Source organism: Meles meles, chromosome 16, assembly GCF_922984935.1.
Source record: "Meles meles chromosome 16, mMelMel3.1 paternal haplotype, whole genome shotgun sequence".
Lineage (NCBI taxonomy): Eukaryota > Metazoa > Chordata > Mammalia > Carnivora > Mustelidae > Meles > Meles meles.
In genome coordinates, this window is record NC_060081.1 from 68531073 (window position 1) to 68634373 (window position 103301).

A 103301-nucleotide genomic window follows, 5' to 3' on the forward strand; every position below is an offset into this window, starting at 1 on the left:
AAATGCTGTACATACCTGATTGCATTTCATCCTTGCAGGAACCTGCAAAGTGATGAACCTTACCCTCCCTTTACAGGTGATGAAACAGCAGTTCAGGGAAATGAGAAAACTCGCCCAAGGTTGTGCAGAAATGAAGGGGTACAGCTAGATTTGAACCCTGGACTGATTTGTTCCGAACGCCTACCCCTTCCATGGTACCAGCTGCCTCCCAGGGGGCAGGGGAATGGAATCTGAGCCTCAAGCCATACCGGAAGCTCCAGCAACCAATCTGGAGGCCAGGCTCAGCCTGAGTGACAGCTTGAGACAGCTTGAGACCTGATTTTGACAGCTGTGCCCAGGCTGGCCCGGAAGCAAGTGTGCTCAGTTCTGGCGCCTGGGAACTGGAGTTGTGATCACACAGGCAAGGGATGGCCAGCAGCGGCAGCAGAACACCAAGGAGGTGCTGGGCCCCAGAGAGAATGTCCTCGGGCCTCGTCCCCCAAAGAGAAAGCTCCCTACTATCTGGCTCTGTGACCTTGAGCAAGTCCCTCAATCATTTCCATTCAGGGTCCTCCCTTTTCACACAGGGTCATCTTGCCTTCTGGGTTGTCACGGAGCTACATGAGACAGTGCAAAGAAACAGAACTGGGGCGAGTCCAGGCCAGGGCTCCAGCACTAATTAGTTGTGTGATCTGAGGCAAGTCACCTCACCTCTCTGAGCCTCAGTGTCCCCAGCTGTATAATGGGCATAGTATATGCCTCACCAGATTGCCAAGAGGATGTAGTGATTAAAATTATGGGCTCTCAGCGTACCTGTTGGCTCAGTCCGTTGAGCACCCAATTCTTGTTTTTGGTGTCCTGGGATCGAGCCCTTCATCTGGCTCTGTGCTCAGCATGGAATCTGCTTGAAGATTCTCTCTCTCCTTCTGCCCCTCATCCTGCTCTGTTCTCTCTCTCTCGAAAATCAATCAATCAATCAATCTTAAAAGAAAGAACCTGAAAAGTATGAGCTCTGGAGTACAATTGCCTGGGTTTAAATCATGCTTCACCCCTGACCTGCTGTGAGCCTTTGCCAAGTAGCTCGACTCTCTGGGCCTCACTCTCCGCCTCTGTAAACTGGAGAAGAATAGAACGATGCTCACTTCAGGGAGTTGTGGTGATTAAATGATATAATCAGCAGAAAGAACATGGAACAGCAGCGGGCCCCAGTAAGCTGTCTGTCACTGTGACTAATCATTAGCCCCGGGTCTGGCATCTAATAGTGACTGGTCCTTGCCACACGCCAGGCACCACTTTAAACTCTAATCCTCAAAGCAGTCTTGTGAGATTGGTGGGACTACCGCCCCGTATTTTGTTCACGAGGAACCGAGTTATCTCGGGGTTCAATGACTTGCTGTAGGTCACACAGGGATCAGAGGACCGACCCGGACCTGAGTCCACAACTCCTCCGCCAGGGCACTCCTTCATTCCTAATAAAGGCTCCATAAAAGGAAGCTATCAGGATGTCTGTGTTCCGTGTGAACGTCTTACGAAGGCAGAGCAGATGGCAATAATTTGTGTCCACGTGGAGTACCCTAAATGCACATTAAAAGATGGGGAAAGGGGGCGCCTGGGTGGCTCGGTGGGTTGAGCCTCTGCCTTCGGCTCGGGTCATGGTCCCACAGTCCTGGGATCGAGCCCCGCATCGGGCTCTCTGCTTGGCGGGGAGCCTGCTTCCTCCTCTCTCTCTGCCTGCCTCTCTGCCTATTTGTGGTCTCTGTCTGTCAAATAAATAAATAAATCTTTAAAAAAAAAAAAAAAAAAAGATGGGGAAAGCCTGGGTGAGCGCGGCAGAGTGGAGGCGGGGAGGGACCCATCTGCTCAGCTCGCGTTTGTCTCCAGCAGGGGGCGCCCGCTGCCTCCGTCTGGTCCCTGAGCCCAGAACCAGGCCGCTGGGCTGGTGGCCTGTGCCGCGAGTGGCCCGTGAATGGCCTGCCCAGGTCGACCTTGAGGACCCGGTGGAGGAGCAGCGGAAAGGGACAATGTTAGCTGGTACAAAACCAGGGACATGCCAAGAGGGGCTTATCTCCCATGGTTCCCAAATGGCGCTGCCCAGCTGCATAGCAGAGTTTCCAAAAGTTGCAGAAGCCATCTGGCACCTTCCCCGTGTCAGAATCCACTGGATGACGGGCCAGGGATCTAAAACTTCTAAAACTTTAAGGAAATACTATACAGGCGTGAAAATCAATCAGGCCCCAAAACGTTATGTTGAGTGGAAAAGCGAGTAGTCAAATGCACAGAATTTAATGTGTGTGCTTGGGGGACGGGGGAGGATAGCCCGAGGCGAGACTACGGAGGCCCACCCCCCATCTGCATCCCACTGAAGCCCCCCCACCCCACTTTGTGTGCCCCGCCCCCAGGTTCCACTCCATTTACTCCCCATCCCGCCCCCTCCCAAACAGTAAGCCCTTGGCCACCCCTCTGATCTAGGGGTGCACATTCGGGTAGATGGCCCGCCTTCAGAAGGATGGACCCTGGAGAAAATCCTGCCTAGGTGCTGCATAACACGGGAGGCTGTCTGGACTGGGAGTCCTGGAGGCCCCGAATACCCTCATGTGGTCTCCAAGAGGCTCGCAGTCACCGCAAGTCACATTCCCTTGGGCTCCTTGTCCTGTGGAGAGGGGCACAGACAGAGAAGGGCCCGAGGGAGACCTCTGGATCCAAGGCCTGACTTGCCCCTAAGAGCTATACTGTAAAAATTAACACTATTTCTATAAAGGATAAAACATGCAACATAATGTTTTTTATTGATAGATATGGAAATTTTACTTTATTTTATTTATTTATTTATTTATTTATTTTAATATTTTATTTATTTGCGAGAGACAGTGAGAGAGAGCATGAACGACGAGAAGGTCAGAGAGAGAAACAGACTCCCTGCGGAGCTGGGAGCCCGATGCGGGACTCGATCCCGGCACTCCGGGATCATGACCTGAGCCGAAGGCAGTGGTCCAACCAACTGAGCCACCCAGGCGTCCCTATTTTATTTATTTTTTAAAAGATTTTATTATTTGAGAGAGAGAGAGCATGAGCAGGGGGAGAGGGAAAGGAACAATGGCGGGCTCAGTCTCAGGCCCCTGGGATCATGACCTCAGCTGGAGGCAATTAATCCACTGAGCCACCAGGTGCCTCACATATGGAAATTTTAATAAGAATTTTAAGGCACAGGAATAAAAACATGCCTATCACAGGGCACCTGGGTGGCTCAGTCAGTTGGACATCAGCCTTCCACTCAGGTCACGATCCCAGGGTCCGAAAGTCCCTGCTCAGTGGGGAGTCTGCTTCTCCCACTCTGTGAGATAAATAAATAAAAAACCTAACAAAACAAAACAAAACACCCACAAAACCATGCCTATCTCATAACACCCAATTCAGAATGGTGTTACCTTCAGGGAGAGAGGTAGGGGAGGAGCCATAGAATGACGCACAGGGATCTTCAAACATGTCTGTCGTGTTAAATGACTTCATCTGGTTGCTGAGAACCTGAGTTTGTTTGTTATTATCTACACTTTTCCTATGTCTAAGAAAGTTAAAATTAAATTTAACAATTTAATAATTTAAACATTAACCTTGGGGCACCTGGGTGGTTCAGTTGGTTAAGAGTCTGCCTTCAACTCAGGTCATGATCCCAGGGTCCACCAGTCGCCAGAGGGGAGCCTGTTTCTCCCTCTGTCTCTGCCCCTCCCCCTGATTGCGCTCTCTCTCTTTCTCTCGGTCAAATAAATAAATAAAATCCTTTAAAAAATTAAATTTAACCATAAAAGGTAATATATATATATAAATATATATGTTCATAGTTTAAAAGTTCAAGAAGTACAAAAAGAAAGAAAGTTAAGGTAAAAATCTCTCTCCCTGTCCCTCAATGTTAAGGGGGACTTTCCTAGAGGTGACCACTGTTACCAAGTCCTTGTGTATTGTCCAGAAATGTTTTAAAAATCTACACACACTGAGGGCATCTGGGTGGCTCAGTCTGAATCCTGATTTCAGCTCAGTTCATGATCTCAGGGTCTTGGGATCAAGCCCTGTGTCAGACTCTGAGCTCAGCCTAGAATCTGCTTGCCTCCCTTACCCTCTGCTCCTCCTCCCCCCAACTCTGTCAAATAAATAAATCTTAAAAAAAAAAAAAAAAAAAAGAATCTGCACACACTGGATATATAACACTAACTTCTGTGGACATGGCTCCTTCCCCACCCCAACACACATTTTATCGTCCTTGTCTTGGATAATTTTCCACAAGCACATGTAGATACATCTTGGTCTTTTTAAAGACTGGATAGGATACGATGCCCAGGGGGTGTATCACATTTAACCAGTTGTCTATGGGAGGACACTTATATTTATTTGTTTGTTATTATAAACAGTGTACCCCAAAACACCTTTCAACGTGTATGTCTTCTTGAGTTGCAAGGATAATGCCATGAACTCTTGCGTAAGTGTATTTGTAAGAAGAGAAACCTCTGCAATGAAACTGCTGGGTCAAACTTTATGTCCATTTAAATTGCAGTATTTCAAAATTACATTCCCAAAAGTTCACGCCAATTTACATTCTTACCGGTGATATATGAGGTTGTCTGTTATTCCAGGCACTCACCAACACTGGATTGTTTATCTTTGTCTTATTGATTTTTAAGAACTCTTTGTATATTAGGGAAATGAATTTTTTGTCTCCCCTTGGTGTTACCAATTCTTTTTCCCAGGGAGGCATTTGGAGTCTCCCCCTCCATTTGGAATTTTTAAAGTTGATTTTAAAAATTGCATTTCTATTTATTTTCTTTAATCGAAGTGAAATTCACATAATATAAAATTAATCACTTTAAAGTTTCCAAGTCAGTACTATTTAGTACACTCATAATGTTATGCAACCACCTCCTCTATCTAGTTCCAACATATTTTTATCACCCCCAAAGAAAACCTCATACCCATTAAGCAATATATCTTCATTCCCCTGCCCATCAGGACCTTTTTTTTTTTTTCCCAAGATTTATTTATTTGACAGAGATCACGAGTAAGCAGAGAGGCAGGCAGAGAGAGAGGAGGAAGCAGGCTCCCCGCTGAGCAGAGAGCCCGATGTGGGGCTTGATCCCAGGACCCTGAGATCATGACCTGAGCTGAAGGCAGAGGCTTAACCCACTGAGCCACCCAGGTGCCCCAGGACCTTTTTTTTTTTTCCTTTTTTTTTTTTTTTTTTTTACCATTTGTTTTCATGTAGTAAAATTTATTAATCTTTTCCTAACAGTTTTGTGATTTTGGTGTGCATAGAAATGCTTCACTCACTCTAAGATTATTAAAGAGCAAAGAATTTAAAACATTATTATTAATGGTTAGTGAACTCTTACAACCTGGACACCAGTGTCTTAGATCACCCTCAGTAGTATGAGCTCCTGAAAGGCAAGCACCTTTGTTCCCATCTCTAACACCAAGCACAAAGTTAAAGAATAAGTATTCAGTAAATTTTGGTTAAAGGCAATTCCTACCTCTAGATTATAAAAGGAAAACGTCTCACATTTTCTTGTAGTCCTTTTAGGGTTGTGTGTTTTTTTTTCCTTAATTAACATTTTCATCCATCTGGAATTTATTTTGGTAAATTGGAATGAGGTAGAGATACAGCTTTATTTTTTTCCAAGTGGCTAGCCAGTTGAACCAACACCATATTGAATAATCTGTCTTCCCCCACTAATTTGAAATGCCACCTTTAGCATATACTGAATTCCCACATGTATTCAAGTCTATTTCTGGACTCCTTATCCTTTCTCTGTGACCTCTCTGCCTGGGATTCTGTATTTTTTAAAGCTCCCCTGGTGATTCTGACGCAGCCCATCTGTAGTCAGTGCTTATCCATGCTGAGATATGTTTGCGGATTCTTAGCAAAATGAAGGGAAATAGTGTCACGATGTTAAATTTCATTTTGAGGGCCCATATTTTATTTTGAGATGATGTCCTTACTAAACTTTTTCTTTTAAGATTTTTTTAAAAAATGAAAGCTGAAAGTAAATAGTCATTTCTTATTTATTTATTTTTAAGTACATTTTAAAAAAGATTTTATTTATCAGTTTGACAGAGAGTGAGAGAGGGGTGAGGGACAGAGGGAGAAGCAGAATCCCCACTGAGCAGGGAGCCCAATGCGGGGCTCCATCCCGCGACCCCAGGATCACGGCCTGAGCTGAGGGCTTAACCGACTGAGCCACCCAGGAGCTCCTTAAGTACATTTTCTTTTTTAAGATTTTATTTACTGGGGCGCCTGGGTGGCTCAGTGGGTTAAGCTGCTGCCTTCAGCTCAGGTCATGATCTCAGGGTTCTGGGATGGAGCCCCACATCAGAGAGAGAGAGAGAGGAGGAAGCAGGCTCCCCGATGAGCAGAGAGCCAGATGCGGGACTTGCTTTTTGAAGGAGTATAACACACATAGATAGAGACATGTGCACAAATCTTAAGTGTACAGTTTGGTGAATTCTCCTTAAGCAAACACACCCATGTTAGCGTCCTGGGGTTGCCAAGACAAATGACCGCAAACCTGGTGGCTTGAAAGGACAGAAATTTATTTCTTAGTTTTGGAGGCCGGAAGTCTGAAATCTAGGTGTCTGCAGGGCCATGCTCCCTGGGAAGGTTCCATGGGAGAATCCTTCCTTTCCAGCTTCTGGTGTTTCGAGGAATTCCTTGGCTTGTGACCACATCCCTCTAAGCCTCTTCCCGTGGCCGCCTCTCTCTGTCTCTGGGGAAATCTCCCTCTACCTTTCTCTTCTTAGATGGACACTAGTCCTTGGATTGCGGGCACACCCTAATCCAGAATAACCTCATCTCAAAATCCTTAACAACATCTGCAAAAACCCTTTTTCCCCACATGCAGTCACAGTCACAGGTTCTGGGTGGGTATGGCTTTCTGGGGGGAGGGGTGGGGGTACAATGTAACCCAACAGCTCACCACGTGATCGAGATGCCCCATCAAGAACTTGGGCATCACCCCACCCTGCAGGACCCCTTGGACTCTGCCCAGCGGGGTTGGAGCCACTGTGTTGACTTCTGATTTCCCCCAACTTTGTATTTCAAAAAATCTCAAACTTCCAGCAAAGTTGCAGGAAGGGTACAGTGAGCTCACCTGTAATGTTCACCTAGAGTCACCAGCTGTTTCTGCTTCCGTTTTACTATTTATTATTTGTTTTTGTTAGATTCACCAGTGAATATACTGGCACATTTGCTTCTTCTCTCCTTCCCTCTCTATATTTATGTTCACTTATGTTTATATTTGTACTTCTACAAATATGTATTTTTTTCCTGAACCACAAGGAAGGGAGTTAGTGCAGACATCCTCGCATTTCACCCCTAAAGCTGCCGCCCTCATGTCTGAAGAATGCAGGCCACCGTCTCCCTGACCACAGCACAATTATCCAATATACAATCCTTTTAAAATATTTTTTTTTCAGATTTATTTATTTTAGGGAGAGAGGGAGAGAGCGGCGGGAGGGGCAGAGGGAGAGAGAGAGAATCCCAAGCTGACTCGCCGCTGAGCACGGAGCCAGACTCGGGGCTCCATCCCAGGACCCTGAGATCATGATCTCAGCTGAAATCAGGAGTCAGCCGCTTAACCAACTGAACCACCCAGGCACCCCTCCAATATATAATCTAAATTCAAATCTTTCAACTATGCCATGCATGTATCTTAATGCGGGCCGTTTAAGCCCGGGATCCAGTGCAAGATTTCATACTACTTCTGCTAACCGTGTTTTGTTTTTTTTTTTTTTTAATCATTATTACTGCATTTAAGTTTTTCTGGTAAAATGAAGGGTTAGAAATCTTTTTTAAGGGGCGCCTGAGTGGCTCAGTCAGTTAAAGCCTCTGCCTTCGGTTCAGGTCATGGTCCCGGGGTCCTGGGATCGAGCCCCCGCATCGGGTTCTCTGCTCAGCAGGGAGCCTGCTTCCTCCTCTCTCTCTCTCTCTGCCTGCCTCTCTGCCTACTTGAAATCTCTGTCTGCCAAATAAATAAATAAAATCTTTAAAAAAAAAAAAGAAATCTTTTAAAAAATATTTTAGTTATTTATTTGTCAGAGAGAGAGAGCGAGCGCACACAAGCAGGGGGAGCAGCAGGCAGAGGGAGAAGCAGGGTCCTCGTCGAGCAAGGAGCCCAGTACAGGACTTGGTCCCAAGATCCTGGGATCATGACCTGAGCTGAAGGCAGATGCTTAATGGACTGAGCCACCCAGGTGTGCCCCCAACCCTCTTTTTAAAGTAATCTCTACACTCAAAGCTGGAGCTCACGATCCCGAGATCAAGACTTGCATGCTCTACCAACTGAGCCAGCCAGGCGCCCCCAAAAGTTGGCGATCTTATGTCCTTTCTCAAATACCTTTGAACATGGACTGGTCCCTGAAATTCAAAACCTGCGAGTCACTGCTCTAGACTAGCAGCACAGTCCAGAAGAACTTACTGTGGTGATGCCAGTGTTCCTTAACTCGTACTGTTTGGTGTGGTCGCCAGTGGCCACAAGTAGCTTTTGAGTGCTGGAAATGTGGCTAGTGAGACTGGGGAACTGAATCTTATGTATTATCTAATTTTAATTAATTTAAATTCAAACAGGCACATGGGCCTGGTGGCCATAGGGTCAGACAGTCTGGGTCTAGACCAATCAACGCACAAATCTGGGAACTCAGGCAGAGTCTGGGTCTGAGTTTTCTTGTCCTTCGCCTGTCATCATTACCATCACGCCACAGCATCCAAGTGCTGCGTGGTGGGAGGTCAGCGAGGGAGAAGGGGTTCTGAAGTCTATCCTGGCCCTCGCCCCTGTCAGCCCACTGTGCCCACATCACTTTTTCCTCTGTGCTCCGCACATTTATTGAGCACCTACTTTGTACCAGGCCCTGAGAATAAGGGATGGATGGTCTTCACTTGGCTTTTGTCAAAGGGGATTGTCAATGTCTGTGAATGTGTTTGTCTTACACACATCACTCTGTCACCCTCTGAGGTCAGGGGCCCAGCTCAGTGCCTGACCCTAAGAAGAAGTCTGGTAAAGGTTTGCTGACTGACTGACTGACTGCCTGCCTGAAGGGTAGGAATGAAGGTAGAGGGTAGTCTTCCAATTTTATTCCAGAGGCTAGGACAGAGAGGAGACAGGAGATGGTGCTGCTTATCCAGAAGACTGCTAGTCCGACTCAGGATGAGTAAGGGAAGGGTTAAAGCATAGGCAGGGAGAGAAAGGAGGCCCCTGACTTCCTGGCCTGGGCTTAGGCTACTAACCAGGCTCCCAGAAATCCCAGATGTGGAGAAATGTTATAGATGAGATATTAACCAGAGAGCAGGGAACATAACAAGTCCATCCTGTTTGTTCTAAATACAGATGGGATATTTTAATGATATTTACAAATCTACCTTATTTATCTTAAATGTTATAGACAAGATATTTACCAAGTTCCCTGGTCAGTTTTCTATAAAAGGCTGACCATAAAGGCCCTCAGCGGCAACCCATGGGATCCCTCTCTCTCTAGAGAGCTTTTTTTTTTTTTTTCTTTCCTTTCTGTTCTCATTTCACTAAATAAAAACTCATTTCACCCTTTTGTGTCCCTGGGATTCATTCTTCAACGTGGTGAGACAAGAACTTGCAACAAGGAAACGCAACTTCCGTCCAGGTGCTAGCCCCGACTTGCCCTGTGTTCTTAACAAATCTCTTCCTTTCTCCAGTTTTTTTCCAAGAGTAAAAACAAGTAGCTGGTCTAGACCAGGCCTTAGGGCTCCTCCCAGGGACGGGGTCGATGGAAGTGCGGTGCCAAAGAACACCTCTTAATTTGTCTTATATATTGGGGTTTTCCTAAAAGTGTTTCCTAACAGTATTCTGGGGTTTAAAAAGTTGGGAGACTCCATGGGACGCCTGGGTGGCTCAGTTGGTTAAGCGGCTGCCTTCAGCTCAGGTCATGATCCTAGCGTCCTGGGATCAAGTCCTGCATCAGGTTCCTTGGTCAGCAGGGAGCCTGCTTCTCCCTCTGCCTCTGCCTGGCAGTCTGTCTGCCTGTGCTCGCTCGCTCGTGTGCTCTCTCTCTCTGACAAATAAATAAAGTCTTTAAAAAAAAAAAAAAAAAAGGTTGGAAGGCTCCTGAGCCAGAGGAGACTCCCAGGGTTTGTAAGGTCAGGATGAGGACAGCCTGAGTGGAGTTTTGGGGAAACTCCTCGATTCTTCTCACAGGCTCCAGGTCTGTGCTGGGTCTGCACCTGCTTGAAGGTGTGCCTGCTGGGACCTTCCTTCTGAGGTGGTGAGCCAATCCCTGTAAGGGATGGGGGCACGGTTCAGGAGGGAGCCTTGAATCTTGGGGCAGGAGGGGAGGGAAGGGGAGGGAAGGGGAGGGTATGTCTCACCCACACAGAGACTGAAGGACCAGAGCCCTAGGGCATGTGTAACTTGCCTTGCCCCACTCATGCATGACTCAGAATGAAACTGGACGCTACCACAGTCACTCTGTCTGAATCTCATAGGCCAGTATCTGGAGCGCTGCCCATTGCCTTCCATTTGTCCTTCAGGAAATGGCTGTTGCATTGACAAATTGGTGGTTGTCAAGTCCGCAAAAGCCCCTGCTCCTTTTCTACATGGCAGATTCCTATTCTTCAAAACTGGGCTCAGGTGTTGTGCCCAAAGACTTCCCTGACTTCTGACTTCTCCTCTAGAATTAATCACTCTCTCTTCCAATATGCAGACTCTGGAGCCAGATAGCCTGGGTTTGAATCCCTACTCTGCCACTTAATCGCTGTATTTCCTTGGGTGAGTTCCTTAACTTCTCTGTCTCTATTTCTTCATCTGTGAGATGGGAAAAATCACAGCACCCACTCACTGGGTAGTTGTGAGGATTAAATGAGTTAATACATACAAATACTTAGGATGGTGCCTGGCACATAGTATGAATTTAAGAAAAAAGCAGATAGCACTACTATTATTTTTCTATGCTTAAGAAATACTTCCTTGCGAGTATAATGAACACGGCAGATAAGGGTCCTGTCCTTATAACCATCTCAGTCTGTGAGGAGAGATAGTTGAATAAACAGGAAATTCACTCTGAATTATGAAAAATGCCACAGTAAGGGAAGTGGTGGGTTGAGGAGAATCATGAGAGCACAGAAGGGCCCCACTTCCCAGGTTGGGGTGGTCAGCGGTAGTTTCCTGGAAGAAATTATATTTCAGCTGAAATCTAAAAGATGAATAAGATTTAGCCAGGCACAGGGGGAGGGCAGAGAGGGGAGGTGGGGAAGGGTTGGAGGCTTGGGGTGGGGGTGGGGAGTGCACTCCAGGGCTCAGAGTATGATGTCTTCTGAGAATGGGCGTAGGAGGAACGGAGGACAAGGGTGGCTGGGTGCCCCCCACGAATGCATGTTTTTGTGATCTTTCTCCCTTCCTGGTTTGTGAGCTTCTGCAGAACAAAACTCATGTCTCCTGTTCATTCCATACACCTGCCCGACGCCCAGCACTCAGCCTGGCCCTTAGCAGAGTCTCAGTAAATGATTGCTGAATGGGAATGAGAGGCCAGAACCTTGCCTTTTCCATCAGGGGGCCCTTCCCAGCAACCTTTACATGTGTCCAGACTTGTGAGTTAGGCATTCTTCATAGCTCTGGGAAGTCAAGTTCATTTGTTTGTTCAAAATCATTATCTGCTCTGCATTCCAGGCTCCTGTGAATTGGATGGTTCTGTCAAAGGCATCTTTCTTTTTTTATTTTTTTAAAGATTTCATTTACTTATTTGACAGAGAGAGAGATCACAAGTAGGCAGAGAGGCAGGCAGAGAAAGAGAGAAGCAGGCTCCCCGCTGAGCGGAGAGCCCGATGCAGGACTGGATCCCAGGACCCCGAGATCATGACCTGAGCCAAAGGCAGAGGCTTTAACCGAGTGAGCCACCCAGGCGCCCCAAAGGCATCTTTCTGATCCAATTGGATGACAAAGGCAACTTTCTGATCCAACAAAGTGACCCCGGGTCTCACTTGTGTGGGTCCTCTCTGGATACCTTCGGTGCGCAGAAAGTTTGCAAGCCTCGGTGTGCTTATGGATCGCCTGGGGTCTGTGCAGACGCACCTTCTGACTGAGCAGGTCTGGGGCCTGGCCTAAGAGTCTGCATTTCTGACCAGCTCCAGGTTGATGCCGAAGCTATAGGTCCAGGAATTACTCGTCATTGTTTCGTTTCGTTGTTGTTGTTGTTGTTGTTGTTTGTTTGTTTTTTTTTTAAAGATTTTATTTATTTATTTGACAGAGAGAGATCACAAGTAGACAGGCAGGCAGAGAGAGAGAGAGAGAGGGAAGCAGGCTCGCTGCTGAGCAGAGAGCCTGATGCGGGACTCGATCCCAGGACCCTGAGATCATGACCTGAGCCGAAGGCAGAGGCTTTAACCCACTGAGCCACCCAGGCGCCCTTGTTGTTGTTTTTTAAATCATGAGTTACACCAACAAGGCGCTAGACAGCATGGCCATTTTCCCGGCCCTGATTACTGTGGCGATTGTCAAAGGAGGTTGCAGCCAGGTTCTGAAGGGCCTTGGGCGCCAGGCTGAGGAGTTCAGTCTTTATCGTGGAGACAGTAGGGGGCATGGAAACTTTCTGAAGCATGCTCAGGGAAAGCTGACCAAGGAGAGGGGTCTGGAGTGTGGGTGCTGGGGGGCCAGAGGAGCTGAACTAGTACAAGGCGAGAAACGGTAGGGCTGAAGCTCGTGCAGCAGCAGAGAGAATGCGGAGGATGGAGGGTCTTTGGGGCTGAACTGTGCCCCACCCCCATCATATGTTGAAGTCCTAATTCCTAGGACCTCGCATGTGGCTCTCCTTGGAGAAGGGGTCTTTAAAGAGGTAATGAAATTAAAACAAGGTCATTAGAGTGGATCCTAATCCAAGTTGACTGGTGTTGTGTAAGGAGAAAAAATTAGGACACGCAGCAGCACAGAGAGGAGCCCATGTGGGGACACAGGGAGAAGAGAGCCAAGGAGAGAGGCCTTAGGAGTCCCCAACCCTGTGGACAATTTGATCTTGAACTTCTAGCCTCCAGAATTGCGAGAAAATTAATGTCTGTTGGACAAGCCCCCCAGTCTGTGGTACCTTTTGACGGTAGCCTAGTAGATGGCTAGAGAGGGGATGGATTTAAGAGGATTATACAGGTTGTCAACTGGTCGGAGGACATGGGGGGAAGGGCGCACTGTAGGAGTCTATACAGATGGTGGGGAGACTCGGAAGACCAGGGAGGAGAGAGTGCTGTGAATAGAACAGAAGCCGGTGTGGGGGGGGGGCGCGTGGAGGGAGGAGCAGGGCTGGAGAGAAGTAAGTACACCAAGACCAGGAGGCAGAGGAGGCACCCCTGGGAGCTGCAGGAGGGGCTGTCCAGGGGGCTTTAGGAAACCGGCCGGTGGTGCTTGCAATCAAAGCCAGGCCCTCGGGAGGATGTGTCAATCCTGGCCCTTGCCTGCGAGCAGGCTAACTTAAGCAAAAAGAAAGGTCGCCGAAAGGATTCCGGAGGCTCCCAGCAGTGAGGGGAAGGCTCCAGACCAGACTAGGAAAGTAAGCGAGAGGCAAAGGAGGCTGGTCAGCTGTGAGCATAGCTGGAACCGTGCTGTAGGGACAGCCCGGGCGGGCGGGCGGGCGGGCGGGCGGGTGAGCCTGCTGGGCTCCCAGCACCACCTTCTGCTCGCAGCCATTAGCAGCTTCCTTCCCAGCCTCCCAAGGGGCCTGGGAAAGATATCCCACTACTGAGTAACCGAATATAATCAGCTTATTAGTCCCATTATAAAGATGAGGAAACTGAGTAGCTCAGGAAGGGGAAGTCATTTACCCAAAGGTATAGAGTTCAAATCGAGACCGGTGGGACTCCAGCGCCCAGTTCCTTCCACGGCACCATCTCGTGCCTGGCTCCTGCTTCGGAGAGCGCATGGTGGGAGCTGGGACAATGTTATCAGTGGTCTCCAAGCCAGGCGCCTTCTGAAGCTGGGAAGGAATCTCATCTACCCAACCTCCCCACCCCGCCACCCCACACCATCTATTGCTGCTCCCATCTTTTCCCACTGGAGAAACCCTGCATTGCCTCTTCTCAGGAGCTGGGCTGGAGCCGCTGGTTCTAGACCACAGGAGGCCTCCTGCGTCTGCCTTCCTGCTGCAGCCACGCTGAGCCTGGGAGCCATCTTCCCTTCAAGCTGGCAACCCAGCTTCAGGTGTATCAAAGTCCCAGCCCTGCGTGAGGTTCAAACACATCTCAGCAGGCTTCGTGCATACATTAGTCTTATGTCCCCCCAACCCCCACAACATGCCACAGGGTTGCGAGGTGGAGGAGGGGTGGGGGGCACTGGAACTCAGTATGCAAATGTATGCAGATCACATCTAAATGAGGGTGTCCCGGGATTAATGGGAAAGAAAGGCAATCAGAGCAGGCCTGGGGCTCTGCTGCTGCGTGGTGCAGCCAGGAAACGGCTCTCCGGGGAGGGTGTCTTAGGCTCTGTTTCAGAGCGTGTTCTTTGAAGCAATGTCTCTGCAGCACAGGGGAAGGAAGAGCTGCGGAAATTCGTTCTGGATACTTCCTGGCAAAATGTTCTTGGTTGCTTCAGCTATGCTGGGGGTGCGCTGGGAGAGAGGGGGTAGGGTCTCTGAGCCTCTCTCAGTCACCACTGCCTGCAGCGGCTGTCCTCTGTCCCTGATGTTTAAATCAGGGGAGCTTGCTAACACCCAGTTCCAGGCCCCACTGATTATTGAATCCGAATCTCTTGAGAATCTATTTTTTTGCAAGTCCGCGACCTTGGGAAATACTGATGCACACCAGCGGTTCTCAATCTGGAATGTCTCCCAGGCTTCGGGGCACCTGTATAGGATTGTTCTCTTTAAACAAAACAAAACGAAACAAAAAACCCAATGCCCAGGCCGCAACCCAGACCGATTAAGTCACAATCTCTAGGGTGTGAAACTCAAGCATCGCTATTCCAAAGAAAATCCCGGGCGACTCCAACTCGCAGGCTGAGCTGAGAAGCACTGTCAAACAGGTACTCTCATGAGACATTTGTTACACCTGTCCTCTCTTCTGGGCTGCGTTCAGCTCCAGGCCCTCCACCGGGTAAGCAAGTTTCAGGAGTCTCCCGTGGAAAGCAGACCGTACTCAGGGCTGGTGTTCAGCTGGTAAATTGTTGAAACACTGAAATCTTTTCCTTGTCTACCCATTGGTAACGGGAACTACTTTGACTCTTCCAAATGCCCCAGAGCCTTAGCCCCTTCCCCCAGACTCCTGGGACCAAGGAACCAGGAATGGAAGGGTTAATGATCGTTACCTCCCCCTTCTCCCCTCTACTCCTGGATGAGCCTCCTGAAGCTCCTTGGATGGAGTCAGTCTGATTGGTCGGGGGCCTGATTGTTAAGTATTTGAAGTCATCCCTCATGATTCTGCATCAGCCTTACAGTTAGAAAGACCTAGAATCCTTCCTAATTTTATCTGTCTAATATATCTATCTACCTATCGTCTATCTATCTATCATCTATCTATTTTAGATTTTATTTATTTAGTTTAGAAAGAGAGAGACAGACCGCAAGTAGGGGGAGGAGCAGAGGGAGAGACTCCCCCGGGCAACTCCCTGCTAGGCACCCAGCCCCAGGAGGGGCTGATCTCACAACCCTGAGATCATTTAGGACGAAATCAAGAGTTGGACGCTTAACCCACTGAGCCACCCAGGCGCTCCTTTGAGCCTGCATTTCAAAACAAAGAGCCCTGGGTTCCACCTAGAGGTGCTGATTCAGTAATTCTGGGGTTGGAGCAGTGGAGAATCTGCATTTCTTTTTTTTTTTTTTTAAAGATTTTATATATTTGACAGAGAGAGATCACAAGTAGGCAGAGAGGCAGGCAGAGAGAGAGGAGGAAGCAGGCTTCCTGCTGAGCAGAGAGCCCGATGTGGGGCTCGATCCCAGGACCCTGAGATCATGACCTGAGCCGAAGGCAGAGGCTTAACCCCCTGAGCCACCCAGGCGCACCGAGAATCTGCATTTCTAACAAATTCCTGGCGGTGCTGATGCTGCTGGTCCTGGTCCTACCCTTGGAGAAATGCCTAACTAGGAGATGCGGGAGACAGCGTGCCTGGCCAAGAGTAGGGGCTCAGCCCAGGTTTGGAAAAGGGACAAAGAAGCCACCGGTTAGCCTGTGTGCAGTGTGGACTTCTCCCTCCCACTCTGGTCCCCCAGGCTCTCGATTTAGGCCAGCACCGACTGAATGTTTAACCTAGGATTAATGTTTGACCACTAAATGTTTAACCTGGGATTTCCAAGGATTAGGGCTTTCCGCAGCCCCCTCCCCATTGTGAACAGGACCAGATTTAGACCTTTAGGGGCTGCTATCCCTGAGAATAGGATGCCCTGCCCCATATCTCATTCAAAGTCAAACAGCACTAAACCCTGAAATGACTATATAAGGAAGTCTACCAAAGATCCCACTTTTCCCATGGTGGCTACTGGAAGGATTTTTTGCAAGTATCAAAACCAGCCTGTGGTGGGGAGGGATGAATAAGCAGAGCACAGAGGAGTTTTAAGGCAGTGAAACTACTCAGTATGATAGCGTAATGACGGATGCGTGTCATTCTGCGTCTGTCCAAATCCGTGCAATGTACACCACCACCAGGGAGCCCCTCTAACGTAGACTGTGGACTCTGGGTGATAGAGATGTATCCAGGCAGGCTCATGGATTGTAACAAATGGACCGCTCAGGTGGGGTTGCTGATCATGGGGGAGGCTGTGCCTTTGTATGGGCGGAGGGTCTAGGGGAACTCTCCCTGCTTTATTCCCAATTTGGCTGTGAATCCAGATAGATTGTTCTAGAAAAATAGTGTCTTAACCTAAAAAAAACAACCAAGCAAACAAAGAAACTTTTAAATTTGGGGGCCGTACCTGGTTTTTGTATTCCGGAGCTGCGCCTGCTTTGCGGAACCCACGTCTAGCACGGGTGGGTAATGCACTGCCAAGGCTCACCCCTCCCCACCCCCCGCAACCCGGCCAGGGGCACAACTCTCCAGAGCTCCACCCCGTCTTGTGGGCTCGAAGCTCTCTAACCCCCTTAGACTGTTCTCTGCTCTCTACCTTCATCCTTTTATCACCCCCGTTTTTTTTCCCCCTACAGAACCCAGCCACGTACTCTACACCTGTTCCGTCTGTTGGTCTCTCCAGCTTGACTTCTGGGCAGCCCACCCCACCCCCAGGCTGCTTCCCCCACTGACTTCCTTCTTGCCAGATCCAGTGACCCGATCTTAGCACGGGGTTTGGAGTCAGAGGCTTGTGCAGGAGCGAGGTCACTCCCTGCTATGTGACAGTGAACCTGAAGCACGTCTCTGGGCATGAAAATGGGCTACTGTCTCTGCCGCCCCTGAAAGCTCAGCTTCAAGTACAATGTTAAGTTCTGGATTCGGTGCGGCTCAGACATGGTAAGATATTTCACTTAAAGGGTGCAGTGACTGTGCAGTGACTGTCTGGACGGTTGGGGGCACCAGCGTGGCTAGCCACACATGCCCAATGTGGTGGACAGAACAGGACGCGGGTGTTAGGTCTAGGTAGAATCCCAGGCCTGCCCCTGGCTAGCTGCGTGGACTTGGGCGAATCCCTGGGCCTCACAGATTCCTCATCAGTGAAAGAGGATCGTGAATCCTAATTCATAAAGGAGAGAGCATTAAAATAACGGCAACAGGACAGCCGATATATATTTTTTTGGTATGTATACCTACTGTGTGCTAAAAACTTGCAATGTATAATATCATTTAATGCTCAGCAGGAGCCTTTGAGTGGGGACTGTTCTCCCCCATTCTACAGACAAGGCCGTGGAGGCACAGAGAGGCAAAGTGACTTGCCTAAGCTCACACAGTCAAATGTAGTAGGAGCTGGAATTTGAACCCAGGAGTTCGGATTCCAAAGCCTCGACTATCTGGCTTCCTTTTGAAGTAGCTCAACAGAGATAAATGGGAGGCAAGACACTATTACTAAGGCCTGTGAAGAGTCCACAGGTGATTGCCACCACCCCGGGGCTAGGGATGGTAGGTGCATTTGTGGGTTGGGGGCGGGGACTTAGGTGATGCTCTTCCCTGGGGCTGTGTCTTGCCCTATACACACCTTTCCGCTTCATCACAGACAAAAGTGTCTTTCCCGTTTCCTGCTTCCTGCTGGGGTATCTCGGGCCTAGGGGCCCCTCCCCTCTCTGGCAGGTTCAGGAGGAACAGGCTTGGAATTCCCCATCCTATATAGGGGGAGAGGTTCCTCACCTCGTGAGGCTGACCCCAGTCCGGGGGCCTGGTGTTACTAACAGCAGCCTGCGGGGCTGTGTCATCAGGCTGGTGACTCAGGGCTCCAGGACCAGCCCCCTCCCCATTTTATGGGACCTCCACCTGGGAAAGGGATTTAGAATCTGCCTAGGACTCCAAGGTCAGGGTCAAGGGGTACCCACCTGGAGAAATATCCTGTTCTCTGCCTCCTCTCCCATTGCCTTGGCTAAACCTGCGGTGTTGGGAGGAGGGGCTGAGGGAAGTGGGGAAGGGGATGTGGTAACCAGAACCACTTCCTGCCATTGCTGTGTTGAAAGGGCACTCTCCCAAGTTCCTCTTGATGTGGGGGTTGGGGAGCCAGGGGATAAAGGAGGAAGTTGGGAGGGGGTGAGGAAAGGAGGGTTCTTGTTTGGATTGACTGCAGGAATCAAGCCAGGGGTTCCTGGCTGGGTGCTCTCTTCCTGCCCCCCCCCCCCCGCCCCAGGTGGTAAAAACACCCAGCTGGCTGGGAGGTGAGGATCATTACGATAGCAGCAAGCACCTACTACCTTATACTAGGCTTGTTATAGCTGTTAATTTGACCCTTACAATGCCAGGAGGTAAGTAAGGACTATTATAACCCTCGTTTTACAGATGGGGAAACTGAGGCACGGACAGGTTATATCAGTTGCCCCAATCACACAACGAGGTAGTGCCAGCCCTGAGATTGGAACTCGAGTCGCTTGACTCCGCAGCACAGGCTCAGAGCTTCCACTCCTTAATGTCTCCCCCATGCTGTCCCTGTCTTGCTCTGTGACCGGAGAGAGGTACATTCTCTACTATGGGTCTCAGTTTCCTCATCTGCATGATGGGGGCAACTGGATGATGTGATGTCTGTCTCTCTGGTAATTACTTATTCATTCAATTTCTCCCCTACTGGGCTCAGTTCCATTAGCACAGTGACAAAGGCTATCTATCTTGGTGACTACTGTATTCCCAAATCCTTAGCACAATGTCTGGCCCATAAAAACTCAACACATACTGGAGTATTTGAGAGTCATCATCAACGGTTTGAGTCTATGATAAATGTTTTGGACCCTTTATATAAAAAAAAAAATCAACAACTATCAGTGGTTCTCAACTGGCGGTGATTTTGCCCCTCCCTCCCACCCAACCAGAGGACATTTGGCAATGTTTGGCAACATTTCTGGTTGTCACAACTGGCAGGGGGAGGTGCTCCTGGCACCTAGTGGGTAGAGGCTGGGGAGGTTAATACACGTGCGACGATGCACAGGACAGACCCTCAAAACACAGAATTAATCTGGCCCCAACTGTCAATAGTGTTAAATTCGAGAAACAGGACATCCATACACAGATATGACATATTTTGTACCACTGATGGCAAGTTGGGGGTAGTTCATGGATTCTCCTAAAGCTTGAGTCTGCCATCAGAGAAAGAACCCCCCTGGACTGGAGGGTCTCTTATTTCCATCTGTAAAATGACATTGTTCGGGGCATCTGGTAGCTCAGTCAGTTAAGTATCTGCCTTCAGCTCAGGTCATGATTCCAGGGTCCTGGGACCTAGGCACCCCCTTCTCCCCCCACCCTGGGCTCCCTGCTCCGTGGGGAGCTTGCTTCTCCCTCTCTTTTCCTCTGCCCCTTCACCCCACACCCCTGCTCGTGCTCTCTCTTGCTCTCAGATAAATAAATAAAATCTTCTAAAGAAACACAATAAAATGCTACTGCTCAATGACCTCACACTCTCAAATATGGAATGTAGTCCCCTGGGTCCGCTGCTCTAGCCTCTGATTCCCCAAAGGTCTGAGACTGCTTTCATTCTTGGGGGGGGGTGCAGGGGATCAGGGAAAAGGTGTTGGGTTTTAGGGCTCTTCTCCCTGAGCTCCTTTTCCCCCACCCCTCTGGTCATCTGACCTCCCTGTAAACGGTGATAAAGATGAAAGACTTCAGAGCCAGGTAGCCCTAGGCTTGAGTCCTGGTCCTGTGAATTAACTCACTGTGTGGTCATAGGCAAGTTCCTTGACTGCTCTGAGCCTCGGGGTCCTCCTCTAAAAACAGGAGGGGTACTCTTTAAATACACCACCCAGATGGTGGTGGGGATGAAATGAGATGCATACATGGAAGTTCTCACAGTACTCCACACGGTGAGTCTCAAGAAATGCCTGATTATGATGGCTCCCAGGTGAAGTGACTTGCCCAAGGCGACACAGCCGAGCCATGACAGAGCAGGGACAAAACACCAGAGCCACTGACTCTAAAGCCGATGCTCATTAATTAGTAAACTCTAGAGCTTCAATTTTCCTATACAGGAAACGAAATGTCTTTGTCTCACAGATTCATTTATTAGATAAGCTTAGAAAGTGCCCAGCAGGGGTGCCTGGGTGGCTCAGTCGGTTTGGCGTCTGACTTCGCCTCAAGTCCTAGGACCCAGTCATCAACGAGTTCCAGGCTCAGCGAGGCGTCTGCCTGTCCCTCTCCCTCTCCTTCTGCCCCTCCCCTTGCTCATGTTCTCTCTCTCAAATAAATAAAATCTTTTTTTTTTAAGATTTTATTTATTTATTTGACAGACAGAGATCACAAGTAGGCAGAGAGGCAGGCAGAGAGAGAGGAGGAAGCAGGCTCCCCGCTGAGCAGGGAGCCCGATGCGGGGCTCAATCCCAGGACCCTGGAATCATGACCTGAGCCGAAGGCAGAGGCTTTAACCCACTGAACCACCCAGGTGCCCCTCACATAAATAAAATCTGGGCACCTGGGTGGCTCAGTTGGTTAAGCGACTGCCTTTGACTCAGTCATGATCCTGGAGTCCCGGGGTCGAGTCCCGCATCGGGCTCCCTGCTTGGCAGGGAGTCTGCTTCTCCCTCTGACCCTCTCCCTTCTCATGCTCTCTCACACTCTCTCTCATTCTCAAATAAATAAATAAATAAAATCTTAAATAAATACATAAATAAAATCTTAAAAAAGAAAATGACTGGCATATAGTGAGCCCTTTAAATCTAGCTTCTTGGGTTGTTATGTTACCTTCCCCAAGTGATGCCAGAGGGGCTGGCAGGGGGAAGAGGACAGGGAGGAAGGCATATGGCTAAAATCTGGGGCTAGAGCTTGTACCTGGTGGGGAAGGGGCTGGAGGACTGAACAGCTCCCCATCACCCCCTCTCCCTGGTTTTGCGTTGAAGAGCCCCAAACCCAGAGAGATCAGAAGGCATTTGTTGTAGGTCACAAGGCGGATTAGAACCCCAAACCCCAGTCTCCTGATTCCAAGTTGGAATCACAGTCTCGGGCCCAGGTAATTAAAAGCAAACCACGGGGGACACCTGGGTGGCTCAGTTGTTAAGCAACTGCTTGGGCTCAGGTCATGATCCCAGGGTTCTGGGATCGAGCCCCATATCAGGCTCCCTGCTCTGTGGGAAGCCTGCTTCTCCCTCTCCCACTCTTCCTGCTCGTGTTCTCTATCCCGCTGCCTCTCTCTCTGTCAAATAAATAAATAAAATCTTTAAAAAAAAAAAAAAAGACCCCTTAAAGCACCAATAAAAATTTAATAACAAAATTGACCGAGGGTTAATTGACCACTAAAGAAGTTACAAAACACTAATTCTAAGGATTTAAACTTTAAAAAAAAAAAAAAAAAGCAAACCACGGCCATTACTGACGACTTGTACCAACCTTTAGTAAGCATTTTCTGTGTTTGATCTCATTTTATCCTCACATCAATTTAGGGACAAAGGGCCCTTTTTTCACAGCTGAGGAAGCAGATTCAGAGTGGTAGGACATTTGCCGGAGGCCCTGAAGGAGGAGAGTGAAGCCTGTCTGCTGGCTTCCAGATGCCATAAACTTCCCCCTTGACTATCCTGAAAGATTCAGCCTGTGCAAGACAAGGGTTGCAGTGGCGGAATTCCCCAATTCCTGCCTAGCAGAGCCCACTCTTTCTGCCCCAAGGCGGGGCAGGGAGAGGAAGCTGCCAAGAAATGCTTCCAGTGAAGAGAAAAGAAGACAGAGTCTAGCAGTGTGGGAAGGGTCTCATGGATGGGGTCTGACCAGGAAGGGGGATCACTGGGTTCAGGAAGACGCCCTGGGGACTCCTCCATTCCCTTCCTTTGGGCTGACCACTCGGGGCCTTCAGGTGGTGAGCTCAGGGAGTCCTCCAAGGCTCAGCTCCCTCCCTGGCTTTCATTCAGTTCCCACAAGCTCTGCAGTTTGCAAAACCCAACCCTTCCCCTATGGGCCTGTGGTTTCCTGTGGGTCTGGGGTCCTGCCTGACTCGGCATTGGGAACTGTGGACAGGGGGCAGAGGTGGTGGTGTAAGCCCTTTCTTTGCCTTCTCATGCTGAGGCTGCCCCCTCCACCCCAACACACCCCATCCCCTGAGTCAGCGCCCCCGCCTGCCAGCGAGGGGCGGGGCGGGGTTACTGATTCAGTTAATAGCGCCTTCTTAAAGCCCCCACGGGGACGGCTTGAAGCTAGACACCACCACGAAGCTAGACACCACCACGCTCACCATGAGCCCCAGGCAGCCCCTGGTCCTGGTGCTCCTGGTGCTGGGCTGCTGCTCTGCGGCTCCCAGACCACACCAGCCCACCCTGGTGGTTTTCCCGGGAGACTGGAGAGCTAATCTCACTGACAAGCAGCTAGCACAGGTAGGCTAACATCAGAGTATGGAGTTGGGAAGGCTGGCCAGGAGTCACAGGGAGGCCATGGGGGCTCAGAGGAGATAACGTCGGGGCAAGTTGGGGGTGATGGGCATGTCTGGAGAATAGAGGTGTCCAGGATCAGGTCCTGGAGGTCCTGTGGAGGCTCTGGACAGTGAAGGTAGGAATGGCTAATAAGGGTTTCCGAGGTGGGCAATGGGACATGATGGAGGGTTCTGGAGTGGGCAGGTGCTGGGGGTGCACAGTGGTAAATGCTAGGGGGCCCTGAGGCAGGTACGGGCTAGGGGTCTCCAGGGGCGGGAAGGAGCCGAGGATGTCTACAGGGAAGGGAGTTGGTGGGTGGGCACCAGCACTGGTATCCAGGGTACCAAGTCCTGGGTAGTTGCTAGTCCGAGTGCCTGGACAGATGGAATCCAGGCAGGGGAGGGTAGAGAAAGTCAGGGCTCTGGACTATCTCTGTCTCTTCTCCCCTGCCAGGAATATCTGTTTCGCTATGGCTACACTCTCGTGGGCGAGATGAACGACAAAGAGCAGTCCCTGGGTCCCGCGCTGCGGCTTCTCCAGAGGCGCCTGTCTCTGCCCGAGACTGGAGAGCTGGACAAAACCACCCTGGAGGCCATGCGGACCCCGCGCTGCGGCGTCCCGGACCTTGGCAGGTTCCAGACCTTTGAGGGAGACCTCAAGTGGCACCACCAGGACATCACTTACTGGTGCGCCGCCGGGCCCCGCGGAGGCGGAGGAGGGGGACGGGAGGGCCAGACCCCGCACCGGCTGCGATCTCGTCCTTAGCCCGAACACTGGGTTTAAACGTGCAGCTCCGGGCAAGTGTCTCCACCTCGGCGCCCCTGTTTCTCCTTCAGAAAAATGGGTCTCGCACGCAATCCTGAGTCCTCCTGCTCGGGCCACTGTGAGCGTCCCAGGAGAAAAATGCGTCTGAAAGTGCTTTGTAGATGAAAGCCTGGAACGCAGGGAGCCTTGTGCTTTATTGAGGTCGCTGAGACACCAGCTGTCGCTACTGGACCGGCTCCGGCCTCACTTCTGACCTCTGTCCTCCCGCCTCCCCCCTGCAGGATCCAAAACTACTCCGAAGACTTGCCGCGCGACGTGACCGACGACGCCTTCGCCCGCGCCTTCGCGCTCTGGAGCGCAGTGACGCCCCTCACCTTCACCCGGGTGTACGGCCCCGAAGCCGACATCATCATTCAGTTTGGTGTTAGGGGTGAGAACGCGAGAAGGGGAAAGCCAGGAGGGGCTTGGACGGGGACAGCGGAGGGAGGACCACGAGAGAATAGAGCGGGCGCTGGACCCGGCTTAGTCTCGCTTGTCCCCGCAGCTCTGCCCGCCGCTGGCCCTTATGCGCCCCCTCCTGCCCGACGCGGCACAGCGTGGGGACGCGAGGCTCGGACAGCTGCTCGGAGGCGCGATCTCAGCCCACATTCGTTGCAGCGCCCTTGGACAGCGCGCCAGCTGCACAACTGCACTCGGCTAACTCCCTTCTTCTCCACCTGCTTCTCCAGAGCACGGAGATGGGTACCCCTTCGATGGCAAGGACGGGCTCCTGGCACACGCCTTTCCTCCCGGCCAGGGCATTCAGGGAGACGCCCACTTCGACGATGAAGAGTTGTGGTCCCTGGGCAAGGGCGTCGGTGAGATCCTGAGCCTCCCTGGCCTCCATTTCCTTCTCTTCTCTTCATGGCCCGGCGCCCTGACCCTGTCCCTCTCCTCCTACAGTGGTTCCCACCTACTTCGGAAACTCAGATGGCGCCCCCTGCCACTTCCCCTTCACCTTCGAGGGCCGCTCCTACTCCGCCTGCACCACGGACGGCCGCTCCGACAACGCGGCCTGGTGCAGCACCACGGCCGACTATGACACCGACCGCCGGTTCGGCTTCTGTCCCAGCGAGAGTGAGTGCGGGGTCGTGGCGGGGTTGAGCGGCGCCCACCACCCTCGAGGGGCCAGAACCCTTGGTTTTAATCCGGGCTCTGCCACTAGTGCTGTGCGGCCGGCAAGTCACTCTCTTGCTCTCTGGGCTCAGTTTCTCGTCTGTGAAATGGGGAGAGGAGGGAAGGAGCACACAGAGGGTGTGAGGGTCAATAAACTCATGACACCTTCGGGTCATCGTGTGGGCCTCCCCAGGACTCTTCACCCGGGACGGCAATGGGGACGGCAAGCCCTGCGTGTTTCCATTCACCTTCGAGGGCAAATCTTACTCCACCTGCACCACTGACGGTCGCTCGGACGGCTACCGCTGGTGCGCCACCACGGCCAACTACGACCAGGACAAACTCTACGGCTTCTGCCCGACCCGAGGTACCTGGACCCCACCTACCGGATTCAAGCCTCGCCCCCTAGCTCCGCATTGGTCCCGGAAACGTGGCTCCTCTACCCATTGGCTTCTCTCTCCCCTCTTCGTTGGGCCTCAGGATCGCGGCGTCCCTGTCCACCATCATAGCCCCTCCCCCTGAGGTCCACGAGCCGGCCCCCGCATCCCGGTGTCTTGGCCTATTAGCCTAGCCTGCTGCTTCTCCCCTAGTCTCCGGTCCCCAGGCCCCGCCCACCACCTAGTCCGCTACGTCTCCAGCCTCCCCTAGGCTTTTAAAATAGGACCCCAGGATTGTCTAGCTCCCTGTTTGGCCCGCACCTGGTCCCTTACTGGGCCCACTCACCTGGCTCACCCAAGGCCCTTTGTCTCTCCAGTCGACTCCACGGCGACCGGGGGCAACTCGGCGGGGGAGCCGTGTGTCTTCCCCTTCATCTTCCTGGGCAAGGAGTACTCGACCTGCACCAGGGAGGGCCGCGGAGATGGGAACCTCTGGTGCGCCACCACCTCTAACTTCGACAGAGACAAGAAGTGGGGCTTCTGCCCGGACCAAGGTGAGCAGGGATCAGGGGTGCGGGCAGAGGTTTTGGGGGAGGGATGGCCAGGGTTGGGAGGTTCGCCCAGGACTCCTATCTCAGAGACTTCTTTCCTCCAGGATACAGCCTGTTCCTTGTGGCCGCCCATGAGTTCGGCCACGCTCTGGGCTTAGATCACTCATCGGTGCCAGAAGCGCTCATGTACCCCATGTACAGCTTCACCGAGGGACCCCCACTGCATGAGGATGATGTGAAGGGCATCCAGTATCTGTACGGTGAGGCTTGGAGCAGGGATGGGGGGGGGGCAGAGAGCAGGCTGGGCTTTGTGACTGTACCCAGAATGGGGAAATGGTAGGGGAGGGGGCAGTCGAGACCTCAACACTTAATCTGTGGGAAAGCCTGGGGCCAGTGGGGCCAGTTGCTGCCTGGTCAGTGTTTGGAGATGGGGATAAAGAGCCCAGACTCTAGACTGAGACAGACGTGGGTTCAAATGCCAGTCCAGCCACTTCCTGGCTAGGTGACCATGGATGTTACTTCTCACCCGTGAAATGGGGCTAATAATGGTATCTGCCTCATAGGGTTGTGAGGAGGTTTAAGTGAGTTAGAATAATGCCTGACATATAGTAGCCACCATATAAGTGTTGAATATTTTATTGTTATCACTTATGATCATTAGTATTATTCTCTCACTTAAAAATGGAGATATTAAAGAATGTACTTGCCTTAAAAAAAAAAAGTCAAATGAACTAATGTGAGTTTATAAAGCTTTTAGCACTGAGTGCCCAGAACACACTTCTTTCCCACCAGCCTGGAGGGGGAGGGAGAGCTCCTCCATGTCTTGGGTTCATAGGGCCCACTCAGGGCCCAACACAGCCCAGGGATTGGACAGAGTAACTGGAATGAAAGGTGAATGTACGGGGTGGGGGGGTGGGATGGGAATCAGCCTATCAGCGTTGCAGGAATGCAGGTCCAACACCCAAAGTGAGGAGAGGGAGTGCCAGGGGCCTCATTCATGGGGTTTGGGGCTGCGTATATTATACCAGCACCGACGTGCACACAGTAGAGGGTATCTCAACAGCTGTCTCTTTCTAGGATCTCGCCAGGACCCTGAACCAGGGCCTCCAACCGTCCGGCCCACCGCCCCACCAACCGTCTGCCCTACCGGGCCTCCCACTACCCGCCCCTCGGAGCGCCCTACTACTGGCCCCACAGGCCCCCCTGCAGCTGGCCCTACAGGCCCCCCCACTGCTGGCCCTTTGGAGACCACTACAGTGACTTTCGACCCGGCAGAGGATATGTGCAAAGTGAACTTCTTCGACGCCATCGCAGAGATCAGGAGCCGTCTGCATTTGTTCAAGGATGGGTAAGGGGGCAGGGGTGTGTGGCTGGGGGAGGGGACTTGAGAGGAGGGACCTGCCTGCCCCTCTCTGGCTACTGGCCTTCGGTTCAAAGTTCAGTGCCCTCACTGGTCCCTTTTCTCGTGCCCAGGAAGTACTGGCGATTCTCCAAGGGCAAGGGGCGCCGGGTGCAGGGCCCTTTCCTTATCACTGACTCGTGGCCTGCGCTGCCCCGCAAGCTGGACTCCGTCTTCGAGGACCCGCTCACCAAGAAGATTTTCTTCTTCTCTGGTTAGTCTCCTCCTTTTTCCTCTCCCCCGTCCCCGTCATCCACATCCTCGCCAATCTAGGAGGATCAAGAGACCGAGAGTAATCCGCGAAATTTTTCCCGCGGATTAGGAAAAGGCGCCCCCTTCTGGCGGGTGCCATTTAGCCGCTCTTCACCGTCTCCTTGCATGGTCCTACCGAGCGGTTCGGCTCCGTGGGCCCCAAGACTGCGGGCACGTCGGGCGCAGAAAGGCCTCGCTGGCTTCTTCCTCTTGACATTCAAGGACAATGTGTGTCCACTCCCTGCCCCCAGACTGATGTGACTCTTCTCCCCTGCAGGGCGCCAAGTGTGGGTGTACACAGGAGCGTCGGTGCTAGGCCCGAGGCGTCTGGACAAGCTGGGCCTGGGCCCCGAGGTGGCCCAAGTCACTGGGGCCCTCCCGCAAGGCGGGGGGAAGGTGCTGCTGTTCAGCTGGCAGCGCTTCTGGAGGTGAGAGTCACGGCCACCGCCGGCAGGGGGACCCTGGGCGCCATCTGCCGTCCCTCGGCTCAGCACCTGTCTCTTCCCCACTTCTGCAGTTTCGACGTGAAGGCGCAGACCGTCGATCCCAAGAGCCTCGGCTCAGTGGAGCAGGTGTTCCCCGGGGTGCCCTTGAACTCGCACAACGTCTTTCAGTACCAAGGTGAGGGCTGCAGACCGCGGTCGGGTCCCGCCCCGCCCCGTGTCCCACGCTAGTCGGCCTCAGATGATTGGTCAAATTCTGGGGGAGGAAAAAAAAAATCCCCAGCACAGATGAAGTTCCCTCTAGAGGCAGGGACCTTTCCCAGATCATAAAGGGACACAAGGGAACAACCAGAACTACAACCCAGATTTCCTACGCCCCTGGCTGGAAGCTCTTTCCCCCACAGTAGGGGGCGGGCGGGAGGGACACGTGGTTTGCATGGAGGCTCATTCCTTTATATGACAATATTTGTCAAGTGCCTATAATATGCCAGGCGCCGTTCTGACACGGGAGATACAGTGATTAAAAAAAAAAAAAAGGCAATCCATAACTGTGTTTTTGGGCAAGTCACTGCTGCTCCCGGAGCCTCAGCTTTCCCCTGGGTAAAATGGGGATGATAGCTGGAGTTATACTTGTTTTCTCTTCCTCACCACTCGCATGCAGTCGGTTGACAAGTTCTGTTGACTCTACTACCAAAATACTCACTTCTCACCATCTCCTTTGCAAATATCCTGGTCCAAGCAATACTGCACCATCAAGATGTTCTCTAGGAGTAGGGAGTGGTTAGGAGCCAAGGGTCATGGTCTTGGGGGCCATTCCAGACCCGTTCCAAAGTCGGAGAAACTACTGGGACACCTGGGTGGCTCAGCTGGTTAAGCGTCTGCCTTCCACTCAGGTCATGATTCCAGGATTTAGTCCCACATGGGCTCCTTGCTCAGCAGGGAGCCTACCTCTCACTCTGTCTGCCACTACCCCTGCTGTGCTCCCACGTGCTCCCTCTGCCTCCCTTTTACCCTTCCGCTCTATTTTCAAACAGGCCTTCCCCGGCCCTCATGAGTTATTCACTGGCTTGTATTCCTTTCTTTCTCTTTCTTTTTTTAAAAAAGATTTTATTTATTTATTTGACACAGACAGAGTTCACAAGTAGGCAGAGAGGCAGGCAGAGAGAGAGGGGGAAGCAGGCTCCCTGCTGAGCTGAGAGCCCGATGCGGGGCTCGATTCCAGGACCCTGAGATCATGACCCCAGCCAAAGGCAGAGGCTTAACCCACGGAGCCACCCAGGTGCCCCTTGTTTTTATTTCCTTCATAGCTTTCTACATTGTCACAGTCTCATTTACTTACATTTTGCTTGTTAATCATCTCTCTTATCCCATGGGAGTGTGAGCTGTGCAGAATTGAGAATTGTGCCTGCATTTTTGTCTCTGTTCCATCCCCCAGTGCCCCTAACGGTGCTGAGCACTATAAATATTCAATGAAATGAATGACTGAATGAATGAATGTCGAACGAATTGTTCTGAGCACCTACTGTGTGCCAGGCTCGGTGCCAAACATTGGACGCTGAGGTTTTCTGCCCTCTGACATCTCTGTGGGGGGAGATGGAGGCGTCCTAGGAAAAGCTTGGAAAGATCTAGAATGGGCAAGAGGGATGGTGGTAAAAATCTTGCTGCTGTTTCTGTATGTGTCTGTGGGAGGGTGGGCATCACCTCTCTTGTACTTGCCTTTCCCCCGCAGGGAAAGCCCACTTCTGCCAGGACCGTTTCTACTGGCGTGTGAATTCACGGCATGAGGAGAACCAGGTGGACGAAGTGGGCTACGTGACCTTTGACTTCCTGCAGTGCCCCGAGGATTAGGGCTTCCCATCCCACTTCGGCACTGCAGAGAAGATCCTAGGGGGACCATCCCAACGGCAAAGGAGCCAGTTTGCCGGATACGAACTGGTGGGTTTGTTCTGGAGGACACGGAAGAGTCAAGGTGGGCTGGGCCCTCTCTTTCCACCTTCCTTTTTTGCTGGAATGTTTTTAATAAACTTGGATTCTTTAACCTTGAGGAGGAGATTTCTTTATGTATGTATGTGAGTATGCATGTAACAGACAGAGAGCTTACTCTGTGCCAGATAGTGTCCTAAGCACTTCATAAATATTAACATTCATTCTCCCTATTAGGAAGATATAATGTGATTACTTCTATTTTACAGCTGGGGAAATGGCCAACCTATTATTCATTCATCAAACATTTATCAAGCTCCTGAGTGGAGCTAGGCATTGTGCTGGGTACTGGGAAAGGAGAGATGAGCTGGACTATGTTTCTGTCCTCAAGGACCTCTTGGGGTCTTCCAACTTTAGGTACATAAGCGTGCCCTCAGAACTTGCTTAAAATGCAGACTCCAGGGGCGCCTGGGTGGCTCAGTGGGTTAAAGCCTCTGCCTTTCGCTCAGGTCATGATCCCAGGGTCCTAGGACCGAGCCCCGCGTTGGGCTCTCTGCTTGGCAGGGAGCCTGCTTCCTCCTCTCTCTCTCTCTCTGCCTGCCTCTCTCCCTACTTATGATCTCTGTCAAATAAATAAAATCTTTAAAAAAAAAATGCAGACTCCAGGTTCAGTCTCCAAAGAGTCCCGCTCAGTTACCATGATTTTTTGTCCGGTGGGGGTGGGAATCACACTTGGAGGGTTTGCAGCGTGTGGCCCTTTTCTCTAGAACATGGTGCGTATATATGATTCTGTAGTGACATGTGATTCTGTCATGGTTGAAGTCAGGGAACATTTCTCAGCCAAGATGACATCTGAACTTGAACTCAATCTGGAAAGATGAGCAAGAGTTTCTTCTGTTCAAGCAGAACAGTCTTCTTAGGGGGTAATTTACCAGAAACCGTTACACCTAGAAAAGTCCTACGCTACCTCTCACACACATGCACAGAGAACAACAGATACAGGCACGTTGATTGCAGTATGGCTCACAGAGCGAGGAACGGCAACATCCGAAGTGTACAGAGGTCAGGCAGCGGATTAATGGAATATGGATGATATACACGATGGGAATGGCTACCGTTAGTCCAACACGGACTCTGTACCAGACACTGTGCCATGGGCTTTATGCGTGTCAACACCGCTAATCCTTAATACAACCCCACGAGGCAGGTACTGCTCTAACCTTATGGGTATTGTTGTCATCACTCCCTTCCCCCATTTTACAGATGAGGTAACTGAGGCACACAGAATTACACAGCTCGGCGGAAGTCCTACAGCTGGTGACTGCTGGCAGTGGGACTCGACTGCCAGCTCTTGGGGCAAAGGCGGGGAGAAGAGAAAAAGCAGGGGGGTGTTTGGGGGAAGGACAGATGGCTCTGGTGTGTGGTTTTAGGAAGCAGATGGAAGCCAAGCAGAGAAGGATTCTTGAATGGTTGAGGGGAATGGTGGTCTGGATTAAACGAGACAAGGTCTGAATGAAAGGCAAGGATGTGATCCCACCAGACGGACTTGACCGGAGTGTTGGGGCAGGTAAGCAGAGCTGATAGGCATGTTGATTGCCTTCTGGACTCAGGCTCAAGCAGGAGTTTGAGGGACTCAGAGAACTTCCTCCCGAGCTTCCTTTGGGTGGATTCAAACCGCCTCAACCATTTCTGCTGAGGAATGACCCATTCCCGGGGCATGCCCTCATTCCTTAATAGGGCTTGTTGAAAGCCCCTCTGAACCTTTGTCTCTCTCTGAACACTGTTCCATCTCTCTACCTCTCACCCCCACCCACGGTAAAACTTCTCCAAAGTATAGTCTCCACTTCTTCAATTTCCATTCTCTCTGCAGCCACTTCTAGCCTGACTCCCACCCCACCACACTGCCGAGATCATTCTCTTCTAAGCCACCTATGAACTTCCTGCAGCCAGATGTGACGGCCCTCTGGGCTCATCCCACACATCTCTCAGCTTCTTTGACACAGAAATGCCATTCTTCATCTTTCTAACCTCTAGATGATAGCATGTCCTTGCGCTCAATCACAGGGAATCCTTTCCCTGTGATCTCGCCTAGACTTACAGCTTTATATCTCTCTACTAAAGACTCCGTGGTTTATACGCCCAGCCTTAACCTCTCCCCTGAGCTCCAGACTTGTATGTTCAAGGGAGACTTGCATGATCTTTACGTGCCTGAGAGGCTCCTCAACCCAATAGGTCCAGCTGAACTCTTGGCATCCATCTGCTGAATGTGCTTCTTTGTCAATCATCACTACTTCAAAAAGGATGACATCATCTGCTCTCAATCAGTCTTAGAACCTGATCAGTCCTAAAATCTAGGTATCGGTTAAACTTCTTATTCTAGTACAGTTTCTCAACCTGGACACTATGGACACTTCAGGCCAGATAGTTTTTTCAGTGGTGGGAAATGTTGTAGGAATGTTTGATATCTTCCTCCAGGGGGCAGTGGGATCATGCATAGATGGCAGACCGGCTCAGGGTCAGTCCTCTCCCCACATTGGGTCCCAATGTGTGTGCGGGGCAGTGCAGAGGGGTAATGTGGAATCCTTGGCTCATGGCCAGGCTGAATTGGTGCTAGCCTAGATGGCACATGTGACTTATCCCCACTCGATGTCAGGAACACCGCCCTCCAGTTGTGACAATCAAAAATATCCTGAACATTGGTAGGTATACCCTGTTGGGAAACACTAGCCCCAGTTGAGAACTATTGCTCTAACAGAATAAACATAAAGACAAAGCCACATGCTGTAAGTGTAAATTTCAATAAATTTCCACATACTGAACACAACTGTGTAACCCACATCCAGATCAAAAAATCAAAACCATTAAAAAAACAAACAAAAAACAAAACAAAACAAAAAACCCCAAAACATTATAGCACCCTAAAAGCTCCTCTCCTGATCCCTTGCGATCGCTATCCCTCCACCCTAAGAGTTATCACCATTATTTCTAACAGCTTAGATAGATTTTGACTAGTTTTTACTTTAAATAATATTTTACAGTATATAGTCGCGTATCTGGTTTCTTCTGCTCAAGGTTACATTGATATTCATCAATATTGTTTGTGAATTAAAGACTGTGCATTCATACTATAGCTTTCCACTATGTGAATATCCCACTGTTTATCCATTTATTTTTTTTTATTTACTCATTTTATGGTTAATGGGCATTTGGGTAGTTCCCCATTTGAGGCTATTATGAATAATGCTGCAATAAACATTCTTGTAAATGTCTTTTGGTGAACACGGGCAGCCATTTCTCTGGGGGCATATACCTAGTATACCTCATACAGCAATTAATGGTGCAATTAGAAATGTATTGAGAAATTGCATAAGTAGAAGTAGGATACTGTGTATTCAAATGTATTAAGTCTTACTTATTCATACAAGTGCTTTGGCAGGGCACATACCTCGGGGTGGAATTGCTGGGAAGACAGGTATATGAATGTTTGGCTTGAGCAGATAGGATCGAACAATTTTCCAAAGTGGCTCTTCCCATCTGTGCTCTCACCAGCAATGTGCGACAGTTTCCAGGCGTTCTTCTTGACTCCTCTTTCCATCCCACACAATGTTCAATTCAGCAACAGGTTCTGTACGTTCTCCTTCCAAAACATACCTTGAATTGGATGGCTGCCACCACTCTCATCTGGCTTTTACCACCTCTCGCCTGGGGCTCTGCAGGAGCTACTTCCCCAGACTCCCAGTTTCCATTCCTGGTCTGGAGACTTCACGCAACAGCCAGAGCGGTCCTGTTAACACAAAAGTTAGATCACATCCCTCCTCTGCTCAAAAACTTCCAGTGGCTCCTCTCTGAAGCCTTCAAGAGGCCACATGATCTGCCCTCCTCCCCTCCCTCATCTCCTATCACTCTTACCTCTGTTCACCCTTTTCCAGACACGCTGGCCTTCTTGCTGCTCCCTGAACAATCCAGGCTGCCTTTCCATCCAGGGCCTTTCCGCTTGCTGTGTTCTCTGCGGGAGAGAGAGCTCTTCCTCCAGATCTTTGCATAGCTGGCTCCTTCTCATCAGGGAGGTTTCAGCTCAAGTATCCCATCTTCGGAGCAATCTTTTAGACCACCCTCTAAAGTAGTCGTTTCCCCTGGTCATTATCCCTGGACCCTATTTTTTTCCTCCTTAACATGTACCAGAATCTCCAATCATCTTGTCTATGCGTTTGCTCACTTACAATCCTTCTCCCCTCACTCCTCATTAGAATTTAAGCCACAGCAGGGCAGGAAGCCACACGATCTCAGTTAGTGCTGTGTCCCCAGTACCAAGTACCGTTGCCTGAAACACAGGAGAGCTATCAAACTGCGTTGAATGAATGAATGAGTGAATAAAACCTAGGTGTTTAGGAGATCCCGGCAGAAGCGGGCCCCGGCTCCAGGAGCCACACACTGGGGCTCCTTGTGTAGGGACAGTTCTCAGCTGCAGGTGGGATCCTCAGGCGCTTCCTGGAATTGAGAGCCCAGGGACTTGGAGCGAGGTGGTCACGTTCTGAGGCTCAGCACAGCGGGCACTAGGACCCTGCGCGGCGCCGCGCCCGATGGGGGGCGGCGGACGGGAGGGGGGGAATCCGCTCTTTCTGTCTGCTAGAGCCAGGCTGCAGACACTTGTGCCATCTGGGCCCGTACCGCCGCTGCCGGGTCCCTTTCCGCACTATGAGCCGCAGGTTCACTGTCACCTCACTGCCCCCCGCGGCGCCCGCCGGGACCTCTGACTTAGAGTCCCACCCGCATTCGGCAACCGGTCTCCGCCACCTCTCTGGGGAAGACGCCAAAGGTAGAGGCCGCAGGGGGCGGGGCCTGCCGGAGTGGGGCGGGGCGAGAGAAGAGGCGGGGCCATGGTGGGCGGGTCTTCTCTTGGAAGGGGCCGGGCCGGGGTTGGAGGGGCTAGGGAAGGGAGAAGAGCAGGACCTAGCCGGGAGAGAAGGAGGCCGGACAGAAAATGGTGAAGGGAGGGGCTAGATCCGAGGTGGGCGGGGCACAAGGAAGGGGTGGGGCTATAGGCGAAGGGGAGGATCATGTGATGGAGGGGCTAGGGTCAAACGAGGGCTGAACTGGAGAGCACTTAAGGGGCGGGGTCATTTCGGGTAGGGGGCGGGACCAGAGGGAAGAAGGTGAAACCAGGGAAAGGGGAGGGCCATATGATTAAGGGGTGGGTCCAAAGGCAATGGGAAGAGGCAGGACTCTCTGTTTGGGGGCAGAAAAGGGCGGGACCAGAGAGGAAGGGGTCGAGCCAGGAGAATGGAGTGGGGTTAAGTGCTGGAGGTAAAATGAGTCCGGGACGCTGGGGCTGGTGCTGGCTCAGGAGGTTTTTGGGGCCTGGAGGATCTTCCGGTCCTCGGCCTCCCGAGAGACGTCGCGGACAGCGCCTGGGGATCCCGGGGAGGAGACGCGAGCAAGATACGTTACTTTTGAGCAGCTAGATCTTGGGAGGATTCTGTGGGGGTCTCCGGTCCCGACCCGTGGGGACCCAGTTAAGTCCCTCTGCTCCGGCTCCAGAAAAGGGTTAGGTGGAGCAAGCTCAGGCTGGTTTAGGGGCGTCCTCCTCGAGGACCCATTGCTGGGTCTTGCCATGGAAGTTACAGTCAGGGTACACAAGAGGGGAGGTGAAGGATCCATCTAGCTTTCAGTAAAGAATCAGTATCCTGGATGCATCCACAGTCTTCTCCTCAGGGGGCACTTGTTAGGAGTCCCCTTCCTGACACTGCGCCTCTCAGGTCTGGAAGAAACGCTGCGAATCTGCTTGGAGTGGCCCCAGCACGGGGAGGAGGAAGAGCCTCCCCGGGCCGCCAGGGGTCGCTGCTGAGCCGCAGGTGAGCTCACTCTGCAGCGAAACTAAGCACCAACAGCCCTGAAGGGGGCCTTTTGGGGTGGGGGAGTTCTTTGGCGAAATCCCGCGTTGTGTAGATGACCCAACTGAGGCCTAGATTTCCTCAGGCCTCCAGCCCCTGAACCAACCGCCTCCTGGACGTGGCCATTTGGATTTCTTGGGCTCCTTCAATTCTTCCTATTTCCCCATAAACTGTCTGCCTCCTTTCTCATTTTTTCTCATTTTCATGAATGTCCTTTCCATCCTTAGAGTTTCAAAAGTCAGAACTCTAGGAGCTATTCTGAATGTTTCCTTTTCTTTTCCCACCGGATCTAGTTGGTCCTCACGCATTGGCCGGCCCACCCCCAAAACTAATCCTAACTGTCTTCTCTTTCTTCTGGTCACCATCACTCTGTACAAACCTCCATCATTTCTCACATGGTCAAGGTCAGAGCCACAGCCTCCTCGTTGGTCTGCCTGCCTCGGATTCTGTCCTAACCACCCTCCACACAAGCTCCCCATAGCTTTTAGGATAAAGACCGATGCTGTAGTCTGTCATTCAAACTCTTTCCTCATTTGCTCCCGGACATACCTGTCCGTGTTCATCTTCTCACCTCCATTAGCCAGGGAAACTCCTACTCACTCTAGCTTATGGCTCATTGCACCTCTCCTGAAAACCTTTCTCCCTTTTCCTTGCTTCCAGGCAGAGGCTGTCATTCCTCTTCTGCCCACCCACCGCACCATTAGAGGACATGTCCTAGTGGATGGAAATTATTTACTTGTGTGGCTCCTCCAACTTAAAAGCAGGGACCATTTCCTTTTATCTTAGTGTTCTGAGTTCCAAGCCCATGGCCCGGCTCTTGGTAGGTGCTTAATGTCCATCAGATCAGAGAGGGAGTGGCTGCAAGCTCCTACTTTCTCCTACCCTTGCTTTCTCTCCTCCCATTCCCCATCCCCTTGCCTGAGAATAAGGTGGCCCTCTCTCATTCCTACGTGATCGACACGTCTTCCCATTCTCATTTCCAAGCTCCTGCCTGTTGAAGTAAATATGGCTCCCAGTTTGGGGGTGTGCAGGTGTGTGTGCTAACTGGATGTGAATCTAGAATGCGGCAGAGGCAGTGTGCGTGTGTCTTTGTGTGTCTGGAGGGAGGAGCATCCCACATGAGCTCTGATGACCAGTGGGGCAGTCAGTGCTTATATGTGTCACTGCATTCTACTGTGTTGATGGGCATGTGTGAATTCCTGTGGGGTGGGTACCTGTGTGCATGAGTTTATATGTTTCCTCTTTTTTTAAAAAAAATTTTTATTTATTTATTTGAGAGAGAGACAGTGAGAGAGAATATGAACGAGGAGAAGGTCAGAGGGAGAAGCAGACTCCCCGTGGAGCTGGGGTGTGGGACTTGATCCCGGGACTCCAGGATCATGACCTGAGCCGAAGGCAGTCGCCCAACCAACTGAGCCACCCAGGCGCCCTATAAGTTTCCTCTTGAGAATGATTTGGGTCACTTTTAACCTCTTTCATCCTGAGAGGTGCCTCCAGGCCTTCCTCCTTGGTAGGTCACTGCATGGAGAAGTAGACAAGGGCACCCTAGGGGAACTGAAATCTGGCGCTATCTTTCCTGCAGCTGTTCTTGTGTCAGCCCTCTGGCCCCAAGGAGATGTGGTCCCCACCTGTTGTCCTCACTCAGGCCCACTGGGGAGAAATGGCAGCCTGTGGAAAGTGGGGAAGGGTTGGGAGAGGTTTGGCAGCTCACTTGTGCACTGGAGCACTGTCTTTAATTCTGGACCCAAGGCACGGGATTTGCCCCTGGAAGTGCCTCCTGCTGCCAGGGGACTGACCAACCGTAGTAGGGATGTAACTGACAATGGATGGGGGTGAAAGATACAAGTCCGAAGCTGAGCCCTGAATCCACCACGAACCCTGGGCAGCAGCCCTTGTATCTCAGTTGCCTCCTCTGTACTATGGGGAGGTTGATGATGACTTGGCTGGACAGAAGTGGACCTGGGGCCGGGTATTACCACTCTGAGCGATTCCTGCTCACTATACCACTTGGGATATACCTTATACCCCATTATACCACTTTCCACTGTGCCTCAGTTTCTGGTGGAGCAAGACGGGGCACTGGAAAGAAACATGGGTCTGGATTAAGACTAACAGGATTTGAGATGTGTTCCCACAAATGAGAAGGAGCTGACTTACACTAGGGAGATGGAACAAGACCCCAAAATAGCCCATCCACACTCTTTGCTCGGGTTCTGTGGTGTTGCCTTAGCACATTGGTTTCCCTGTCTGAGCCTCAGTCTCCTCGTCTGTAGTCCAGAGGAGGTGAACAGGAAGGTATCTGAGGGTCATGATAGCTGTAAAAATGCTAGGATTCTTTGATGGTCTAGAAGGGTGAAGTTCTCTGCTTCCCCCATACCCAAACCTCATGTTTCAGTCTCTCTATCTGTAAACTGGGAAGAATGACACTGAGTTACTGGTATGAATATCTGATCTGGAGATCTCCAGCCTGTTCAGGGTGTTCTCCAGTTACCCCCTTCTCAAGCTGGGACTCAGAACCTTACTGCCCAGTACCTCAGCCCAAGGTGAGCCCTGGGAATCTCCATGGCAACAAACTGGTTATGAACGAGGCTGCAGTTGCCATGGTAACGGGCTGCTCTCTCTCTCTCTCTCTCTCTCTCTCTCTCTCTCTCTCTCTCTCATCCCCCTCATCTCCCCTCCCCTCTTCTCAATGAACCAGAGCGATCTGCGGGCACCAGCTCTCCAGGTGGGGTGGGGGTAGGGGGGGTGACTGCCTTGAGAAGGGGGTCCAGATTGAGAAAGGGGAAAGATGGGCTGAATCTGTAGGGGAATGGGGGGCTGTTGGGGTGCCATTGCCATGGTGACAGGGCTGCAGCCTGTTAATTAAGCCCCTGGTTGCCACGGAGACGATGGTGGTTGACGTGCTCTGCGGCGAGCCCTGTGTGTGTGGGGTGTGCTGCGTGCTGGACTCATCAGTTCACTGAGAGGACGGGCATGTAGTTTGGGGAGAGGAGTGAAAGAAGGAGTTCAGGGCCTTGGCTCCCGGAAGACAGAGCTGGGGTGGCTGTGTTAGGTCACGGGGGTAATGATATGCAGATAAGGATGGATAGGGACTGAGCCATAAGGAAGAATACTGTGCCTGCCTCCTGTGGAAAGAAGTCAGGTGACTCCAGCTTCAGTGGATGGAGCCCGGGGCTGGAGGTCAGGGATCCGGGTTCTAGTCCCCAGTCTGCCGCAAGTTCACCCCATGAAGAAAATTTGTATCTGGACTCTCATTTTCCCATAAATGGGGGGGGCAAAAATAATTTATGAAGTCTCTTCGAGTTCCCACATCCTGAGACTTGGGCAGCTTCCCTGAATTTTTTTTTTTTCTCTCTGAAAAGCATACAGTGGGACGGAGGTGAAATTCAAAGTTCAGAAACAGGACCCTTCCCAGTTCTGCATCTTGTGTGGCTTGAATGAGAGAGTTTCCCTAGCCCTAGATCTTCCTAGGGCTCTCAGTGGAGTTGGGATGCTAAGCTGGCAGCCGTGTTCTCAGGGCTCAGAGCTGAGGGTCACCTTGCTGGTGACCTTACTGGCCAAGGCCAGGCTGACAGTGCAGCAGCTACCTGCAACGGTGTCTTCTCAAAGCCACACTGTAGATGGTTGGTCTGAAGCCAGAATGGGGGCCAGGCTCCTTGAGAAGTAAGGGGTGGGATTCCAAAGGGTAGGGTCTCCCCTTGGGGCCATCTCCTTACTTGGTCTGTGCTCCTCGGGGAGGTCTCCATGGCTTTAGTCTGTGATAAATGGAGAGAGCCCTAAGCTTTCAGAGTGGGAAGAAGTCCCTTGGATTTATGCAACCTAACCCTTTCATTTTGCAGATGGAGATACTGAAGCCCAGAAAGAGGAACTTATTTTTTCTCAGGGATACACAGAATTTGGGGGCAGAGGACAGGATAACTTCACTGTGTCTTGAATTCCAGTGCCTTGTGAGAAAGGAACTCCGGCAAGGGTTGGCACATGGTGTCCCCAGGGGAAGAGGAATCACTCCTGCCTTCACCTGTACTCCCCTGGGATTTAGATGGTGGGCTCAGTCCCTGAGCAGTCAGGGCTCTGGACCACAGATGAATGGAAATACCTCCAGGGGAATATCCCAGATCTGAGATTGCTGAACAAAAATCTCAGCCTTTAATTTCTTTCACAGCACTTCTCAGACAAACATGCTACACACTTTGCTATGTTACCTGTCTCTACAGCATAGTGGAAAACCATAATGCTGCTGCTAGTGCTGGTGACGGTGCGGGGTGTGGGTAATGGAGTGCTTAGAAATTCCTGAACACGGTCTATCCACCTGCTATCCTTTTAACCCCTGTCACCAATCCAAACTCATCTCACTTTTTTTTTTTTTGGTGATTGTGTGTGTGTGTGTGTGTGTGTGTGTGTGTGTGTGATTTTCTCCCCGGGAAAGCCAAGAAGACCACTTCTTATACCTTGTCTGAATAGCTAGCTCTCCATCCTAACAAGTCTTTCCAGCGCCCACAAAAACCAGTGGCAATGATATGTTATTGGTGGATCCGTCTGAAGCCCTTTCCAGTCAGCTGCCAAAGACGGTGATTGACCTGATCTGAAGCCACTGATAATTGTGTGCAAGGACTCTGAGTGGCGGATCCTATCGGTGGCTCTGAAGTCATGTCCCAGAACGGGGTCTCTAGTCATGTGGATGGCTTTTTAGGACCCTTGAAGATCTGCTGGGCCTACCTCCCGTTGCAAGCCGAGGGGCCACTTCAGTCCTGCACCTCTGAAGCCTGACCACAGGAAAAGGGAAAGAGCTCATCTCACACCTTTCCCTGTACCCCTTTTAGTAGCCAAGAATGAGAGACGGCTCCGCAGTTTGGTTTGACTCTATCCTTCTGTTGGAGACAGGACAAAATTTTGGAAGAATATATGTTGAGGAAGAGTACAAGACTAGAATAAAGTGAACTGATTGTAGACCAAATCCTGCCATTCACTGGCATTGTGTGTCCATAGGCTGTCATTTCTCTTCTTTGGGCCTTAGCTTTTTCATCTGTAAGATGAAAGTTGTCCATTAGATAAGATGATTGATGTCATCCTCTCTAGCCCTGGAACTCTCCTGAAACTTAGAGGGCCAGTGCTGGGGGCTAGGAGTGAGTCTGAAAATGCTTTCCCCTTGGATTTCCCCTGCTCTCATCCTGGATGTTTAGATATTCCAGAGACACAAAGGGTCCAAACCTCTGATGCTTCTTCCTGAGATGTCTCCACCACTGGCTCAAGTCTGGATTCTAGGGGGTCTCCCAGAGAGGTCCCAGGACAATCAAGCTTCTGGAGGACTGGTGTCAGGGGAGGGGGAGGGACACAGAGAGCATGCTGGCTCTGGAATCCTCAGAAAGCAATCCTGGATTAGGGGATTAGACACTCCCGCCCCAGGAGAAAATCTGATCCCAAACCAACAGGCGGCCTCATTCCTCCCTCCCCCACTCTGTCCCTGGCCAGCCTCCTACCAGCCTGCCCTCCCTCAGGGCTGCACCATCCCCAGTGGGGAGCCAGCCATCCCTGGAATCTCACTGGTGCCTTCTCTCCTCCTCATCACATCTTCCCAGGGTCATTCTACAGTCAGAGGGTCCCTGTCTGTGGACTCCTGGGATTTGTCTTGGGGGCGAAAAGCTAGGACTCAGTCTAAGAACAATGAAAGGGTTCACTGCAACTCCTCAGGTTCCACTCTTCCCATTTTAAGACAGGATGAGCCAGACCAGCCCAGTGATTCTGAACCCTTGTGGGGGCACAGCGCTTCAGTTAAGGGCTCTGGCCTCAACACACACCCGGGTTCCAACCTCCTGAACAGCGATTTGGGAAAGGGTCTGGTTTTCCGCTTCTCTTTAGGGCTGGCCTCCCCAGCTTTGCAGACAGGCTCCCTAGGGACCAGTATCCCATGGCGCCCCACCCCCGCCGCCTCAGTACTTCTCGCCTTCCCCCTAAGGGTCACCCCAGACCCCTAGCCAGGCAGCCACTGCGGGGCCGCCTCCCCGCGGCCGCGACCTAGTTCCCTGCCGTTATTTTTAGGGCGCGGGATGGCACCTGCCCACGTGCCGGCCCCGCCTGTGCCGGGGAGTGGGGGGCGGGCGGAGCTGCGTCTGCTCGTGGGAGGCAAGGCCCCGTCCCCCGCAGCACCCCTCCATCCCACCCGTGCAAGCCCCCGGTTTTCGTGCGAGGGGGCCTCCAGCAGCGCTCTGCCCGCCCCTCGTCTCCTCTTCTTCCTCCCTCTCTCTCCCCCCCAAAACCCCGCCAGTGGCTCACGCCTCCTGCATACGGGATGAGGTGAGCAGCGCCGCCGCTGAGAGGGGGCGCGCGCGGGTGTGAGCGTGTGTCCGTGTGCGAGTGTGTGTGCGCTGGGCGGGCGGGCACTGCAGCTTCTTCCTCCGTGGAGCGGAGAGCGAGAGAGAGCTAGAGCGAGCGAGAGAGCGGCGAAGGCGGGCAGAGGGGCGCGGGCGAGGCGGAGCAGCCATCCCCGGGCCCGGCGCCGCGCCGCCACCATGCTAAACAACCTGACGGACTGCGAGGACGGTGATGGGGGAGCCAACCCTGGTAAGCAGCGGCCCGGGGGCGGCGAGGGAGGGGGCGGCGAGGAGAGGAGGCAGCTCTAGGGTTAGAGGCAGAGCGGGGGCCGCCTCCTTCAGAGAAGAGGCTGGGACTGACCGGGGCGGTGGGCGCCCAAGGCGGCCTGGAGCCCCGCTCCATTGGAATGCGCCAGGCGCTGTCCGAGGTGCTGGAATGCGCCGCGCCCGGGGCAGGGCTGGGGGCCCCCGAGGTGTTGCTGTTGCCCACAGCCCGGGGGCAGACGTGGGTTAGCTAAGCGGGGGAGGCTGTGGGAAGAGGATGGAAGAGCTAGAATGGGCTGACGTGGACCTCGACAGGCGGGTGGAGGGTTCCTTTCCCCAAGAAGGGACCCCGGCGTCCTGGCGCAGAGCGTTGACCGGCGGCGCGGGGAGGGGGTGGGGGGGTGCAGTCTGCTGCAGTCCCTCGCTCTCAGACTTCCAGCTGAAAGGTGGGGGGAAGGTGCCCATGGGGGTTGAAGCCATATGACAGCCCCCGTCCGGGCTGCGGTGTCTCCTTAAGGGGACACTTGGTGCAATCCTGGCCCCCTCCCCCAAAGCTGCCCGAGGTCCGACCTCAGACTGAAGCGTACCTCCTCCGGAGATTTTCGGCTCTACTTTGCGGAATCTCCCTCTCCCTCTCGCGTACCCATGGGTTCCTATTCAGGACGGGAAGCAAGATCACCCTTTCTTCCCTCTTTCCCCTTCCTCTTGGCACCCTGGGATGACAGTGAGGTTTCCAGGGCGGGGGAAGGGGGAGCCTTTCTAGTCAGCTCTGCTAGCTTCCCCAGTGAGGCCTCAGGAATGGGGTCCCAGCAGCTGAATCCCCGGCGCCGCGGCGCGGACACTGCGGACGCGCTGCGGTGGGTGCGGAGACTCGCTAGGAGCCCAGGGGCTTGAAACAAGTCCTTTCGCCGCTCTTGCTTTCCGCCGCCCTCCTCCACGGTTTCCCTGCTCCGAGGTCTTCGGGGCCAGCCACCCCCTCGGGCTCCCAGGCCCCCCGCCGCCCCCCAGCGGTCTCAGCCATCCATCACGGCTGTCAGCCGCCCCCACCCCCCACCCTCCAGCTGCGCTGCGTCCCTTGCGCACTAGCGCGCCTCCCGCTCCGGTTGTCTGCGCTCCGAGCCTTCAAACGCTCCCCTGGGCATTGCTTGACCCTCTGAGCTGAGACTCTTGCAGACCTCCCCAGGGGATGGCCAAAGAGACCTAAGGACTGAAAGCGGGGTCTTCCAGGGACTGGGAGCCTAGACTTGAAGTGTTCCGGATCCTGGATCCAAGTCAGAGCCAAGTGGCCGCTCGGGAAAGCTGTGGACACCAGGTTCCCCAATTCTTTGTCTAAGACCCCTTTTCCCACCCTGAAGTTGAGTAGTATACAGAGGTTGGAGTCACTGGCTGGCCTGCTAGCTCATCCATCTCTCCGGTGACCTGGGGGTTGCCTCATCCAGTAGCAGCCCCCCTCCCCAACAGGGAGGCTTAGGCTACAGGGGAAGAGGGTTTGGCAAAGTCGAGTCTGCGGCAGATCCAGGCATCCCGATGCAGTGCCCAGGGGACGAGTTGTGTGTGTGTGTGGGGGGGGGGGGGGTCATTGCCATCTGGGATCCCCTTCAGATGCCTTCAGTCTGAGGACAGGGGCTCAGCGGGAGAGATAATCTCCGCCCCCCCCACCCCCAGCACAGGGTATTGTCCAATCCCCCAGCCCCTGCTTTCTCTACCCCTAGGTTTTTGCATTTCTGGGTCTTGGGTTTTCCATGGGGTCTCAGGAGGGCTAGAAAAGAGGCATTTATGTGTGTGGAAGAGGAGTCGAACGAGGAACTTCCTTTGATTCTACCCACTCCCCATTAGTTTCTAGACTCAGTGTGGAGGGTCCATCTCCAGATCTTCTCTCTCTGTGTAGGGTCCAGGACCTGGAACTAGAGTGGCCAGGACCTGGGTCAGATGTTTGGGTTCCCAGAGAGAGGCAGACTCCCAGCGATGCCCCATGAGGGTCGTAGGGGACCTAAGGACCTCCTGGGCTTGAGGGAAGAGGGTCTATCAGACCAAGAGCCCCTGCCATCTCTGATCTTAGGTTCTTGGGGATGTAGGTGAGGACCTGGGTACTGACCTCAGGGAGGTGGTACTATCCCGAGGAGTAAGAGGGCTCCTCTGGACTAAAGAAGACCCCTATCCCCTTGGGGTCTGACGCCCTCCCCCCCTCCCCCAATCTGGCTTGGGGATTCCCCCAGGCCTGGTCCAAGGCCCCTGGGGGAGGATCCTTAGCCCGCGCCGCTCGCCTGTTTCCTCCCCTGGAGCTCTGGCCGCCGCAGCTTAATTGAAAGCCGATTCGGGCTGAGAGCTCCCAGGGGGCGGGGGCCGGGGCGGGGGCCAGGCGGAGAGGGCTCAGCCTCAGTCTGGCCCTGACTCTCGCGCGCGCGCCACTCGCCGCTACCCATGAGCCTGCGTCCTGGCTCTGAGGATTCAGGGCGAGTTCCCCCGGCTCCTTTGAGAACTCCTGAAGCTCGCCCCTCTCCCCGCAACCAGTGCGCCCGCCGTTCCAAGGAGGGGACGAAATCAGACCGCGGCTGACGCGGCCGGCGGCCTGGCGGCCCGTCCAGATGGCGGGTGGAAGGGCGGGACCCAGGACGAGCCTATCGAGCCATCCTCTCCCCGGCCCTCCGCTCCTAGCTGGGATCCGGCCCCGAGCCTGGCTCCGCGCTGCGCGTCGCGTTACATAAGCGGCTGCGGGCGCGTGGCCGCCTCGGCTCGGCGCTGCGCTCTCTGCCCGCGCGGTCGCCATGGAGACCGGCGCGGGGCTGTCTAGTAGCCGGATCTCGGGCCAGGACGCCCGCCTTGCCGCCCCGCACGGGCCCCGGGACCCTGGGAGGGAGGAGGGGCTTGGGAGGGGGCGTGAATGGCAAGAGGAGGGGCTCTCGTGTCCGGCTGTTCTGGCCCCGAGCGGACGCCGCCGGGAGAGGGACCCAGACCCACAGGGGACTTAAATCTTGGGGCTTGGGGAGGGGCATGGGACGGGGACCCCGGTCTGGGTGGAGCACCAGATACATGAATAATAATCGTACTCATAATAGCCCCAATGGTTCCGTTTATGTGCCAGGCACACCCAATACGCATTATTTCCCTTAATCCTCAGGACAGCCCTGTGAGTTAAGCACTATTATTATCCCTTTGCAAAGGAGGAAACTGAGGCTTAGAGAGTTTAAGCGACTTGCCCAATATGTCGACACAGCCTAGAAGGCTGGGACTGGAGCCTAAATCTTGACCAACCCTTTTCCTTAACCATCAAGAAATTTGCTCTCATTCGCCTCAAACCCTCTTGTGCCCTCCATAGTGTGTTGAGAATCTGAAACATCTTATCAGCATTTTAAAAGGAGGAGGAACCCACTTCTCTTTTTTCATTTCTCCTGTTCTCTGGCCCCAGACAGCTCTTCTGAGACCTTGGGGGTAAGGAAGGGAGCCTGGGGGGAATTTATCCCCCCCCGCCGGCATTTATTATGTGCTAGGTTCTCACTGGGGGAAAGGTCTGTCACTTCCAGGAACTCATACGTGAGAAGGAAGAGGTGATGGTGCCCCCCCCCCCACCCCCGTTTGGGAATCAGGAGTTCCTGGCTTGATGGATGAGGTGGAGGTGGAGGCAGGAGAAGTTGTCCCTTGAGTCAGTGAGGCATCTCTTCCCTCTTCCACGACTTTGAGTCAGGCTGAGATTGGATTTGTAACAGGCCGTGCTCTAGGGATGGACCCCTGCTGGGTGACTAAGGAAGGTTTCCAGGAGGTAGGGAGAAGAAGGATGGGGAAGGATTTGGGAAGATGGAGGTGGAGAGAGACATGACAGGAGACGAGGGGACAGGAAATTTGGAATACACAGGGCCTCAACTTCATTCGGGATTTATTTATTGGAGAGTCTCCCCAGGGTCGAGAGAGATGTCTGCTACTGGGATTCAGCCCTAGAAGTGAGAAAGGGTGCTGGCTGAAGCCAAGGTTAAGTGCCTGTGGAGGTCTCCTACATCTCTTTGAAAGGACCTTTCCTAGGTGTCCAAGAGCTTTTCTCCTTGGGTGATCTCAGCCAGATACATGGTTTCACATGCTTCCTCCACATATTCTCATGGGTTACCGTCATCTTTTCTCTGCCCAACCTCTTTCCTGGGCCCCAGACTCTGTATATCCAAGTGGCTTCTGGACATATTTGCTTGAGTGTCCTGTTCTGCCCTACCGTCGATTGAATTCAGCATCTTCCCCACCCTCCGTCTCTTCTCTGCCCCCCCCCCCCCATTTACTAAATAGTGCCATCACCCACCCATTAACCTATGGGAGAAACCCAGTCATTTCCTTGACTCCCCCTTCCCACATCCCCACACATCCGGCATAGAAATATGCGCCAGTAATTCTTGAGTCTGCCCATTGCCCTGCATTGCTGTGGTCTGGGTCATCATCAGCCCTTGCCTGGATGGCTGAAGGTCTCAAACCAGCATCTGTGTTTCTTCTTCTAAAGGCCAGAGTGGTTGCTCTAAAACACTACTCCCTTCACGACACTTCTTTGCCTGAAACTCTTCGATGGTTTCTCATTGTCCTCTGGATGAAGGCCCAAATCTTTAACATGGTCTGCTAATGATTTAAGGACCCAGCCCACACCTTCTGAGGCTCGTCTCTTCATAGGTCAGTCTCCACGTTTCAGCCCCTCTCTCCATGCCCCTTCGTCAGACTCAAGCCAGATCAAACTTCTTTCAGCATCTCTGACCCACTCTGTTCACTCTCCCCTCTCAGCCAGTGAACATGCTGTTCTCTCTGCTGGAACACCCTCCTGCTTCCCTCCCGGTCTAGCTCTTACTCATCCTTCAGTTCTCAGCCTCCTCGTCACTTCCTCTGGGAAGCCTTCCGTGACCTCCCAGGATGGGCTGACTGCCTCTCCTGTATTCCCACAGTCCCTTGTTCATCTTCTATGACAGAATTTACCACTCTGGGTTGGAAATTCCCGCATCTTGGTTTATCTCTCCTGCCTGAGAGTTCTGTACGGCAGGGACGGTGTCTTGGTCTGTGTTTACTCCCTTCTCCCTCCCCATGCCCGGACTGGCACATGGGAGAGAGCCAGTGAATATGTGTTGACGGAAGATGCATGAGGAGCACAGAAGATGCCAAATGGGTCACTTCTCTAAGAGGTGGAGTTTCCTTTGGGCCTCCGGCTGTAGTGTTCTCTATCTTTGCCCCTGGGAAAGAGCATGCTTCCATCCCAGAACACAAGCAAGGTCCCAGGTATGGTCAAGAAGGGGAACCTGGAGAATCTAGGGTGTCCTGGTGAATGGAGAAGGACCCCCAAGAGCAAGGAAGCACTCACATGTTCATTAAAAACTGGGCTCTTTGTACATGCTGTCCACTGAAACAGCTCGGCGGGATACCGTTAGCTCCCTTAAACGGAGGTTCAGAGAGTTCAAGTGGCCATGCAGCTGGATGCGCGGGCAGAGGGATGGCAACCAGCTGACGCCAGACCCCTGGCTCCTCTGCCTTCTCAGGTGATGGCAACCCCAAGGAGAGCAGCCCCTTCATCAACAGCACTGACACAGAGAAGGGAAGGGAGTACGATGGCAAGAACATGGCCCTGTTTGAGGTGGGTTGCTGGGGCGCGCCCCCCTCCCCAGTTCATTTCCCTGTTCATTTGCCATCCCTCCCTCCCTCGGGAGGTGTCCTCCTCTCCGCGCCCTCCTCAGGCCCACCTTATTCTCCTCCCCGCCACCCCTGCTGCTCCCTCTCCTTATCCTGCTATCCTCTTTCCCGGTTTTCCATGCTTGTTCCTCCTCTTTCCCCGTGTCATCCCAGCCCCCGTGGTTCGATATCCTTGACCCCATCTCTCCCGGCCTCCTACCACGCAGCTCGCCTGTCCCTTCCCTAGGACCTTGTGTCTTACCATTGCCACCCTCCCTCCACAGGAGGAGATGGACACCAGCCCCATGGTGTCCTCCCTGCTCAGTGGCCTGGCCAACTACACCAACCTGCCCCAGGGAAGTAGGGAGCATGAAGAAGCAGAAAATAATGAGGGTGGAAAAAAGAAACCAGTGCAGGTGAGGGCCTGGGTGGGGGGGCGGAGGATGAGGGAGGAAGGAGGGGTGGGTGGGAGAGAGGATGGGGAGACAAAAGAGTGTCCATTGAAGGGGTGGAGGATGGAGGCAGAGAGCTAGGAGTTAGGGGGTAGAGGGTGAGGAGGGGTTGAGGATGAGGGATAGAGATGGAAGAAGGAGGGGAGAGGGAGAGGGGTTGAGCAGCAGAGGGAGGAGGGATGAGGGGATGGGGGTGGAGAAAGTCAGAGAGCAGGAGATGGAGAAAGGGGAGAAGGAGTGGGTCTGGGGTGTTGGCAGTGATTAGGCGCTGCGGGAACTGACGCTGGCCTCCTCGACAGGCCCCACGCATGGGCACCTTCATGGGCGTGTACCTGCCATGCCTGCAAAACATCTTTGGCGTCATCCTCTTCCTGCGACTCACGTGGGTGGTGGGCATCGCGGGCATCATGGAGGCCTTCTGCATGGTCTTCATCTGCTGCTCTTGTGTGAGTGATGCCTTCCCCTCCCCGCCCCGGGACCGCTGGGCCAGAGCAGGAACCTGGGGTGGGGGGAGGGAGGCGGGGAAGCATCAGACCTGAGCTTTTTATAGGAACCACTGCGTTTGAGCTTTGAGAGTAAATTAGGTCTGACTGGTCCTTCCTGCCTCTCACGGGCTGCTCCCCGAAGGCCACTAACCAGGTTTCACCTGGATCTGTGTTTGGGTGTGTGTGTGAGTGTGTGTATAATTACACAAGTCATGCAGATTCATTGATGAAAAAGATAGGTGTAGTGAAGGCAATCAAATCCTTCTAACCTGGAGCCTTGAAAACCGCAGTCATTAACATTGTGGTCGGCCCCGGGCGCACAAAAAATGGCAGCGTGGGTCACAGACAGCTTTGTAACAGGATCCTTTCCATCCTCCCTAAAATATCAAATATTCACCGAACACCTACTTCTCGCCATGTTTTCATTTCCTCGCACGTGACCCTAGAGCCACCTCTGCGTGTGTGGTAGCCAGGACTGACGCTAGTACCCCTATTTTATTTCTTTTTAACTTTTATTTTGACAGAATTTCAGACATGCGGAAAATTTGCGAGAATAGAATAGACGTTAACCTATTATCGTTTTTATTCCCTTCTCTAAGTACCGTTTTCCCCTTGAATTTGAGAGCAAGTTGCAGGCACGATGCCTCTTTATCCCAAATCCCTCAGTGTGTGTTTACTAAAAACCAGGACATCCCCTTACATAACCACAGTGCGATGATCAAAACCAGGCAACTAACACTGAGACATTAACGATGTCTTAATAGTGACCCCTTAATCATGGTTTTGCGGCAGGCCTCATTCAGATTTTGCCAATTGTCCCAATCATGTCCTCCGTAACTGGAGAAAACTCAAGAGCACGTTCATATTCATTTATGAGCTCGTTTTAGCCTCCATTAATCTGGAGCAGTGCTTCCTTCTTTGTCTTCCATGGCGTTTCCACTTTGGAAGAGCATGGATCAGTTAGTCTGTAAAACGTCCCTCGTCTGGGTTTGTCACACATCTGCTGAGGATCAGATTCAGCGTGTGCCTTTAGGCAGGAAGACAGCATGCCTATTTTATCGATAAAGACACTGAGGCTTAGAGAAGTGAAGGGACTTGTCCCAGGTCAGACAGCTGGTCAGAGGCCAAACTGGGATTTCCAGAGCTCTCTGATGAGCACAAGTAGCTTGTGATGCTTCTGTGTGCGTGGTGAATAAAAGGTTTTCTTGACAAGAAGGACTTGGCAGGAGTAGAGGTTGGAACACGACCAGGGAGAAGCTCAGCAAGGGCTTGTGGGTTTGGCAGGTGTTTATGGGGTATAAGGTTTGGCCTTTACCCAGGGCACTGCGGCCCCTGCCCTAGCTGCCACTCTGATGATCTCTCTCCTGACAGACAATGCTCACGGCCATCTCCATGAGTGCGATTGCAACCAATGGAGTTGTACCTGGTATGTGATGGGGTTTCTTGGAGGGGGAAGGGGCCTGGATGGTTGGGAGGGCGGCCTGGATGGTTGAAAGGAGAGACAGGGCTATAGGGTTTATGGGCCTTCAGGTGGGGTACGTGGGGGCAGTGGTATTAAGGGGAAGGTAGGGAAGCTGTTTATGGAGTTGAACAGGGCAATGCCATATCTCCCTTTGCCTGAGACCCTCCTCTCTGTCATCCTATTTTTCTGAGCCATGACCTCCTTAGAGGGGTAATTAGCAACATGGTAATTAGTGCAACAAAATCCACTCAGAGTGGCTGGCTTAGTCTCCCACCAGTCCTAGGGCTGCAGCCTGTAAGGCGTGGGGCCCAGAACAACCCCCTTCTCACCTCTGTCCCTGAGCCCTCTCACCCCTAACGGCTCCCAGCTCCCCTCGAACTACTCGCTGACACCAGGTTCTTTCTGCAGCTGGCGGCTCCTACTACATGATTTCCAGGTCTCTGGGCCCAGAGTTTGGGGGCGCCGTGGGCCTCTGCTTCTACCTGGGCACTACCTTCGCTGGGGCCATGTACATCCTGGGCACCATTGAAATCCTGCTGGTGAGAGGGGTCGAGGAGGGCATGTGGGGTTCCAGGCTGTCAGTCAGTTAACTAATGCTCCCTGGACACCTCCTAGGGAGAGGTCCAAGCCACTCAGTGAGGCCAAAAGGAAATCAGATGTGGTTCTGTCTTTTTTTTTTTTTTTAAGATTTTATTTATTTATTTGACAGAGAGAGAGATCACAAGTCGGCAGAGAGGCAGACAGAGAGGGGGAAGCAGGCTCCCCACCGAGCAGAGAGCCTGATGTGGGGGTTGATCCCAGGGCCCTGAGACCATGGCCTGAACCAAAGGCAGAAGCTTAACCCATTGAGCCACCCAGGCACCCCTGTGGTTCTGTCTTTCAAGAATTCACAGTCTAGTTGGGGAGACAAGATACAGTAATTACGTAACCGAACAGCTGCCGTTCATCGAGCACCCACTGTGCTCTCAGCAGAGTTCCAATCGCTTTACAGTCATTTTCTTGAATCCTCATGAGGATTAAGTATTGTTATGCCCATTTTAGAAATGGGGAGCTCAGAGAGGTGACGACTTGCTCAAGGTCACTCAGCTACTAAGTAGTAGAGGTGGTCGATAAGAGTAAAATCGTGGTAGAAATAATAACAAAGAATAAAACTAATGTCACACAATAGCTGCATCTTGGTTGCCTGCCACGTGCTGGGACTGCGCTGGCTGCCTTGTGCGTGTTCACTGTCCAGGGCTGGTGACCAGTAGGTTGCGAAAGAGAAGAAAGATGTGAGGGGGCCAAGTAAAGAGACCTGTTAGGAGTAATGACTGATGAGAAGAGGTCAGGTTGCTGGTCAGTATTTGAAGGGGAGGCTGCTGGTGTGGGTCTTGGCTCTTCCGGCCCCTCCAGGAAGAGGTGGGAGCTGAGGAGGGCTGCCTGGTACACAGAAAGTGGGGCTGACATTTCCCAAGCCCCTACCATATCCAGGCTCCTTGGCCTGCAATTTATCATTTTAGTTTGTCCTAACAACAGTTCCATGAGTTAGATAATGTCCCCATTTTACAGATGAGGAAAGCAGAGTTCAGGAATTGTAAGGAACATGTGGAAGGGATATGAAGCTATGCCTTTCTGATCCCAAAGCCAGTGCTTTTCCACTTTATCGCACTGTCTTGGAGAACGGAAACTAAAAGATGCAGCGTCTGGTTTGGGGGCAGAATGGAGGAGTATGGGGACAGGGAGGATGGATGGTGAATAAAAGACCCAAAGAGCCAAATTCTGAGAGGATAATAATAGAACTCCATGACTTAAAAAAATTAAATAATTTAAAAATTATTATAAAAACAGTTCTGCCCATTGTGTAAAACTGCCAATATATCAGAGAACATAAAAAGGGAAGTAATAATTGCCCAAAGAAATTCACCATTAGCATTTTGGTGTATTTCCTTCTATTTTTTTTGTTTGTTTTACAACATGATATTGTATTTTGTCTTTGTCAAATAGATCTGTATGGGTTTCCCTAAATAATTAGAAGCTCCCTTTGTACATATCATTTATACGTGAAAATCCCTTTTCTAAGAATAGCAACATATTGATATTTGGTATGGAAATTTTAGAAAATACACAGGTGCAGAACGAATACAGATGATCGCATCTCCTCCTATCAGTGGATGTCATTTCCAGTCCTACGCTACTGTAAATATGCTGTGATGAGCATTTTTTTTTTCCAAAGCGTCTTTCTGCACTTTGGGTTATATCCTTGGGGGTGATTCTTCTTGCTGTGTCGCTCACCTGACCTCCTTGCCCCCCTTCTGCAGGCTTACCTCTTCCCAGCTATGGCCATTTTTAAGGCAGAAGATGCCAGCGGGGAGGCAGCAGCCATGCTGAACAACATGCGTGTGTATGGCACCTGTGTGCTCACTTGCATGGCCACTGTGGTCTTTGTGGGCGTCAAGTATGTCAACAAATTTGCCCTTGTCTTCCTGGGTTGTGTCATCCTCTCCATCCTGGCCATCTATGCTGGGGTCATCAAATCTGCCTTCGACCCACCCAACTTCCCGTAAGTGCTTTTGCTCTGAGCCTAAGGCATTGTCTTCCTCCTCCCTGGCTCGGTTTCTGGGTCTGCAATGCCAGCCCCTGCCAACCTCCCTCTCCTCATCTCTCAGAATCTGAGCGATTGTGGACTCAGAGCAACCTCCCTTGGGAGCGAAAATCTCTCCTGGCTTGGGGGGAATCTCTACAGGATGGGATAATACATTCTGGAGGTGGGCAGAATTCCCCCTGCGAGGGTCAACTACTTGCGGGTGGGGTAGGCTTAGGAAGAACCAAGTGGGATGATATCTGAAGGGATGACTCTCTGTTAGGGGAGCATTTCATGGATGGGGACAAATTCCTGGAATAGGACAACTTATTAGTGTTGGACATCTTTTCTGTCATGGGCAAGGTGACAGAAGAGAGGGTCTAGGGGCTCAGATCTCTGTGCCTCTTTCTTAAGGACAGATTCCCTTACATGTCACTGCCAGGATGACGCACGGAGGCTGTTGTCCATGGTGCTGAAACACAGCATTGCACTAAAACGGTGCTTCTTGGCGGTGGCTGCATATTAAAATCATTTGGGGGAGCTTTGGAAAAACACTGATTCTGGGCTCCATCCCAACTAAATCAGAATCTCTGGATTCGGGGCCCTGGGATCTGTGTTTTTTTAGAGCTCCCCCCGTGGTTCTATTGTGAAGCCAAGGCAAGGTTATGTCCTTCCCCCATCTTCCTCCCTTGTTTCTCTCCCTAGGATCTGCCTCCTGGGGAACCGCACACTGTCTCGCCATGGCTTTGATGTCTGTGCCAAGCTGGCTTGGGAAGGAAATGAGACGGTGACCACACGGCTCTGGGGCCTTTTCTGTTCCTCCCGTTTCCTCAACGCCACCTGTGATGAGTACTTCACCCGAAACAATGTCACAGAGATCCAGGGCATCCCTGGCGCCGCCAGTGGCCTCATCAAAGGTCTGGGGGAGGGAAGAGGGCTGGTGTCCAGGGAACACTACAGGGATTGTGGGTTAAACGGTCAGGATTAAGGAACTCTCCTTGGGATTCACTTAAATTCAAGCAGTTTTAATTGAGCACCTACTCTAGTCCATGTTCTGTCCTTGGTATCATGGAGGAATATCAGGGAGCCCTCAAATATCTTACCACCTAGTAGGAAAGAAAGTCATCAGTTTAACAACTATTCACTAAGCATCATCTTAGTTTCTAGGACTGTGCTAAGCACCAGGAATACGGTATAAATAGGTCATAGTCCTTGGCTTCAAGGAGTCTAATAGAAGACACAGATGTATTAGCTAATAAATTGCAATTTGAGTAGATGTGCATCCAATGAACAGAGACCTCACAGCGGAGGGAGAAGTCATGTGTGCAAGGTGGCAAGGCAAGCCTTCCTAGACTCATCTTAGAAGAGTTTTGAGGGAAAAATAAGAGATTTTGAGTTATACTAGGGGAATAAAGGAATTAAGGGAGAAGAACAGCTTGCCTGAGAGCATGCAGACAGAGAAGAGCATATTGTGTCCTTCCAACCACAAATAATTTGGTATGACTGGGGCATAAAGTGCAAAGGAAGGAAGGGCAAGAAGTGATGTTGGAGAGGTTGGCATAAGCCAGATTGTGGCAGGCCTTGGAAGCCATGTTGAAGTGTTTGAACCATGTCCTAAGGACAATGAGGAGCCACCAAAGGGTTTCAGATAAGAGACGGACTTGGTCAGCTCATCATTCTAAAGGTTCACTCTGGCTGTTAATATGGATAAGGTAAAAGGGAGAGAGAACAGTATCAGGGAGTCCAGGAAGAGGGTGATGCTGAGTCCGGATGAGAGAAGATGGTTTTCTAATCCAGAGTGATGGAGTGATGTCAGTGGGCGTGGAGAAGTAGTTCTCCCCCATGACTGTTTTGTCCTGAAGACATGTAGCAATGTCTAGGGACATTTTTGGCTATCACAACTAGATGCTTGTTACTGGCATCTAATGCGTAAAAACCAGGATTTTGCTAAACATTCTACAGTGCTGTAGGACAGCCCTCCATGACAAAGAATTATTTGGCCCAAAATGTCAATAGTGCAGAAGTGCAGGAACCCTGGAAAAGAGAGAAGGGGCGTGTTTGAGAAGTATTTAAAAGGAATCGTGGGCAGAAGTTGGAGATGGTTTTGAAGTGGAGATGGGCAGGGGAGCAGCTGAGGGCAACATAAAACTGTCTGAATTGATGGTGGTGGTGCCATCTGTTGAGATAAGGGGCATGAAAAAGGAGTTGGTTTGAGGTGGCTGGGTGCTGAGATCAGTTTGGGACATAATGAATCAGCCTGAGATAGCTCTTTACATGATTTTTTACCCCACTAGACAGGACTATTTGAGGGCAAGGACTAGATCTGATTCGTGTGCAAAGCCTCTGGACATGGCCTGGCCCAAAGCAGGAGCTTAGGAAGTGTTGGTGGAAATAAAATAGAGCCAAGACCCCAGGGGAGTGAGAAGTGGTTGACACTGACCCTTCTTTTTTGCCCACCCCACCTCCTGCTAGAGCTCTAACACTCTGACTTCTGGTCTTCCTCCTGAGCATCCTCTCTCCTCCCGCAGAGAACCTCTGGAGCTCCTACCTGACTAAAGGGGTGATTGTGGAGAGACGTGGGATGCCTTCGGTGGGCCTGGCAGAGGGCACCCCTGTGGACATGGACCATCCTTACGTCTTCAGCGATATGACCTCCTACTTCACCCTGCTGGTTGGCATCTACTTCCCCTCAGTCACAGGTGAAGGGGAGCTCAGAAGACTCTGCCTGGGACTGATGGGTAGAGAGAGTCAATGATGATGTGGGGAATTTCTTAGTCCTACAATCTCATCACATGGGCAGGAGCCAGCAATCCAGTTCCCATTGCACAGATGAGGGAATTAAGGCCAGGAGAAGCCAAAGAATATGGCCAAGTTCTCAACACTAGTTGGTATGCCAGGACTAGATCCCAGGCTACTTGACTCCGGGCTTGGTGTCCTTTCTTCTTGTTCTGTCTGGTCTCCTGTGGACCCTGTCTTAGCTGCTCCTCTGTTCACAGGGATCATGGCTGGCTCTAACCGCTCCGGGGACCTACGGGATGCCCAGAAGTCAATTCCCACTGGCACTATCCTGGCCATTGCCACCACCTCTGCTGTCTGTATCCTGCACTGCTGGGCTGAGAGCACCCTGAGTGGGGAGTCCTGGGGGGAGGGCAGCTTCAGCTGCTGCCTCACCCAGCTAGCTTGGGAGGAGAAATGGGAATGTCACCCTGGAGATTCTCCTTCATCCTCTACTACAGATATCAGCTCTGTTGTTCTGTTTGGGGCCTGCATTGAGGGGGTCGTCCTGCGGGACAAGTAAGTAAGGGAATCAGGGCCGATTCTGTCCTGGGTGGTGGGTATAGGGGACTAAATTCTGGCAAACAGACGCAGGAGGGAGTGCTGAGCCTGTGCAAGGGGAATTGTGGGAGGAAGGTCTCACAGGGTTGCTTGCAAACTCACCTTATATTATATTTTATCTTGCTCAAGAAGCTTGGATGGTCTCTCTCTTTCTCTCTCTTTTTAAAATCTATTAACCCACGTAACACTTCCTAGATGTCTATGTGTTGATTGTTGTCCAGAGTTCTGGGGGGAATAAAGATAAATAACACATACTTTTTGTCCCGAGGGAGCTCTTTGGGGGCTGGTAACCATACTCAACAACAGACTTGGAATGCAGAGTGACAAGAGTGGGATAAAGTAAAGTACCAGGGCTCTGGCTGTGCACAGGACACTGCAACCCAGTCCCCAGGGGGTTGGACAGGAGGAGGCGATGCTGCAAGTGCTTATGCACATTTTCTCATTTATCCTCTAGTTAGTTAGTTATTTGTTTTTTAAAAGATTTTATTTATTTGAGAGAGAGGGTGACAGAGAAGCAGTGAGAGAGGAAACACAAGCAGGGGGAATGGGAGAGGGAGAAGCAGGCTCCCCTCTGAACAAGATTTGATCCCAGGACCCTGGGATCATGACCTGAGCTGAAGGCAGACGCTTAACGACTAAGCCACCCAGGCGTCCCCATATCCTCCTCGCTTTAAATGTTGTGTAGAGATTACTTAGGTGATTAGGAGTAGGAAGGGAATTCTAGGTGGTGGGAACAGCATGAACAAAGGAAGAGAAGAGAAACAGCTCTGTGTGTGTGTGTGTGTGTGTGCACATGCACGTGGGTGCCTGTAGCTATAAGCAATTCAGAGCTTCTGGAACATACACTTTTGAAGGGTGTGGGCATGCGCCACCAGCAGGGTGAAGTAGGAGGTCTTGTCACAGAAGTCAGTTTCCATGGTGCTGTCCTGGCTTCTGTAAGGGGTGGGGGGGAATGGGAACATGAGGCTGGAGCCAGTCCTGGAAGCCTGGTTTTTGGTACCAGGACATTAGAGCTTTATTTTATAGAAAGCTGCAGGCACCCTGAAAGGTTTTAGCAAGGGAGTGACCTGGCCAAATGGACAATTTGCATATATGACACTTATTCACTTTTGAAGGCAACTTAATCAACACTTATTTCATTTAATCATAGACCTCCCACAGGATCGCGAGGGATTCAGCGAGTCATCCAGTAAAACCCTTCATCTGATTCTCGTAGTCCTTCAGCAATGGCCCATTTGAGCATAACCTCCGGTTCCACACTCCAGTCACAGGGCTCTCTTTACCGACCTAGGAGACATCTTCCAACCGAAGAGAGTGCCATTGTTAGAAATTGCTTATCTTTGATGTTCACACCACACGACCATGACCACCCAATGAGGTCGGAACCCCATTTTTCAGATGGAGGCACAGGTTCTAACAAGCTAAGAGATTTGGCCAGATTAGCATAATATTACACAATTGACCATTCACTGTGATCACTCTTAGTATCTTGTTCCGGGCATGGTGCTGAGCATTTTACCTGTGTTCTCTCCTTTTATCTGGTCATCAATCACGTGAGATGGGTTTATCATCATTCTGTTTTACCACTGAGGAAGCTGAAGCAAGGAGAGGTTAAATGAGTTGTCCAAGGTCACATAGAAAGTGTCCAGGGTATCAGGAGCTTTGTCTCCTCCCCCACGTCCCATTCCCGCCTTGCTCCCTTAGAACCTAGGCCTGCGGTGGGCACAGCTGGTTCTGAGGCTGGTGTAGGAGACATGCCCTTGAAATCGAGGAGGTATTGCTCACCCAGAATCTCCTGTCCCTTCATTCCAGGTTTGGCGAAGCTGTGAATGGCAATCTGGTGGTGGGCACACTGGCCTGGCCGTCCCCCTGGGTCATTGTCATTGGATCCTTCTTCTCCACCTGTGGGGCTGGGCTGCAGAGCCTCACAGGGGCCCCACGCCTGCTGCAGGCCATCTCCCGGGATGGCATCGTGCCCTTCCTGCAGGTCAGTCAGGGGCGGAGTGTGGAAAGAACAGCCCATCCACTACACCAGCCAGCCAAGCCACTGCCCAGAGAGGCCGCCCAGGGAGCCAAGGCCCCCTGGGGCCCTTCCGCTCTGCACTCCCACGAAGAATGGGTGTGCCTTGTTTGGGATCTGGCCTATGGCAGTGTCATCTTTTTGGGGAGAGTTGTTTGCTCTTAGGGGAGGAACAAATGGCCCTCCTTTGGCTGAGCGACCAGGGAGGGAGGCAGCCAAAGGGCAAGAGGATAGAGCTCTCTCCATGGTGCTTAAAAAAAAAAAAAAAGATTCACAGAGCACACAGTCATGGCCACTTGCTGACCCTGTAGCTCTTCTCCATCTGTCCCACAGGTGCTTCTTTTCCCCTTAAGGGATGATTCGAACTTCATTGCACTGAGTTACCAATGCCAGAGTGGGAGAGACACAGCCAAAGCCTGACATCCCCTTGGGTACCCCTAAAGGGTGAGGAATACATGTCCTCTCCCTCCTTCCTCTGGTTAGGGGAGTCCTGCCTCTATTGCACTAGTCCCCAAGACTGGAGAAGAGAGACGACCAGTCTCTGAGATCTCAGACCTCTATGGTGGCTTCTCTGTCCCCAGGTCTTTGGCCACGGCAAAGCAAACGGAGAGCCAACATGGGCCTTGCTGCTGACTGCCTGCATCTGTGAGATTGGAATCCTCATCGCGTCCCTTGATGAGGTCGCCCCCATCCTCTCTATGTGCGTGCTGGCCTCTTGCCCTCTCCATCAGCTCTGGGGGAGGGGGGACGTCTCTCTACCTGGATCCTCCAGTTGCGACCCTGGATAGCCCACCCAGTTTGTTTAACGGTCCGCCTTTTGTTATATGGAGATTCATTCCCACCTGCACCACGGTGTGTTTTAAGGGGATTTGGCCTCTGAATCCCTCCCTGAGCAGCAGAATGTGATCTGACCACCTCCCCAATTTCTGATCCTCTTTCCCACTGTCTTTCTTTATGCTTCTCTTGCTGTTTCTGCCTCCCTTTTCATCTTTGTCTCTCCGGGGCTTTTCCGTGTTCCAGGTTCTTCCTGATGTGCTACATGTTTGTGAACCTGGCCTGTGCAGTGCAGACGCTGTTGAGGACGCCCAACTGGAGGCCGCGCTTTCGATACTACCACTGGTGGGCGCCCTGTCCCCTTCCCTGGCTGCCGGAACCAGCCTCTCGCCTCCATCCCGACCCCCGCCTCACCCTAGCCCATCCCCGAGGTCTAAGGATCCCCAACTTAAATAAGGAGCCCATTTCTCCAGCTTTTGTAGCCCCACTAGCACGAGAAAGATCCTGGAGAGGGTCTCCTTCTAATCACAAATAGTAATATAACAGGACCATCTGGAGTCTCAGCTGTGGTCCCAACCCTGCCCATCCTGCTCAACATCGTACAGACTAGAAGAAGAGACATCCGTTTCCTTGGCTGTGAAATGGGGGTGACAACCGCACTGACCTCATGGGGCCCTTGTGAGTGTTACCGGGCTTGGTGCACAGAAGATGCTTACTACATGGAGCCCGGGGCTCTTCTGATCATTTCACTTTATGGCCCTTCGGCTTCACAGTTGGCCTGTGGGGCAGACAGGGCAGGAAGGACCCTACTTGCTCTACAGAAAGGAAACAGACTCAAAGAGGGGAAGGGACTGGCCCCAAGTCACCCAGAAAGACTATGGCATACCAGGACTAGGACCCGGGCTGCCCGACTCCCATCTTAGTGCTCCTGCTCCGCCAGTCACCTCCTCCTGGGGGCACACTCTTACTGGGAGATCCTGGCTCCGACTCCCTCCAGGGACCTCTGCCTTGGAAGGCCTTGGCAGGGTGGTCTGGCAGAGTCAAAGGCACTGAAGCGAGGTAGTGTGTTGACTCACGAGGTGTGTGGGGCTTGGGGTGGTACACAGTCTGCGGCTGCTCATTCATCCAGAAGGTCCCAAATCCCCATGGGGCTGCTCATGGAGATGATGCTGCGAGTTCCCCCAGACCTGAGCCACCCTAGACCTCCAATTCTTGTCCGCGCCACACCCCATCTAACTCCTGCTGATCCCCGGCACGAGTGACAGTCCTGCCACGGCTCAGGGGCTGCGTCTTTTCCCCATTGTCCAGGACACTCTCCTTCCTGGGCATGAGCCTCTGCCTGGCGCTCATGTTTATCTGCTCCTGGTATTATGCGCTGGTGGCCATGCTCATTGCTGGGCTCATCTACAAGTACATTGAGTACCGTGGGTAAGCTTTGGGTGGGGGTGGGGGTGGAATAATGGGGAGGGCTGGGAGAGGCTAAGGGATGGGAGGGAGTGGGGATAAAGTAAGAGTGGGGGAGGGGATGGGTGATGGGGTGGGAGTGGGGAATAGAGGACAGGAGCTGAGGGAGGGGCTGGAGCTTTGAGAAAAGGAGGCGGCAGAAATGGTTGCCTCGCCTCTGTCCTGGGGTGGCCACTTGGGTGCGCGTGGGTCTTACTGACACCCCTGACTTTCTTCCCTGGTTGATCCCCTCGGACTCCCAGGGCTGAGAAGGAGTGGGGTGATGGGATCCGAGGCCTGTCCCTCAGTGCCGCACGCTATGCTCTCTTACGCCTGGAGGAAGGACCCCCACATACCAAGAATTGGAGGTAAGTGGCCAGGCCTGCGTGGGAGGGCCCAGGGGAAGGACAGAAAGGGAGGGTCTGACTCTCCTCACCTGCTTTGGTCAGTGAGTGCTGTCCTCCCCGCCCATGGTCTGCCCTCACCTCCCCTTCTCAGCCCGGCCTAGTCTGACCTTTTCCCCCTGCAGCACCCAGGGCCAGGCCAAGCTGCCATCTCTGCATCCCTCTGTTCATTCCATCATGTGTTTAAAAAAATGTGCGACCGCAGGATCCACACCAGGCCCCCTTCTAGTCTGCAGGAACCCGAGTGAGCTGGCAGGTCCACGGAGAAGGCACACGCAGAGACAGACGATGTAACGTCGTGTGGCATTTGCTCTGGGAGGGAGAGGGGGCTTCATTCACTTAGAGAGTTATAGGGGCTCCCAGAAATCTCTAGATTCAGAGCAATCCCTCCGCTTTACTTGTGTGGAAGTCAGGGGCCAGAAAAGGTCTCAGAGGTCACAGAAGGCAGAACTAGAAGCAGGAATTTTGCCTCCCACTTCTCCACCCAGGGTGCTTTCTAGATGACGGTTCTGTAAGCCTGGCCTCACTCATCTCCCTCAGGTTGCTTGGCCAAGAGGAAGGCCTGAAGGCTGAGCTATGCCTAGGACATTGCTGGCTTGCGCTTGCTGGTGTCCACTCAACTGGGGCTTCCAGAGATCAGGGCTTTATATTACTCGTCTGTGAATTCTTAAATGCTCGGCACAGGGTCTAACCCCGAGTGCTTAGAGAATTCTCCTAAACCGCTGGCCAGTTTAGATGGATTGGAGCAGGGGGGCAAATGAAAAAGGAAATGAATGGATACATAGTTGGGTCGCTGGCCAAGTGTATATGTGAATTGAAGGGTGACCGCTGACGGGTGAATGTGTGAATGGACGGTGGCATGTGGATGTCAGGTAATTAGGTGATTAATGCATGCATAGGGACATTAGTACAGATACGAGTGGGGGACTGACGGACCAGATGGCTAGATAGGTGAATGGATGGATGGATAAGGGAGGTGGATGAGAGGTGAGTGGGTGGGTGCGTGGGTGGCTGTGCCGGGAGCTGGTGGGATGGGTTGATGTTCAAGGAAATGGATGGTGGATGTTTAAGTGGACAGGTAGGGGATGGGGGTATGGAGGATGGATGGCTAGTGAACTCACTGGCTTATGGCACGGGGGTGTGTGGTGTATGGTGGAGGTTGGGCGCGTGTGGTGTGGACCACCTTGCATCCTCTTCAGGCCACAGCTGCTGGTGCTGGTGCGCGTGGACCAAGACCAGAATGTGGTACACCCCCAGCTGCTCTCGCTGACTTCCCAGCTCAAGGCAGGGAAGGGCCTGACCATTGTGGGCTCCGTCCTTGAGGGCACCTTTCTGGATAACCATCCGCAGGCCCAGCGGGCAGAGGAGGTGAGCCGAGGCCCTGGTGGGGAGGGGGAACGGGAGGGCACTCAGGAAGACAGTCCTTGTCCCTTTAAACTTTCCCTCCTTCCCACCCTTGGGGTCGAAGTGGGCTCTGGCTTTTCTGTCGTCTTCCTTAGAACAGGAATCTAAGGGCAGGAATTCTAAGGAACTCTAGAATCCAGCTCTCAGAACCGAGGACCGTCAGAGCCCAAAGGGCCCATATGATGCATAAGGAAATTGAAGCCTAGAGAAGTCAGGGCGCTTGTCTAAGGACAGAAAACAGAGACTCAGATTAGGACGGCTTGATTGCTACTCCAGACTTCTCCCTGCCCAAGGATACACCTTTCAGGGTGTTCTCACATCTGTGATTCTCTCGATCCCCACACCGTGTGGGACTGGCAGTATGAGTGCCCACAGTTAGTCCAGGAGGAAACAGGCTCAGAGAGGGAAGGCAGCTTGCTGACAGCCACAGAGCCGGCTGGAAGCACAGTCGGGATTTGAACCCGGGGCCTTCGCTCTGGGTCGCCTGCTCCTGTCCACATCCACGGTCCGTGCTCTCAGAGCAGAGTCCAGAGCCAGGGCTGGCCAGGGCGGGCAGCTTGTGCAGGATGGGGCACCGACAGGTGTCTGGGACCTTGTGGGCAGCAGAGAAAGTGGGCTCTGTCTTCGACCCCGGCCTCTCTCCTCTCGGGCTGTGACTAGTTGTGGAGAAAGGAAAGAAGGCCGGAGGGAGGTAAGGCGAGATAGGGAGGGGCACCCCTAATGGCTTGTGACAGTTGGTGTTTCTGCCTCACTGGGCCGTTCACACCAATCTGTCAAGGCCCAGAGCTGGAGGCCTCTGCTGGTCAGCTTCCTTCAACATGCAGAGGCTGAGAATGCGCTGTGAACCAGGCGTGGGGAGATTGGGGGCGGGGTGTGAGACCAAATCCCAGCCCTCGAGGCGCTCCCATGCTAGTCGGAAGATGGAACATACCCAGAGGGCTCTCAAACCCACTAGGGTTCATATCCGAGGAATAGAATGTGTTGTGTGTTTACAATCTGTCAGGCAACATTCTACCTTACCCACATCATGTCTTGTAATTCTCCCTGTTCCTAAATGAGGTAGCTGTCACGACTCCCATTTGACAGATGGGAAAACTGAGGCTCGTAGAGGTTAGGTGATTTGCCCGAGGTCCCACAGCCAGGAGGTGGCAGAGGTAGGAGTTGAGGCCCTCTCTGACATCAGGGTAGGGGTCCAGAGTGTGGGGGATGGAGTCAGAGCCCTGGAGTTTCACCCCTACAGTGACAGCCATTAGCTGGGTGGCCTAAGCAAGACTTAATTCCTCTGAGCCTCAATTTCCTCCTCTGTAAAGTGAGAGTAGGAAGAGCCCTACCCTCATCGTGCAGGCGGAACGTGCATTTAAACTGCTTATCATCCATGCTAACTTTTTAAAAGTCATTTGAAGCAAATCGTCTGGGCGTGCAGGGGAGCCCCGTTCCATGCTGGTCTGGGGGGGGTGGTCTCAGGCAGGGTGGAATGGACAGTGGGGGGAGGGGTCCCAGCGGTGCTGGAGGGCTTGCAGGGAGACTGCGAACAATGGCAGGGTGGGGGCAAGTGCGGGGTAAGGTCATGAAGAGCTTTGACGCATCAACAAGGAATGGGAGCCACAGGACATGGGGAGCCATGCACAGTTCGGGCACCCTGGGCCGAGTGTCAGGAAGATCGGGATGACGCAGGGGACAGACAGGAGGAAGGGAGGCCACGAAGGGGCCAGGGAGGCCCAAGGCTCATCCTTGTCTGACATGCTCCCCTTACCGCCACCTTCCCCAGTCCATCCGGCGCCTGATGGAGGCAGAGAAAGTGAAGGGTTTCTGCCAGGTAGTGATTTCCTCCAACCTGCGTGACGGCGTGTCGCATCTGATTCAGTCTGGGGGCCTCGGGGGGCTGCAGCACAACACGGTCCTCGTCGGCTGGCCCCGAAACTGGCGGCAGAAGGAAGACCATCAGACATGGAGGAACTTCATTGGTAACACGGGGAGGGCGTGGGGCCGTGGGTGGGGGGGCGTGGGTTCTCCTTCCTGGGACCGGGTGCTGTTTCCCAGATGTGACAGGTGCGGACCCTGCATCTGCTGGTGTGGGCGTTCAGAGCTGGCCATGTGCCAGACGCTGCCCTGGGTGCTGGGACTCAGGTGTGAAGGAGGTAGTCCTGGGCCCCGCCGAGCTGGCTCGGCCTGGGAGGGCATCCGTGGAGGCCCGTGGAGAGAGCTGCAGCTGTGAAGTCAGAGAAGCCGGGGTCTGAATCTTCACCTCTGGCCCTTCCTAGCTGTGTGATGGTTCACAAGTGACTCACCCTCTCTGAGCACTAGATCCCTCGGTAGTAACACAATAACGAACGATTACAGACCGCGCTCCGTGGGCCACACTCTAAGCCTCTTGTTCTCTCAGCAGTCCTGGGAGGGTTAGTCCCTGTTATCGCCACTTTATTGGTGTGAAACCAAGGCACAGAGAGACTGAGGAATTTGCTCCAGGTCACACAGCTGGTAAATCTAGAGGCTGCCCTGGCGACTCCAGGCTATTCTGGATCCTTAATGGGTGGGGGGAGTCATAGTTAGAAGGCAGTTGAGAGCGTAAACGAGGCCATGCGCAGGAAAGCTCCTAATAGGAAGGGCACGTGGTGTTACTGCCATTGACAAGTGGGGAAACTGAGGCCCAGCGAGGCTGAGAGGCCTTCCCAAATCCAAACAACAATGAAGTGATGAGACCTACGTGGATGCTGGTTTTCTGATGACTCCGTCCAAGGCCGGGGTGGGGGTGAGGTGGGGCGCTGGGTGCCAGGAGCCTCTGCAGCTGCCAGTGCGGGAAAGGGGAGGGTCACTGTGTTCCCATCTGGCCCTCTCCTTGGCCCTCCCCAGAGCTGGTCCGGGAAACCACGGCTGGTCACCTGGCCCTGCTGGTCACCAAGAACGTGTCCATGTTCCCCGGGAACCCTGAGCGCTTCTCGGAGGGCAGCATCGACGTCTGGTGGATCGTTCACGACGGCGGCATGCTCATGCTCTTGCCTTTCCTGCTGCGGCACCACAAGGTGAGGGCGGGCGTGGCTCCGGGGCTCCAGCCGAGGCCAGCCTCCGGGCGAGCTCCTCCCCGAGAGCTCCTGGGAAAGGGGGCTGACTACCCCCCTTGTCTGGGAACTGAGTGTGTCTCCTCCTGCGGTGTCCTTGCCTATAAAGGAGAGCAGTGCTTAACCCATGCAAGGGATGCTTTAATGGGGGACCCTTACTTAAGGGAGTTTTTGTAGGCAGTGACCTCTGAGATAGAGGATTTCGGGTCTGTGTTTGGGTGTGGGAAGGTGGGCGGGAAGGGCGAGGGACAGGGTCCTCTCTAGGTTCGGGCTCTGGATCTCCTCACTGCATCTGGGCTGGACCTTTCTGGTCCCTTTCACCCCCCCCCCCCCAGGTGTGGCGGAAGTGCAAGATGCGCATCTTCACGGTGGCCCAGATGGACGACAACAGCATCCAGATGAAGAAGGACCTGACCACCTTTCTGTACCACTTACGCATCACCGCGGAAGTCGAGGTGGTGGAGATGGTGAGCGCGGGAGCTGCCGGGAGGTTTTGGAGTCCTTCCTGGCCCTCTTTCCCCTTGGCCCCAGCACCGAATAGGGCAAGCCCCAAATCCATCAGCGTGTGACGGTGGATCTCCTCCCCACCTTGTCCAGCTCTTAGCTCTTACATAGTCACCCAAGAGTCAGTCTGTCCCTCCATCCGCCCGTCCGTCCCTCCCTCCCTTTATAAGAACAGCTGTGCCGTTAGATGCGAGGCGCTGTCTCATACGCTTGACATATATTCTCACAGCAACCCGTGAAACAGAACGATCGGCATTTTCATTTCACAGATTAGGAAGTCGAGGCACAGAAAGGTTAAGTAATTTGCCCAACAGTACAGCTAAGCGGCAGAGCCGGGATTCACATCCCGGCAAGCTGGCTTCAGAGTCTACGCCCCTCGCAATTAGGGGCCAGAGCCTCTCCTTTCTCCTTTCTTCCCGTTTATTTATCCCTCCGCCCGTCCCTCTGTGTTCATTAATGTGTTCATTCACTCAACCACCCATTCATCCCTATATGTATTCATTCATCACTGTTCCTTTATGAAATGTCTTCCCCTTCTCCATTCACCCAGGTAATTAATTAATCGACTCATTCATTAATTCACCCATTCATATGCCTGGTCCTGCGTTGGGCTGAGCAGGGAACGAGCTGCATTGCCTTCAAGGAGCATTGCCCTATGCTTCGTCCTTGCCTCCCACAGCTATTGGTTAAACTAGGTCATCAGATGGAGAAGCCCTAGGCTGGCGGAAGGAGAGGGGGCTGCCTCCCTTCCCTTGGCCTCGCCCCTGAACTCAAGCTTTCCTCCCTTGCCCCTGTCACTGCCCGCCCACAGCACGAGAGCGACATCTCAGCCTACACCTACGAGAAGACCCTGGTGATGGAGCAGCGTTCCCAGATCCTCAAACAGATGCATTTAACCAAGAACGAGCGAGAGCGGGAGGTGAGCTCGCCCTGGCAGGGCTCTGAGCGCCTCAAGCTGCTGCCCAGTCTGGGTCTGCATGGCAGGGACGGCCCAGGGCTCCCACTTCTGGCCGCTGGCACCGCCTTCACCCTGGAGCGTTACTCATCCCCCTTCCCCCCCTCGAGCCTGCCTCACTGCACCTACCAAGCCTGCCAGCCATGATGCCAAGGGCTTTGGCTTGGGTGACAGACTCCCCCCCTCTGTATGTGACTTCTGGGCCCCAACGGAGAACAGCGGAAGCTAAATATATATGGATAATGATTCCTCACGGGCACGGGCTGCCAGCGTGGGGGACCAGGGATCACGTGATAAACCCTGCCAGAGCGGGCACCAGATGGGCAATAAGGGATGTAGCTAATGGTGGGAGTTGGGGCTCCCCTCCTAGGGTGTGGTTGCAGAGTTCTCAGGGGTGATGACGATGAGTCTCCCGTGGGGTGTGGGTGTCAGACTGCCCAGGTGTGGGTAATGTGGGACCGCTCGTCCCCGGGAGCTGGGAGGACAGCTGCACCTCAGGGAGTGGAGGCCTCGGGGAAATGAACGATGGTACTCTGGGACCGGGGACAGAAGAGCTCTCGAGGGCAGGTGACAGGGTGCCTGGGGAGTGGGGGGCAGATCCTGTAGGTGAGGGAGACAGACCACAGTTGAGGCGGTCTCCCAGGTGTGAGTAATGTATTTCTCAGGTTGGGGTTAATGGGTCCTCAGGGGAATGGGTGATGGGTGCCTCTGGAAGCTGGGAAGGATGAACACTCCAGGGCTGATAGTAAAAGGCGTAAGAGATGTCAAGGGCACTGAGCACGCAGAACTGGCCCTGGGCGCTAAGCTAAAATAGAGCCCTGTGGGGGCGGTCGGGGTGGGGGCAAGCGTTAACCCTTTGGTTGCTGGAGGGTGTTCTGCCAATGCGTTGGAGCAGCCTGGTGAGCGGGGCAGTAGCTGTTTGGCAAGGACACACCGCAGTATTCTGACAACTGGTACCGCTTGAACAGTGCGCGCCTGTGGCTGAGCAGCAGCTCTGGCCGTAGCTCTTTGCAGGGCATGGGTGCTGAGTGAGAGCAGAGCTGGTCCTAACCCGTGTCACTCTCTAGATCCAGAGTATCACAGATGAGTCTCGGGGCTCCATCCGGAGAAAGAATCCAGCCAACACTCGGCTCCGCCTCAATGTCCCAGAAGACACAGCTGGTGACAGCGAGGAGAAGCCAGAGGAGGAGGTGCGCGGCGGGGGTCGTCTGGCCCTAGCCGGTGGGGGCAGAAGCTTTGGCCTCTACAGGAGTCACATGCTGGCCCCTCGTTCATCTCCCAGGTGCAGCTGATCCATGACCAGAGCGCTCCCAGCTGCCCCAGCAGTTCTCCGTCCCCAGGGGAGGAACCGGAAGGGGAGGGCGAGGCAGACCCAGAGAAGGTGCATCTCACCTGGACCAAGGACAAGTCGGCAGCAGAGAAGAATAAGGGCCCCAGTCCGGTCTCCTCTGAGGGCATCAAGGACTTCTTCAGCATGAAGCCGTAGGGGCCTGGGGCCTTGGGGGCTGGGGGCTGGGGGTGGGTGAGCCTACAGCGTCTTTGCTCCCCATGGCAGAGCAAAGGAGCAGAGGAGGTCCTGGTCGGAAGACCCAGCCCAAACCTTGTCTGGGTTTCCCAATCTGAGAACTGGGGGGCTGCGCTGATTAGTGAGGATCAGTACTCCCAGGCGGAGCCAATGAAAAAGTGAAGGGGGTGTGGCTGGGGGGGGCAGTACCTACGGCGGGGGTGGGGGGAAGGGTGGGCGTGGCCGGCGATGGGTAAGGGGTGATGATGACCCAAGTCCTCAGTCTCTCCTTCTTCTGACCTTTCTCTTGTTCTTCTCTTTGCTTCTCCTGTGTTTCCTGAAGGGAGTGGGAGAATTTGTAAGTGCTTCAGGATTTTTTTATTCCCTCTTCTGGGTTGGCCAGGGTCCCTGCTCTCCTGACTCTATCATGAACCCTCAGTTCGTGGTCCTGGCCTTTGGGGTCTCTGAATAGCCCAGTCTGGAGAGGCCTAGGGTTGACCTGGTGCCAGCGGCCCAGTGCCCCCGGGGCTAGGAGGGTCGTGGGTCCAGCTCTCCCAGTTCCAGCTCACGCGCCCTCCTCCCCTCTACCCCCCCCACCCCCGTCCCCCACTCCCACCCCAGGAACCAGTCTAACGTGCGGCGCATGCACACCGCCGTGCGGCTGAACGAGGTCATCGTGAAGAAATCCCGGGAGGCCAAGCTGGTTTTGCTCAACATGCCGGGACCTCCACGCAACCGCAACGGTGATGAAAATTGTATCCTGGACCTAACGTGGGGGGTGGGGGGTGCGGGGTGGGGGCTTGAGGCGGACGTCAGGGGGCCGGCGTCCTAGCCCTGGAATGGAAGAGCTGAGCCCGGTCCTGCTTCAATTACCTGGGACCCGGACGGTTCCAAGGCCCGGGGTTCCCTGGCACCGATCGCAACCCCCATTCCATCCGGGAGCGGGGTGTGGATGGGAAAGGGACGGGCTTTCTCCTTGACGCGCGCTCAGACATGGAGTTCCTCGAGGTCCTCACCGAGCACCTGGACCGTGTGATGCTGGTCCGCGGCGGTGGCCGCGAGGTCATCACCATCTACTCCTGAGAGCCAGGACCTGCCACCCGGGCCCGAGCGCGCCCGGCCGGCGGCCCCGGAGCTCTCGCCGCGCCCCCCGCCGCTGTCACCGTTTACATACAGACCCTGTGCCCGCGCCCTGGCCCCTTTCCCCGCTGCCTGAAGCCCGGAGGCCACGCCGCTCGGGGCTGACTCGGAGAGGACCGCCCCAAGCGGAGGCCGGAGCCCGGGCGCCCCGTCGGCGCATTGCTCCGCGGGCCCGGCCTAGCCCTGCGGGAGGAGACGCTGCAATAAGGCCGGGGAGGCGCGGAGAGCGGGGGGCGCGGGGCCGTGAGGAGTCCCGGCGGGCCTCGCAGCCCGGTCCTCTCCCCCGCCCCGCCCGGTCCTCGGCGCCGCGGCGCGGGCCGGGGTCCCGGCGTCCCGAGGGCGCGCGGTGGGGAGGCCGCGCTCGGCCGGATCCGCCGCCCCCCAGCGCGGGGCCGCGCCTATACATAGTGTACAGGAGACATCGCGTGTATTTTTAACGTCCCCATATTTCTGTGACTAGAAGCGCAACGGACTTCTCTGCTCGCCACTGCCGAGCTCTCCCGCTGGGGCACCCGGGGGAGGCGGCGGCCTCGGGGAGGCTGGGTTTTCCTGGACGTCCGAGAGTTTGGGAGCAGAAGTGCTTTCGGCTTAGGCGGGAGTCGCGGTCCTGGCCCCTCGGCACCCTCGCCCCGCTCTCGCCTCCTCGCCCTTCCCGCGCGCCCCTGGCTTCCGACCCTTCCCACGAGCTCTTTTCGGAGATGGGGTGAGACCAGTGTCCGGCTTTTCCTGGATCCGCCTTCCAGCGGCTGCGGGGAAGCGCGTGGCCTCCTCTAGGCTCCCGGCGTGCCGGCTCCAGGGCAGGGGAGGGGCTCCTCGGGGATGGGGAAAGACCGAGAAAGCCCCGCCCCCGTGCCTTCGCTGGGGCAGCAGGCGTCTCTCCTCGTCGGCTTGTCGCCAGCTCCCCCTATCCCATGGCTCCTCGCCAAAGACTGAAGCCGGGGAGCTGGACGGCGTCTCCTCCCCGGAGTTGCGTCCCTGGGACAGGCGAGGGAGGAAGGGGGGCGATTTGGGTTTAGGGGCCAGACCCACCGGGGAGGCTCCAGCGCTGCCCCTGATGTACCCTCTTCTGTCCCCACCTGGCAGCTCCGGCCTCGAGGACCCAGTCGCCCTCTCCGCGTGCCGGGCCCGGCCTCGCTGCCCAGCATCGGCCTCTAGTTGCGTCTCCCAGACACCTGGGACTGGGGGAGGGCTGGGGTCGCCATGTGCTTTGTTCTTAGCGCCTCTCTGCCCTCCTCCAACTAGGACCCAAAGCCTTTGGCTTCTCCAACTCTAATCCTTGGCGCTTTTGCTCCAAGCAGCCCGGTCAGAGGCGCCCTCTATCCCTAGAGAAGGCGCATTGGGCGGGTTCCCTCCCCCCAGGGCACGTTACTAAGGGGGATAGGCACTGCATGCTCGTTCCAGCGCGCTCTGGGTTCAGTACCTCCAGCCCCAGGGTCCTGACGTTTGCACCTAGTTAGACATCCTGCCCACCTCCCAGACGGAGCTGGGGCTCCTGGGTACGCCTGACCTCACCACCTCCTTCCCTTTGAGCCCAAGGCAGAGAGCTGGAGCTGCTGCCATCTATAGACTGGGTCAGGTGTGGCTGGAGGTCGGTCTGGACGTCTGCCTGTTGGGCCAAGCCCTCTGAGATTTGGTGAGGGGGCCAGATAGACTCTTCAGAAAGTTGGAAGTATTAAGACACCAACCCCGGCCCCCACCTGACCCCCCCTGCATCTTCCTAAATACCACCCTCTGAGAAACACAGCTGGGCCTAGGCTTCTGGGTGTTCTGAACATCCTAGGCAAAGTGGTGGGCTGGGCAGAAGAGGAAGGGGTCTGTATCAACACCAATTAGGGAACCAAAGTTGCACTATCTGGGCCCAGAATGTCCGGTTGGCAAGAGCAAAGTTTCCGTTGAGGAAGACAAACATCCCACAACAAAACCCAACTTTTCTGTGCTACATGTGCAATATTTGTTATGAATGTTATCACCAGTCATTCATCAAATTATCTTTATAATCATTGTAGCTAGATGTTTCATGTCCATTCAAGTGACTTTTATTCTGAGTGCAATATTTCAATAGCCTTGTAGTGATAACTAGTGTTGCTTTTGTTTTAGACGATCTATGTGCAGGGCAATGCAATGAAGTTGAAAACCCTTGTAAATAGGAGAGGTTGCAAACCAAATCAAGATTATTTATTACTATTATTAGGCCTGCCTTTAATTTTCAGTGTTTCAGTATTCCGCATTCTGCCTCAGTATTGATCTTGTGTTCTTTGTGCCAATACGGAAAGGAGCGCGTTGGTTCTTTCCTTTATTGTTGAATGCTCCCATTTAATGCTTTACAGCTTTTACTGTATTTTTTAGACTCCCGTCTGCACAAAATGCAATAAAAATAATTTTATTATACCCTTCACAGCCTGAGGTGTGCTGTTTGGACACCCAAGGGGGAAGAGTGAGCAGGTGGGAAGAGGGGCACTCACCGTGGCTCTCCGGGAGCCCGGCCTCATCAAACCCTCTCACTGGCAGAAGGCGGCTGGGCTGGTCCTCCAGGTCTGGTGGCCTGGTCTGTGTTCTGGCTGTGGGGCCCTGTCCTGGAGAGCACTGCCAACATCCTATGAAGGCAAGCACTAGGCAGGTCAGGCTCAGTGCTATCCCCAGGCCTCGGAGGCCTAGTGCCAGTCACTTCACCATACCTTCCCCAGAGTGTCCTGGTGGGGCCTACTGAATGCCCTTCCAGGCTCCCACGGCTTTTTGGACTCTATGGTTCTGCCAGCTCCTCACATATAATGGACAGAACAGAGGGTGGCAACTGAACGGAATCAAAACAGGAGGGTGCCCTGCTCCGCTGGCCAGCAAGGGCCTCCTCAGGGTCCTGTTTTCCTTTCCTAGAGTTAAGAGGACAAGTCTGCTGCCACACAAACAAGGATGTTTAACACTACATCGTCATCAGCCAATAGGCTGTAGCTCTGGAATGTTAAGAAAGCTTCTAAGTAGGTGGGATGCATGAGGACAGCCCAGGCTCAGGAGGTCTTCAGGCCTGATCACCGGAGGAGGACAAGGGGGGCAGACCTCACGCCAGACGGAAAGCAGTCAGGCAGGGCTATATCAGGGACCTTCACCTTCTGACCTTGGGAGGGAATGCCCCCTGCAGACAGAACACCCCAAAAAGACAACACAGGTTTTACTTTTTCATTTTAATTAAAAAGTAATCATCTCATCTTATTAACAACACAGAATTCCAAAGAGGAAAAAAACACTCTATAACACAAACATGTCAGAACATAAAACGCTGCCACCTGGGAACCTTGAATTTTTGAAATCATTTGTTTACTCAGCCACTGGTAGGGACTCAGCTGAAGTCACTGCTCTCCCTCGTCCTGCCAGGGGCCCCTTGAGACTGTGATCCACAGGGCTCTAACGAGCACCATCCCTAGGGAGAGGGCAGCTTGCTTTGGCTCCATTTAGAGAAGCAGCCAGAAGTCCTCCCTCTAATAATTTCACTCTGGTTCAAAAGTTATGAACAGCCACCTGTATTAAGGACATGTCCAGCTACCAAAAGTCTGACATCAAAATGGTCCCTACTTCCTGCTGCTCAGAAAACAGAACAAGAATCCAGATGAAAATAAGAACCTGATTTCTGAACCAAAAGCTCAAAACAATCACTGGGAAAAAAAAAAAAAAAAAAAAAAAAAAAGGTGTTTCCTGCCAGAGTCTAGAGCTCCCTTCTCAGAACCTCCATGAAACTAGTGCTGGAGAGGGAGAGGCTGACAGAAATGTTAAAGGGGTGAGAGTGGTCAGGGTCCAGATTCACAGTTCTTGTTGAACTGCTGGTGACGGGAGCTGTTCAGCCCACTGGAGATCCTCCAGTGAAATGAAGGAAAAAACAAAACAAAACTCTAAACCCACAACCCTGGATGATGCAGAAAAGCGCCTGCTTCCATGGCTGCCATGGACACTTCTCGACAACTCCAGGGCAGCTGGTCAGTGAGTCCTCAAGCAGACCCCGTACACATGGGTTGGGGGGCATGATGACGGCGCCGTGCTGGCGAAGCCCAGGCTGGTCCTCTGCAATCTTAGGCAGGAGCTGCAGACAGGAGCTTGAGATCTGGTTGGCCTGTGCAAAGCTGGAAAACCTTGGCAGCTTCAAAATGAACAAAGGCGGTGGCGAATGACATGAAAGTGCCATTCCAAACTCAGCCTATCGGGCCTGGCTTCCTCTTGCCTGCCACTCCCCCACCTCCGAATCAGTGGACAGAGAGACCAGAGAAACCCATGACATATAAACTGAGCCCAGACATCTATACTGCCCAAGCGACCCCAGAGATATTTATTTTCTACAAAACAAAAAACAGGAACAACAAAAAAAGATACACCCCCAAATGCAGTATAAACTCTGACTCTGGAAGGAATAAGCAACACAGCCTCGGGCAGAAGTGAGAGCAGGTGGTAGAAACATTCGATGTAGACCTGGAGAGGCGCAGAGAACATCCTCCAAATAACTCTATTTGAACGCAGTAGGTGGGAGGCCAGGGGATGAAGGGACTGGGGGTAGTTGACAGACTGAGCCTCAGTAATGCCTCTGGTAAGATCCCAGCGGGGCCGGGGGTCGCCCCACCTGTGCTGTGGTTTGGCTAACCAGGTGGGAGAGAGCAGGGCCACTCTGGATCAGGGTGTCCAGAGCCTTCTGTACACTTGGATTGTCAAAGTTGATACCTGTGGAAGACACAGGCCTCTGGCTAGCCATGTTGCTGGCAGGTGCCAGGCGACTGGAAGGTTGGCCAAAGAGCCCTTGGGAAGGAGCCCCAGGTCTGGGGCCCATGTTCCGAGCAGATCCTGCCTGTCCCAAAATGTTTGGAGGCTGATTGCCAGAGGCCTGTGATCTTTGCTGAGGCTGGCTGTTCACTCCTGTGGAAAAATTCTGGTTCTGGGTGTTTCCGGCAACGACTGAGGGGGATGCAGAGCCGCTATTGGCCACAACCGTGCCACTATTGAAGAGGCTGAGGATTTTGGCCTGAAGCTCCTGCTGGGTGGTGGGGGGTACAGCTGGACTGGGTGTAGCAGAGGGGAGCACTTGGCCGCTCTGGAGCGGTTGGGAGCTTGGCTGTGTCTTCAGCGAGGGACCCGAGGTCGCCCCGAGTGGTTGACGGGAAATCGGGCCTAAAAGACAGAAGGAGGAGGTATCCAGTTGAAGGTACCCTCCCTGGGCAGGCGGCTTAGCAGCCAGGGAAGAACAACAATCACTGATCACATCAATCACAAAATGCACAGACTGTAACATCACTTTCCCCAAGGAGCTACTTTACGATATGTGCTGTCTCCAGGAAACAGCTCAGGTGCCCTAGAGGACTTAAGGACAAAAGGGCATCCAACTCGGTCACCAGGTGGCCAGCAATCCTAGCCCACCCGTCACCACATTCACTACAGGGACTGAAATTCAGTACCCAAATCTTAAGTTATCATTACATCAATAAGGGTAGCCCGTGGGAGAACCCAGGGCATGGGCTCATTCCCCTTACCCACCCCAAAGAGTAGGGCCTGCCACCCTCCCAACAGAGCCTGGGGGTTAGAGAAATGCAGAGTCAGAACTTCACCTCGGCCCTGCCACGTAGCTCACCAGGCAGAGAGTCGGTGCTGCTCCTCATAAGGCGCTCCTTCCGCTCTCGCAGGTAGTTGATGATCTTGTCAGTCTCCTCCGCAGTGAGGTACCGATTATCTGCCAGCAGGTTGAGGAGGCTTTGGATGGCCGGAGGGTGTCCCCCGCGCCCTCCTTCCTCGGGACCTCCGCGCTCCCTTTCTTGCAGAATGGCCTCATCGGCCATCTTGGCTGCCTGTCTGGCAATCTCCTCACGTTCCTTCTCCCGACACTCGTTCTTGTAGCGCTCATAATTTCTGGCCACGAGCACCATGGCGTCTGCCTGGGGCATGTTGCGATGCTCTGTAGGAGACAACGGCAGGAGTTATTTTCTACCCTAATACACCTGAGTGCCTACCTGCTGGAGTCTACCAGGCCTTTCCTAACCTCAAACCAGCAAGAAAACCGTTTTGGTGACAAAAAGTCTTGGGATGGGGAGCAGGGGGGAAAGGAGATGAAGGCTGGGAAGAAAAGTGAATAGATTTCTTTGGTGGGGAACACACACCTTCCACAGAGCTGGTTCTTCGGGGGAATTCCTAGATCACACAGACTGGTAGCAAAAATCAAAGAAACACGACAGTCTCCCACAGATTCAAAAAGACCACATAGGGAATAAGCATGGGAGGCAGGCTGTGGGGGGCCAAAAAAAGGGCTTCTGTAAAGCCTGGCTCTCCCCTGTGATGCTCGGGATAAAGCTGGCCTACTGTTTTTGAATTCATCAGTTCAAAGGTCATGGATTAAGATCAAATGTAACCCTAAACAACCTCCTCTCCTCACCTGCGGGCAACGTGACTTACAGGGTGGTGAGAAGCCTCAGAACTTTACATAAATGTCCTCCCGCATCTTGAGAACCAGTCCTCAGAGAGACAAATGACCGAATGACCTAGTGGAGAGCCTTATGTATTTGGCGGTTATGCGTATAACCTGTCAGGCAAAGAGATTCCGTGTGTGGTGGGAAAAGGGAAAAGTCCCCACTGGAGGAGCAATGACGAGGACATCGTTGGCCGAGTCCCAGCATTCTGAGTACGAAGAACTAAAAGCGACTTCCGGGAAGGGCTTTGAGGACTTCTGGGGCTCCTCCCTGCTCTCTTGCCCCTTCTACTTCTCCAGCACACTCGCAGGTAGCATCCTCATCGCCTATTCTGTCTCTGCCCCTTACTGCGGGGCCTGATGAAAGCAAGGGAGGGTTCTGCCGCACTCAGAGCAGCCTGTGCCAGAGATGCACCGGGGCCTGCTCTCACGGACGAGAGCTGATGGTGCACCTCTCTTCTGAAGTGACTTGATGTTGGCGGCTTGAAACAGGACACAGTGGGAACATTTACATCATGGAGATCAGCAAATACTGTACACACTGCCTCCTGCCTGCTCCCCAGAACTAGCTGTTAAACATTTACTGGGATCCCACTGTCTCTACCTATGGGCTAAATATGTCTTCTCTATAGCAGGCCCAGAACTGTATCCACTGAAAACCGTACCCACTGAAAGAGTATCAGATGAGAACGTGGCCATGCAGGTCTCCTCGCGTGTACTTATAAAAGGGCCCTGCCATATTTGAGCTGACCTACAAGTCATGTGGCCAAAACCTGCTTCTTGTGAGTAAGGCATGAAAGAATTAATGACTAGTGACTACCTCTGGAAATCTGACCCACTGGGGCTTTCCGTACCTTGAGGGGTTCCAAACATGATGTTGACCGTGCACGAGCGGTGAATCTGGTGTTGCTGGGTGATGACGATAGCAAAAGGAGACCCACCCCTGCTAACATCCTCCAAGGCTTGTGATAGTGACACCTCTGTGTTGAGGAAGATCAAGTCCACTACCATGCCCAGGTCTCGTACCTTCCGGCCCACAGATTCAGCATAATCTCTGTAGAAACAAACAGGATCCAGGTGAGGACTGCCTGACCACCCCCGTCTGTAGCTGCTGCACCTGTCAGCAGCGTGTGCTCCTAAGGGGAGTCCAAATCTTAGTGTATCCAGTGCCTCCCCAAAGCCCTCTTCAAGAATCCAGACCAATTCCTTCCCTTACACTAGTTCAGAGCAGTTGTGAACTAGCTCAGAATGGTCACACACAAGTTGCCATTAGTGCAGTACTTAGTACGTGGGTCCCTCTCTGGGTCCCTGTAGTCCAGTGGTCCTTCCTTAAACACCATCCTGCTGCCTAAGACTTGAGGCATATGTCTGTCTTTGGGGCGGCTACATAATATAATAGGGAAAAAAATGGGCTTTAATGCTACAAAGGTAAATCTGGATCCCAGCCTTAACATTTACTTATAGAGTTGTTAAGATTTAAGCAAATCCCTTAACCTCTTACAAACTTGTTTCTTTACCAATTAAACAGGAACAATATGGCTCGGTTCATGTCACTCCCCTGACTTTCCTTCCAATCTAAATTAGATACTTGATGTATTTCTTCTCCCAGGGCTCATCGCCCAATACATCCATTTTCGTCACTTGCCTGACTAGGCTGTAAAGCTCAGCAACAGGAAGGGGCCCTGTGTGTGAGCGCACCATTACACACCCAGTAGCGAGCTTCACCATGTATTTAAGAGATGAGCTGAATGAATATACATGTAATATGATGAGTGTGAAGATTAAAAATAATTTGAGTAAAGTGCCTAGCAAGGGGTGGTAGAGTACGTACTCGGAAAATGACAGCTATTACTACGTGTCGAGGGAAAAAAAAAGCTATCTACAGTCAAAGCAGCATCTACCTCTAAACAAAGGCCCAGAGCCTGGGAACTCTGCCTGCTGCTTGGTGTCTCAACACCTATTTCCCTAGTCTCTTGCCTTGAAATTAGCTCTTTAACCCCAAACTGCTAGAAAACACATGAAGTTATTTACTATCCACCGGGGGAAAGGGAACATAGCTAGTGCCAAAGCCTGCAAGCTGCTGTGCTCCCTTCTGCCTTTCTGCTTGGTCTCTTCAGGAAAGAATGTGAAAAAGAGGCGCGCGAAAAGGTACCGTGAACACTGGATTGGCCGGAATGGTCTCTTAAGAGTTCCGCAAGATCGGGGCGCCTGGGTGGCTCAGTGGGTTAAAGCCTCTGCCTTTCGCTCAGGTCATGATCCCAGGGTCCTGGGATCGAGCCCCGCATCGGGCTCTCTGCTTGGCAGGGAGCCTGCTTCCTCCTCTCTCTCTGCCTGCCTCTCTCCCTACTTGTGATCTCTGTCTGTCAAATAAATAAATAAAATCTTAAAAAAAAAAAAAAAAAAAAAAAAAAGAGTTCCGCAAGATCACGGACCTTCACAAAGAAGGTTTGGCTGACAAATGCAGAGACATGCACCTCTCAAAGCACTTGGGATTCAGGGTTTTTCCATGAAGGGGGCATCTGCTGCTTTGCATGACCAGCATGATTTCCCTTTGGGAATGCACCCTTCTACTGAGTCCACATGATTCCACAGACCTAATTCTACCTTTAGCTCTAGGAATGGGCACATAATCTAGCCCTGGTCAATCAAGGCATCCCAGCGCTGCCAGTTCAAGGATGGGAGAGTAAGCTAGGTCAGTCCAGTGAGAAACAGTTCCAGGCTTTTAGGTGGAAGCACTGGGAAAGAAGCTTCTGCTACAAAGATAAATGTTTAGGGTCAGTGTCTTTCTGCGTTTTCAAGTTTGAAGGCGACACAGAGACTAAGTTTTGATGACATGATTTGACCCTGGACATGGCCATACCCAAAGTTCCCCGTGAAGCGAACTAAAAATTTCCCTTTGGGGCCTAAGACCATTTGCAATGGTTTTTTTGTCAAGCTACAATTGACAGGCAGAACTCTGGCTAAACACAGGAGAGCAATGCTGGAATGTACAGCCCAAATCCAGTGGGTACAGCTGCCAAAGGACGTCTTAATTTCTCTTCTGATGTTTCTCCTTACTCAGGAGAAATAACCAAAGGATTCTTACTTAGTCTGCTTGTTGACCACAATCACGGAACAATCAACAGGCCTCTCGGCATCGAAACGTCTCTGGATTTCCTCAAAATACTGACGATAAAGTTCTTCTCTACGCCGTTCCTCACGTTTCAAACGCTCTGTAAGACACCAACAAGGCAAACTGAAATATGGACTGTGACTTTCTATAAAAATAAGTCACAAGGCTTATTGTAAATCCCAAACTACTTGTAGGACAAGGTCGTAACATAAACACACTCTGGTCTACCTCCTAAAAACAGCTAGTGTAATTGTTCCTTACCATTATAAATTCACTGAAATGGAATTGTTCGATTAGAGGGTATGGTCATTTCTAATTTGTCATCTGATACACTCTACACCAAGGCTGTTACTCTAGAGAGGCTGTTACTAACTTATCACCTCAGAGTGGTGGATCACTCAGTGCTATTTCTCCACATCTTAGTCAATACTGGGAATTGCCACTTCTGAAAATTCTTACCAACTTAATAGGTAAAAGATGGTATTCTGTTATTATTTTAATTTGCATTTTGGGGACAACTATTTAAGACCCTTACTGACAGGTATTTGTAATTTTTTCTGTAAAAAAAAATCATGCAGTAAAGTTTTATTATAAATTAAAAATGAGCTTCTTAATTCAACTATGAAATAATTAAAAAATCTTTAAAGATGTATTATGAAAACTGAGGCTTTGAAAAAACATGTTTGGGGGCACCTGGGTGGCTCAGTGGGTTAAGCCTCTGCCTTCGGCTCAGGTCATGATCTCAAGGTCCTGGGATCGAGCCCCGCATCAGGCTCTCTGCTTGGTGGGGAGCCTGCTTCCCCCTCTCTCTCTGCCTGCTATTCTGCCTACTTGTGATCTGTCAAATAAATAAATAAAATCTTAAAAAAAAAAAAGAAAAGAAAAACCATGTTTGTCTTTACCTAAAAAGAGATGCAGTTAGATAAAAATTATAAATAAACAAAAAACCCCACATGATGCACAGGCAGTGCAAACAGCTGTAGTTATTTTGTTAACTGGCAAAAAGCAAACACTTAACCCTCTTTAGCTCCAATCTTTTGTTCATTTCTTCCTGCTGGAATCCCATATTCATTTCTTCTTGTTACATGACTAAACCGGATGGCGGTACTAATTTGCATTTTATAAATTATTTTCAGCTGTACGTTCCCTACATATTAGCAGTATATTTGCATTTCTCCTTTCCGTGGATTGCTTCGCCAAGACATCAGTCCCTTTCCAGTCAATTATTTGTTTCCTGTTCCATTTGTCAAGTGTCTCACCAGTAACAGAAATAAACTGCTGCTTTACCTTTTGCACGAGACTGACTTTCTGGGCCCGGAGGGCCTCGTCCATCAAAGCTATCTCTGTAGCGGTCAAAGTAAGCATCGTCCTTCCTCCTGCAATAGTCGTCCATTCGCAGGTATCGGTCATAAGAGCTTTCTCTCCTGAAAAGCGGAACAAATTTGCACAAAGTTAAAACTCACCTATGCTGCAAAACTCAGATAGACAGAATTCTTCAACACGCATTCCTCTGTGAGGAAGCGGCACAGTAAGGCAGGACTTTGGGATTAGACAAATGAGGTCTGTGTCTGAGACTCACTGCTTATCAGCTCTGTGGCTGTGATTGTGTTAACCTGCTTTGCAAATGACTGGAAGGATGTACAGAAAGCTCTCAGAATAGTTCCTGGCTTAAAGTAAATGCAAAATAATTGACAGTAACTACTGATATTAATTTTGATAATATACAGACATATATAATATTTCATGTAAATACAGATAAATTTCTTATCACCTTGAACAGAACTCAGAACAGAAACTCTGTACCCACCAAGAAGAAACTCTTTACTTCCCATTCCTGTAACCACTAATCTATTTTCTGTCTCCATGAGTTTGCTCTCTCTCTAGGTATTTCATGTTGGTGGGATCATACCGTATTTGTTCTTTTGTGTCGCCTGGATTACTTCCTTTAGCATTATGTTTTCAAAGTCCATCCTTGTTATAGCAGATGTCAGAATTATCTTCCATTTTATGGCTGAATACAAATCCACTGTATAGATCACTTTTCTTATTCATTCATCTTTTGCTAGACCCACTTTCAGCTACTGTGGAGAGTGCTGTTACGCACACTCACATACAAGGATCTGTTTTGAGTCCCTCTTTTCAGTTCCGGGAGTGGAACTGATGGGTTCGAGTAATTCTGCTGTATTTAATGTTCTAAGGAACCTCCTGCCAACTGCTCTCCGCAGCAGCCACACTATTTTACATGCCCACCAACAATGCACAAGGCTTCTCTCTCTCCCCACCTTGCCAATACTTGTTACTTTCTTTTGTTGTTTGCCTCGATAAACGATTCAGAGATTATAGCCAGCCTAGTAGGTATGAAGGGGTGGCCCATGGTGGCTTTGATCTGCATTTCCCTTCTGACGAATGATGCTGAGTGTTTTTTCCTGGACCTACTGGCCACATGTACATTTTCCCTGTGTTTCTGCATTGCCAAAACAATGTGCGATCCATCTTTTTTTCCCATTTGCACAATGCTGCCTTTCACAGGTCACATGGAGAGATCCAGATTCATTCACTAAGCATAATTCATCAAACATTCACACATTCAGCAAATATTTATTGAGTAGCACATCTGCCACTTGCTAGACATTGGAAATACAAGGCTAATAAAGTCACTGCCCTTACAAAGCTTTCAATTTGTTCAACAGAACACCCATAAAAAAGACTGTTATCAAAAAAACCAACAAAAATCTAAGCAGATGGCTGTATATGTACCTGTACATGGGCTCTCGGGAGTCTCTCATATCTCTGTATCTGTCGTACATGGGGTCCCGGTGATCTCGAAAATCCCTAGAGTCTCTTAGATCACGAAAGTCTCTAAGGTCTCTCATGTCCCGAGCATCACGCATACTTCGGCTATCTCTGTGATCCCGAATGTCTCTGGTATCTCTGTGGTCCCGCAAGTCTCGGGGGTCTCGCATGGCTCTGCTATCACGGGCATCCCGGCCATTTCTGCCATCCCTGGGCTCTCTCCTTGGACTTCCTCGGATTGGGGATCTATCACGTCTTGTATCTCGACCGTCTCCAAAGCCATATGGATCTCTGTGGGAGGTAGCAAGGAGGAGCTAAGACAAAGAAATCGAAGGTAGCCAACCCTTCAGCTCTTTATTGGAGGAAGTCCCCACCCTCTCCAAGCATTTTTCTCTAAAACACGGGAGCCAAACAGTGAGAACATGACTAAAATTTTAAAGACAGTCACCCATCTGGTTAGCAAATAAAGACTAGTAGGTTCCAGGATCCCAAAAGATTAGGACATCAAAAGAAGAATGTAGACCCAAAGCCAAAGGTTTTGACTGGGGTCACGTATTTGTCCCAGAGTAGTTTGGTATTCCTTACGCATGCCACGCTATCATCTAAATCTCCACAGGTTTTCAAAGTTCAAGCACCTTTCCCCCAGAACCTGTTTTCTCCCACTAGACATGTTTGAAAGATTTTAAAAGGGGGAAAAGTTGGAGGGACATAGTAAGGAGGAAGACTCATGAAGAAAAAAAAGAGCAAATGCACAATTTCATATATAGTAACAGTGATCAAAGTAGTTGTTCCTGAAATACAGAAAATATCACTTAAAATATCTAGGATAGTCAAATTAAGGGAAAAAAAGAAAAAGTACAATATGACACACAGTAAAGTGTAAGAACACTCAGCTTCTCTGTCTTCTCCATAGTTACTGAGTAGTGGTCTTTCTCAATCTGAGTTTAATGCAGAACCTGGTTCCTTTTTTGCTTCTTTGAACAGTGTCTGAAGTCACAGATATGTTTGGGCTTCATGAGACATTCTACCCCACTGGAAACTAAACCTCAGCATATCTAAAATTAAACTTCTTATTCAACCCACTTCTTAGTCCCATTCCCGACTTTTTCACTTCTGCTGGAAATTATCTTCCTGGTTACCAAGGTTTAAGTTCTTGAAAGTTAATGTCGATTCTTCCTTTCCTTTCTCCATTAAGTCACTTGAATCCTTGTTCACTTTCCTTTTTCATTCCTACTGGATTCACAAGTTTACAAAACAAAAAACCCAAACCAAACCAAAAACCAATCTTCCAGATTTCAATTCATTCAACACATAAACATCAGATTAACTATCAGATTTCCACCTGTTACTAATCACAGCTTGACAATCACACTTCTAGGTACCTCTCCCTAACAAATCTGGACCCTCCCCAACTATTACTGCTCCCCCTATTTCCTGATTCAACCTCATCTGTTCTGTTCTTAGGACTTAACCAGAATGATCCTATCTGCTTCAGGATTTCTGTTCACATGGTTTTTCAACTTGGAATATCCTGCACTAATGCCAGTATCACCCAATCCTCACAGGAAAGTTCATGTCCCAAATCTTCCAAGAGATCTTCTCTAATCTCCCTAATAACTGTTGATCTTTCCTGTGGCTCAACTCTTAGAACACTTACTATTTCTATTACTCATCTTTATCTGATAGTTACCTTCTCACAATGGTGTCTCCTTGTTTGACCTACTTTAAGGATTACCACCTCCATAAAATCTGCCCCGAACTCTTGAACTTCCCCAACAAAAATGCTCCTCCTTCAGTCCTTTCCATCTCAATAAATGGCACACCTACCTACTCAGTTAGTTACGCCAGGAAACTGAACGTCATCTTTTCCAAAGCCCCATCCACTCTTCCAATTCCATTTTCAAATTCTGTTCATTCTTTCTCTAAAATTTGTATCAATTCTGTTCATGTTTATTTCCGTTAGTACTGCTGAAGGCCAACCCATAATGACCTTTCCCTAAAACCACAGCAAGAGACTTCTACCGTGGGATAAGACTTCCTCATTTCTGCTCCTGCCTCTTTTCTAATCTTTCTCTGTATTATCCTAGAGTGATTTTTCAAATATGTAAAAACCTTTCACTGGTTTCCCAAAGTATTCAGAATTCAATCCAAAATCTCCAGTAAGGTTAAGTCAGGGGCTGCATGGTCTTGGCTGTCTTCTCCAACTTCATTCCCTCCCCTCCAAAGTTCGACACTATCTTGCCACACTGGCCTTTCAGCTGTAACTAGCCGAGGCTTTTCCTGACGCCTCTACCTGAGCAGCAAGAACAGAACATACTCGTTCTCTAGGTCTCAGCATAATATGTGTCTCTTACCTTCGATTCTAATAGTCTAAAAGTTTATTTTCTGCCCTTAAATCCTGGCCACATTTTCTCATAGCACTGTTTTTACTTGTCATTTATCACAATTTGACGTATCTATTTACTTGTGTAACATCTGTCTGCTCTACTAGACTGTGAGTCCCTGAGGACAAGGGCTGTCCGTCTGACTCTCCACTGTAAATCCACTGGGTCAGTTTATGTCTGGCATGCAGCAGCTGCCCTATAACTTGTAGTGTATGTATTTCTATCACTGCACTTATCACATGGTTCTGTCATTACCTTTTTACACTGCTTCTCTACTGAAGAGTAAGTTCTCCTGTAGTCTCTGGATACCTAGGACATCAGCAGCAGTTCAGTAATGTTTAATAAATCGAATTTATTCAACTCAACTGTAAGGCTCTTATGAACAGGCGTCATATTCTGTCTAAACTTTTGTCATCTACCATGATCACACACATGAGGCAGCCATCATGATGCCATCAAGTCTGGTAGAAAGCCTCAATTTTACTTCATGTGGGCACAATAAAAAGAATTTAAATGCCAATTCTGCATCTATGAAAAGTCCTTGTCATATATTTTAAGGCTCACACGCACTCTTAATTTACAGGCACAAACATGGGAGACCAGGCAGTTTAAATGAGGAAGCGCTAAACATTTTTCCTATTAAAGTGCAGACTAACCAAGATTCTTTGTTTTTTTTCTATTATGTCCTAGAATCTTCCTCACATGTATAACATCTGATAGAGTATATAATGTGGGCAAAAACTCAGGATCCTATGGAAAGAGACTATTTTTGGATTAATGATCAGCAGATAAACTTGCCTTGGGGAGCAGTCAGAAGCAGTCATTAGAGATAGAATCAGATTTCAAGTGTTCTTGGCAATCAGGGACGAGAGAGATACCATGAGCCTGACAGACCACAGACCACACACAAAGCCTTCAGGTGGTGGCAACGAGGGCTGGGGATATGGCTAAGAACACCAAGTCATAGCACATTATTCATAGCATTAGGATAATTAAAAATGCCATATTGTCCTCATGCTTTTGAATCCACTGAAATACCTTAAACTTACCTTACTTACCTCCATCCCTGGAGGCTGACCATAACCCTAGATTCCCAAAGTCTCAGTTCATGCTTCCAGTTTGAGAAGGCAAGCACTCTCTTTCCCTCAATGAATCTAAAGTCCATGTGCAACAACACTACTAATTCCCTCATTGCTTTCTGGGTAAAATGGAGAAAAGATGATATTCACAAGGGGGAAAGAACCAAAGAACAGTGGAAGTAGGAACAGAGAAGACAATAATATGAAAAGGCAAAGCTTTTCTCCTTTCTCCAAAAGACGAGCAGAGCAGTGTGGCAGAAGCTGTTCTTCTAGAGACAAAAACAAAAAACCTTTAGGCTCACTTTAGGACCCAAACAAAGATCTCCCCAGAACAAAAGGGCTCTTGCTGCTGGCCCCAACAACTTTCTCAAAACAAGAACCAGCCAACAAAGGGAGGTACAGGGTGCAGGATTCAGAGTGTACAAGGAGGAAGCCTCTGAATGAGATGCTTGACCTTAGATAACAAGTGGGTTAAAAGCAAGTTTCTGGAGCACAACAGGGTTCACAATCTCATCCCAGAGGTGTTTTACTGGAGAACAACCGCAGTGTACCCTCAGGTACCAGGTCACTAGAAGCTAAAAAGAAACTGAACCTTTTAAACAGAACCAGTTAAACAAATTTCAGCACTGGAGTCCACAAACTGAAGGCAGATGACAAACGACTAAAATTGCTACACATTTCTCATCTATTCAGCTGGGGACAAAGCCAAATGCTCTTTGCCTTGAGAGAAATGCAGTCGCATCATTTGGAAACATCTGAGAGGGAAGAGACGGGTGGGTGACGGGAGAAGCCATGGCTCAGATGGTAGAGTGATGCGTTTCTGGTAGAAGAGCTTCTCTTCCGGGGACTACCAAGAGGTGTGCAGAGCGCTAGGCGTTTGAGAGCCTACAGGGTAAGAGCGGACAGATGATCATCTTGGAAGTCTGTGATGGACTTTATGCTTCTCTTCCTCCACAGACCGAAACCTCAAGCCCAGGATGGAGTTCTTTGGCCTTGGCTCTACAGAATGTCAGGGAGAAAGGCCTCTGTCCTTTTTTGTCAGCATCTCCTTTTTGTTCACTGGAATATTTTCCTTGGGAGGGCGAGCTTTTTTTTTTTCTTTTTCCATTCCTGAAAAAAAACCAACTTCAGTAGTTGCTGGTACTTCTGTTGCAGATATTGTCCACAAATATCATTATCTAAAACAGCTGGCTGCTGTGTGATGTTGATCCTCCACCATGATGGCTCCATGTTACTGTGAGAAACGGAGACAACAGACTTGTGCAGAATTTTGCCAGTAGGTGCTCGTAGGATAGGAAGTGCAACGAGTTATCACACCTCACAGATCCAAATTTTTTAAGTGTCCATGCTTCTCCCCAGAAAGAACGCTGATTTTCTCAAGCACAAATATGACTCTTTTGTCGGTAGAGGCAGCACTTCCTGAGAACCGATGGCTGTTCTTTAAGTGTTAGTGCAGAGGTAATCACAGCCTGGAATCTCAACTTGCAAGGCCCACCTAGAGCTAGCGTAAGAGCACGTAGTTATCAAAGGAATTAGCACTGGAGATAGAAGTCATCTTGAGCCACATAAGAAACTCGTCTACAGCTAGGATATTTCTGATGAGCCAATCCCCGATGACTTTCACCAAGATGCACCAAGCCTAACATCCTTAACAAACACACAGGGAAAATTCTCTGCAGAGCTTTTGGTGTAGACAAATTAGTTCTATTTGTTCTTTTTAATGTCAGACAGGAAGGCTTAGGAAATAGAGTCTCACTTGGAGGCCACATCTGTGTAGGGATATGTTCCAAGACCTGGATTGCCAGGGTGTTGAGCTGAAGATAGAAACTGAGAACATCTGAGGTACAACCAGAATCATGGTCCAGTCTCTGAAGAAAGTAAGGGCCAGTGCCTAGCACCAATGCTAGACAGCTTACATGGTAACTAAGCGATGTACTCAAAAGTCCAATGAAGTGGTCCAAGGGTTAAATGATGAGAATTCAGGCCGAAATTTGATCCAGAGCAGGGATCCCTGATGCAGAGTTTTGTGCTTGGCTGGACCAATACTGTCAGAATTACACACTGACAGCTGGAGTCACTGGGGAGGCACATTACCAAACAGAGAGCAATGCCAGCAGAACTGTGGCTTACAGAGACTTTTGAAGAGGTGATAATCCTGTGAAAACTCCCAAAGATACTTAGGTATTTTGACAGTCAAGGTTAACGTCCAGCAAAACAAGGTGTTACAAAGGTCTTGCCAGCATGTTTAGAAACAATTTTATTAAAAGGAGCAACACTGAACACATTAAAATACAACTCCAGGGAAATATCTGCCACAAACATACTCCCCCCTACCCTGCCTGTGAACAATGCATTCTGTCTGGCTGGGGGACACGTAACTGATTAGGGTTGCCAAATGAAGGCAGTTTGGCAGCTGTCAACAGACTGGTATATTTTGAATTACTTCAAGGCTCTGACTGGGAGTATGTACTCAAAGAGTGATATCCAGTGTTCACCCTTAGAGAAATGATTAGCCTCTTCCAGGCTAACTAATCATCCATCATGCCTACTTATTCCATTTTATTTCTGCCTTATTGGTATACCATAAGAGAAAATCCATGATCAGTGTGATCAAAATATTAGTGTTCTGTTTTGAATACAGTATCAAGTTTGTCTGGCTTTAAAATTTTTATTCTTAGAGATAAAAAACTGGGACTCTCTGCTCAGGTTTTAGACAGAGCTCAGAACAGATTTACGAAATGCGAATATCCTCCTTCCCTGAACCTTATTAAGCACAACTGTATGACACTTTGTCATGTTAAATAACACGCTGAGGAACCCAGTTAGGGACACAGCACCAAGGGGGAAGACTGATTCTTGATGGCGATTAAATTAGCCCAACTGTGCCTCCTATTGATTGCAAAAAGAAGCAGGAGGCTACTGCCCTATTCACATCCCAAACAACCTCATTTTAGAAATTATTTGAGGAAGGTGATATTTTACTTTTTAAAAAAGATTTTATTTGAGAGACAGAGAGAAAGAGCGTGCATGTGAGCAAGCATGAGTGGGGTGGAGGGGCAGAGGGAGAGGGTGAAAGACTCCCTGCTGAGCAGGGAGCCCAACACAGGGGTCAATGACCTGAGCCAAAGGCAGGTGAGGTGCTTAACGAACTGAGCCACCCAGGTGCCCTGAGGAAGCTGATATTTTAAAAGTTATATAGAAGTGACGTATTTGTATTTATGTCTCTGGTAGGGAGAACATTTTGAAAGCCCCTTCCAAGGTTTTTTTTTTTTTTTTTTGGTAGAGGGATCTACTATTAAAAAAAAAGGAAAAAAAGCATATAGCTATTTCTTCCATTGCACAAAAAATTATAGGCTGCATTTTAAGAGGGGATGAAATTAATCTTTTTAATTTAATGTCCTGGCAATAGCTATATTGGATTCCAAGCAGGGGAGATGGTTATTTTCTCAACATTGCCAATGTCTGTTGAATACCTATAATCAATTGGAAATGTTAAAAAGATTCAGCTAAGTATTATTAACTAGATGGCATAAATCAAGAGCACAAACAGGAACTACTCTATTCTGTGATGTGCCTTGTTTTTTGGGGGGGGGGGTGTTGCCTGCAAAAACACACAGACATTATCCAGAGATTATAAGCATCATGGGGACAAGAGAGGGGAGAGGATTTTACTAGTGGAGCCAGTGTCTCTACAGATACCAATTCCATACTCCTTCCGGTAAGTTACCTAGTTCGGGAACACATGCATTATTGCTCCTTGTAAACTGGATACACACTCTATCTCTTGGCAACCACAGCTTCCAATGGATGCCCCCTATTTCTGACCATTAGATGTAAACTCTTCACCCTCTGTATTCCGTGTTTATTGGGGCATAAGAAGCACCACAGATGGGACTTCCCAACATCTACAGCATGGTCTGATGTAGCATAATAGACGCAGACATTATATGGAACTGCTGAAGTTCTGCACGATTCATTTAAGTTCTTCAGGATACTCACGCATGCCCACAAAATCAATCAGCACAGTATTTACCTGTAAGCTACAGGCATTCCTTCTAGTGTGAGAGTGGACAGACAGAATACCAATGTACATGTTCACTTCTGCAGCAAGACCAAGGGCCAGCCAGGGCATCCACCTGGCGGCAGTAGTGCAGCTGTGGCTGTGGTGTCAGACTCAACTCCTCTGCACCAGCAGAGTGCTCAGAGAAGCCAAATGAAATCACCACCTCGCTGCTACAGTCTGCCTGAACTCTGCAGGGCAGTCATGTATAATCTATTCCTGGTAGCTTAGAAAATACCCACCCTTCACATCCAAGTGGGGGCAACATACACCAAACATACAGCAGTCATTCCTTCCTATGAGCGGGGAACAAAATAGAGGTGTTTTTGTCTCGAAAGACAGCTGTATGTCATGTGTAAGTTAGCTGGGTATATGCCAGGTGATCTGCGGCGCTAGCAGTACAGACCAGGATTCATCGTACTCAGCAGAGTTCAGTTCAATGTAGGAAATGTAGTCTATCATGGTACATAGTTTAGGCATGTAGTTTACTGTGGAAAACTGATACTTTTACTTAGAGGCAAAAACAAAATCCTTACTGAGTATCCATTTGGCCATGAAGAGACACCAGATATGAAACAGATCATATCTGTCTGCATTCCACACAGAAGTGCACACACTGCATCCACTCGTGTACAGTTAGGGTGCTAGTTTGGATAACGCCTCTTTGGTGCATATGGTAACATAAACAGGCTCTTCTTTGAGAGAAGGGGCCAATTTAATGCATATGTCGTGGGTATACATCAGGACTATCTCTTCTGTAGATATTGGAAGAAAGAATGTATTAGGGAAATGCCTTTTGTTTCCAGAAAAGCTAAGAAAAAGGGAGACTTCTGAGAGCTGGAGTGTTTTTGCCCTTTTTATTTCCCCTCAAACGGTAACCCAAGCATGCGAGCAGACAGGGGATCTGCAGCACAGGCACGGCAGCAATCTCTCAAGCAGCACTTTCCATACACCTGGTTAACATCTGGACCGGCAGCCATTTGTAATGAAGAGTCGAATCTCTGCTGCCCACTGCAGCGCAGCATGGCACACACCAACGACCCTGGGGCACTCCTTCTGCTGTGGAGGCTCCCAGTGACACGTGAGCTGGGGACAGACAGAGGTTTATCCTCTTCCAATCGCCTGCAACTCATGTTGCAAGCTGAACTTGCTGGGTTTGTCACCGAAAACACAAAGCTTCTCTGCATCTCCTGATGTATGTTTAAAAAAAGCAGCAAGGCCCTTCACACAATGTTCATGTTCTTATTGTTTGCTTGAGCGTTTCTGATTTGTTGGGGGGAAGAAAAGACCCTTGACGTACGAAGTTGGGCTTAACTCCCCAGAGCCCAACTCTCCCAAGGTAACTCACTGCTTCAGGGTACTTTACCTTCGTGTGGGGCTGGGTCTTGATGGAGCCGTATTCATATTTCTTCTTTCCGCTGCCTTATTAATATCTGAAAAGAATAATCAACCCATCTGTTCAATGCTATGGAATAAAAACAAAATCATCAGCACATTTCAAATGAAAGCAACAACAAAAAAACTACAATGACAACCAGATGGTGTAAGAAAATCCATTCAGCAGACACACTGTCACTTGGGCAATTTTTATTAAGTTACGGCAGTACATGGTCATGGTTTGGTAAGGAATGTCCCTCAGTTTATGCTTTAACACGCTATCAAGTCCTAAACCTAACTGTCCCCTCCAAAAGTCAAAAAGGTTGCCTTCTAAACTCTTCAAGAGCCAGCTCCAAGATTCTTTTTTGAGGGCAGGAGAGTGGGAGAAAGACAGGAGAGACAGAGTTTAAAAAAAAAAAAAAAAAAGAGAGAAAAGAAAAAAAAGCAGCAAAGGAAAATAATTCCATTTTATGTTACAAAGAAGAAACAGCCGGACTCTGTTGCTTTAAACTGACAATATGCCATGAAGCAGGGCCTACTTTTAATGTGCCTTGTGTTGCATTCCATTGTATAGAATGTTCCAGAATGAGATGTAGGAAAGAATATTTTTTTCCTAAACAAAGTATATTACATGTTAGCAACTACAATCCTCACAGGTGAGTACTTCAGAATAAGAACTGGCATTTGGTTATGTAGTAAAACACTCCACACAGGAAGTTTTCATTAGAGAACTGTGGCATTTACAACTAGGTAAGGGAGAACAGTGGAATCATACAAACTTACTGAAAAGCCAGTTTGTGCAGTTAAGGCCTGCTTGCTAAAAACAAAACAAATCTGCTTTGTAAAAATATAATAAAATAATATAATAAAATAAAAATAAAATAAAAACACCATGTATGAGTAAGAACTGATGAATTATCTAAAGAAATGTATCAATCTATGTCCAAAGATAACACAGGACAATTTTTATGTGACTTAAAGATTAATAAATGTGGGGCGCCTGGGTAGCTCAGTGGGTTAAAGCCTCTGCCTTTGGCTCGGGTCATGATCCCAGGGTCCTGGGATCGAGCCCCGCATTGGGCTTTCTGCTTGGCAGGGAGCCTGCTTCCTCCTCTCTCTCTCTTCCTGCCTCTCTGCCTACTTGTGATCTCTGTCTGTCGAATAATTAATAAAATCTTAAAAAAAAAAAAGATTAATAAATGTATTAAAAATTTCAATCTTTGGTTGCATGAAGAAATGAAACTGTGTCCTGCTGCAGTGTAGTTTTGTTCCCCATGTTCCATATTAAGCAATTAGCAGTGTATCTAATGACATTAAATGGTATTAAGCACTCACATAATTAGAGTACTTTAAAATAGTAATTATGTATTTAAAAAATTCCAACCAGAGTCCTATGGTGTGAGAGATCACAGTAATAACACAGAACTTAAGAGGTCTGGTACAGACCTTACCCTGCTATGCTGTCAAGTTTGAGTTCCTATTTAAGTGAGAATAATCTTCGGTTCCATTTTATTCTTTTTTTTTTTTTTTAAGATTTTATTTATCTATTTGACAGACAGAGATCACAAGCAGGCAGAGAGGCAGTCAGAGAGAGAGAGGGGAAGCAGGCTCCCTGCTGAGCAGGGAGCTCAATGTGGGGCTTGATCCCAGGACCCTGAGATCATGACCTGAGCCGAAGGCAGAGGCCTAACCCACTAAGCCACCCAGGCGCCCCTTCAGTTTCCATTTTAAGTCAGAGTTTCTATTGTATCTAGGAGAAGAATGACTTTTGATAAACTGAAGGTAACATAAATCTAAACAATAAGAGAAGCATATTTCACCCTAAGTTGCCTCTCACATTTTCAATTAAGTAGGCACAATGTTATCTATCATCCCTCTATTAAAAAAAATAAAAATAAAAAAAAATAACGTCTATACAGGACTTGGCCAGTAGTAATATCTGACCATTGCTTTGGTATGGCAAGTAGCACTTTCACCTACAACCCCAAAAGTTCAGCAACAGCTGAACTGCACATTATATAATGATTAGTTTTTTTATGTGTTATTGTGAAGAATATTGGTTTAGGTTTTGAAGGGCCTACTGACCTAGTCTACTTACTTTGTACTGCTCTCTAATATGGAGTGATTATGATTCAGAAAGAAATGTCATCTCTTTGATTGTTTAAGTAGTTTTCAAAGTATCTATGGAATACACTAAGGGTAGTAGGGGTGTGAAGATTTCTTTTAAATAAGCATGGTATCTCCCAGCAGGATTCCAGATATTACTGGATGGTCTTGTGAATAAAGAAAACTTCTCTAAACATTGACTTGACCTGAACATTTAGGTTAGAGTACAGAACATATGGTACCATTTTAACTGGCACGTTTCTATTAATGTGATATAATTTGCTAACACGGTATGAAAAGGACTATTATACTATCTAATTATATTCATTTCTGTGAGCACCTACATATTAGTACTGGGGAGACCAAAGTAGTCATGTATTATGCACTTTTGGGGCAAAGCTGGCTGCAGTTAGAATGAAGGAGGTAAATATTTTACTTTGAAGTTAGTGAAATTTATTTGCAATTATTTGAAAGATTATTTAAAATTCAAGATTATTTTAATCTTTAAGCCATTTTGATTATAATTTGCCTCCTACTATCTATTTTCACTAAATAGTCTAAAGCAATTATATCTGGATGGTGTGGCTTATGTTTCTTCTGTAAAAAAGAGAACTCAGATCATTTTAAGTTTCTTCTTAAATGCCAAGTGTTTGTTTATTCACCTCTATTTAAGAGTTCCTTACACCTCCATCTTGGGTGAGATATGGAGAAAATGAGACCCGAAGTTTCTGATAGTTTCACTGCCACCCAAGAGGGCTGCTCAGGTTAGAGGAGGGTTGGGGGGTGGGTTTCAATGACAGTTATGAAAGCAAAACTGTTATCACCACCAAGCCCGATACACAAAAAAATCCCAACACATGGTCACATAGAACTTTTGGAAAATCCATGAGTTCAGAAATACAGGAAGAATAGAGAAGCTGCCAAAAGTAAAATAACTTCAGGGAACTGGTCACAAAGCATAATAAAGATTTAAAGAGTCAAGGAAAAAACCCTTGTCCCAACCACCCCCCCCCCTTTTGTTGGTTACATAATTTAATAACCCACCAACTGGGCGGTTGGAGGTTTGTTTGAAAATGCAAATATTGGTACTGGTAAAGGGGGCTTTTGTATTAATTGGTTAATTAGATTTTTCCTTCTTAACTCTTTACAGAGATATATAATCTACACCAAGGAAACACAAATAATGTTAATGTAAAGGAAAAGAAAAAATAAAGATGGAAAGACAATTTGGTGACTTTTCTGGACATCAGGTAGGGAACCATAATTGGAGAGAATTTAATCAACAAGAGGGTAGTGGCAACTTTGATGTTTCTTTCCCCTCCTGCTCTATCTCATCCTGGCCAAATGCCCTTAAGACCTGAAGTCAGTCTCTGAGCGTCTCTTTCACCTCAGCTTGTTGGTACCTCCATACTTTGTTAGCTATATTAGCTATGTGAATGCCATTCAAAATCACCATCACAACAAGGTACCTTGGCCTGAGTATCTTCTAAGGTTTCTTCTGAAAATAGTTAAAAGCACTTTTCAGTTAAGGATTTTTGGGCAAGAAAAATAATATCAACTGAAGGGATCTACATAAAAGGAAACAAACCAGAAAATAATCTAGAAAACACGATGTCACACAGGAAGTGGCAAAGCTGTTTTAAGTCACAAAAGACGGGTAAAGAACTTTCAAAGAATGACACAATGCCTACTGTACAATTTTAGTTTAGACTAATATGCTAGACAGGGTTCACACAATGGTCTTTGTACAAAGCTATAAATAAAAATGCATGTTTCATTCATAGTACCAAGAATGGCTTTGCTCTATTTTTTCTAATTGTACCATCATAAAAACAACTCCTTTCACCTTAAAATCAATTTTTATCACAAGCTATCATAATGGAAAACCGTAAGGACTATTCTAGCATGAATTGCTGCACTTAGTGACAGTATCACTGTTGGACTGTAGGCTGCTGAAAAACCCAGAAGCCTATATAATTTCAATGTGATTATAAATGAAATAAAATTCCCCAAAGGCTTAGTTGAAAACCAACTAATAATCAGTAATTACTAAATTGGAACTATGTAATGATAAAGATAACGCCACTTGAAAAACATCCTGACAAGAAAGAGGTTATCACACATTAAATTCCCCAAATTGGGAGGGGGAAGGATTGGACTTCTCACTTAAACTATATTTATGAAGATGGCCTTGATGGTATACTATAACATCAGGGATATGTAACAAGTTATAATGCAATGAGTCAGGGATAAGAGAATGCCCCACTTGTTGTTTCTCAATCCTTTAAGCTTACTTTAAAAACTATGCATTCCCTCATATTGGATTCTTTCTTTCATTCTCTAATTAAAATAGTGATTATATCTTTAACTGTATTAGATTATTATTCCTAGGTACAGGAATGGGGGAAACAATGATAACTTATATTTACAGAATGCTTACTCTGTCCCAGAGCCTTTACTAAGAACATCATGTGCATTATCTCATTCAATCCTTTCTACACCTCTTGGAGGTAAGTACTATGATCTCTATTTTGCGAATGAGGAAATTTGAGATTTAGAGAAATTCACTGACTTATCTTAGATCACATGATGGTCAGGAGGCAGAGCTAGGATTCAAATCCAGATCTGTCTGACACCAAAGTGCTTATTATGCTATACTGCTCCAACAGGGAACAGAAAAACATGGTTTCCATTATGAAAGCTTGCTAAGACTCCCTGATCAAAATGACAGAACCTGGGATGGGCCAGTCTATGCCAGTCACCCCAATGTTTAAGTGCCCCAGATACCCAGCAGGGAAGAGCCTACTTATTAAATTACCACTTTGGTTTCTATCACCTCAAACTACAGTTGACTCTTGAACAATGCAGGGGTTAGGAGTGCTGTTCCCATGCAGCGGAAAAACTTGACTAACTAAAAACTTAACGGCAGCCTACTGTGGACCGGAAGACTTACTGATAACATGAACAGTCGATTAATATGTATTTTTGTATGTTATATGTATTATATACTGTATTCTTACAATAAAGGAAGGTAGAGAAAAGAAAATGTTATTACGGAAACCGTAAGGAAGAGAAAACACATTTACAGTACTATTAAAAAAAAAATTCACATATAAGTGGACTTGTGCAGTTCAAACCCATGTTGTTGAAGGGTCAACTGTACAATGTTTCTGACTTTGCTACCGATATTCTATTCACTTCAACACTTCAGAAAAAAATTCTACATCATTTAATTTTCTGCGCTTTTTACTTCTTTCGAGGAAAGAGCACTAGCTTGATCAGCATATCTGAGTTCTAGTCCTAATGGGAGTGGTGAATAGTTAGTCAAGTCATTTGATTTCTCTAAACCTGATGAAATGGATACTCTACCTGTGTTGGTTATACTGATTCAAGGAGAGCATCAGCTAAGAGAAAAAACTCACTAATTTAGACTCACAAAGATGGAGCTAATCTAAACTGGTAAAACAGCCTGAGCTACAAAAAATGTAAAATACAGGCTTATTTAACACAGGTAAAATTTCCACTGAACTGTACAAGTAGAAATCCTTACAGAACTGAATTAACACACTTGAAAACAGTTTCTAATCAGCTCAATCAGATGCCTCTAGGCCTACCATGTGTCACACTCTGTACTACGCCTTACACATACAGAAATAACAAGGCTAAAGTCTCTGCTTTAAAGGAGTTCACTGTTTAATAAAGGAGAGTGGGACATACACATGGATAATCATAATCTAAAGTAGGTTTACTGCAGAGACAATGAAAGCCTGTGTGGCAGGGGAGAAGAGACTGAAAAGAATAAGGGGTAGGAGGGACACAGAGGAGGCAGGGATGGCCTAAAAGAAAGAGTCCTGAAGGATGAGTAGTTAGTTTAGAAAGTTCAGAAAGTTCAGAAAGAGAAGAGTCATTCCAGCCCACGTAAAGGTGAAGGAATGGCGTGAAGAACATAATTAGTACTAAAGGAAGTTTGGTGTAGGGAATAGGGGGACAGGAGGAAGAAAAGAGAGAGGAATTACAGATGCAAGCCAGAGTTAGAAAAAGGTCACAAAAAACTTTGCTGCTGAAAAGGAAAAAATTGGTGGCAACAGGGTCTGTATACACTGAGCTACCATAATAGAGTCTCAGTGAAGCTAAATTAATAAAGGATTCCTATATGTATATTATTCAAAAAAGAGGTGCAGGAGTATTTAAACCTAAGATATTCAAAATATTAACTATAGTAATGATTTTCAAGGATCACTGGTCTGACAATGAAGGGTACAGGAACGAGAACAGTATTTAAAAGGTTATGATTCTACCTTCAGTAAAGGAATATAAAATAAACTTGGGGCCCAAGTCAGGAATTAATAGCCAACAATATTAGTTTAACCCACTGTTCTGGAAGAAACAGACAACCAAGCACCCTTCCTTAGTTTTTCCTAATACTTAAAAAAACAAAACAACTTAGTATGATTAAAAAAAAACACATAACACACAATTTATCATATTAACTATTATTTTTTTTTAAGTAAGCTCTATAACCTAATGTGGGGCTTGAGCTCCCGACTCGGAGATCAAGAGTAGCATACTTTACTGGTTGAAACAGCCAGGTGCCCCTCATGCGAACTATTTTTAAGTGCATGGTTTAGTACACTGAATATATTCACACTATTGTACAACAGATCTTCAGAATTTTTTCATCTTGCAAAACTAAAATTCTTTATACCCATTAAACAGTTTTCCATGTCCCCTCTCATTTATACACACACACACACACACACATTTTTTCATTCTTCACATCGCATTCCTTTAATGAAGAAATATCAGTACCACCCGAGAAGATGGCTAAACACCATTCTCAGACCTCATCTCAAACTTTGAGAATCTGAGGATGAAGCCTAGGAACCTGTATTTTAACAAGCTTCTCAGGTGATCCTTGGCAAGTATTTGGGAACTGTATTATCTATTTATCCCTTAGTTTATGTATAACATATACTTAGATCCTCCATTTAGAAACCTCTTTAAACTCCTGTATTCAAGGAGTAATAACCCATAAACATAATGTTACAAAGAAAACATCATGACAATGGCTAAAATCTGTCAAAGTATAACTCTTGAAAACAGTATAGAAAACATAATCACATAGCTACTTCCAATGGAAATGGAATCATGAACCCAAGTTTCCACTGTACTAAAGATAGAAATAATATCCAATTATAAGGTCAGTGTCCCTGCCCCCCAAGGAGGAGTGTATACCAACAACTTCTCTTCAATTTCATCTGATCATTTAAAAAGTATTCTGAAAACTTAAGCTTCTTTTCCCAATTACCTAGTTATAAAAGAGCAAGAAAAATATTATCCACTGAGCTTGCTACTTTTTGATAGCATATTATCTAGTTCTTTGGCGAATAAATGGCAAAATTTCAACTACAGTTCTCTCTAAATTCTGCCAACTAGACTTGTCGATATTGTTTTGCTGGCAGGGGCTAAAACTCCTGCTTCTTCTTAGGCATCTGGTTTTCATATCTAAATGCATCTCTTTGCAAGAAGAGAAAAATGGTCACACATATGATTTCACATCCACAGCACTAAAAGCAAAGTGGAGGAAATCTAAATTTAATAAGCAGACCATGGAATCTTGGTAGGTCTGCTTTCTTTGTTTTCAAGAGGTAAAAGCGTCCTACAGATGCAAATGGAAGGAATTAAAATACTAAAAACTCTACAAATATTCTAACTATTGCTATTACCGCTAGTTCAAACCATGAAGCCAAAGAACGTTTTATAGTTAAATTACAGTTTTGCTTAAAATGTATACCAACCATAAACCAGAGTTGCCAATTCCCATTAGTAATCTGGGATATGAATAGATTAGTACTAGAATCTGCTTCAATCTTCTATTTCTAGTGAAAACTCATTTTCTAAAGCCTAAATCTGTGGTTCTCAAAACCATAATGTACATAAAAATTGCAGGGTCTGCTTCTGAAAGGTAGATTCTCCAGCCCCCAACTCCAGAGTTCGGGGGATGGGAAGCTGAATACAGATTTGTATTTTCAACAAGCTGTTCTAGTGACTGATGCTGTCCTGAAATAAGTTTATAATCTTAAGTTTTTGTACTGAACGAAATAATATTTTTCTTATTTTTTCTTTTGGATATCAAGAATAATTCCTGAAGAGACATTTAAAAATAAATTTCCTGTGTCATCTCTGATGGTAAATACATGTTATTACTATCTCAATCTCCAACTGGATAATTAAGTATACTCACTTAAAGCCAAATTAGTCATAATTCAAAGTTCTCCAAAGCTTGCTCACTAACTGCAGGATCAACCTAATCTTCAGTAATTCAGTCACTCTAGATCCAAACCAGGGGACCACTCAAGATATTTCATAGAGCTCAAGTTATAAGACATCTGCTTTCTAAATGTTCTCCAATGCAAGTTAAGTTGCCCTGATCCTTGCCTAAAGTTGTCAGTCTTTGTGTAGGTCAACAATAATGTTGTTTTGAATAGGAAATAAAAGGAAAAGAGTATTATGGTGTGCAAAAGTTCTGATTTTTTGAGGGGAATTTTCTTAACATAAAAATAACTGATAATGAGCCCTGGGTGTTTTACACAACTGATGAATAACTGAACTCTACCTTTGAAACTAATAGTACACTATATGTTAATTAATTGAATTTAAATTTAAAAAGAAAAAAGCACTTGGTCCAGTTGACCTATTATTTCTTTTGTTTCTGTTTTCTTTTATTTTTTTAGTGATAGGCTAAAGAATGAAAATGACCATCCCTATAAATATTCATATCTGGTGGTAATAAAACCACCATTTAAAAAGCAGCAGGCATGCTGGTATTATATATTTAGCTGTCAGTATACTTCATACTTCTCTAATGTGCTATGGCTTCAGACAGTGGCCTTACCCTGATCCTTTCATTAACGCTTCTCATTAATGAAAGTAGCATAGAGGGTAATATTCTGTTGGTCACTGCCCTTTTAACTTCTTGATAGTTCAACTCTGCTTAAGCCAAATAGTCTAGACAAATGTGTATGCTGTTCACAGGACAAATCTTTTGGCACAAAAAAAAAGCTGAGCGAGCTTTAAAACCATCTGTCTCAAAACACATGGTAATCATTAGTAAACCACAAGGTAAAGAGAGGAAACAGAGCGTGGCAGAAAGAAGAGTTTGGGAAAACACTAGGACCTAAACACGTACATAGGAGGATAGCAAGACAATGGTACCAATGATATCTTCCTCTCTTGGACATCTACAGTGTGTATGTTTAGTATATTAAAGTTCTGGAATAAGGGCACCTCTTTATCTCATTATTTCCCAATTTTGCTTGACCACAAAGTCTTATATATTCAATAGTATCCTGAATATGTTCTACTAAGTATATGATTTGGGCAAAAAAATTTAACTTCTCTGAGCCATTATTTCCTCATAAGCAAAACAAATTTAGTAATATCAGCCCACCTACCTCACAAGATGATTAGTGGCAGCAAATGAATTGGTACTGTAAACCTGCTTTAAAATCATATGCACTGAGGGTTGTATGTGATCATTTACCATTAAGAGTAATAGTTTAGGAATAGACGTTTCATTCTTTATGTGGGGAGTCAAAAACAAAGAAACAAAGATAGTTGAAGGGAATAAAATTTTAAACACATTTCCTCCACAGGTATCTCATTCAAATATTAAATACATTTCCTCCACAGGTTTCCAATACTTCTCACAGTAGTAACAAGCCATACAAAGGCACTGCCATCTGCAGGCCACAGGGATAGAATGCTTGCAATGGTTCTTAAGAATAAAGTTTCAAACCATGAGACACTCTTTTTTTTTTAAATCACACTTCTAAAACCTTTCTCCAAAGGACTTAGCTTTTGAGCACTGGTAGCTTGAACCTCCATGTGCTGAAGTTCGGAAACGGACCTGAGTAAAAAATTCTCATTTCTTCTCTAAACAGGACTGATCACCTTAGCCTTATATAAGTTCTACATTTTGCTCTTACCAAGGTAACTCCAAGGAATGTGGATTTTTTTTTAATAGACTTTGAAGAAACAACACCTGAATGGTCTGAGCAGACTTTTCTGCGTTTCCTTTCAATGAATTAAAGTAAATCTGCTCTCTTTCACACACGTTTATGAACGGACTACGAATAGAACAGACTGTTTACATAAATAATTTAATGTCAATGCCTCCCTTTCTTTGAAAGACCTAATTAGCTTTTTTCAACAATTCATCAAGTGGCAGCATCTGATCTAGCCAGGAGAAAGGCGCTCCTAAAGCCTTCTTTAAATGTGTGGTGTTTACTAGCATGTGAGCCTGAACCACCTGCAGCTAGAAAAATTCCTTCCACTGGGCCCTGGAATACAGTTTCTCCAGCACATTCTACAAGGAAAACTACAGTTTCTATGTTTTAGGTTAAAAAATCATGTCAGAGGTTTCAAAGAGTACCTAGAAGATGACAGGAGCTAAAAGAAAGGCAAAGAAACCAGAATATAGGAAGAAACAGATATTAAATAGCCAAGTGATCTCCAATACCCACAATGCAAAAGCTTGGGCTTTACTGGTTGGAAAAAGGCAACATGAAAGTAAGTTTTCACACCTGGACTGACTCATACAGAAAACATTAAATCTAGAGTTGTCAAAAACCAAAACTGCTCCATGGTCATACGCAGAAACAGGTGGTTACCATGCCACAATGCTACAAGAAAACTGAGGAGGCACACCGGGCGCACTTGAGCTGACCGTTCCTGCAGTTCCCTGGGACTAGCCCTTGTAAGTCAATAATGAGAACAGTTTACAACGAAAAAGCCTTGTAATATCATCATCCCCAAGATCCTGGAGCATTTCACGCAATCCGCTATGCCTCAGGGAAAAAAATCTATGCACGGAGCGAAAGCCAGGACGACAATTAACCCCGTACTCCTAGGGCAGCGTTTCCCAAAGCGTGGAACGCAGAATAACTTCAGGAGGAACAAGGACGCACTGTTTAATAGATAGGTATTTATTTTTTATGAGCATTAGAAAAATAACTGGCTTTCCATTATACGGTTTGTGATTTACGTTTCCACCTTAAACAAATGTATTTAAGAAGGAGGAAAAAGGAGTCAGTTTAAAGAAAAAAAATTAACATTTGGTAAATAACAGTACAGAAGATACACGACAGAAGGGTGTAACGCGAGAGACTGAAATTTGGGAAACGCCGTCCTCAAAAAAGCCCCCGGCGGGTCGTGGGGAGCGGAGAGTGACCTGGGTCAGGAGACAGAAGAGCCAGTAGGTTGGGGCGTTGGCTCTGTCGCTAGTTTCCGCGGTAACCTCGGGCACAGTTTCTTTCCCCATCCTCGGGGCCCGGGGTCCGCGTTATAAAACGAGTGGAGGTATCACGCGACAAGGAGACAGACGCCCCGAAGATGCTGTCAAGGGGCCGCGAGGCGGCGGCGACGGGGGCCAACGTTCGGTTCGCCGCACGGCGCTGCACGCCCGGTAGAACGCCCGGAGAGGCGGGCCACCTCGGTCCGAGTTCGAATCCCGCCTGCGCCACCGACTCGCTGAGGACCCGCAGGCGAGCGACTTTACAATTTCGAGAAAGGGACGCGGGATGTGCAGGCCTATCCTACAGACAAGCTTGGAGGACTACTGTCGGCGGTTCGCGCACAAACAGGCGGCCGCGGTGCTGCGCCGCCCGGACCCGAGCCCACAACCCGCGGTCCCGGCGGTCCGGGCCTGGGCTTCACGGGAGCCAGAGGCCGCGCCCCGCACCGGGCATGCGCAGCTCCGCGCGCACCCGGAGAAGAGCCAAGGCCGCGGTCGCGCGTCGAGCGGGCCCTCCCGCCTCAGCCTCCCCATCAGGCCCGGGCCCCTCAACCGCCTGCCGTGAGCCCCACGCCTCGGCGGACGGCCACCGCTTCCCAGCACTCACCGCTACCAGCGCGGCGGGCTCCCGGCCGCTCCTTCGCCTCAGGCCCGCCCCTGCCGCCTCCACTTCAGCCCACCTGCCCGCCGTAGGACAAAGGCGCCACCAACCGACCGGCGCGGGCACGAGGCAATGGCGGCCGGGGCGGAGAGTGGGGGCAGAGGGCGCGCACGCAGCGGCAGGCGCGGCAATGTCGCAAGAGCGCGTGGGTTTACGGCAGGGCTGAGTTGGGCGTCGATCTCCTTAGCAATCAGGGCGGGGAAGTGGCTCCCGGCGGCCGTTGAGAACGCTAGGGGTTGCCTAGTAACGGCTCCAGGGCTAAGGATGGGTCCAGGCTGGTACTCCGACCCCAAAAGCTTCGCCTTTCTTCTGATATTCGGAGCGCCTTTTCTTCCATTCTAACTGTGGAAATAGATAATTTAAATCCTAAAACACTTTGATTTCGTTTTTCATAAAACACAACAAAAAACAAAACACCTTTGGATGTGTGTGTTGGAGAATAGTATATGTATTCCCGTAACCTCTGAATCCCGAGGAACAAAGAAAGCAGAGAGGTAGAAAAACGGTTTATTTAAATTTACATTTAAATAGGCTGTGTACCCTATTAGTTTCGCTGACAAGCGGCAAAAGGCTTCTGTTGATATAGTTAGAGGTTCTTTTTGAGTTATTTCTTCCTGGAATATTTATTCAATGTCAAAAATAAATATACCGCAGAATGTAATTGTTGACTATGAAGCATGCA

At 49.9% G+C, this 103301-nt stretch overlaps 3 protein-coding genes across 6 annotated transcripts; 2 read left to right on the forward strand and 1 right to left on the reverse strand.

The window, feature by feature from the left end:
* Nucleotides 1-22686: 22686 nt before the first annotated feature.
* On the forward strand, nucleotides 22687-29868 carry MMP9 (matrix metallopeptidase 9). The gene is made up of 13 exons (XM_045980113.1): nucleotides 22687-22846; nucleotides 23336-23568; nucleotides 23929-24077; nucleotides 24376-24504; nucleotides 24590-24763; nucleotides 24996-25169; nucleotides 25557-25733; nucleotides 25835-25990; nucleotides 26808-27078; nucleotides 27204-27343; nucleotides 27659-27809; nucleotides 27899-28002; nucleotides 29554-29868. Exons 1-13 carry the CDS (start codon nucleotides 22709-22711, stop codon nucleotides 29670-29672), a joined length of 2115 nt encoding a protein of 704 aa, XP_045836069.1. The 5' UTR covers nucleotides 22687-22708; the 3' UTR covers nucleotides 29673-29868.
* A 4484-nt stretch (nucleotides 29869-34352) lies between these two features.
* SLC12A5 (solute carrier family 12 member 5) lies at nucleotides 34353-71721 on the forward strand. Of its 2 annotated transcripts, none has more exons than XM_045981545.1 (26): nucleotides 34353-34563; nucleotides 47700-47794; nucleotides 48114-48245; nucleotides 48581-48727; nucleotides 50138-50192; nucleotides 50637-50767; nucleotides 52526-52767; nucleotides 53494-53705; nucleotides 55317-55487; nucleotides 55785-55883; nucleotides 56025-56082; nucleotides 57937-58111; nucleotides 58726-58844; nucleotides 59165-59263; nucleotides 60227-60346; nucleotides 60625-60729; nucleotides 61965-62133; nucleotides 63938-64133; nucleotides 65020-65189; nucleotides 65561-65692; nucleotides 66541-66648; nucleotides 67752-67874; nucleotides 67967-68166; nucleotides 68532-68546; nucleotides 68810-68943; nucleotides 69180-71721. In XM_045981545.1, the coding sequence occupies exons 1-26, from the start codon at nucleotides 34443-34445 to the stop codon at nucleotides 69269-69271; spliced, it is 3420 nt and encodes a 1139-aa protein (XP_045837501.1). In that variant the 5' UTR covers nucleotides 34353-34442; the 3' UTR covers nucleotides 69272-71721. The 2 variants fall into 2 exon arrangements, with proteins under 2 accessions (XP_045837501.1, XP_045837502.1); XM_045981546.1 differs by lacking the exon at nucleotides 34353-34563 and adding an exon at nucleotides 41795-42196.
* Nucleotides 71722-72489: 768 nt separating this feature from the next.
* Nucleotides 72490-102702, reverse strand: NCOA5 (nuclear receptor coactivator 5). Of its 3 annotated transcripts, none has more exons than XM_045981210.1 (8): nucleotides 102566-102702; nucleotides 90547-90613; nucleotides 81622-81948; nucleotides 80152-80288; nucleotides 78838-78964; nucleotides 76607-76806; nucleotides 74925-75245; nucleotides 72490-74467 (listed from the first exon to the last, which is right to left on the reverse strand). In XM_045981210.1, exons 2-8 carry the CDS (start codon nucleotides 90582-90584, stop codon nucleotides 73878-73880), a joined length of 1740 nt encoding a protein of 579 aa, XP_045837166.1. In that variant the 5' UTR covers nucleotides 90585-90613; nucleotides 102566-102702; the 3' UTR covers nucleotides 72490-73877. The 3 variants fall into 3 exon arrangements, with proteins under 3 accessions (XP_045837166.1, XP_045837167.1, XP_045837168.1); XM_045981212.1 differs by having other exon boundaries at nucleotides 74279-74467; nucleotides 74902-75245; XM_045981211.1 differs by lacking the exon at nucleotides 90547-90613 and having other exon boundaries at nucleotides 102566-102696.
* Nucleotides 102703-103301: the final 599 nt, after the last annotated feature.

Excerpts from the sequence above, each read along its gene's own strand:
- MMP9 (XM_045980113.1), top strand. The coding sequence starts at position 22,709 with ATGAGCCCCAGGCAGCCCCTGGTCCTGGTGCTCCTGGTGCTGGGCTGC. Across the intron at positions 25,991-26,807 it reads GGGCATCCAGTATCTGTACG|GATCTCGCCAGGACCCTGAA; the intron begins GTGAGGCTTGGA and ends GTCTCTTTCTAG. Across the intron at positions 27,079-27,203 it reads CTGCATTTGTTCAAGGATGG|GAAGTACTGGCGATTCTCCA; the intron begins GTAAGGGGGCAG and ends TCTCGTGCCCAG.
- SLC12A5 (XM_045981545.1), top strand. The coding sequence starts at position 34,443 with ATGAGCCGCAGGTTCACTGTCACCTCACTGCCCCCCGCGGCGCCCGCC. Across the intron at positions 56,083-57,936 it reads GGGGTCGTCCTGCGGGACAA|GTTTGGCGAAGCTGTGAATG; the intron begins GTAAGTAAGGGA and ends CCTTCATTCCAG. Across the intron at positions 62,134-63,937 it reads AGGCCCAGCGGGCAGAGGAG|TCCATCCGGCGCCTGATGGA; the intron begins GTGAGCCGAGGC and ends CACCTTCCCCAG.
- NCOA5 (XM_045981210.1), bottom strand. The coding sequence starts at position 90,584 with ATGAATACGGCTCCATCAAGACCCAGCCCCACACGAAG. Across the intron at positions 76,807-78,837 it reads GTGGTCAACAAGCAGACTAA|AGATTATGCTGAATCTGTGG; the intron begins GTAAGAATCCTT and ends TTGTTTCTACAG. Across the intron at positions 75,246-76,606 it reads CATGTTTGGAACCCCTCAAG|AGCATCGCAACATGCCCCAG; the intron begins GTACGGAAAGCC and ends TGTCTCCTACAG.